This window comes from Malania oleifera, chromosome 6, assembly GCF_029873635.1.
Source record: "Malania oleifera isolate guangnan ecotype guangnan chromosome 6, ASM2987363v1, whole genome shotgun sequence".
Lineage (NCBI taxonomy): Eukaryota > Viridiplantae > Streptophyta > Magnoliopsida > Santalales > Ximeniaceae > Malania > Malania oleifera.
The window spans coordinates 102020528-102164706 of NC_080422.1; the positions used below are offsets into that span (position 1 = coordinate 102020528).

The following is a 144179-nucleotide window of genomic DNA, read 5'->3' on the forward strand; positions in this document are numbered from 1 at the left end:
TGCAAAAGTAAGCTACAACTAAGGTGACCTAAGATGTATCCTAAAAGAATGCCTTTACAAATTAAGGATAAAGGAAACATATACTAATTTCTATAGAGAAGACAATGGTTGGTCAAGAAAGGAACTAATTTGATGATTGTTATTTGATGATTGTTATCTAGTCCCTTTGTAACACCCCGACCCCGAGGGGCCTGGGATATTAACTTTTTACTACTGATTTACAGCGGAAGCAAAATAAACTCAATTTTATTCAAACCAGAGCGCTAATTATTCATGTTACAATCACTTATTTCAAAAGAAGAAAATTACACAAACGTAAATATCTGAAATCATACTATATTTCTAATTAATCTTTATTTTTCTAATCCCCACCCGCATGCTTGCTAAGCCTGATTTCCGACATGTCCTTCAGAGTTATCTGAAATAAAATATGATTGGGGTGAGACGACGCTCAGTAAGTAAATAAGATTATTATTAGTGTGTGGCCAAAATGAGCTTTTAAATAATTTCGTAAAATAATATTTAATACCATAACTTCAAAACTGCTTTTAGAATAAACATAAATTTAAAAATTTCTGCATAAAACTTTTGTCATCAATTTCAACAGTAAATTTTTACAATCATATACTATAACTGCTAAATTAAACTTTTAACTTTAAAACTGTAAAAATATTTAATGATAAACATACATATATTTTTCCTTATACGTTTTCCTTAGATCGTCATTTAAGTACCAAAATGATCCTTTTCACGTAAACTTACACTTTTCCTTCAAATAATCAGTAACTTTGTACACGTAATTAAATATGTATAAATATATATTATAAAAACCCACCCTTAGGCCTGTTTGTCGTAAGTCATGTTTACCCCCATGACTGGGTTGTGCGGTCCGAAGACTGGACTTAGCTGGCTGACCGACCAAACTAAATCAACGTACGTAAACTTTAAGTGAGATTTTCCTTATTAAGTCCTGGTCCGGAACCAGGTGTGCACTCAGGAGAAATCCACTAACATAAATAACCACTCTGTAAACAGTGTGGGTGCACTCTGATCCGTATAAACTTTAAGCTGCGGTACCGAGCATCTGTAACTTTGAACTTTCGTTGCCATAAGGGGTTTGAAAATCATCTTATTATAATTTATGCAATTTAAAATAATATCGTGAAAATCTCATCTTTACTCATATTTACATAAAAAATGTAACGTAGAAATAAACTCATGCCACACAATTTTTGTGTTATAAATATATATAATTTTATTTTTGAATAGAAAGAAATGCTGAAAATTTACCCGAGGGGATTGGAACATTTCTTAACCCAAAAATAGATGCAAGTATATTAAAGATAGAACTGGTATAATTAAATATGCGTAAAAATAAACTCATGGAAATTTTGTGGAACTAAGTAACATAATTAAAATTTACGTACAAAATAAACTCGGGTATGAATTTAAAATAAAAAGAAACTAACATAATCAAAATTTACTTACCTTCTTCTTTTACCGTGTGCTACGAACACAATAACTATCTTTAAGATATGAGATCGGAAAGAATGGGTGAGTGAGAACTTACTCAAAATTCTCACTCCACCACAAATTCTTTCACTCACTAATCCTTCTCTTCCTTAGAAAATTGTTGTGAAAAATGAAGGTTGAGAGCTCCCTATTTATAGGAAAATTTTGGGGAAGAAATGGAATTTATAAAAGTGTGGGGAGATGGGTGAAATTATAATTTTTAAAAATTAAAGAATGGGCAAGGGATGGGCAAGGTATGGGTTGAGTATGGGATAGGGATGGAGGCCATGTGGGAGTGCTTGCCACCATTCCCACTAAATAATTTTTTTTAATTAATTAATCAATAACTTAATTAATTATTCTATTATTTTATTATTTTTTTTCTAATCATTATTATCATTATTATTATCATTGTTATTAATTTTAAATTACTTTTAGTATTTATTTATTTTATTATTTATTTTTGAACAAGAATTAAATTTAAATTTTGAAAACTCATGTGGGCCCCACACAACTTCGAGACCCGAATGGATCCTACGTAACTTAAATAACTCTTATACGATTTTATGCATCCTACATAACTTTGAGACTTGTGTAAACCTCCATACGGCTTCGGGACTCATGTGGGCCCCACACAGTCTTGTGGGCCCCGCATAGGATACCTATATTATTATTATTTTATCATATATTTCTTCAAATTATATCAGTTAAAACATTATTTTATGTACTTATTTATGTATATAAACAGTGTCTTGTGGCTCCGGGACTCATGTGGACCCCACATAGTCTTGTGGGCCCCACATATGATACCTATATTATTATCATCTTATTATGTATTTCTACAAATTATGTCTGTCAAAACACTATTTTATGTATATATACTTATTTACGTGTACAAACAGTGTCTATCCTGTTTATCCTATGAAATTCCATTTTGACCAGGCCGACCTCCAGGGAGCGACTGAGCCGCAATGGTCTCTGAGCACTCGCTAAGACAAGGTCTTTCTTAGGAATCAAACATGGAATCAAGGATCCTACAGAAAAACACTTCCGTATTGATATTAACTTAATGACTATTTTTATTATTTTATTATTATTGTACTTTAATCATATATATATATATATATATATATATTTTTGGGTCATCACACCCTTAGTCCAAACTGCAAAAGGAGGAGAAGGCTCTTGGTACTTAGTAGCATTATCTCCTTAATTGTGTGTCACTCCTCAAGGCTTATCCTTATTCCTCAGTACAATATGAAATTGGTTAATTAGTTACTCCAAGGATATAGAAAACAAGGCCACATTAAAAGGGATTCTCCTATCAAAGGGCTTAGAGGAGATAAACTTGACATATGTGGCCCAACTTAACCAAACCACCTTTATCTAGTCCAAGAAAGTCTGCTAAAGAAATTTTCACTCTATATTTTAATTATCTTTATAGGTAGTATTTTATTTATTTATTTATTTATACTCAAAGTATGTTCCGAAAGGGTTCACATGATGATGATGGAGCAAATCAAAAGGCAAAGTAAAGTTGATAATGTATACAGTTAGAGAGGCTTCCTTAGTGATTGTGTTGAATGAGAAGCTGACTTTTGCCCAAATTAAGACTAAGGAAAATGTGGAGAAGTTGCTCAAGGCAGTGGTTAAAGTAAAGAGAGCTAAAAGGAGCTTAGCCAAGTAAAGTTGGGAAGAAGTTGAGAAGGTATTTGTGGAGGAAGGGTAGTTGCCTAATAGAAGCAAACCAAAGCCTATAAAGATGACCTTGCCCAAAAAGTCTTCGTCCTCTACACCAACAGATTTTGTTGTTGTGTGTTTCAACTCTTTTGAGCTAATCCTAACCTTAACAAGGCCATCTTAGACTTAAGTGATCTTACTTTAAATTATTAGAGGGAAAACAAATAGAGGGTGGTTAATGACCTTCATGGTAGGTCCCTCAAATGTGGTGATTAACGGCTTTGATTCTCATGATTTGTGAAGTGAGCCACCCTATTACCACTAGAAGGAACTTCCTTTAAAATCCTTTTTCTTTTTTTTAAGGGGCATAGGAAGGATATTCATATTGACTGATTAGACGCATATAACCATTTGGTTATTGGAGTAGTTATTGTTTGACTAGTGTGGACACATACTAGCTAGCTACATGGCTTGTACTTCAGTCTTTTTTTTTTAAGTTACAAAAGCATACCAACTAATTGCAGTTGATCAATGTGTCCTTGTTAAAAAGATTGACTTGGTTTTAGATGATCTAATCAACCTAACATTTATCATACTCAACTATCATTTTTTCTTAGCTTAGTTGGTCAGACATGGTATGTCTTCATCTAGCTTGATTGTCTTCACTTGCATATATCAGCTAGCATTTGACCAGATCTATTGAACATCATCAAATATACCATACGACCTCAAACTTCGCCCCACCACCTTAGTTTGCTTTTTTATGCCCTTCATAATTTCTAAATCCCTCACTCCTTTCCTATCCTTAAAGAGAATCGAATCTTATCTTAAATATAGTTTCTAATTTTATTTTTTTTCAAATCAAGTTCAAGTATCCTGTAACTTCTCTCTATGCATAATGTGTGGCCACCGTGCACATAATACTAGTACTTTGCATATGTAGGTGTAAATATTTATCATATAATACCATGGCATTAATTAATGCGATCAAGTAATGGGTGAGACCATTTTAAATGAGATCATTCTACTCATTATGTAATCAATCTTAATATGTAAAATATCAATGCATGCACCATTGTGTAGATCATAGCAGAAGAACTGATGTTGAGAGAGAGAGAGAGAGAGAGAGAGAGAGAGAGAGAGAGAGAGAGAGAGAGAGAAAGATTGTTATAGTCAAAGAAGAACTGATGTTGAGAGAGAGAGAGAGAGAGAGAGAGAGAGAAAGATTGTTATAGTCAAAGAAGAACTGATGTTGAGAGAGAGAGAGAGAGAGAGACAGAGAGAAAGATTGTTATAGTCAAAGATTCTCACATAGGATACATGTGAGAGGATGTTGGTCCACAATTGCCTTTTCATATTACATTTTAATAGCTTGATAACATGCATATGAAAAAAGAATAGCAACATATATTTTTGACTTGCAAAAATGTGAAAATTACTTCTAAAAATTGTTTTTGCATGTTGAGAGAGAGAGAGAGAGATTAGTCAAAGATTCTCACATAGGTTACATGTGAGAGGAGTTGGTCCACAATTGTCTTTTCATTTTACATTTTAATAGCTTGACAACATGCATATGAAAAAAGAATAGCAACATACATTTTTGTCTTGCAAAAATGTGAAAATTACTTCTAAAAATTGTTTTTGCATGGAGAGAGAGAGAGAGAGAGATTGTTATAGTCAAAGATTCTCACATAGGATACATGTGAGAGGATGTTGGTCCACAAATGTCTTTTCATACTACATTTTAATAGCTTGACAACATGCAAATGAAAAAAGAATAGCAACATATATTTTTGACTTGCAAAAATGAGAAAATTACTTCTAAAAATTGTTTTAACATCGTAAATCCAATATTGTGCTTGCTAATTCTTTCAGACAATTAAATTTAAAAAAAAAACCAAAGAAACTTAGGAAATGAAAACTAAAACACAACAAAGCAACACATTGATTTCCAAAATGCACCCATGTGTGAGAAATTCCCTTGATGGAAGAAAAAGTTGCAAGACATCAAATTGGTTCATATTCTTTTCCATAATTTAAACCGCTTTGTTTTACAAATATTTGATTTTGACATTATGTTGGGTATGGAAAATAGATTTTAGGTCTCGAATTTAGATTTATGTAAATATAAACAAAATATTTTATTGAAATTCACACAAATCCAAATCTAAGACATCTCCTAAACATGAGTGTCCTATCTAATTCAAAACTTCACTTCTTAGACACTATACAATTTTAGTAATTTAGTAAGGCAATGTTTGAAACTTGAAAAAAAAAAATTAAAAGGGGAAAAAAAGGCATCCTAGTACACAAAGTTCCTGTATATGCGGGGCCTAGGCGCAATAGTAAAGTCGCCGCCACGTGACCTAGACGTCATGAGTTTGAAAAAATTACTTTTTATAGTTTGATTATTAAAAAAAGTGAAAAATAAAATAGAAATATACCAAATCAATAATAAAATTTGACTTCACAAGTGACAACCCGAATAATAATAGGATTTAAATAATAAAGAGGAAGGGAAATGGAAACAGTAACAGAAAGAGGAAGTCGATTTCGTCGGTGAACGTGACATTGCACTTTAGAATGAATAACCGAGAGAAATTATCAGGGCCTCGTCGACGAACACATGGGATTCGTCGATGAGGGTATAAGGTTGGTTTCGTCGACGAGGAAATACCGAGAGAGATTTTGGGCAGTCTGAATTTCGTCGACGAGGAATGGGTTTCATCGACAAAATTATTAAAGGACTCATCGACGAGATGACGTGGTTCGTTGACGAATTCAGCCCTATAAATAGTAAAAAACTCGGATTTTGTTGAAATTCAGCGCAAAAACTCCCTCTCTCTCCTCCCTTCGGCTCCCTCTCCTTCTCTCTTCGATTTTGAGCCGGATTTCTGCCGGTTCGACGATCTAAAGTCACTACGACGCTCTTGGAGAAGTTCTCTCCATATCTACAGGATCGGATCGTCAGTGGAGCTGAGTTGAAATTCGTCCCTAAGTTGAGGTAAGGCTTTTTATACCAAATTTGATCTTTCCGTAGTTATAAGAAAGGTTATTTACAAAGAAATACCGATGTTTGGTTCTAGGGGTTGTCATTTTTAGGGCTTTGATTAGGAAACCCTTTAGGTGTTAGACTAGGATATTTTAGGGGCTTTCTCAGTAGTCAGGTAAGGGAATAAACTAAAGCAGTTATATTTCACGCAAATTACTATTATTTATGAGCAAATTGATTTTCTGAAAAATATGTACGATATTTGAATATTATGGAATAAATGCATATTTGGGAAAATACTGTTGTTGTACGGGAATTATGATTTTAGAATGAAATGTATGATTTACCCAACTTTGTGTGGCATGAATGTTATATTTCATGAAAAGTATTATGATATGCAAGATTTTACGAGTAAAGCATGTTTTCAGGAATTATGAAATAATGCAGTACATTATAGTTTTGAAAATACATGATAATTGATCTACTTTCAAAATGATATGTATAAGATATTCGGTGCAAGGTCATGTTTTACGTATGATTTCGGTGCGAGGCCGTATTTATGAAATGTTCGGCGCGAGACCATATTTATGAAATGTTCGGTGTTAGGCCATATTTATGAAATGTTAGGCGCAAGGTCGTATTTATGAAATGTTCGGCGCGAGGCCATATTTATAAAATGTTCAGCGCGAGGCCGTATTTATGAAATGATTTCGGTGCGAGGCCGTATTTATGAAATTCTGTAAGATGCTATATTATCATGTATTATATGTTATCAGAACCCGAATGTTAGTTTAGTTCAATTCAGGAGCACGATACTGTAACTTATAGATCAGATATCTATGATCATATTGGTGCTAACCACCCCACGAGGGGGTGGGAGATGGATAGTCGATGTGCCTTTCAGTAGAGTGTGAACGTCCACCTGGCAGTCTAGACTAGGGTGTGGCGGGCCCATCGTACTTATAGATATTTTTGACTCGGCAGTGATTGGCCAGCCATTGTCGGGTCTCGCCTTCAAGCTGCACAACCCGTCATGAGGGGTAATACATGACATCAGTTAGCTATTTATCCTGAGTATGTTTTTAGTATTATTAGTTATAATAGAAGTTTTATGTACGATATGATTTATTAGCAAATATGAAAGTATATGATTATTCAATACGATATGATGAACGTTTACAGAAATATGAAATGTATTGTATATGTATAATTGTCTTAAATGTTCATGTTACCACACAACTGTATTTAGTTTATTTTCCCTTACTGAGAAGTGTCTCACCCCTGAACCTAATTAATTTTTTAGGAGACCCTGAGAGATCGGGGGTCGTGGCCGCCGTTGACCTTGTTGAACTTCCTTACTAGAAGGGTAAGCGTTGATCTAGGATCAGAGGATTTTGTTGTATGATCCTAGGGTTATTTTGATGTTTTGGAGATTGTATTGAAATACTGTATTTTGGGAATGTAGTAGACTCTGGTATTATATAATTAATGGTTTGATGGATGTAAATTATTTTTACTGCTGCTTAGGTTTCCGCTATTTTATGTCAGACTATCCCCGCTACCCACGGGTTCGGGTTGATGTTATTATTATTTATGTTTATTATGTGATAAGTTAAGCAGGACGTTACAGTTTGGTATCAGAGCCTAAGATACTAGATTCTGTAGACTCTAGAGTGTAGCAGTAATAATACCAGAGTATAAGATAAGGGAATTTGAGGTCTGGTTTTGTAGTCTAGATGCAGGATTTCCGTGGTGGTTTGTGTGATTTTCCTGGGATGACGATTTCAGGAAATTCATGGTAAACTATCATCGAGTTAGGTATCTAGGTTGTAGGGTTGAACCTTAAATTAAGATCAGGAGAGATGAATTAATTAAGAGAATATATTATATGAGTTGGATGATATGTATAGAGAAGGGGGTTCTGAGTTAAGTTATTTGCTTTTCAGGATGGACCCTGGTGGTAGTAGTACCCATGCTAATGAGAGTGAGGGTGCTGGACCTTAGGCGCTATGAGTAGTGATTCAGATGTCGTCTTACGCAGCGTGGCACAGCAGGTTATGGCAAAAATTGCCAAGAGTTCGAAGGAACAGGGTGGTCCATTGGTAGGTTATGGTAGCTCGATAAAGAAATTCATAAAGATGAATCCTCCGGCTTTCTCAGGAGGGACAGATCCTATAGTCGCTGAAAACTGGGCGTAGGAGATAGAGAAAGTGTTTGTAGTACTGCAGTATTCAGAGGAGTAGAGGGTACTATTTGCCACATATAAACTAACTAGAGAGGCCAAGAGATGGTGGTCAACGGTAAGATTATTAAAGCAGCAAAGGACTGTACCTGTGGAGATGACGTGGGAGCGGTTTAAAGAAATATTCTTCTACAGGTATTTTCCAGCCTCGTCTTGGGAAGCTAAGATTGAGGAGTTCCTGAATCTGAAGCAGGGACAGCTGTCAGTGCAACAGTACGCGGCAAGTTCATCGAGCTATCTCGCTTCACCCCGTACGTCATTCCAGATGAGGTGAAGAAGGTAAGACAGTTTGAAAGAGGCTTGAGGAGAGAAATATACAAGCAGGTATAGATACTGAAGTTGAAGGACTTTGCCGAGCTAGTTGACCAAGCCACTATAGCATAAATTGGTGATCGGTTGGAGGCCGAGGAGCAAAAACAGGAGAAGAGATCTGCACCTTCCGATTCCCGACAGGGAGTCGGCCGTGCTTCGTGGAAGAGAGGTGGCTATTATAGAGACCGGAGACAGGAGACCGAGAATCATAGTTTTCTGGGTGTGCAGCCATCTCCAGCTTGCCCATCTTGCGGGACGAGACACCTAGGGGAGTGTTGTGCCGGGCGGGATGTCTGCTATAGATGCGGGGATCCAGGACAGATGATGAGGGAGTGTCCGACACAAATTGGTGCTGCTCTTGCTCCTCGGCCTGCTCGAGGAGGCTACCAGGCTCCACGTGGAGGCCATTTAAAGTTATTCCACTTTTTGATTTTGGTGCCACACACTCGTTTGTGTCCTTGGGATGTGTTAAATTGTGTGGGGTTGAAATACAATCACTAGATGTCGGGTTATTAGTGGCTACACCGACCGAGTCAGTAGTGAGATGTAGTAGGATGCTTCATAGTTGTCCAATTGATGTTCAGGGGAGAATTTTATCTGCTGATTTGGTGGTGCTGGATATGCATGGGTTTGATATCATCTTCGGCATGGATTGGCTAGCAACTAATTCTGCTATTATAGACTGTTGTGCTAGAGAAGTGATATTCAGATCCCTAGTGTAAATAGAATTCAGATTTACAGGGTCGCGAGGCAATCTTTACCTCATATGGTTTTAGCTGTTCAGGCAAGGAGGTTGCTCCATAATGGCTGTCAGGGATTTGTGGCTTTTGTGAAGGAATGGTCAGGCAATGAATTGAAGCTTATCAATACGCCTGTGATAAAAGAATTTACAAATGTATTCCCAGATGAATTACCAGGTTTTCCGCGTCATCGTGAGGTAGATTTCCCTATTGATCTACTTCCAGGTACAACGTCGATCTCTAAAACACCGTACCGAATGGCGCCAACAGAGTTGGTAGAACTGAAAGATCAGTTACAGGATTTGCTTGATAAGGGTTTCATACGACCTAGTATATCTCCGTGGGGAGCTCCAGTGCTGTTTGTGAAGAAGAAAGACGGGTATATGAGGATGCGTATAGATTACAGAGAGATTAATAAAGTGACAATCAAAAACAAGTATCCTCTACCCCGTATCGATGATTTATTCAATCAGCTCCAGGGTACACGGGTGTATTCCAAGATCGATCTTAGGTCAGGCTACCATCAGGTAAAGGTGAGAGCAGAAGATGTATTGAAGACGGCCTTCAGGACCAGATATGGGCATTATGAGTTTCTTGTTATGCCATTTGGTCTGACAAATGCTCATGCGATATTTATGGATTTGATGAATAGGATTTTCCATCCATATGTAGATCAGTTTGTAGTTGTTTTTATTGATGATGTACTGGTCTATTCGAGGAGCTATAAGGAGCACGAGATGCATTTGAGGCAGATTTTGCAGATGCTCATAGAGAAGAAGTTGTATGCAAAATTCAGTAAATGCTACTTCTAACTCGAAAAAGTTGTGTTTTTAGGGCATGTTATCTCAGGAAACGGAATTTCTATAGATCCTAGTAAGATTGATGCGGTAGTGAATTGGGCTAGACTGAGGAACGTACAGGAGATTAGGAGTTTCTTGGGGTTAGCTGGTTATTACCGTCGTTTCGTTGAGGGGTTCTCAACTTTATCAGGGCCTTTGACACGACTGACTAGGAAAAATGCCAGATTTGAATGGGACGACAGCTGTGAGCAGAGTTTTCAGGAACTGAAGCAGAGGTTAGTCATAGAGCCTGTATTGATCATCCCGTCTGGGGGTGAGGGTTATACTATCTACAGTGATGCGTCCTTGAAGGGACTTGGCTGTGTACTGATGCAGCATGGCAGGGTGGTGATATATGCGTCCAGACAATTGAAAGACTATGAAAAGAACTACCGTACCCATGATCTTGAGTTGGCTGCAGTGGTACATGCATTGAAATTTTGGAGGCATTACCTATATGGCAAGCAGTGCGAAATTTTCTCCAACCATAAGAGTTTAAAGTATTTCTTCACCCAGAAGGAATTGAATATGAGGCAGAGAAGGTGGTTAGAGTTAATTAAGGATTTTGACTATACTATCAAATACCACCCAGGGAAAGCAAACGTGATAGCTGATGCACTGAGTAGGAAGTCTAGGGAATCAGCGTTGGCAGCTATGGAGACCCAGCACCTGATTATGATGGATCTAGAGAGACTCGACATTGAATTGATTGAGAGTAATACTGCAGTATGTATCGCCAGTTTAGTGGTGCAGCCTACGCTGCAAAAAAGAATTAAAGCTGCTTAGAAGGAAGATTCAGAATTAGCAGAGGTGATGGACAGAGTGGAGAGTGGTCAGGGGGAGGAATTCTGTATTTTAGATGACGGAGCTTTGCGGTTTCGTTCTAGATTATGTGTTCCTACTGATACTGACATTAGGAGGATTATTTTAGAGGAGGCTCACAGATCCTTGTATTCGGTTCATCCTGGTAGTACGAAAATGTATAGGGATCTGCGAGAGATCGATTGGTGGAGTGGCATGAAGAAGGAAATTGCTGGGTATGTAGCCCAGTGTTTGATGTGCCAGCAGGTAAAAGCTGAGCACCAAACGCCAGCGGGTCAGTTGCAGCCGCTATTTATCCCAGAGTGAAAGTGGGATCATATATCTATGGATTTTGTCTTAGGGCTGCCGTCGACATCTCATGACCAGAATGCAATTTGGGTGATAGTAGATCGATCAGCTAAGTCCGCCCATTTTCTCCCTGTCAAGATCAGCTATTCCTTCGGCCGTTTAGCAGAGATTTACATCCAGGAGAAAGTTCATTCTCATGGGATGCCTGTATCTATTGTGTCAGATCGAGACCCGCGATTCACGTCACGATTTTGGAGGAGCTTGCAGGAGGTTCTGGGGTCTTAGTTATCGTTTAGCATGACATTCCATCCTCAGTCAGACAGACAAACTGAGAGGATGATACAGATACTAGAAGATATGCTCTGTGCATGTGTATTAGATTTTGGAGGTAGCTGGACTCAGTTCATGCCGTTGGTAGAGTTCGCGTATAATAACAGTTATCAGTCCAGTATTGGCATGACACCATTTGAAGCACCGTACGGTAGGAGATGTCGATCTCCTTTGTATTTGGATGAGATGGGTGAGCGGTGAGTTATGGGTCCAGAGATGGTGCAGCAAGAATATGACAAGGTTCGGCTTATTAGGGAAAGAATCAGTGCGGCTCATAACCGACAGAAAATTTATGCCGATAATCGTCGTAGGAATTTGGAATTCAACGTTGGTGATCATGTGTTTCTGAAAATAGCTCCATTGAAAGGAGTTATGAGATTCAGAAAGAATGGTAAACTTAGCCCTAAGTTTATCGGTCCGTTTGAGATTTTAGAGAAAGTGGGGCCAGTGGCCTACAAGCTAGTTTTTGCCACCTACACTATCCAAGATACATGACGTATTGCACGTATCTATGTTGAGAAAATATGTCCCAAATCCTTCTCATATTATCAGCTATGGTGAGTTAGAGCTTAGTGATTCGCTAGTCTATGAGGAGATACTAGTGCAGATTCTGGACCGAAAGGGACAAGAACTACGTAATAAGAAGATTCATCTAGTAAAAGTTCCATGGAGGAATCACGCAGTAGAAAAGGCTTCTTGGGAACTCGAGGAGCAGATCAGACAAAAATACCAACAACTGTTCGAGGAAGATCAGATGTGATTAAGAAATGTGAGTAAATATGTAATATTTCTTTTGCAGGTACATGTAATTCTTTAATTAGTAAGTGGTATTTTAGTTTTGGGGAAATTTTCTTTTGGTATATGTACTCTCCCAAGACTTGAAATGTAACCACGGTATTCCTCCGCCATAAGTGAGGGTAAGTAATAAAATAAGTTGAACATTTTGCCTAATAATGGATGATGAATTATATGAATAGTAAATTTCAAGGATGAAATTTTATAAGGAGGGAGAATGTGACAACCGGAATAATAATGGGATTTAAATAATAAAGAGGAAGGAAAATGGAAATAATAACAGAAGGAGGAAGTGGACTTCATCGACGAACACAGGGGATTCGTCGACGAGGGTATAAGAGGGCCTCGTCGATGAAGCCAAGTTTCGTCGACGAGGAAATACTAAAAGAGGTTTTGGGCAGTCTGAATTTCGTCAACGAGGAATGGGTTTTGTCAACGAAATTATTAAAGGACTCATCGACGAGATGACATGGCTCGTCGACGAATCCAGCCCTATAAATAGTAAAAAACTTGGATTTTTGATGAAATTCAGCGCAGAAACTCCCTTTCTCTCCTCCTTTCGGCTCCCTCTCCTTCTCTCTTCGATTTTTGAAAATCCCTATATCATTTTAATATTTTCCTGAAGCAGTAAAAACATACTTATTTTGTAAACATAATATTCCATCATCGCAGTTTTCCAGAGTGAATTTTGCTCATGCCACACAAAATAGGTTTTAACCATATTTCTAACTAACAACATTATTTCCAACATAATTCTACAATATACATAATTATCTGGAATTAAATGTTATAAAATAATAGACCCGTTTTCATAAATCCTGACTTAGTCTATCCCCTTACTTGATTTCTGAAAAGCCCCTACAACGTCTAGTCTTACACCCGTAGGGTTCCTCGTTCAACACCCTGAAAACAACATCTCCCTAAACAAAACTTCAGTATTTCTTCGACTACTACATTCCTTACAACTGTAGGAGAGCCAAATATTGAATAAAAAGTCTTACCTTGAATTTGGGATGAAATTCAAGTGACCCCACCAACGATCCACTCCAGCAGACTTAAAGAGAACTTTCCCAGGAGTATCATGGTGGCCTCGGATCGTTGAATCGGAAAGAATCCGGCTCAAAATCTTAGAGAAAGGGAAAAAAATTGAAGAAGAGAGAGAGAAACATTATTTGGTATGAAAAATCTGCGCTAAAATCCGAATTAGGGCTATTTATACACTGGCCTTTGTCGACGAGGCCACGAAGGAAGTTCGTCGACAAACACCTATTCCTCATCGACGAAATTCAAAACTGAAAATAGTTTCTTGGTATCTTTTTGTCGACGAGACACGTGTCCCCGTCGATGATCCCAATAGTCTCCCTCTTTTATTATTTAAATACCATAATTCTTTGGGTCACTACAAAGAAGAAGAACTAGCTCGAAGGGGCAACGATATAGGGTTACGAGGATTAAGGCCTAAAAGGTCAAACTATAAGGCTACAAAGTACAAAATTACAACAACCAAATTGTCTGACTTGGCATAATAGCTAAGAACGAAAGGCCAAATAATCCTTTTTAGCAACATGGCCAAATGCAACAAGACCAAACATGCTTACTTGGTAGAATGGCCTAGTTCAATATGCTAAATAGACTTATTTCGAAAAATGGTCCAAGTACTAAATGCCAAAATTAACCTTGACAAATAATATTGGAGAGCAAGCTATCTCCTTACATAGTAGCTTTAAGAAATACCTACAAAAAAGAAGGTTGCGCAAGATAGAGTTCCTAGGGTGATAATCTTGGCTAAAGGATTTGATGAGTAGGTTACTACTATCGTTAAGTCATGCGGTGGCAATCCTAGGAAATAACCTTGAAAGAGTAGGCCATCTCCACCATTAATTTTTTTTTTAAGTAACCTTGGTAAATGCTCTTGATGTGTAGGTCTTCACCTTCATTAAGACAAGGAGATCATATTGGAAAATACCCTTGAAAAGGACTTTGAGCTCCACCTCGGTTAAAACACCAAAGGACACAAAAATAAGTAAAAGATAGAGAAATCAAGGTTCATAAAAATCTCATGCCAAAGTAGAGAAAGGGGAGTTCCTCACTCAAAAAGGAAGAACTAGATCACCACTTGAATAGTCGATGATTACCTTGGCCTATAAAACCAAGGTCTCAACTTGATAAGGGAAAAATAGAAGGAGGGGGGGGGGGGGTGGAGGTTTTAAGAATCATCTTAACTAATAAAACCAAGGTCTCACCTTGGTAATGCAAGAATGAAAAAGGGGTTGGGTATCACCTCAAATTACAAGTCGAGGTCTTACCTTAGAAAAATAGAGGCCTAGGTCCACCTTTTTGAGAAGAATTCTCACCTCGGTAATAAAATAACAAAAAAGGGGCTAAGGATCACCTTAACCCAAAAATTGAGGTCATAAATTAGAAAAATAGAGGCCTAGGTCCACCTTGTTAAGAAGAATAAGATCTCACCTCGGTAAAGAAGACCGGGTGTCACCTCAGTGGAGAATGTCTATGTCTGCCTTAATATAGAAAATCGAGGTTTAACCTCCAAAGAAAATAAAATAGAGAAGGGGGACAAGGTGATCACCTTAGCTCATAAAACCAAGGTATCACCTTAGTGAGTGACAAATGGGAAAAAAAGGGGGCTGGGGGTCCAAGGATTAGCTTGACCCATAAAGCTTATGCTTTACCTCAAAAGGGCAAAGAAGGGGAGGGGGGCTAAGGTCTCACCTTAGTATACAAAGTTGAGGTCTGCCTTAGTAGAGAAGGTCAAGTTCTCAATTCAACAGAAAAGGGTTGACCTCAGCTCAAGGAAACTAGGTTCCATCTCAAGCTAAAGATGTAACAACCCAGGAAATATTCATATTCAAATATTAAAGAGAGAGGAAAATAGATACAGAAACAAAAGGAGGCGATAGACTCGTCGATGACATTGCATTTTGGAGATAATATTAAATAATCATAATTTTAGAAAATTACCAAGCTTCGTCGACAAACACAAGGTCTCGTCAACGAAGGTCTTCAGAATTTCGTCGACAAACATAGGGTTTCGTCGATGAGAAAATACCGAGAGGGGTTCTGAGACAACCTGAATTTCGTTGACGACTACAGGGTCTCGTCGACGAAATTTGTGAAGGACTCGTCGACGAAGAACGGGCTCGTCAACGAAATCTCCTGTTTTATATATACGAGAATCCGGGAATTATTTCATTTTTAATAAATCTCTCTCTCTCTACGACTCTCTCTCCCTTCTCTCTTCGTTTCCGGCCCCACCAGTCGCCGGATCGATGATCCGAAGCTACCACGATGCTCCTGGTGGAATTCTCTACAAGTTTGCTGGAGCGGATCGTCGAGAAAACGAAGTTGGATTTCATCCCAAATTCAGGGTAAGGTCTTTTATTGAGTTTTTGACTTTCTGACAGTTATAGGAAATGATGTAGACTAAGAAATACTGATATTTTGTTCTGAGACATTGTGTTTTCAGGACGTTGAGTTAGGAATCCTGCGAGTATAGAGTTAGATTTTTATAGGGGCTTTTCAAAGTTGAGGTAAGGGAAATATGCTATGTTAGGAGTTTTTGTAATGATATTAGAGATTTTATAGATGCATAACTCTACCATTTTACCATACAGAATTCTCAGAATATGAATTTGAAATAGCATTTGTTTTAGAATATGAGTTTAAATGATTGTGTGGCCTAAGTGATTTTCATGAGATGAGGCAATTTATATAGCTTTAATAATATACATATCATACTATACGGAATGCATGGAAGTAGACAGTATGTACAGTTTATATGGTTTTTCTCAATATACGAAATTATACAGAATATACAGATGTATATATATATATATATATATATATATATATATTCACAGAGATTATATAGAGAATGTACATGCTTTTACAGTTTTATACATATACAATTATATATAAATATGTTTACAATTTTACAGTATATGATGATTATAGTATGATATTACCAGTATGAAAAGTAGAAAAACAGACGATACAATATGTTTTAAATTGTGAAAGAAAGATATGTTTTACAAATGATTATTACATTGCAGTTCAATTATTATTTTTTTAAAAGTATCCTTAACTTAGTTGTCACACACTAGTGATAACATATTTTTACTTACTGAGCGTCGACTCACCCCATTATTCTAACATTTTTCAGGTGAGCCAGTGAGGCGAGCAGATCAGGCTCGCGAATAGAGTGTAGCTCAAATCACCCTGGTTATAAGGTGAGTTTTTGTCAGAGTGGTGTATGTTTTTGGATAGATGACACTGGAGGGACATTTTTGTATGGTCTGTATATTCTGCATTCTAGTATTGTACAGTTTATGTATAAATGGTTTTATGATTTGTGTTTCTGCTGCGTAGGAATGTTTATTGTGTATATTTTTTTAAAAAAATGATAAGAATTTTGAGGTCGTTACAAAAGAATTGAGGTTTTACCTCGGCCAATTATGCTTTGGCTTATTGGGTTGTACTTTAAGAATTGACCTTATGAAAACTTTGCTCATATGTACTCTCAAGCTCTATAGTGTTATAAATGATACCTTAATTTAAAAAACCAAAAGTTGGAATATTGCCCTACAAATTTTTCTACAATTTATCACGAGGAAATTAAAGGAGAAAGCAAATGGATTGAAACCTTTGTAACTGATATAACTTCCTTTAAGTTAATGTGAAGCCTTAATGGTAAATGTACTTATTCCTTAAGAGGCCTTGCCTATAGTATGAGGAGTGGAAGGTAAACCTAGGGACATAGACATCACACTCTACTTTTGATGTTGTCACTTGTAGTCTCTTCTCTCCTTTGGCTTAGACATGAGAGTGTTTCCCTATAGCACACGCCCTAAGCACTCTAAGATCTGTCTTTTCTTTCTTTGCAAACATTCAACAAAGTGGTCCTTTAATTTTTTATGACAACAATCATTATCATAATCATCATTAGTATTGTAACATATTATCATCTTATAACTTTATAAGATATAGTGATATTAGTTTAGTATGATAAAAATAGCTCACAATTAGTGATGATCATATCACTCAATCTCAAACTCATGTACAAGGGACTTATATCTTGAAGCAGTTCTATTAGAAGTTGGTCCAATGCCCATTTATCATCCAAATATTAATGTTATATAATTAGACTCTCGTCATTTGTACCAAATTTAAGATGATTAAAATGTTCCATAATCTCTCTCTCTCCCTATGCCTTTAGTACTTGATTGTATACTTTTTAGATTTTTTTTTTTTTTTACAAATTTCATGTTTTATTGCCCTAGGCATGATACATGTGACTTATAAGCAAAAAAGATGGAATGAGGCCTCCGGGCATAAGTTCAGGTGGTAAGGACGTTCACCAAACAACCTTGGACAAAGGTGAAGTCTGGGGTTCTAAAAAATTATTTTTATTGTGACGATCCTCCCTCTCCTATAGTTTGAGGGGCCCTTTTATAAAGATGTTGTAAAGTGTCTAAAAATATTTAAAATGACTTAAATGAAAATAATTTTTTAGAAAAATAATTAGTGCTTTTATAATTCTATAATATTTGAAAACACTAAGGTAATAATGAAATAAGATAATTTGTTAGAAAAAATCTCTTTTTTAATTTTTAATTTTTAATTTTTTAATAAAATTAAAATTATTTTTTTTTGAAATTTTTTTTAAAAAATATCCATTAGATATGTTGTACCAAATATTAATCTCACTTTTATATGACAAATATTAATTATGCTATTTATCTCTTAGCAAAATTATTTTATACGAAGGTGAATTGACCTATTTTATCTTACCATATCTATTGTTGCTGCATATGTGGTGAAATAAGTTTTTTTCTTTAGTCTGGTCACGTGCCAAAGCTTGATGGTAGGGTTTATGAATGCCAAAGCTTGATGGTAGGGTTTATGAAGGGTTAGGGTTTTGGAGAATTTGGCACTAAATTTGCGTTTTCAAGTTTCAACTTTCTAATGCCCCTATTGGACGGTTTACGGGTCATAGATTAGGCGGCTAGGGTTTTGAAACCAACTCGACTCTTCTGCGCCTCAATGCTTCTCCGTCTTTAGGGTTTACAATTTGTATATAATACTAAAAACCCTGATAAACCCGTGTTACTTTCCTAAGTCCCAAACTCAATCTGGGTTTGTTCAATTTTCCTCTGCGAAATCCTGTTTAAGCCCAACACTTACATTTGGTATTCTTGATTATTCTCCCACTGCGCTTCGAGAGACCCATCATTGAGGTTTGTTGATCGACCATTGCTCTTTTTCTAGTTCAATCTTCGTTGGAGTTTTCTTGAAACATTTCCTGTTTTTTTTTTTTTTTGGTTTTCTTCCGACCTATTCATCTGTAGTCATAGTCTTAACCAAAATTATACAATTGGTTTCAGTCTCAAGGCCTCTAATCCACTAGACATGAGTTTTCCAGATCCTCCGCCGCCGTTTTTCCCACTGCCGTTTGCAGGCGGTGAAGGGGTTGGTTTTTGGCCTCAATTTCCAATGAATAACGAACAAAATCACTCGCACTCGCAATTCGATTACCCTTCTCCTCATAAGAGGCCCAAAAATTCAGATGATAACGCAGCGAATTCGATGACTTACCCTCCCGTGAATCCAAGAACACACCTTTCAAACCCACCTGTCAATAAAGGAACGACCAACATCTTTTTCAAGACACGAATGTGCTCCAAATTCATAATTGGCACCTGTCGAAATGGGGAGAATTGCAAATTTGCTCATGGTGATGAAGATATGCGAAAACCCCCGGACAATTGGCAAGAACTTGTATCTGGGCGATCAGAGGATCGAGGCACTGGGAATTGGGATGACGATCAGAGAATAATCCATCGGATGAAGCTGTGCAAGAAGTTCTATAATGGGGAAGAGTGCCCATATGGGGACAGGTGCAATTTTCTTCATGAAGATCCATCGAAGTTCAGGAATGATGCGGGAAGATTCAGAGAGAGCTCAGCGATTAGCATTGGAACTACTGGACCTCCAGTTGTCACTGAGTGTGGGTCTGATCAACCGGAAGTTAACAAGCCTGTGACTGGGGGTTTAGATGCTTTCCGAGTGAATACGAAGCCCGTGTATTGGAAAACAAAGCTATGTACTAAGTTTGAGACTACAGGTCAATGCCCCTTTGGTGAGAAATGTCACTTTGCTCATGGGCAAGCAGGTATGTTATTTGTGCTTAATCTCAGTTGTTCTTATTATATGTTTACTCACTAGGTATTGTTGCTTTTGATGAGCATAATTTCATGTTCTAATGTGGCCGTGGGATCAGCCATGGTTAATATTTTTGGAGATTACATGAATAATTGGGATCATATTACGTTGAAAATGGTGAAAACATAATTTTTGGTTTATCTCGTAGGGTAGTGAATTGAGGAGTCAGTCTTCCTGTGTTCTTTAGAAACTTGAGAAATCTTCAGTGAGATGATTATTTATCACAAAATTTTGGATCAACAAATTTCCAATCTTATGACAGACTCTTTGTTAGAACTAATCCCTTTTCCCTTAAGCCTTTGATCCCAGAACACTTATCTGTAATTTGATTTTGTTACTCCAGAAGATAGGAGCAACACTTTCCTTCCCTCTCTTGGATGTAATACCTCATAAAATACACTTAGGTGCTTGATGATCCTTTCCTTTCTCATAGTCATGATCTAGACTTCTTTATTAATATACTTAGTTTGGGAACTTTCAAGGAAATGCGAATGTTTTGTATTGAACGTCACAGGATATTAACTTTTACCACCCTGCAAGAGCATTATTGGCAAATCAATACTGTAGATGTGGTTTTCTTGTGTGGTGAATGACTGTCCATTCTATTCTATTGCTAATTTGCTATTCTATTGCAGAAATTGGATTTGACAGCATAAATCATAAGATCTCCATATATCAATGAAGTAATATTTGGTTGAGTTTCTAATATTTATATCATGAATAGATTTGGTTTGTTTGTGCATTTGTTATAATCTATGTGCAATTTCCATGCTTTGTGATTTCAAAAACTGTGAAAATTGCATTGGTGCAATTTGTCACTAGTATTAACTTGTTATAAGGATGATAAACATGCTAATCATTTGCACTGTGATTTTGTTTTTCTGCCATATTCTACCTCTAAATTCATTATTTTCTGGCTATTTCTTCTGTCAGAGTTACAAATGTCTGGTGGGCGTGCTCAAGGTGAAACAGGGAGTGCAAGCTCCATTTCTGCAAAGCCGATACCTCTTCCCATCATTGATATATCTCCTGCAAATACCGGGACTGAGGTGTTCATAAAGGAAGAAGAGCAGGGTAAAAAGTGCTTCGCGAAGTTCAAAGGACCTAAAAAGATTAACCGCATATATGCTGATTGGCTTGATGATCTGCCTCTAGTGCACAGTTTTCCGAGTAAATTGGAGACCTGAGTTAGCAGTTCCTAGCCTGAAGTTTTGACACCACCATTTTCAATTGGATTACATAATGATTACGAGTTTGATAGGCATAGCTCAGGAATTTTCTCTTTGAAGTTGTTTTGATTTGTTCAAGGGCTTGGAAAACAGAAGAACACATCTTTTTTTCCATTTTCTTCTACCTTTGTCAGTGATGGCTGTTGATAATTGATACAACCAACAGGTCTTCAATTCTTTCCCCTTCCTTTTCATTCCCCTCCTCTTTGCAACCTTTCTTCATAGTTCTTTAGTTAGGGTTTAGTTTTATTAAAATTGTAAGGTTTTCCATTTGACATTTACTGCTGTAAGTAGCTATGGATATTGTTGGATCTTGTAATATTGGAGTGCCATGATTCTCCAATAGCTGGCGTGACAGCTAAATCAATATCAGTATCTTGCTGAAAAACCAAGCATTGCGAAGAGGGTGTGTTTGGTATTGTGAAATGGGCTCATGTTGGGCTTCAAAGTGTAAACGCCATCCATGTGTTTAAAAATTGTTATTATTTGTGTTGACCCTCTTTCCATTATTTTTTTTTTTACATGTGCTACACCCTTTTTTATCATGAATAAGAAGATATATGACAAGATGATACTTGCCACTTTGCACAACCATCCTTTTTTAACGAAACTTACTACATGTTTCGTGTAAAGAAATGGAATGAAATCAAATTAAATTGAGTGTTATTTTTTTTTTTTTTGATTTACATAGGAATTTCAGCCACCAACGAGCCCTTTGGATCCCTTGGTGCGGCACCAAACCTACGGATCAACATCCTCTGCCTCCAGGTCTCACTGATTAAGGTAAAATCTGGATGTGGACACGATTTTTGTGCATTAGTTGGACGTTTGACCAACTTGACTTCCGAGACACATCTCCATTACCATTTATGGTCCCCATTGACTTACAGAAAACTCTTACCATCTACGGTTCCCACTAACTCATAGGGCGAACTCTCACCATTCACGGTTTCCGCTGGCTCATAGGTAAACTCTCACCATCCATAGGTACCATTGGCTTCGTGAGTATATCTACCGGGAATTGAACTCCCGATACTCCTTCTTACTTGCTAATGTCTTTCCACCGCGTCATGCCGTGGGGATTGGAGTGTCATTTTATTGCACCAAGGCAAAAGAGGATAAAATAAACTGTATTTTGAAACTTTATTTGATTACTTGATGATAGGGTGATAGAGAGGGTATAAGTGTCCTAATAATCAAATATGCAAAAAATTCATTATATTTTTGAAACTTTAATTTAAATTTTTTCTTTTTGCTAAACCACATAAAAGACCTGTGTCATTTAATATTGAAAAGAATACAAGAAATTACAAAATAGATAATATCAGCTCAAATGAAATTGTTATTGTGTATGTGTTTTTTGGAGGGGGGTGATTAATCTCTAGTCGCAACATTCTTATAAAACAAATAACAAAATAAGAAAAAGATGGTAAAAATATTTATGAAAAAAAAAGGTCACAAGGAATGGTGATGATGTTGGTTTCTAAGGCATGTGTCAAGCATCTAGAGTGAAATTAAGAAAATATTAAGGGCATTTTTGTTCTAGAAAATAATTTGTATTTACTATTTTATTTTTTAAATAAATAATTATAAAAATTAAATTTATTTTGTTGTTTTCAACATTTTTCTTCAAAATTATAAAATAATAAAATTTTTTAGCACTATTCACTTTTTAAATAATTACAAAAAGATGACCTTATTTTCTTTTTTTTTTTTAAAAAAAATTGTATAGGAAAATTGCATAGTATTCATTTATTATTTTTTAAAATTCTGATAATTTTTCAAAAATTAGAAAATAAGATTCAATTTGCAATTATTTGATGATCTAGAAATTAAAAAAAATTTATTTTCTGCGAATCAAATAAATTCTTTATTTTCTACTTTTTAAAAAATGATCATTTTAAATTGAAAAATAAATTAATATTTTTATAATTATTTAAAAGCAATGAATATAAAATATTCCACAACTAAATGCCCTAAGTATTCTTACCTTATGTTTGGATAGATCTTGGATTTTGAATTATCTTGAATTTGGATTAAATGTAACATATAATTATATTAAAATTTGTCCAAATTCACCCAAATTCAAATTTAAGGTTCGAAATTCATACTTTCAAACACAACATTAATGTGTTAATTAACATATTTATTGATCTTAAACTAAAAATAGTTAAGTATTTGATGTGTCAAACACTAAATAATACTTATACTATGCTTGAGGATATAAATTTAAATTTAAAATTTGCATACAACAATAACAACAAAACCAAACTTTAGTCCCACTAGGTGAGGTCGGTTATATGAATCATTTTCCGCTAATTTATGTGATCATAGACTATTTCTTTTGATAGATTTAAGGATATTAAATATTTATTCATTATCTCCTCCCAAGTTATTTTAAATCTATCTCTATTTTTTCTTTTGTCCCTCACAGTAATTAAGTCACTCTTACTTACAGATGCATTATGTGACCTATGTTGCAAGTGTCCATACCATTAGAGTAGTCCCTTCTATCTTGTCTTCTATAATAGCTACACCTAACTTACCATGAATATGTTTATTTCTTCATTTATCTTTCAAAGTTATATCACTAATCCATTTAAAACATTCATATCTTGACAATTTTAAATAAAAAATATTATAAAATTACTTTAAATTTCTTTAATAGATTTAAATTCAAACTCTGAAATGTACAAGAATTTGAATTTTGTATTTTAATTTTAAATTTAAATTTAAATTTAAATAAATTTAACTAAAATATAAATATAAAATTATTTTAAATTTTATATAAATTTAAACAAGTCTAAATTTTAGACCAAAATAATTTCATGCATTAAAATGTTCACTAGTACATTATATTAGCATATTAAAATTTTTTTAAATAACATAGAAATTTTAGCTATCAACTAGCCTTCGGATCTACTGATACGACATCAAATCTTCGGTCAACATCCTCAGGTTACACTAATTAGAGTTTTTCCCGTTTTATTATTAAAAATAAATAAAATATCAAAAAATACTTTAACTGGGAAAAATTTTCCCAAAGTAATGCTCACGTAATCTCGCAGCTTGATGCTGCGAGATTTAAAGTGATAGGCCACTAGAAAGACGACGTGTGGCAAGGAGAGAACCAAATCTCGCAGCTCCAAGCTGCGAGATTTAAAGGGAATAGCCAATGGGAAGTTGACACGTGACGCAGGGGAGAAAATCTCGCAACTCCAAGCTGCAAGATTTAAACAGAGAAGCCTCCCGATGATTGAGTTGCAGGGAACTTAACTGGATGCTGCCGGAGGTGGGAGAAGGCTGGAATGCGACGGCAACGGAAAAGGATACGAGCAGCGTGGGCAGCGACGCCGGCAAGGATGGTGAGCGACGACGGCGGCAAGGGGTGTTGGCGACGGTGGCAGCAAGGACTGGTTCTGCTTCAAGAGGTGTTGTAGGGTAAGGACGGGGAGGTTGCCTGAGGTGGTGATGCGTGGTGGTTGTGTCGGTTTTCTGGTGCGATCTAGAGTTGATAACGACGACGATGACGGTGACAATGGTTGCCGAAGTTGTTTGCAGTTGTGTGGTGTCGTGGCCGGATCTGCTAGTTCGTCGGGTGAGGTGGTGAAGTTGCCGCAAGGAAGGCTGGGCGAGTGGAGCAGGGGGTTGTGGTAGTGCTGGTGATCGCGGCTGCGAAGCAGAGAGCGGCAGTAGCGGCTATTGTTGCTGCAAGTTGCCGAGAGGAGTGGGTTGTCGTCGGAGTTGCAGAGGTTTGAACTGATGGCGTTGGTGACGGTGAGGCTCGGCTTCTTTAAATCTCGCAGCTTGGTGCTGCGAGATTTGCTCCCCTCCTCCGCCACGCGTCCCCTTTCCACTGGCTATTCGGTTTAAATCTCGCAGCACCAAGCTGCGAGATTTTCTTCCCTCCATGCCACGTGTCACTTTCCCACCGATCCATTAGTTTAAATCTCGCAGCATCAAGCTGTGAGATTACGTAAGCATTAGTTTGGAAAATTTTTTCCCAATCGAAGTATTATTTAATATTTTATATTTTTTTAATAATAAAATGGGAAAAAACTCCACTAATTAAGTAAAATCTGAATGCATACACGGCTTTTTGGTTAGAGAGGACAGCAGGAGTTTTTTCCCGTTTTAACTTTTTTTAAAAAAAATATATTAAATAATACCTCATTCTGGGAAGTATTTCCCAGAATGACTCTGACGTCGCTAGTCCAAGTAGCGATTTTTAACCAAATCTCGCTACTCCAAGTAGCGAGATTTACCACGTGTCACTGGAGATTATTTTTTGTAAAGCACAAATCTCGCTACTTGGAGTAGCGATTTTTAACCAAATCTCGTTACTTGGAGTAGCGAGATTTACCACGTGTCACTGGAGATTATTTTTTGTAAAACACAAATCTAATTATGTGTTGTAAAAAAATATTATTTAATATCTATATTTTAAAAAATGATAAAAAAGGAAAAAACTCGGTTCCTTGTGCTGTGGTGTTTTTTGGTTCGTTGAATGGATTGTCTCGGGTGGACAGCCCCAAAAATGATAAATAAAGATGCAGTCATCGATTCTCCCGAGAGGCCGCGAGTAAATATTAATGACAAAGGACGCATTTTTTATACTAATACTTGTACTTGCTCCGCTATTCAGCCCAAGCCTGGCTGAGGAAGAGTTACGAGGCGTAAAACAAAAAAAATATGCAGATTGGCCCGTGCATACTATATTGAATATAATGATTCCATCATTCATGATAAGATCAATAATAAGATAAATAAGTGTTGGAATATTGCTTCAAGAATTGAACAGTTGGAACTGAAATCCAAAGCTATGCAAGTTAAATTAGAAGAAGAAAAGATTAGTTAATTAGTTAGCCTGATTAGTTAGTTTTCTTTATTCTTGATTCTTGTATTATATAAATACAAACATATACTCTGTATTTGAAGCAGATAATAGAGAAGAATTTTTCAGCTTATGTAAAAACTTCACATGGTATCAGAGCACTTGCTTCCCTTCCGCAATTTTTTTTAAGTTTCAAGAAACCATGAAAGCTCTGTTTTTAGCCACACTGCGCCTCCAAATTCTGAGCAGTACGAATATTCAGAAAAATTCTGACGCTGATCAAGAGAAGCTGATAGATTAGTATTCTGTATCGGCATTATTCTGGTATCAAATTGCAAAGCCTCAAGTGAATTGCTTTTATCTCTGGTCTTTACAAAGAAAAATTCGTTGATCTGCAAATTTTTTATATTTCTTGGAGAAATTCCATATATGACTTCTGCTGATAATTCTACCAGTTCTCAAAATTGTCATCGTATGATGAATCTTTCTGATGATTCATCCAGTCCATATTACTTACATCCAAGTGATAATCCTGGTGCATTACTGGTTTCTGAAATTTTTAGTGGTGATAATTACATTGCATGGAGTCGGTCAATCACCATTGCTCTAACAGTTAAAAATAAGGTAGCATTCATTAATGGCTCGATTCTTGCTCCTTCTATAAATCAGTGTTCTCTCCATACTACATGGCTGCGTGCAAACAATCTAGTTCTTTCATGGTTAATGAATTCCATTTCCAAGGAAATAAGAAATAGTCTTCTCTATGTTACATCTGCTGTTGATCTTTGGAATGAGCTGAAAACAAGATACTTACGAAGTGATGGTCCCAGAGTTTTTCATCTTGAAAAATCTCTTAGTTCTATTACTCAGGGTTGTTTATCAATTACTGAATATTTTAATTCATTCAAATCATTATGGGATGAATATATTAACTACCGACCATTCCCTACATGTAGCTGTGGTAAAATGGCAACTTGTACCTGCAACCTGTTTGATTTTTTGTTGGTTAGACAGCAATCTGATTATGTGTTGAAATTTTTGATTGGTCTGAATGATTTCTATGCTCCAATTCGAAGTCAATTGCTTATGATTTCGCCATTACCAAGTATGGCGAAAGTATTTTCTTTACTACTTCAAGAGGAAAGTTAAAGACAACTAAATAATGTTGTCAGCAGTGAAACTCATGCTTTGATTGCCAAACAAAACATTCAGCCATCTGGTTTTTTGAAATTCTCAAAGGATAAACAGAAGAGATTTTCTCTATACTGTACACATTGTGGATACAATGGGCATACAATAGAAAAATGTTTTCATCTTCATGGTTTTCCTCCTAACTGGACTGGACCGAAAGGAAAAAGGAAGCCACCTACTGCACATGCTGCCATGACAACTCCTGAGCTTTCTCTTCAACAGAGTAATGAGGATCCAAAGTTTTCTTTTACTTCTGAGGAATTCAATAAATTGCTAGCATTTGCAAATTCTACTTCATCTCCAATATCTCATCAAACATCTTCTCCGGCTGTTAACATTGTTACTTCTCAATTTTCTGGTAACCCTTCAAATTTTTGTTATTTAGTTTCTTCATCTCTGCAGAATGTACATTCATGAATTCTAGATACAGGTGCAATAGATCACATGATATGTTCACCTTCATTATATTCTTCTCCACCTACACCAATCAACACTTCCATAAATTTGCCAAATGGAAACTCTTTTCCAGCTTCACACATTGGTAGTATTTGCATTTCAAATATACTGTCTTCACATAATGTGTTGTGTGTTCCCAGTTTTTCATTCAATCTGTTGTCTGTTTCTAAACTAACAAAACAATCTAACATTTGTGTTTCTTTCTTTAACTCATATTGTCTTCTACAGGACCAATTAACAAAGAAGATGATTGGGACCAATTAACTCATACTGCCTTCTTTAACTCATATTGAGAAACATGGACTGTACCATTTATCTCAAGTTCCTTCAAAGGCTGCTACTCACAATCAAGCCAAGTTTCATTCTTCATCTTTGGCTTCAATCATTACCCAAAATCAATTAGATACCTGGCACTACAGACTTGGTCATGTTTCCAACTCAAGGTTACCTTATCTTAAACAGTTGGAGTCATCCATATCTTTTAATACCACACATGTTTGTGATGTATGTCATTTAGCAAAACAAAGAAAACTCTCATTTCCTGTATCTTAGTCTAGTTCAAAGAACAAATTTGATTTGATCCATTGTGATATATGGGGACCATTCAATGTTGTTTCCTATTCTGGTTTCAAGTATTTTCTTACTATAGTTGATGATCATACTCGTTGTACTTGGGTATACATGCTCAAGATGAAATCTGAAGTTTCTTCTATCGTTAAAAATTTTTGCACAATGGTAGTAACCCAATTCAATGTTCCTGTTAAAATAGTGAGATCAGATAATGGTCCTGAATTTCTTTTAACTCAATTCTATAATGACCATGGCATTATACATCAAAGATGTTGTGTAAAAACTCCACAACAAAATGGTGTTGTGGAAAGAAAACACCAACATTTGTTAAACACTGCCAGGGCCTTATTGTTTCAAGCAAATATGCCTTTACCTTTCTGGAGTTACTGTGTATTAACTGCAGCTCACATTATAAACAAAATTCCAACTCCAAGTCTTAACAACCAAACACCATCTGAAATGCTTTTTGATAAACCTCCTAATCTTTCTCATCTTAAAGTATTTGGTTGCCTTTGTTTTGCATCAACACTTACAACCCATAGACATAAATTTGATCAAAGATCTACCAAATGTTTATTCTTGGGTTATCCTTCTAACATAAAAGGTTACAAATTAATGGACCTTAATACTAATAAAGTTTTCATCTCAAGAAATGTAGTTTTTTCTGAAAATATTTTTCCTTTTAAGGGATTTTCACCTAATCCTGAATCACATTCTTTCTTATTCCCTCCATCAGCTTCTACATCTGATTTTTTTTATTCTTCTAATCAAACTCCTCCATCCTCTTCACATTCAACCAACAATCATCTAACATCTTTGAACAATGTTCCCATCCCAGATATTATTTCACCATAACTCAGAAAATCTTCAAGAATTACACGACGGTCAAGCTATTTGCAGGATTTTTACTGTGGTACAGCTTCCAAGGTTTCACTTGCAACTTCTTCATCTGATATTGCTAATTGTTTTTCTAATAAAGGTATTCTATATCCCATCTCTGATTATCTTTATGAAAAACAATTATCTCCTTCTCATAAAGCTTTTCTAGTCTCCATTTCAGCTTCTAAAGAACCCAAAACTTACAAATTAGCTGCTCAAATACCTGAATGGCAAGCTGCAATGCAAAATGAATTAAATGCCTCGGAATTAAATAAAACTTGGGAACTTGTAACTCTTCCTCAACATAAACAGACTATTGGTTGTAAGTGGGTATTTCCAATTAAGTATAAGGCATATGGAACTATTGAAAGGTACAAAGCTCAATTAGTAGCTAAAGGTTACACTCAACAAGTAGCCTATTTTTTTTAATATATCTTTACTCATATTAATATTTAAATTAGAAGGATCCGACAGTTTCATTTATTAAGTCAAATGACAAAAATACTTATCATAGATAGTGCTGGATCTTGGGGATAATAATAATAATAATAATAATAATAATAATAATAATAATAATAATAATAATAATAATAATAATAATAATGCAATTATTATTTTACAAAAAATTCATTAATATTGTATTGCTGCCCCCTTATGTTTTTGGATCCATTTAAATGTTTATTAAGATCAGGCAAGAGAACAAAATTAAGAAGTGTATCTCATTTAAAATTGTTTCATATACTATTCAAAATTTTGAATTTAATATTTTTCATATCAAATTTGTATTATATCCCCCCCATAGTACAAGCATGAAGTTATCTCTTACTTTAGAAGCATGAAGTTAGACTTGAGTTCATGGACATATTAAACTATATAGAATGTTGAATTGAAGACCATTCAGTGTCAACCTAAAATCTTTAAGAGTTCAAACTTTAGACTAGACCAATGACATAATCAAAAGGATAAATGGCATGGAGTCTTGCATGCATGCCTTTCAAAGATAGCCCCATCACATATCATGATAAAATCAAGAATAAGCCTGCAACCTATAATCCCCAAGACTTGCAGCTTCTAAGCACCATTCCCACGCATGATGATTAATGGTGCTAAATTATTGAGATTGATCTGCTCTTACCTTCCATATTTAAATTTACATGTTCTAGCATATAGAGTTGGGACAACACTGTCCTACATTTAATGTTTTGTAACTTTTACTTCTTCATCATATATGTATCCATTATCGATAGGAGTTAATACAAGTTCATCCTTTACAGATCATAGGTTATTATTTTCGTCTGGCTTATGTTTAACTTTCTACATTTTGGATTGTCATTACATTTCTGATTTAATGATTGGTTCTATTGTGCCTTTGCTTAGCATTTGGTTTGTGCATTCAATGATTCCAAAGTATTGCAATGTTTTCCCTCATTTAGTTCGAATTCCATTTCTTCGAAGCTGTTCATTCATATCTAAATTCGCAACTTGGTATTAATTAACAACAACTCTTACTTTATATGTAAAATAAGAACCACGAACCAACTGTTGTAGAAATACAAATGGCTCGGTATACACTTTTTAGGATTATATTTTATTTGGTAGTTCTAAAGATAACTCATCATATCATACAGCTCTTTTACTGAGTATACATGTCAACCCTATTCAAGTTGAATTGCACCTAATTGACTTCTTTCCTTTTTCCTCGGGGGCTCGTTTGGTGTTACTTTCAATATTGTGAAATTAAAAGTAGAAATAAAACCTAAGAAACATACATAGAGAGACTAAATTATATTTCACAACGTTACATTCACGAGACTCGTATACATTGAACTTGTCAAAATAGTAAACAAATTTCGGCAGAGTCCTGTTTAAAAATTGAGCATATCCATCCACGCACCTGTGCAAATAAAACATTCTTCCAATACAGTTGATACCAGTATGTTCACAACATTACATTCACGAGAATCGTATACATTAAACCTATTAAAATAGTATACTAATTTCGGCAGAGTCCTGTTTACAAATTGAGCATATCCATCCACGCACCTATGCAAATAAAACATTCTTCCAATACAGTTGATACCAGTATGTTCACAACATTACATTCACGAGAATCGTATACATTAAACCTATCAAAATAGTATACTAATTTCGGCAGAGTCCTGTTTACAAATTGAGCATATCCATCCACGCACCTGTGCAAATAAAACATTCTTGAAATACAGTTGATACCAGTATGTTCAGAACGTTACATTCATCAGATTCGTATGCATTGAACATATCAAATTAGTACACTAAATTATACCTGCTTGTCACTTTACCTATTGCTGCTCTATAGATTCAGAATTAAGTAAATTACATTATGTACAAATGATACTCCAAACAATTACATTATGTACAAATGATACTCCAAACAAGTTGAAATAAAGGAGAAATGATATATTCTATACAAATAGATGCTGTACAAATGAAGTCATTACTAAATACATTATGCCCAAATGAATAATGAATAAATACATTATGTACAAATGAAGCTGTAAACATATATCTGATGTACAAATCAAATTATGAACTAATTCACAACTGCATATATCGGCTACTCGGTACCGCATGGAGGTTGTCTCCGGGGTCGGGGTGGCTGCCGTCTGTGTCTGCCCTCACCTGGATGCTCCTCCGCGTCTGGCATCTGGTCACGTCGAGGGGCTACATGTCTGTCGTCTCTGCCCATACGTACTGGATAATCCCTCTCTAGGTGAAGCCGACGGGGAGCTATGTCGTATGTAGTCTCTGACGAGTCCGAGCTGGCAAGCCGGGTGCGTCCACCTCCTCCGCATCGAGAGGGTCGTCTAGTAAGTACGACATCGACGGCATCGCGGCAGAGTCAGATCGATAATCCGCCGGTCTATTGGAGGGTCCCGCAAAATCAGCAGTGGACGGCCCAAACACATACTCCTCATGTACAATGGGTGGTGAGAAGGTCGGACTCGATGGACGGCTGGAGGTAGCTGCTTGACCCCCTCGTACTGGAGCTGCTCGACCACCTCGTGGAGCCGGCGTCCGGCGTGGGGTAGGGATCCGTCGCCCGTCCTCGTAGACAATGTCCAAACCAACTCTCGCTAAATCGCTCACAATGGGGTCTGATGATAGCGACTCGACCTGGTGTAATACGTCAGCCTGCATCATACGAAAATAGTGTTTAAAACATTGAACTACTAATCATCACGGTAACAAATTAGGTATACGTTTGAGTAAGCGTACGAGGCTCATGTAGACCGCCGCAGTCCTATCTACGAAGCGACGTGTGATCGACCTGTACCACGCGTAATATCCTCCGGACGCATCGGGCCATCTGCCCAGACTCCCTCGACAATGTAGTCGCGCCTATGTACCCACATACTCACGTACATGGCGTGTTCCGCTGCCCAATTTGTGTTCCCCCGACCGCAACCATCAATCTCGTGCAAGTCCTCCCCACGTACATCGACCCCCGAGGTACAGAAGCGACCGGGAATGCCCTGTCGAAAGCCAAACTGGCGCATCACTCGGTCTGGGAGATGCCACTCGACAATATGAAAACATATGAGTGGCACTCGGGCAACCCAGAGGTCCGACCCAACTGCATAACCAGGTGGTAGGTCGGCAACAATGTCATCCGTGTAGGGCGCCCATACGAACTGCGCATAGACATATAGTAAATGTCAGAGGTGGGACGGGAATATATGCAAATCTTGAAATAGCCCTAAATACACATAACGGAGACTACCTCGTGCTCCCGGTGCATGTCCAGCTCGAATCTGTACCAGGGCAGCGTGTGTTGCGCAACATTAGGCGCCAACAACTGATCCCTCCACCTGTACACAATAGAACGTAAGTTAGCAAGGTCTAACCACTACTACGTACTACAACTGAAGCAAATTATTTTCAGTTGAGTTACTAACCTCCACGCGAGTGGAGCTGGGTCAATCAATCGTCCGTCCTCATCCCTCTGAATAAGACGTCGGACACCGCGGCGCGTAGGAGCTAACGACGTGAATCTCTCCCACGCCCAAACCTGCAATAAGTGGAGTGCTCCTCCGATCTGTGAGTGCGACACGTTAGCGGTGCGGCACATCTCCCGGTACAGCCAAGCTAACGTCGCAACACCCCAACTATAATGGCGTATCTCTGCTCGCTCCGCGAGCAGTGGAAGGAACATCAAGTGTGTGTAATTCCCCGATAGGTCGCAGAACAGCGTCCCACATATCAATCGCAGCATATGGGCACGTGCGTGACACGCTATAGTCTGATCATCAGCATCATCCGGAAGCTGGCGAAACATCTCCCCCTCTAGAAACCGCATGCGAATGCGGGCACCAACAAGCTCACTGTCTGGGGGCACCACTCCTAACAATCTCTCGCACATGCGGCGAAGTCCTCCCCCCTGACCACACCTCCATCCTGTACTGGTCCAACTGTACGACCAATGACGGGCAACCCATCAATCGGTAGCCCGAACAACACCGCGACATCCTGTAATGTGATAGTCGCCTCCCCGTGCGGCAAGTGGAAAGTGTGTGTCTTTGGCCTCCATCGCTCGACCAACGCGATCACAAGATGCCAATCCAACTGGATATGGCCAATCTGATATATCCCATAAAAACCCGCGTCACTTATCCAATCAATAATGCGAGGGTCTGCGCCTATTCTATCCTGTACGCTCTGACTGCCCCCTCGGCAATATAAGACGTCAGCATGCGAATCGGTCCACGCCCGACTGGACCGGTGCCGATCGCCCATACACAGTACAGTAGTATCGTACGGCCCTGGATCGATCCTGCAAACAAGCCAGAATATTAAAGCATTAACATAGAAAACATAAGAATTGAGTATTTGTCCCCGGTGCTTTGTATGGTGGAAACGAACAAAAATCTCAAGGGTTATCCTATATGTGTACAAATGAAAATGTCTCACCAAGTTTTCATCTGAACATACACTATTCTCAATTGATGGACACAGTGACTCAATTGCTCAGAGACAAATTGAGCATGGAGCATTCGCGTGTTCACCGAGAAATTAAAGCGGTCTGAGGATTTAACATTTGGAAACAAATTTTTCATAAGGAATTAGCAGGTGAAAACTTGTCGTCACGCGAGGAGTAAGAGTACGCAAATCCCGGATCACCTATAAGTTATAGGTCAGTGCGAAGGTCCAGCTGCATCCCCAGGTTGGGTCCTTCTCGGACATCTTGTGCGGTTATGTCCTTCTTGACGGCATATGCTACACGTGATTTGTTTCCGACCTTCCCGAGCATCCATCTCGTTATGTATACGTGAGCTCCTAGGCCGACCTTTATGTCTAGCGTGTGCAGGATTTGCCTGCAAGTTTGGCAACGAGCAAGTTGGCCAATATGCCTCATGCATGATTGGATAAAATTCTGCAGCATATGTTGCGTAGTGCTCGGCAGTGCTCCAATATGGCTCAACAAACTGGCTCACATTTAGTCGTGTCTCGGAACAAGCTGCAAGAAGGTGCGAGCAGGGATAGTGTAAAGATTGCCACTTCCCGTAGGAGCATTCGCGCCTCTGGATGCTCAAAGTTTGGACATTGTTTCCTTTATGGGGTCCCCACTGCGTGGTCGTGATGCTAAAAGTACCCCTAGATCGGTTGAATGTCGTGACTCGTTGTCCGGTCGCCTTCAGCTTCCTTCTTTCCATCGCTAGCAATATATGCGGAGTTAACGTATTTCCTCCAGATATTGCGTTACGAGCAGACTCCCGTCGGCTATTAAAGTAATGGGCAATGCGATAAAATGTTAGTTGCACGAGAGCCGTAATGGGAAGGCTACGTGCGCCTTTTAGGACGGCGTTGAAACATTCGACCAGGTTGGTGGTCATGTTTCCATACCTCTTTCCACCGTCGTGGCACTGAGTCCACATATGAGGAGGGATCTGATCGAAGAACGACTTGGCTGGCTCCCCACCCTCGTCGAATATCCCACCCTCGTCGAATATCCTCTCCATCCAGGTGTCAAATTTTCTCACCTGATGCTCCCTTCCGGCTCGCTCAGCCATTCACTTCATATTGACACTTCGCACTTTCGTATTAAAGTTGCTTACGACATGTCGAAGGCAAAATCGGTGGTGCGCACGTGGTGGTTGCCAATCAGGATTGTGCTGCACCACAGCGATAATCCCTGGATGTCGATCTGATATGAGGCAAATGTCGTCCCTGTCGGTAATCAAACGCAAAGAACACGGAAACCAATTCCATGTGTCGAGGCTTTCCTCTTGCACAATAGCGAATGCAAGGGGAAATATTTGCCTATTTGCATCGAGGCACGTCGCAATAAGGAGTTTGCCCTTGTACTTACCGTACAAGTGTGTCCCATCCACACATATAACGGGAGGGCAGTGACGAAAACCCTGAATAGATGCTGCAAATGACCAAAATACAGATATAAAGGTTGCGCTGTTAGTGCTACCTGGAACCGGAGTTGACCTCCACCTAACTGTAGTCCCAGTATTGTATGCGCGCATCACTTCCATCCACTTCGGTAACGTTTCATACGATTTCTCCCAATCACCGAAGACTTGGGCTATTGCCTTCTGTTTGCCCAACCAAACCTTCTTATAAGATATTGAATACCCGAATCGACGATCAATGAACTCCTTCAATGTAGCGATCGACATCGACGCATCTCCCCTGATCATATTCACTATCTCCCCAGCAATAAGGGACGACGTGATTTGGTTATGGTCCTGCGATATAAGTTCATTCAGACACGTATGCGAACCACTATATTAGGTGATTTCGAAAAAACAGTGTATCATCCAATACATGGCACGCAATCTCCATGTGCAATCGTGGTCTTTACACCTAGCAACCAACAACTCAGGAGTAGATCGCACCACGTGGAAGTCATGGTGGGTGCGAGTGTGATATATTCGCACTGCGGCGATCAATTGATCCTTCGAACCGAAGAGCATCCCCTTACTCAACTCAGAGGATTCTTCCCAACGAGTGACGCGTATGGGAAGCTCATCGACTGTAGTTAAATCTGTAGCAGCTAGGTCAATATGACCGTACATCGGAAGCTCGCCAATGAATTGCGTGTCAAACGTTGCGTCGTCCGTGTCATGGTGAGGTAAGTTCACATCATCGGGGACATCATTTAACCCTTCACCCATTTCCTGCTCGTGCATGTGTTCGTCTTCAATATGAACATCATTCATAATGTTCATGCCCTCGTCCAATGCATCGTTCGCAATGGCAAACAACGATGCTGGTACCGCACTCGGGACATCTTCGCAACCTCCCTGCGGAAACATCTGAGGAACAGGTGCTTCATACTCCGACGGTTGGAATGACGATCCCGGATATTCATTAAAATCGACCGTGGACGTAGCACGAACCTCCCCACCAACATCGACCTGATGTGTTTGTTCGGTGTCTTCACCGACTTCACCCAATTGCTTCGCGGGCTCATCTGGTTGCCTAACTGCAATTACACCCACTTGAGGAATAGTCTCGACATACAATTGCATCGTCAAATATGTCTCACCGACACAGTGTGCGTCCAATGCGCAACCCATAATCATCTGATATCGGAACAGCCTCGTAGAACGCTGTATTATTTAACTCTCGCGCAAGGTATCTTACGGTCACCCGCAATGCATATTGATCTGGATCAATATGCAAATATTTATATATCTTCGTATATAATTTACTTAATTTACACTTACGGCCAATTCGAATAAGTCGAACTGGCCGACTACTATACCTAACACCATCTGTTACGGTTATAATGTTCCCCCCTATATATAAAAATACCGTGACTAGATCACTACTTGAGCTTCCTGCCATTTGGATCGGAGATCGGGAAATAAAACAAACCTACGCAAGACAAAATTGTATGTATAAGTGATGTGTAAATGAGACGAAATAACTAATAACTATAAACCAAATAAATGTATACAAATTCTAATGAATGAATGAACTTAGAGTTTGGACCTAACTTTCCCACAAAGAAAATAAATAGATGAATTCAGCGTCTATGAATAAACAACATGAATATGTATTGATTTTCCCCATATGACATATTCTTCAGATTTTCCCAAAATTGTAATTCAACTTAGAATCCAAAGAACTATGAAATGGTGCTCTTAAGAGTATTTTTTCCAAAATGGTACTTCGTACTCTGCCTCATTATGGGTTGGGTTGCCACTTAATTTGAAGTTCAATTTTGTTAAGTAGCCTTTTGAGGATTCATTGCTAATCCAAACACCCATACTCAAAGGAGTTGAAGGGATCTTTTGGAAAAATGTTACTTAGAACGCATAACATCCTGATTCATGAAATGGGAATGAGATTGTCTTATGGCAAGTGCTTTAAATTGTGAACACTGCATTTATATCGATATATTGGTGAAAAATACATAAATTCGGGGAGGAAAAAACTCATTACTACTCTCCTTTAATAATGTGACCTTTTAGCTATCATCTCTACAGTGTTCCCAGTCAACGTCATTGACGGTGACTAGTTGAGGCCAGTTTCGCCCTCGTACCGTTGGATCTTTAATGGTGCTCTGTCGACTGTGGCCTCCTCAGGCACCCCGCACCCTAGGATGTTATACATATGGGTTTTTTTCATGGAATTTTTTATTTTAATTTGATCCCTAAGGAACCGCATTTTTTAGAACTACTGCACCTACCAAATAACTCGGGTAATCCAACTAATTGTCTTCTGCTACTTCAGGATTCTAATGATGGTCAGCTGTTCAAGCACCTTTCTTTTTTGGCAGTTTATGTGCAGTGTAGGAGTTGCCTCTATTTTAATATTCGTTAAAGTCATTGTTCTATTACATAGGATGGACTAATGACAGAGGATGGGTGAGATAACCTTTCATAGCTAAAGCTGTGATTCTGTGAACATTGCCTCTGTGTATGTGATTTTGGGTGAATTAGAATTGAGTAGATTGTTGGAAACTAAGTAGTAGGCTTGTTAGTATTGGTGAACAAAATATAACAGAAATTTAGGCTATGAGCTTGGAGAACTAAGAAAACTCTTCACTCGAAGAGAACTTGTCAAACCTTGCCCACATGATCATCTTAGTCTAGGAGAGGGAGAACTCATTGATGTCCAGACAGCAATTCACATTATAGCTGGATTCTTGAGTAGGCAGACAAAGAGGTAACAAAATTTTATTTTATTTTCATAGCCTACACACACACATTCCCAAAGCAACATTTTTTTCATAGCCTACACACACACATACATATATATAAGTATGGAAAAAATCCCACCCGAAATACTAGTGTCAAAAACAAGTTTTAACATTCTTCTTGAGATGGGTTAAAATTGGAGTCTCATGTATGAGAGAGAGATTATTGGAATTATTGTGAAAGGTACTAATAATCAATTATTAAGTATTTGGAAAGATTTATCTTATGAGTTAGTTTTTGAAATTGAGAAGGCGTAGCATCCAACAATATATATATATATATATATATATATATATATATATATATATATATATATGAATCATTGTGCTGTGCTGGCCCTAATTTTTTTTTTTTATTAGTTTTTTGAAGAACCAATTCATAAATCTAAAAATAAAATAAAACTATTTAGTTAAAGATTAGAAGAGTGAACAAGAAAACGTATTATATAAATATGTTTCTTTATGTGGTCATTTTTTGTTTTTATTTTCAATTTTTAACTGTTTATGAAAAAAATTGAAATAGAATTCAAATTAAGATATATATATATATATATATATATATATATAGCAATAATATAATATTTTTAACAAATTTTCAATTGTCATATAAAAAAAATATTTTATTATAAAATAAATTTGGATAGTACAACAATTAATTAAAATAATTATAATAAATTGTATTTTTTTATAATATTTTTATTATATATTATTTGTAATTTTATTTTTTAATTATATATTTAAAATATCAATTGATTTAAAAATAATACATAAATATTATTTAATTAAAAAAATTAACTTATATTAATTTTCATAAATATTAACCAAACATATTGTCAAATTTTAATTTTTCAACTAATCCTAAATTAACTGGTGAAAAGAAAAGAATAAAGGGAAGAGAAAAGCCTAAAGATGTGTTCAATGTTTAGAAAATAATTCTCAATTTTCAGATTCTTCTTTTGTAGATTATAAAAATATCACATATTTTTTTTTTTACTTCTTTAACATTAATATAAGAGTCAGAATTTTTTTTTATAAAATTTTCAACATAATTATTAATAACCCGAAAAATAAGGTATAAGATCCTAGGATCTTATACATATGACAATACAATTTATAATTAGAATGTGCACTCACATTAACTCAAAGCATCAATTAAAACCATACAATTTGCATGTTATGTTCACAACTTTAGTGGATGTGCCCAATTATATTAAAAACAGTACAAGAAAATTTAAGAATTGAATAACAAAATTTCACACTTTTAAAGTAAACCATATGATCTAATTATAATTGCACAATTATATTCAAAAGAGTAGAAGGAAATTCAACATATTTAGTGAGTGGGGGAAACTTCAACAATTTATAGGGCAGGAAACATAATGCATTTTACAATGAAATAACAATCGTAAAAAAATAAATAAATATTAAACAACAGTTTGAATGGAAAAAATAAAATATTATCAGCAAAAAATTAAATTCAAATACCCAACCAATGAAATACAAATAAAATATTATCAGCAAAAAAATTAAATTTAAATACCAAAACAATGAAATACAAACCTTAAGTAATGTTTGTCCACGAATCTTTTAACACAAATCACAAACTCTTTCTCGGATTATCAAAACTTTCGATGAAATCAAAATAATGTAAAAATGTAAGCACTGAACATGGAAAACATAGCTTACCCCATCTCCTTATATAATTTTCGATTTGATAAAGCCTGCAACGGTCACCTGCTCCGGCTCCCTTCAACGGTCACCTGCTCAGCTTCTGCAACAGGTACTCTGTTCGCGCAAGAAAGGAGGAAGAACGGGTTAGGTTAATCTTAAACAAATCTCGCTACTTGGAGTAGCGAGATTTGCCACTCGTCAAGAGCTGGGTGGAGGTAATTCAAAAGGCAGGTGGCAGAGTATTAATTATCCCAATAAAATCTCGCTACTTGGAGTAGAGAGATTTTGCACGCGTCAAATGGTGGTTGGCAGAGATTTATCACGCGTCGAAAGCGGCTGGCAGAGCATTAATTCTCCCAATTAAATCTCGCTACTTGGAATAGCGAGATTTGTGCTTTACAAAAATAATCTCCAGTGACACGTGGTAAATCTCGCTACTTGGAGTAGCGAGATTTGGTTAAAAATCGCTACTTGGACTAGCGAGATTACATCAGAGTCATTTTGGGAAATACTTCCTAGAATGAGGTATTATTTAATATATTTAAAAAAAAAAAGTTAAAATGGAAAAAACTCGGACAGCAGCCCATAATGCTGACCGATACCCGCAACCATCACGAAGATCCATCTTCGTTACATGTGTCGTCAAAGCGCGAAGCCAAGTCACTGAGTCACCACCAACCCTCTCCTCCTTCATTTTTCAACCTTCCAACAACCCAATGGAAAATCAGGGAAATGCTTTATCTCTTCGCTTCGTCTTCTTCTTCCGCTTCTGCTCTTCTCTCTAAGGCACTATCAGCCCACCGACTTACAAGGACCCTCTGCTATCTCCATCCCACCACCATGTCCGTTAACTTGCAAACCCATGCTTTTGCCGGCAACCCCCTGAGATCCAAAACGCCAAAATCAGAAGACCCTTTTTCACCCAATTCGGCCGTCAAGACCCTTAAGACTCTGCTTTTGGAGGATACCCATGTCCTATCTTCCCCTAATTTTAAGGTACTGCCCTTCAGAAAGGGTAGGCCTTTGGCAACTTCGAGCGGCGGCGGCGATTCCTCGCCGGTTTGGCAACTGGGTTGGTTCAGCTTGGCTGATTGTAGGGGTTTGTTGGCCGATTCTGAGATTCAATTGAGCGAAGACTCTCTGGTGTATTTGGGATCGCGGCCCGAGGATGATGTCGTGTACTGGGCAGTCGATGTTTCGGCGGCTTCTGGTGGTTTGGTTGGTGAATTGGGCAGCAGGCTGTTTTCTTTTGTTGAGCTTCGGACGCTAATGGTTGCTACTGATTGGGCTGATAGTGGGGCCATGGGGCAATTGGCTGTTGCTGGACATGTAAGTTCTTTTGATTCTTGCGTGAGACTGCATCTTCATTTGGATTTAAGTTGTTTCTTCGTAGATAGGTGGTCTACTTCTAGTTTAACACTGAAGGGTGTTTTACTGTTCAGTGATAAAAGCTAAATATGTGAAGCAATTGTTTCATCCAATGCATTTGATGACGCCCATTGAGCACTGAAAATGATTAGTGTGTCAGACATGACCAAGAAATTTTCAGTGTTCAGGGGGACTTTTTATTTTCAGTAGTTAGCATAAACTGGGTAAACCTTGTATTGTTGGTTTTGCCTTGGTGGAAAATGTTTGAGGCGTGTTTATTGATGTTCTTAAATTGGAAAATATAGACGTGCTGTAACCTGTTTGTATTGGTTTGTTAAAAGATATGATTCGTTCCACTTAAAACTGGATGCTTAATTTTAGTTTTCTATTCATGCAACAAGCAGTTGGTTTGACTATGCACCTGGTTGCTCAAGTACGGATAGTTTGTTGCTTTATATTGGATGGATTTGGGAACTGGAATTGGGTTTTATTACTAAACCTCAAATTTACCAATGTTACAGGCGACACAATATTTTCACTACTGCATGATTGAAGGTTCAGAGAGACCCAATTGTGTGAAATTAAAAGCAGCTTTAGGGAAGCCTCCTTCTTGAACTAGCACATGCAACCAAAGAATTTCCTCAAACTAACACAAAAATGAGTCTTCTAAATTCATCCTCTTTTTTATTTTTCTTTCTTTCTTTCTCTTTTATTTCATTGTCAAGAAGATGAGTATTAGGTATAAAGCCTTCAGGTGAATGGTTAGTTGAATTATTGAAAGAAATGTCGGACGATGTTTTGTCTTCTATGAGGCATGTGGTGATATCCTAATATGACTTAATAAAATACCAAGAACAGGAATCAGATTTTCATATCTTTAATATTGATAAAAGGTTATGCAGCATGCAGGATGGAATCAAGTTGTTTGATGGATCAACTTGACCTAATCTGGAGACCAATTTTGAAGAATAGGACCCAAAGATGTTTGGTTAATTAATAGTTGGTATTTGTTTTTTAGTTTAGTTTGTAGTTAGGCTCATGGAGATGTGGGGTTTATTTGTAGTTTCTTGTATCTTTAGGGATATATTTGTAATTTTCTTGTAATATGGGCTTTCTTATGAATTGGGTTTGAAAGCCATATAAGGATTAATTTTGTGAATTTGGATTGGAGAAGTGTTTCCCTTGTATCTCCTTCTTCACTCACTCTCTTCTCCCTTGACTTATTTTGTTCATCCTTTTTTCTTCCCACCTCCTCTCCCTATTTCTCTCTTGGCAGTAACTCTTACTGCTATTCTACATCATTTGGTATCAGAGTAAGCTTCAATCACTCAAGTCTAGCAATCCGCATTGAAGAATTTCCCTAAAACTTGAACCACAACCATAATACATAGACTGCAATTCACTTCCTGAAGCTTCAATTGCTGCCATTCATCCTATAATTCCTTTGGCCAGAGCCCAATATTCAAATCCTCAGTGTCTTACCATTGGTAACTGCCATTGAAGCCATGAAATTATCCCACACCTGCAACTTTGAAACTACAGCCGCTGCCCGTGTTTCAAACACCATTCTTAAGGAACCATTTTGAGACAACTCCACTAACATTGGAAATAGACATAATTGATCAGCCGTCTGCCAAATATCATTTGCATTTGACAAGTTGTGTAGCCACACAGCGAAAATCCCCTAGTCATCGGCCCTTTTAATCCCTAATTCCCTGCCCTTCCCTCCTTGCACCACCGCCACTATAGAAATCACCATCCCTGATCTACCTTTTTTTTTAGTTCCATCCCTGGGAAGTCGCTATTGGTGACTCCTGTGCTGGCAATGCGTGTGTGAAAACTCCAGCCCTCTTCTGCTACTTCCAGAATGGGAAGGAAAAAAATTTCTTTGTTCCAACCACAAATTTTGATTTTCTTCACATTAATTTGAAGCTGGATATTATAGTGTTGTGATATGTGGCTCATATAGTGAGTGGAAGACATGCACAAAGAGAAAACATAGTGAAAAAGGAATGCTGGTGTTTGTTGAGGAAATTGTTGACGGTTTGGTCAAGAATTCAGAGAGGTTTTGCTCTCGGTATTAAGCTGTCGATGGTATGTTTGCAAACCGTCAACGGTTTGGCTCGGGAACCCAGCGCAGATTTTCAAATTTGAATTGGGATGTTAGGTTGGTTGGGGTTTGGAGGGAAAGCCTCTGGGAAACCTTTATATTACGTTGTATATGTTGTATTTGTAAGGAAGTTCATGTCTTTGACACAAGATAGTAAGAAATCATTGTCGATTGCTCCTGTGGATGTAGGCACTTCCGAACCATGTAATTCTTTGTGTTTTTGTAATTGCTTTCATATAATCTGCGTGATTGTGTTCTTTTTGTATTATTCACCGCTGAGTGCTGCGTTGTAAGATCGTGTTATTCCGCCGTGCATACGATTTACAAAAAAAATTGGTATTAGAGCATTGTTGTAATAGCCTTTAGAACTTCTTTTGCAAAGTTCGATGTTGTCAAGTTTGATGGAATTGAAAACTTCGGTTTATGGTAAAGAAGGGTGAAGGATCTGTTAGTGCAGCAAGGTATGGTGAAGGCCTTATACGGAGTTCAACCAGAAGACATAGATGACACAAATTGGAATGAATTGGAAGCAAAGGCAGTGTCGACTATCCAATTTTGTTTGACTGATAACGTATTGTATCATGTCATGGATGAGGATTCTCCGGTAGCAGTTTGGTAGAAACTGGAAAGCCGGTATATGTCTAAGTCTTCTTTATCGAACAAATTGTTTCTTAAGAAAAAATTGTATTGGCTTAAGATGGTGGAGGGTTTGGATTTGAACTAACACATTAATGCATTCAATCAGATTGTAAGTGATTTAATGCGTATTGATGTAAAGTTCGAGGAGGAAGACAAGACGCTGATGCTATTGAATTCCTTACTGTGTCTCACACGTATGAGAATTTGGTTACTACTCTAACATGGGGCAAAGAAAGCCCAAATTTGGAAGAGGTAACAAGCGCATTGCTGGGTTTTCATCAAAGAAAGATGGCTAGCGATGAAATTTCACATGGTGAAGGGCTTGTGGCGGAGAGTAACCAGGAACGTGGGAGAAGTAAGTCCCGGAGTGGATCTCGATTGCAATTTGGGAAGAAGAAAGACATAAGGTGTTTTAAGTGCGGGAAAATTGGGCACATTAAATCGGAATGTAAGGAGTGGAAGAAGGGGAATGCTAAAAATGAGGGTTCGTCAAATTCTGCAAATGTAGTGGAAGGAGACTCAAGGAGCAGTGATGGTGATATGCTATATGTTTCATCGAGTTCAGAATGCCTCACGGATTCTTGAATCCTAGATTCCGGATGTTCTTATCACATGATACCAAATAGAAATTGGTTCAACACTGACAAGTCAGTTAATTCTGGTTATGTTCAAATGAGAAATGATGTTGTATGCAAAATAATTGGAATAAGAAATATCAAAATTAAGATGTATGATGGTGTTATGAGAACTTTATGTGATGTAAGACATGTACCGGATCTGCGGAAGAATGTGATTTTATTGGGCACTTTAGATTGTAATGGGTATAGTTACAAGTCTGAAAGCGGGATAATGAAAGTTTGTGAAAGCGACTTGATTGTGATGAAAGGACAAAATTTAGCGGGAAATATCTATGCACTGCAGGGTATCACAATTGTAGGTGAAACTCCAGCTGTAGAATCTGAGTCAGATGTTCTGTGGCATATGCAGTTAGGGCATATGGATGACTACATTTATTCAGATGTTTGGGGACTAGTGAGGATAGCATCACAGGGTAGACATATGTATTTTGTGGGTTTATCACGAAAGCTCTTGGTGTATCTCATGCGGCACAAGTCAGAGATACTTGCCAGGTTTAACTTGTGGCTGAGGTGGGAAACTAGTCCGGGAGAGAGATCCTTAGGTCAGACATTGAAACTAAGTATGGTGGTTTTATTCAAGGATTTTTGTGAGTAGCATGGCGGGTTGTATGCAGGTCTTGCAATGAACTTCTTGGTGAAGTCAGTGAGTATGATGCATTTCTCGTTTAACCGATTGCCAAAGGTATCACTAGATGGGAGAGTTGTGGACAGTTTTTGCAGTAGATTACTCTAGTTTGAGGGAATGTCTATAGGTGCACGTTTCTAGTGAGATGAGATCTAGGCTTGGTGTAATGTTTGGATGGTACATCTTTCTGGGGTATAAGAAAGGTGGTTCAAACTAGGTGATCCAATGACAAATAAGTTGGTAATCTGTGGAGGCATGGTTTTTGGTGAGAAAGCCACGGTGCAGCGTACTCAGGTAAAGGAAGATAAACAAATGCCATAAAACTGTAGCAGCAATGAACATGTGATGCAGGTGGAATTACAGACTTAGGGCAGAGGTGATATTGTTTATAATGTAGGGAATTATCATTCGATATCCCAGCTAGGGGTGAGCAAAATTCGGTGAAAACCGAATTAACCGGCCGAAATTGGTCGGTTCGGTTCGGGTAAAAAGCCCGATTCGGTCGGTTCGGTTATAATTCTACAAAATTTCGGTTAATCGGTTTCGGTTCGGTTAAGGGTAAAAAAATTTCGGTTAACTGAATTAACCGAATTACTAATTAATTAGATTTTAAATATAATTTATGAATATAAATTTTGCTTATGTAAGTTCATTAAGGAGTTTAATTAACCTATTTGGATTCTTTGTTCTATGGTAAAATATTATTTTCATTAATAAAATTAATAAATAAGGTATTTAATTAAGTTGGATTTGGTTTTAAAAAAATTTTATAATTGTATTATATTTCTAACAATTAATTTTAAATAATTTCGGTTAAAATCGGTTAACCGAATTACCCGAATGGGCAATTCGGTCGGGTCGGTTCGGTGTATTTCGTCAATTCGGTCGGTTCGGTTAATGGTTTATATTAACCGAATTTTTCGGTTAATTCGGTTAATTACCCGAATTTAACCGAACTGACCGTTTGCTCACCCCTAATCCCAGCAGGATAACAGTGGACTCAGATGCACTATCATGCCACCACTCAGGTATAAATTTGATGTTCTGGTGTTTTATGCATTCATTACTACCAACAAGGTTCCTATTATTTTTCAAGATGTAGTGCACAATAAAGGGAAAAATATATGGATGAGTGCTTTGGTGGAGGAGATGAGGTCATTGCATAAGAATCAGATGTGGGAGTTGGTGGAGCTTCCAGAAGGGAAGGGGGCGATAGGATGCAAGGGGGTGATGTTTCTGTTTTTTGTGGATAACATGTTATTTGGTGGGAAGGCTTTGACTGAGGCTAATCAATTGGGAACTCTGTTGAGAAAATGTTTTGACATGAAGATTTTGGGTATGACCAAGAAGAGTCTTGGTTTGAAGATTCGCGAGGACAGAGCTGCAGGGAGATTGAGATTATCTTAGGTTGGCTTTGTGGACAGAATTGCAGGGAGATTTTGTTTGTCGTCTTAGGGTGGTTCTGTGGAGAATCAATGTAAATTGTCTACCGCTTTGTACCCAAGGACGGACGGTGATGTTCGGGATATGTCAAAGGTCCCCTACGCTGGTGCAATGGGGTGTTTCGGTAGGCAACAGAGTGATTCGTCAGTTGTGAGATTTGTTGATGCAGACTATGTAGGGGGCTTTGATGACAGGAGGTCTACAACGGGATATGTGTTTACTAATGTGGGAAGACCTTGTTGGAAGTCTAGGGTGCAGTCTTTTGTTGTAACATCTACAATTGAATCGGGGTTCATGGAAGAAGCCAAAGCTGCCACGGACAAGTTCAAGCATTGCTTGGACTTGGTTTTTGTCTCCAGTTGCTAGAAGGGAGACGATCCCAACCTATTGTCCCAAGGTGGGGCTGTGGGTTTTATGTTTTTAGTTTTCCTAAGGGGCATATATTCGCCATATGTGGCTCACATAGTCAGTGGAAGACATGCACAAAGTGAAAACATAGTGAAAAAGGAATGCTGGTGTTTGTTGAGGAAACCATCAACGGTTGCCCTGTACCCGTCGACGGTTTGGCCAAGAATTCAGAGAGGTTTTGCTCTCGGTATTAAATCGTCGATGGTTTGGCTTGGAGGGCCTCCGGGAAACCTCTATATATACGTTGTATATGTTGTATTTGTAAGGAAGTTTGTTTCTTTGACACAAGGTAGTAAGAAATCATTGTTGATTGCTCCCGTGGATGTACGCATTGCCGAACCACGTAATTCTTTGTGTCTTTGTTATTGCTTTCATATAATCTGCGTGATTGTGTTGTTTTTGTATTATTCACCTTTGAGTGCTGTGTTGTAAGATCAATTTTTTCCGCTGTGCAATTCGTTTTTCACAACATATAGTTTAATTGTTAGTGCTCAACCCATGCTTTGGAGAATCAATTGTCACTGCTAGCATGAGAACATCAAACTTTATTGATGGATTTGGCGAATTGTTTACATTTGTTTAATTTCTTTGAGATTCTTTGGAATAAGGGTGAAATTGAAGATAGTTATTCTGAAATTGGGAGTTAAGTTTGAGAAAATTGCACAAACATATTAAGAATATTGGCAAGTTGTATTAAAAATCTTTGTTGATGTATAGTTACAGCAAAAAATATATATAGGAGCAGCAACATCATAACTAATGTTCTGTGAACAAAGTGGACTTGTTGTTTGTTGGGTACAAAGCGTGGAAAATGCTTTGGAGACTATTATGAGTTCTTTGGATAGGCAAACAACTAAAGTTACAGCCTTGGGCACGAGGTCATTTGATTTTCCTACCAAGCTGGAAGGTGGTATGGCTCTTGTTTTCACCCCCACTTTTGAGTTGTGTGAAGACTAAAATTTCTATTGGAAAACAGGAGTCAAATTAGCAAGTTTGGGTGTGGTGGTCCTCTTGACAAATTTGATGATTAGGTGTGTTCCTTGGAGAACTATTTTTGGTGGTGTGACATGATTGAGGCTTGAAAGTTTTACTTGGTTGAATCGAAATTGAAGGCTATTTATTGCTCACATTGGTGGATTAAAACGATAGGACTGCAGATCTTTGCAACGAGGAGATATGGTGAGATCTGGACATGGGATGGGATAAAGTGAGCCTTGCAGGAGCTTTTTTGTACCTTCCAACTACCAGCAGCATGTTTATCTGCAACTTTTTGACTTGAAATGGGCAGAAAAGACAGTGTCAGGTTTAACTAGTAGTCTAGTAGGAAGCATTGATAGGGATAGGGTACACAAATATGACACGATACCGACACAATAATACAACATATTTGAATAATGAGCATAGGACATGACTGTCACGAGCCTAGCTTGTTCAGGGCATTTTACTTGCTTGTGACCACTTGTCGCGTGCGCTTGGGATGGATTTCCATCATGTAAATACTAGTGTAGGGTTATTTTTAGAGATAGTTTTTCCTTATGTTAAAAAGGAAAGTATTGACTCCTCGGTCATATTGATGTTTCCTAGTGCCATAGTGAGAATAGCATAGAAAGATCTTTAGGGGATGGTAAGTGTTTATCAACTTGTAAAACTCACTAGCTATTATAAACGTCTTTAGCCTACTTGCCTCTATCGCTAGACACACGTTATTAACGGAGGTGTTGATAATGAATTATGTTGCTTCAATGTTTACTGCTTATGTGTCATTACTTTCATAAGTTGCTTATTGCTTCTGCTTATATTTGCTTGAATGACAATGAAAGTGTTCTATTGGTGAATTGTGGTAAACACTAGGTTGACTAGTTAAACAAGAGTGCTTTAGCTAGTGCTGCATGGTCCTTTCACAAAGGTGTGAAATATTCAGCCCGTGACGCTTGGTATGAGAGCTTGGTTATTTGCTACGTGAGTTCAATTGCCTTTGTTATGGGATTAGTAAAACTTTTATAAATGACCATGCCAACTAATGCCCAGAGAATTGGCGTGCTAGAAGCATGGGTTGAGACGGTAGTCAACAATGTGGCCGCAAAGTTGGCTCGACTAATGGAACGTGTTGATGAATTGGAGGGGTCCCAAAGGCATCAACTAAGTCTGATGGTGGAAATGTTAGAGGACTTTCACCATATTGTGGAGACCTTGCAAGCTCAGATAGCTGATCTAATTGGTAAAGATGAATTTGATGGTTCTTGCTATCGGAAGCTCTTTAATACTCCGGGGTTTAGCAAGACAAAGGCACCAGAACCCAGGACTTATGAGGGTGTCGTGATGCCAAGGAGTTGGAGAACTTCTTGTTTGATATGGAGCAGTACTTTCGCGCTTTGAGGATGGACTCCGAACATGTGAAAGTGGATACTGCGATTATATACTTGGTTGGTGACGCCAAACTGTGGTAGCCTACCAAGAACAATGAAATTGAGAATGGACGTTGTGTAGTTTATTATTGGGTAGAATTGAAGAGAGAGGCCAAGGTCCAATTCTCTCATGAGAGTGTTAAGAGTATAATGCTAGAAAAAAGCTGAGAGATGTCAAGCATACTGGGTCAACAAGGGAATACGTGAAATAATTTTCTGTTTTGATGTTTGGTATCAGGGATACGTTGGAAAAGGACAAGCTGTTCTATTTCCTTGAGGGGTTAAAACTATGGGCAAAGACAAAACTTCATAGGCAAAGAGTTCAAAACTTTTCTACCGTACAAGCTGCCACAGAATGCTTGATTGACTATGCTAGTGATAATACCGCTTCGTCCAAAGAGAGTGCGTAGGTGGAAACAACAGAAAATCTTTCAAGAAGGGCAAACCCAAAGTGGGGGAGTCGAGAGTAAGGCATTAGCTTAAAAAAAAGCTTCATCGTCTCGAGGGTTCAACACACCCAATGGAAAGGGTAAAATTTCATGCTACTTATGTTGAGGCCCTTAAAGAGTTGCTGAGTGCACTCATAATTCATCACTCAATGCCTTACAAGTTTCCATTGCGGAGAGGGGCATTGGAGAGTGATGGGAAAGAGAAGGATATCCCGAGGATGGGTGCAATGCGGCTAGTGAACACATTGGAAAAGTAGGCAAAAGCACCAAAAGTTACACTGGTGAAAGGATTGATGTTTTTGGACTTGAGGATCAATAAGAAGAGTACCTGTGCTATGGTGGATACTGGGGCTACCCATAATTTTGTTTCATAGGCAAAAGCAGGGAGACTCAACTTATCCTTGGAGAAGGATTTAGGATGCATGAAAGCGGTGAATTCTGTAGCTCAGCCTACTTTGAGAGTAGCCAAGCAATTGACTATGAAACTTGGGCAGTGGATAGGACATGCGAATTTCACAGCGGTGCCTTTGGATGACTTTCAAGTCATTTTGGGAATGAAATTTCTAAGGGAGACTCTAGGAGTAGCCAAGCAACTGAATGTGAAGCTTGGGCGGTGGACAGGACATGCAAATTTCACAGCAGTTCCGTTAGATGACTTTCAAGTCATTTTGGGAGTGGAATTCCTGAGGGAGACTAAGGCAACAATGATGATGCCTTTTTGTTGGTTCCCTATGTTTGATGGGAGATCACCCTTGCATGGTGCAATCCGTTGCAAAGAAAGGAGACGATAAGAAGTTCCTTTCATCCATGCAACTGAAGAAGGGGTTAAGAAGGGGTGAACAGACCTATCTCGCCACAATGGTGGTAGAGGAATAAGTAGGCCAAAAGTTGGTGCCTACAACCATCAAAGCTATATTGGATGAGTACAAAGAGGTGATGCCGGATAAGCTACCTTACAACTTGCCTCCACGACGGGGTATGGAGCATGAGATCGAGTTGTTCCAGGAGTGAAACCACCTACTAAGGGGCCATATTGGATGTCGCCTTCAGAGCTAGTAGAGTTAAGAAAACAACTTGATCATTTGTTGGAAACGGGATATATTCATCCTTCTAAAACACCATTTGGAGCACTGGTGTTGTTTTAGTGGAAACATGATGGGAGCATGTGGATGTGTGTAGGCTATTGTGCTCTCAACAAGGTGACAGTGTCCAACAAGTATTCGATTCCATTGATTGTCGATCTGTTTGACTAGCTGAGTCATGCCAAGTACTTCACTGAACTCGATTTGAGGTCAGGCTACTATCAGGTGAGAATTGCTGATAGGGATGAGCCGAAGACAACTTGTGTGATGCGGTATAGGGCATATGGGTTCTTTGTGATGCCATTCAGGTTGATGAATGCGCTTATGACATTCTGTACCTTAATGAACCAGGTATTTTGTGAGTACCTCGACAAGTTTGTCATGGTGTACCTAGATGATATTGTTGTTTACACTCCCATTCTGGAGGAACATAAGGAGCATCTTCGGAAGGTGTTCGACAGGCTGAAGGAAAACAATTTGTATGTGAAGAAAGAGAAGTGCTCTTTCGCTCAACGGGGCATCAAATTCCTTGGTCATGTGATTGAGCAAGGTCATATCAAGATGGATATGGAGAAGGCGAGAGCTATTCAAGAATGGAAGATCCCAATGACAATGAAGGAGTTGCATTCCTTTCTTGGTCTTGCCAACTATTACAGGAAGTTTGTAGTGGATACTCGAGGAGAACTCCTCCTTTGACAGAACTACTGAAGAAGGGTCAGGGATGGAATTGGATAGCGAAGTGCCAAGGAGCCTTTGATGATTTGAAGGATGCCATGATGAGAGATCCGTTGTTACTCTTTTGGACATCATGAAACCCTTTAAGGTACACAAAGATGCATCGGACTACGCCTTTGGGGGAGTCTTGTTATAGGAGGGACATCCTGTTGCGTACGAGAGTTGTAAGCTTAGTGAAACGGAGCGGAAGTATACAACTCAGGAGAAAGAGATGCTAGCAGTGATCCATTGTCTTCACGTGTGGAGGCATTATCTACTTGGATGGAAGTTTGTGGTGAAAACGAATAATTCGGGTGTTAGCCACTTCTTCACACAGTTGAAGTTGACACCCAAGCAAGGCTGGTGGCAAGAATTCTTGGCAGAATTTGATTTCTTATTTAAGCACAAGGCGAGGCGCCTGAACCAAGTTGCTAATGCATTGAGCAGGAAGGCCAAGTTGGCAGCCCTACAGATGGTAACATACTTGATGCTAAGTACTGTTCCCACGACGATGCGGGAGCGCATCAAGGAGAATTTAGCGAAAGATTCAATTGCGTAGAATCGTATAAAGCTGACAGAAGAGGGGAAAACATGTCAATTCTGGATGGAATACGGATTGTTGATGACCCAAGGTAGTCGACTCTTTGTGCCACGAGATGGAGATTTGAGGAAGACACTGCTGAAACAGTGTCACGATACCATATGGGTTGGACATCTAGGATGGCAGCACACTTTTGCATTACTGCAGCAAAGGTAATATTGGTTGCACTTCTGTGATGATGTGGTTGATTATACCTGAACTTGTCTCACCTTCCAACAAGACAAGGTGGAGCAGAAGAATATTATAGGGCTGTTGGAGACCGTACCAGTATCATCCATACCGTGGGAAAGTGTCTCATTGGACTTCATCACCAATTTGCCCAGAGTGGAAGATGCAGGGTCTATGCTTGTGGTCATAGACAGGTTTTTGAAGTACGGTGCATTTATACTCGCACCAAAGTACTGTTTGTCAAAGGATACGACACAACTATTCTTTAAGAATATTATGAAGTATTGGGGTGTTCCCTAAGATATTGTCAGTGATCGAGACTCAAGATTCATCAGCAACTTCTTGACAAAACTTTTCAGAATTCTCGATTCACAGCTTGACATCTCTTCGAGCTACCATCCATAGACAGATGGACAAACAGAGAGATTCAACGGGCTACTAGAAGAGTACTTGCGCCATTTCATCAATGCGAACTAGGAAGAATTGGGTGCAACTACTTGATGTGGCTCAATTCTGTTTCAATGCCCAAAAGAGCTCAATGACCAACAAGAGTCCTTTTGAGCTTGTTTCAAGCCAGCAACCACTATTACCTCACACAGTGGACAAGCTGTATAGAGGAAAGAGTCCCGGAGCGCAGCACTTCAATGTAGGTGACTTGGTGCTTGTTAAGCTCAATCCTAAACTGATCAGGTCACTACAAGGACGAGATAGGAGACTACTTCGTAAATATGAAGGACTAGTCCTCATCTTGGCCAAAGTCGAGAAGGTGTCTTACAGAATTGATCCTCCAACCTAGATGAAAGTGCATCTCGTGTTTCAAGTGGCTGCATCAAGCCGTTCGACGCCAACACAGAAGATTCAAGCAGAAGTCAGTCAACCAGAGCAGAATTGAAGGCAGTGCAACTCGACAAATGAGAAGTTGAAGACATCCTTGTAGACAGAGAGTTCACATCCTCGAGGAAGACGCGGTAGGAGTTCTTAGTGAAGTTGAAAGGCCTTGGTGATAAAGAAATCAGCAGGGTTTCTACAGAAGATATGCAACTGTTCGTGGACAAAGTTGAAGTTTACTTAGTGTCAAAGTCTATGAGGATGTCGACCGTATAAGTGGGGGAGCGTCACGAGTCAAGCTTGTTTAGGGCATTTTAATTGCCTTGACCGCTTGTCTCATGCGTTTAGGATGAGTTTCCATCATGTAAATACTAGTGTAGGGTTATTTTTCAGTGAGAGTTTTTCCCTAGGCTAAAAAGGGGAGTATAACTCCTCCCTCGGTCATATTGATTTTTCCTAGTGCCAAAGTGAGAAAAGCATAGAAAACTCTCTAGGGGAGGGTGAGTGTTCATCAACTTGTAAAACTCACTAGCATTATAAACGTGTTTAGCCTACTCGCCTCCCTCGCTAGACACACGTTGTTAACGGAGCTGTTGATAATGAATTACGTTGCTTCAATGTTTATTACTTACGTGTCATTACTTTCATAAGTTGCTTTTTGCTTCCGCTTATATTTGCTTGAATGACAATAAAAGTATTCTATTGGTAAATTGTGGTAAACGCTAGGCTGGCTAGTTAAACAAGAGTGCTTTAGCTAGTGCCACACGGTCCTTTCACAAAGGTGTGAAATATTCGGCCCGTGACACCGTCATACGTTCATGACTTGATATAAAAAATGTATACTTAGGTATGTTTTTCCTTGTAGATGACAGAGATTGACGTCATTTGAATTTGACATGAAATATAGGCATCATTCATGCACAATTATCTATTGCAAATTTTACTGGCTATGATGCACCTACAATTAATTAATAATCTAATACTAATATCCTCAATTTATCACAAAAAATCCAAGCAAGAGAGCTCTCAGCTAGTTAGAGTTGGCAGTGAGATGGTGACCAGTAGTGTCACTCATCAAGATTACTCATCAATCTTTTTTTTTGAAAATAAAAAAGGAAAAAAAAAGGCGAGTTAAAAGACATCATTTATCATTCATCTACTATTATTGAAATAAAAGGAAGCAGGGGAGGAGCGATTGTATGATGATGATGCATCATACAAGCTAAATTTATTTTACTTTCCTTATTTTTATTATATTTTCATTTGTTTTATTTGGATTAATTTTATTAGGGCCATATCTTCAAAGATTCTACAATATTATAATTTAGGAAGCAAGATTCTAGGGTATTTTTATTTCAGAAACTAGTCTTTTAGTTTATTTAGGTTTTTAAAATTAGTTTTCTTATTCCCCAAGCATTGTAAGTCTATAAACAAGTCCATATATATTAGGTTGTAAGGAGATTGGAATTGGGAATTAAGTTGTTGGACATTTGGTTGAATTAAGTTGTTGGACATTTGGTCCTTCATCCATGTGGTATTGGAGCTTACTCTAGTCTGACACGATTGTCCGTGTTATTTACTACGGTTTGTGATTTTATCTCAAATTGTGACGTTTGTTAGCGATTTTGGATTATCACCTTATTTGCTACCATCTCCCCTACCAACACCATTCAACATCAACCACCATCATTCCCTTCACCTTCTCTCCATTTTTTTTTACCGTAGTCACAACATATTATTATTTTTTTTACAGCCTTGGTATAATCCCTTCAAAACCATAAAGGACCTCATCTTCTTCTTCGCTGATTAGCTATGGCTGTCGTGATTCCCATATTTGTGAGTGCTCTACGCCTTGTCATTGCCTTTAGTTTATCATTGTCGTCATCAAGTTCCTCATTGTCATTAGCATCAAATCTTCAAATCTTCTCACATCTTGAACCAAGGTCGAGCCACACTATCATAGTTGACGCAAAAATGAAGGTTCTTACATTTGTCCAATGCCAACGTCTCCTCTTTCGATCTCTCTCACCATTGCCATACTCCTGATCAACCATCGAAGAGGAAGTCCTAATTTCATTTAGCTAAATATTAGCATCTAACTTAGGTTTAGTGATACCACATGGGACTAGATCAAACCAGTTTGAACCATTAAAAGAAAAATAGAGGCGACCTTTACCTCTACATTGGATAAGATTGATTCAAGAGTTCATGTCCTTGGCACATTCTTTGATCCTAACCATTGCATATTAAAATAGACAACTTCCTTTCAGCCCATTGAGAAAGAGATAGTCCAAAAAGAAGAGGTTGTTGAGGATGCTCCTATTGAGATTGTAGAGACACTGCACTGGAGAAAGCTGGTCAGTTAGGAAAGGACTTATCTGCCTAAAAGTGGGAGACTTACCCTTATAAAAAGCACATTATCAAAAATATCTCAGTTAACTTTATATCCCTATTCCCAATCCCTTGCTCAGTTTCCAAAAAATTAGAAGGAATTAAAAGGAGATTCCATTGGAGGAGTTTGGGGGGAGATTTTAGGTATCATCTTGTTATGTCGGGGGTTGTAAAACAACCTTCAAGATATGCAGGTTTGAGGCCCAAATCCCTCTCTAAATTCAACAAAAGCCTCCTTGGAAAATGACTTTGGAGATTCACGAAGGAGAAGGATAATCTTTGGAGGGGAGTCATTGCTTCAAAAATGGCCTTTTGCATACTGGTTGGAAATTCACTAGCAATGATTAGGATGATTTTTCCTCTTCATTAACTTCCAAGTAGGGAAGTAATATTTTATTCTGCCCTGATATTTCATGTAGTCAACACACAAAATTCTCTTCTATCTTCAATTTGGCTTGTGTCAAGGATGCCCTCATCAGTAATCATCTCCAAATTTTTGTCCAAGGGATTTTTTTTCGGAACATTCCCTTGATTAGAAATGGCTTGGATCAGGAAATCTAGCATCTTATTGATTTGTATGATTGCTTGTACAAAATATATCACTGGAACACCACTAACAATCCCAAGTGGATCCTGGATAAAGATGGCAAGTTTATGGCTAGATCCTTTAATAGGAAATTCACTCCTTTGGCATCAACAACTTTCCTTGGAAGCTTATCTGGAAAACAGCAGCCTCCTCGAAAGTTGCCTTCTTTTCACGGGTGGCAACCCCCAAGAAAATTCTTACCGTGGATAACCTGCAGAAAAGGGGGCTGCCCTCTTGTCAAAAGGTGCTTCTTGTGTTTGGAAAGTGCTGAAATTATTAATCACGTCTACCTTCACTCCTCTTGGAGTGTAGAACCTTTGGGACTTTGCCATTTCCTTGATTAGACAACATTGGGTTATAACCAAAACAGTGGAAGGAGAATTGTGGTCTTGGAAAGGTATCTACTCTAGCAAGGAGAGGAAACGAATTTATGCAGGAGAGAATTGATGTAAGATGGGAAGCAAATTTTTGGATGGATCACTTTGATCCAAGGTACAAGGTTATTAGAAGTATGGCATGCATTGAAATGGTTAGGATACTGAGGAACATGTGATGCATCTCATGCGAGCTGTTGGAAGTTCATTTAATCATAACATACTCAATTCTTTTATCTTCTAATCCGGTTTAGAGTTGGTCATGGGAATTTTATTTGGTTTTTGGAAGACATTTGGGTGGTTAAGATTACATTGAAGTTGTTGGTTCCTTGCCTTTTTAGACTGGCTGCAGTTGATAATGTATGATTTATTACCTTTTATTCTTTTGATAGGGGCTCATTTTCTTGGAATTTTCATTTCTTCAGGAATCTCAATGGAAGATATCTTGTTGAGATCACTATACTGTGCTGGGAACTTTGGGTTCTTCCACTCCTCAAATGAGAAGTGACTCAAAAATTTGTATTAGGGATGCTTCTCATTGTTTCACTGCGAAATCTTCTTCTACGAAATCCATTTTTTGTCTTATTAGTTTATTTTTTCTGAATTTTTCCCAAATTTTGATGGGAGAAGTCTTTTTCTCCTTTTTGTAAAAAGTTCTTATTCTTTTCTTCTAAATAATGTTATTGGAAAGTTAAGGCTATCTTCAAGATCAAGGCTCTTATGTGCATTTGGCCCTTGATATGATTTTTAGTAATGATATGTTGTGGCCTTTTAGATTTGGAGGCCTTATAGGGAAATCAGTTTAGATCATTGCAATGTGTTCAGAATCTAGTGCAACAAGTGAGCACATTTTCTTCATTGTCAAGTGGCTAAGAAGCTTTGGGATTGCCTATTTTTGGTTTTGAAGAGGCAATGGGTTTGACACATTCTGTTGAAGCTTTCATGATGTTGAGATTTTGGGAGGACTGTGGAAGGAATGGTTTATGGAAGTGTGCTATAAGAAAAAGTAAGGTTTTATGGAAGTGTGTCGTGTGGCTCAAGAGGAATGATTGAATCTTTCATGGAAAATCTTCTCCTTCCTATTTTTTGTGTGTTAAAGGTTGGTATATATTGTTGTCCCACCTTTTAACAACTTAAGCTTTTAGGTAAATTGGTAATCTAACATGGTATCAGAGTTAGTTACCAGGAGGTCCTGGGTTCTGTCCTATTGCCTGCATTTATTGTGTTATCTAAAAATTTATTGTACTCCCTGTAATGGGTGTCATTATTGTGTGCTTATCTCTCCAACTGCTATTAGGTTGCACATGCATGGGAGTGTTAAAGGTTCATATACCTTGTTGGCCCACAAACTAACAGCTTGAGCTTTAAGGTGAAATGCTAATCTAACAGTGGGATGTGGTTGTTTCTAGGCACACTCTTTCGGTTTTTTACAGGGAGTTTGGTTTTTGATCTTTAGAGGGATTGGAGGGGGGAGGAGGGGCTTTATTGTAATTGTTTGTTTAGTTGCTTTTAGGAGGATGTCTTATTCTCCAATCTTTGCAAGTCGTTCTCTTTTCTTGTAATGATATTCTTTTCTAAACCCCCCCGAAAAAAAAAAAAAAAAAAAATTGGCCCAATTCGGAGACAGATTTCAAAGAGTAGGGACAAGGGATTATTAGGTCCTAAACCATAATGCTTTTAGTTGATCAGTTGTTATTGTTTATCTATAGTTTAGTTTAGTTTGTAGTTAGGATTATGCATATTTCAGATGAATTTAAAATTTTTTCTATCGTTAGGGTTTTATTTGTAAATTTCTTGTTGTTTAGGCTTTCTTATAAATTGGTTGTGGAAGCAATTTTAGAGTCAGTTTTGTGAATTTGAGTTGGAGAAGTTCAACATGTGTTTTCGTTATATCTCCTTCTTCCCTTTTGCTTCATTCTTCCTCTTTCCCCTCGTTTCTCCTCTATTTCTCTCCCTATTTCTGCTTAACTGTGGTTCTGTGTCATAAGGAAGGAAAGCCTATTCTCAAGCTGCCTCTTCTTCTCATATTATTCCAAGGAAAGTCCTTTGATTTTAACACATTTATAATAAACATAAAATTTTCAAATGATGCGTACAATTAACAAATTTAAAGATAACTGCATGTTCCTATTTTTTCGCACTCTCTCTTGCCCAACTACTCATGAGTGCTGAAAGAGACAATGCACATGCCCACAGCTAGGTTAGTTTAAATATAGTCAATTTATAGGTAATATGAAGTGTTCTTTGTTAACAAATAAAAAATTGAAGCTTTGATTCAAAATTAACACAAGCAGATGCTAGGAGACAGAACTGGCGTGCTTTGGCAAGGAGCATCCCTTTGGCCCATTGAAGGATGAGATGGTGGGGGCTGCCACTAGTAATTTCTCCATTAGATCTCTACTATTAATAAGGAGCCAAGGCAGTTTTTAATCTGCCTTTTTTCCCCATATTCCCCCCCCCCCCCCCCAAAAAAGTCCTTTCACAGGTTCATGATTAAAATTAAAATTTCAAATGATGGGTAGAATAGTGAATTGAAAAATAGATAACTGCACCAATACATGTTTTACTTACTTTTTGTATAACTGCCGAAAACTTCGCCAGTAACTGCCTAAAACTGGAAAGCACGTGCACTGCACATGCTGCTGCTACTCTGCCAAATGTTAATAAATTCCAAGATAGCAGCGTAGACATTGATGAAGTCATTGTTTCATAATGATCAAATTCATTCTAAGAAGTCACGGTCATGTGTTTTGATCCAAATATTTCCTACTTAGGCATGCAGATATGTTTACTGGCAAACAAATTTCTAGACAGTGTTCTTTGCATGGTTATGTGCAGTTAGTGTTTTTGCTCAAATATAGTTACATGGTCTAGCACCAGCCATTATTTTTCTTTAAAAAGAAAAAAGGAAAGGAAAAAGAAGAGGACAAGAAAAAAGAAATGTACATGTCAATAATAAAATGAATTACCTCATTGGTCCATCTTCCTGCTCATATATGGAGACCAGAAGCCTAAATGTATTGACTATATTAATGTTCAGGTTCCACTCCAGTTATATTTGAGTTTTCCATTTATGTTACTGGTCTATCTGAGATTCTATAATTATTCCACATAATATTGCCTTTATATGTGCGCATATATTTTGGTTTAATTTAGCCAATTGATGCTTAAGTTTATCAATGATAAGTTTTCTAAAAGATATTCAAGGCTCTAGCCCATAGTTAACAAAAAAGCTAATGCCCTAGTGAACTATTGAATAGTTGGGTAAAATGGAAAACCTAACATCAATGATAGGTCTCTCCCTCTATTTATAATATGTGTCAAATACCGCACCAATGACCATAATACCTTTACTAACTCAGACTTACTAATATAACTCTTAACACATACTTATAATGCTAAATGAGCAAATAACCATTAACACTCCCTTCAAGCGGGAGCATATGTATCATATACTCCTAGCTTGATACAAATGAATTTCACACAAGCACCTCTCAAGGCTTTAGTGAACAAATTAGCAAGCTGAAGATCAAACTTCCCATAAGTGGTTGTAATGAGTTTCTATACCAGTTTCTCCCAAACAAAGTGGCTATAAACTTTGATATGCTTTGTCCGCTCATGGAAAACTGGGTTCGAGCCAATATAAATAGCAGCTTGATTATCACACATCAACTCTACAGGCTAAGAATGTGGAAAACCTAGTTCTTCCAAAATGTTCTTCAACCAAACAAGTTCACATGTAGTGTGCGCCATAACCCTATATTCCGACTCAACACTTGACCTAGCCACCATAGTTTGTTTCTTGCTCTTCCAAGACACCAAATTACCACCAGCAAAGATACAATAGCTGGTTGTGGATCTTTAGTCGGAAGGTGACTTGGCCCAATCTACATTTATATATCTCTGAATATGAGTGTGACCCTGGTCCTGATATCAGAGACCTCTCCCTGGTGCACCTTTGAGATATATCAAAATGTGAAATTTATTGCATCCCAATGATTTTTTGGGGGAATCGGGAAATTAACTCATAACACTTGTTGTGAAGGATATATTTGGTCAAGTTACTGTGAGATAATTCAACTTTCAAACATGTTTTAGGTACTATCCTTGGTTAGGCAACAAATCCCCCATATTTGACACTTAACTATTAGGATCCATGGGTGTATCAACAGGTTTGGATCCCAGTAGCCTAGTCTCATTTAAAAGATCAAGAACATACTTCCTCTATAACAAGACGGTTCCTGTACGAGATCTCGATACTTCTGTACCCAAGATGTACTTGAATGGTCACAAGTCCTTGGTCCAAAACTTACTTTGTAGAAACAACTTTAGGTCTTGGATGCCTTGATCATCGTCACTAGTGATCACAATATCATCCATATACCCAATAAGCAAAATCCTATCGGATGGAGTATGACTATAAAATACAAAGCGATCTACTACACACCATCGGAGGCTAAACTCAAGTACTATAGCACTAAATTGGCCAAACCATGCTTTGGGAGATTGTTTTAATCATACAACTTCTATTATTGCTCCTCTAGTTCCCTCGTTAGATGATCTTATTTCTCATGAGGATCCTCTTATAGCTATTCGGAATGGTAAACACACTTTTACCCAACATCCAATCTCTAATTTTGTTTGTTCTAATTTCTTGTGAACCTCTTATTATTGTTTTGTTAGTACTCTGTCTTCTGTTGCTCTTCCAAAATCTATTTTTGAAGTCCTATCCCATTTTGTGTGGAGGACTGCAATGGTTGAAGAGATGCATATGCTACATGATAATGATAATTGGGATTTGGTACCTCTTTCTCTTGATAAGTCTATGATTAGTTGTCGCTGGGTGTACAAAGTGAAAGTCAATCATGATCATTCTATGGCTCGTTTGAAGGCTTGCCTTTTTGCTAAAGGATATACTATGAGCGAACTTTTTGAATTGTTCATACACATTCTCTTCGGTTGCTAAACTTGCTTCAGTATGTTTATTCATCTCCTTAGCTACTACTTGTCATTGGCCTCTACATCAGTTAGATGTGAAGAATGCTTTCCTACGTGGTGATCCTGATAAGTTTGTGGTTGGTTGTTGTTGGGTGTACAATGTGAAAGTCAATTTTGATGATTCTGTGGCTTGTTTGAAGGCTCACCATGTTGCTAAGGGATATATTAAGTGTACTTTTTGCATTTAGACAAACTCTCTCTGGTTGCTAAACTTGCCTCGCTACATTTGTTCATCTCCTTAGCTACTACTTGTCATTGGCCTCTATATCTAAAGAATGCTTTCCTACATGGTGATCTTCAGGAGGTCTATATGGAGTAATCGTCGGGATTTGTTGCTTAGGGTGAGTCAGGCTCAGAGTGTCGGTTTAAGAAATCATTATATGGATTAAAACAATATCCTAGATGGGGCAATTTGGTGCGGTTTGGTTTTGATCAATACCGAACCAAACCACAAAACTTGGTTTCTTAAAATATTGAACTGAAACCAAATCAGAATTGACGATTTTCTCACTTGTTGGTTTAGCCGTTGTATGGTTCGGTTCAGATAATAAACGGATTATGGAAGCCTTTTAAATTTCTAGCCTCCAAATTTAAATAGTCTAACCTAAAATTACTCTGGCATAGTTATGGATTTTACTATGGGCCAAGCGCAGTGGATGCAAACCCAGCTAGATTGGCAAACAAATTGAGGGGGCAACCTATATTTATAAAGGAGGGAGAGGCTGAAAATCTTTGTCATATTTGATGTGGGACAAGAATGGATGGGGAGCAATGGTTTGAGTGTTAGTGATCGCTTACTCTTTTTTTTCCCACATCAAAAATTCGTGAGGGAGGGGAGCCTCTCCTCCCTTGAGTTGCTGTGTGCATACCTGTAATTTGGGATGATCCAAGCGACGAGAAGGACTCAAATTGGATTAAGATGTTGGGGGGATTGGGCACAGATAATTGTTTGGGATCTGGAAGGCAAGGTAGAGGAAGGGACTCATCAAGGTCAATAGAACTAAAGGAATCAGAGTAGTATGGTGTATACTAAAAAAAGTGACATCAACAGAGACAACGTATCGATGTAATGTAGGGCTATAACATCATTGCATCAATATCCCTTTTGAGTATAGGAATAACCCAGAAAAATACATTTGATAGCATGGGGATTCAACTTATTCGTTCTTGGAGTAAATTAATGGACAAAGGACACACAACCAAATATATGAGGAGGAAGAGAGAACAAGGAGCCTTATGGAAGATAACTGAATATGAGATTTTACCACCTAAGGATAAAGGATTGCGTTTTATTGATGTGGGAGCAAGCTATGAGCACAACATCACTCCAAAAAACTTTGAGGACATTCATTTGATACAAGAGGGTACGAGTGACTTCAAGAATGTCTGTTTTTCTGCTTTGCAACTCTGTTTTGTTGTGGAGTGTGAGCACACTCATACTAGAATTAATCATATAGATAGTGAATTAGGTACTGAAGTACTCCTTAGCGTTATGACTACAAATATCCTGATTGGAATATCAAACTGAGTCTTTATTTGAGAACAGAAAACACAAAAGATATTAAAAAACTCAGAACGATCTTTTATTAAATACAACCAAGCCATCTTGGAGTGTAGTCATCAACTAATGTAACAAAGTAATGAGACCCTAATTTTGACGTGACACAACAAGGACCCCAAAACATTGGAATGGACTAGCATAAGTACCTGCTTGTCGACCCGAGAAGCAAACGGTACATGATGATGTTTTCTCAATTGACAAGATTCATGCTCAAGATTAGACATAGAAATAAATGTAGGAACTAGTTGTTTCAACTTGTCCAAGGATGGATGACCAAGGCGACAATGGATTTGAAGTGGTGTTGCAGTGACTGTGTAGGCAATGGGAGGAGAGAGTGACTCAAAGTAGTAAAGCCCACGGGCCTCACGTCTTGTGTCAATCATCTTTCTTGTCTTTAGATCCTGAATAACCATATAATTAGGAAAGAAGGTGACAGAATAATTTTGTGACTTTGTAAGCTTACTAGCTAATATGAGATTGAAAGGAGGTTTAGGAATGTATAAAACAGAATAAATGAGAGATGGAGGGAGTAGGATGTTCCTATCCCCTTAACTCCACTATTGGACCCATTGATAAGGGTAACTTGAGGTAGATTTTTAGGATTCCGAAGGGCAAAAAAGAAGGTCAGTGGTAGAAAAATCGATAACCCAAGGACTAGTGAGAAAGATTCCAGATGACATACAAACTGTAGGATTATGTTCTGGGCTAAAGGTACAATGTGATAAGATTCTTGTTGATACGGTATTGTAGAAACCTTGAATACTCCTCCGCTGATATAGTCACGTTGCACGGTTCACTCAAACAAGTGACTAATGAGGGAACCATACTTTTGGGATTTGCAAACTCCTCCCAACACCCACCAACTTAGACCAATGATAACAAGATTAATTGCTGGAACAATCGGAACAACCACGAACAAGGTGACCCACCATGAATGAGTCACAAATAAATCAGCACAAGGCTGCCATAAAACCAAGAAACGTAGACAAAGCCCTAAGAAACCAACACACAGCACTAGAACAATTGGAGCAACCATGAACGAGCCACAAATAAATCAACACAAGGCTGCCATAGCACCAAGAAATTTAGGCACAGCTCCGTAACAATTGGAGTAACCACGAACAAGGTGACCCATGTACGAGTCACAACTAAACCAGCATAAGGCTTCCACAGCAACACCCCCCTCCCCCGGTAAAAAAAAAGAGAAAAGGATAGACTGAGACAACCATGAAAAAGGTGAACCACTGAAACTGCCATGGACAAGTCACCAACAAACTGATATAACACTGCCACAGCCTCACAAAAACAGATTATGAACACTACCACTACTCCAAGAGACTCACAATGGTATTTAGTAACACTGAACGGCAACTAACAGATTACCACAAGCATGGTTGAAAAAATTGGATCTTTGAGCAAAACACATGCTCAACAGCTTGATATTATAGTCTATGGAAGGAATCAGAACATTCTGGAGGGGAAAAATAATCAAGAAAAGGTAGCTAGAAACCGATGCACATCACAAGCACAACATACAAATAAAAAACACAGCAAAGACCACTGTTTTAGGCCCAATAAACTCAATAACCATTGACAAACAGCTTTGGGAAGCATTAAACAACCATTCCTCAAGTGCTGCAAATGACCAATTAAAAAAGGTGAGATCTTTGGACATAAAACATTACGAAAAACTTCACTAATATGTTTATAGAGGGATTCGAGCAATGCTGGATGAATTTAGGCCAAAAACATGCATGAAATTGGCTTCACATCTTGGCGTGTGGGGTCAGCCCTGGCAGCCTTTGACCGGTGTGTGAGGGTGTGTGTCTGGAGATGGGATTTCAGTGGGGAAGCAGATCAGCAGTGTCTGTGGGTGACTATGGTGTTGATTTATCAAAATCTATAGTAGATTTTGTGTTCCTGAATTGGTAGTGTTGCCCAGGAAATTTCCAACGGCTGGTCTGAATTCTGGCAGCTGCTGGCTGTTTTGTAAGACTATAGTGTTGCTGGAAATTCTTCTATGATGGTAGACATGCAGCAGGCTAGGGTTTTAGGCTTTTGGTTTTGATAGTGTTTGTGACAACTAGAGTTTAGATCTCAGAATTATGCCTTGATACCATGTTTAATAATTGGGTAAAATGGAAGACCTAAGATCAATGATAGGTCTCTCCCTCTATTTATAACATATGTCAAGTTCAATACTAACAACCATAATACCCTTACTAACTCACACTTATTAACATAACTCTTACACATACTAATAATGCTAAATGACCAAATAATCATTAATGCAAACCAATTGGTATGAACGTTCTCAAGTGCAGTACTTTTTTGTTCTAAATAGTAAATCAAACGATCTAATTTTTGAAAGTTCTATATTTTTCGCATAACATTTTTTTATTGCTTAAAATAGGGAATTATAACATTATAGTTCTATTTTCATTAAATGTTAATCTATGTCACAAAAGTAAATCTCTCTTAGATTTAGGAACATCTCAACATCCTTTCCAAAATATAGGAGTGTCGTTACACATTCTCGGATATATCTTTGTAAGTATACCCCTAACATTCCACATTTTTAGAGCATGTGTGTCATGATGCAATGAGCTGAGTGTTTCACACCTTTGTGAAGAGTCGTGTGGCACTAGCTAAGGCACTCTTGCTTAACTATCCAGTCGAAATTTTTCCATAGTTTACCAATAGAACACATTCATCATCATTGAATGAAATGTAAGTGGATGTAGTAAGCAATTCATGAAAGTAATGGCAAGCAAGAAGTAAACATTGAAGCAATGTAATTCATTAAAGCAACACCTCCGTTAACCATATATTTCTAGCATAGGAGGCAAGTAGGCGAAACACGTTTACAATGACTAGTGAGGTTTACAGATTGATGAACACTCACCCTCCCCTAAAGTGCTTTATATGCAAATCTAGCTTTGGCACTAGGAAACATCAAAATGTCCGTGGAGTCATACTCCTATATTTTCCTTAGGATAGAAATACCCTTGAAAAATAAACCTATACTAATATATGCATGATGGTTACCCATCCTATGCACACGAGACAACTGGTCATAGGCAAGCATAATGCCCTGAACCAGCTTGGCTCATGATGCTCCCCCACTTATGTGGTCGATGTCCTCGTAGACTTTGATGGTAGGTATTCTTCAACTTTTTCCACGTACAATTGCATATCTTATGTAGAAATCCAGCTGATTTCTTCATCCCCAAGACTTTTCCACTTCATTAATAATTCCTGCTGCATCTTCCTTGAGGATGTGAACTCTCTGTCTACAAGGTTGACTTCAACTTTTTTTTTTTGTCAAGTTACGCCGTCTTCACTGATGCTCCAATTGATTAACCTCTACTTGGATCTTCGATGTCAGCATTGAATGGCTTAAGGCATTTGTGTGAAACACGGGATGCACTTTCATCCAAGCTGGAGGGTCAATCTTGTAAGAGGCCATCCTGACTTTGGCAAAGATGGGGATTGTTTTTTCATATGTGCGAAGTAGTCTCCTATCTCGACCTTGTAGTGACTTGATTTGTTCAAGATTGAGCTTAACAAGCACCAAGTCACCCACGTTGAACTGCAACAGTCTTCTCCCCTGATTTGTCCATTTATTCATTTGCTTTGAAGCTTTCTCCAGGTAGACTCGAGCAATTGCTACATTTTGTGGTGAAGATGTATGCTCTAGGACTTTTTCCTCTGTATGACTCAACCAATATGTGATGTAACAACAGCTGCTAGCTTGTAACAAGTTCAAAAGTACTCTTGTTGGTTGTCGAGCTTTTTTAGGTGTTGAAACAGAATTGAGTAACATCAAGTAGTTGCACCCAATTCTTCTAGTTGGTGTTGACGAAATGGCGCAAGTACTCTTCTAGTAGCATGTTGAATCTTTTCGTCTGGTCACTTGTATGTGTATGATAACTCGAAGAGATGTCAAATTGTGAACTGAGGATTCTAAAAAGTTTTGTTTAGAAGTTGCTAGTGAATCTTGAGTCTCGGTCACTTCACAATATGCTTGAAGAATAGTTGTGCCATCTCCTTTGTCGAGCAGTATTTCGGTGTGGGTATGAAAGTACTATATTTTGAAAACCTATCTATGAAAACAAGTATAGACCCTGCATCTCCTACTCTGGGCAAGTTGGTGATGAAATCTAGTGTGACACCCCTATCAGTTTTCATCACGAATCTTGACCCAAGTTGGTAATGTCACCACGCGTGGAGATAATGGGTCACCATTAGCATCTCCTTCTCTTGTGTACCTCCATTTAGCTTTATTAAGCTAATGACTCTCATATGCAGTAGGATATTCCTCCTATAACAAGACTCCTCCAAGGGCATTTGTACCTCGAAGGGTTTCATGATGTTTGGAAGAGTAACTAGATCTCTTGTCATACCATCCTTCAAGTTGTCAAAGGCTCCCTAACCCTTCTCTGTCTAGTTCTACCCCTGACCCTACTTAAGAAGTTCGATTGAAAGAGCAGTTCTCCTCTAATACCCCTACACGAACTTTTTTTAGTAATTGACAAGACCAAGAAAGGATTGCAGGTCCGTCATTGTCATTAGGATCTTCCATTCTTGAATGGCTCTTACCTTCTCCATATCCATTTTGATATGACCTTGTTCAATCATATGAACAAGGAATTTTATTTTTTGTTGAGCAAAAAAACACTTCTCTTTCTTCACATACAGATTGTTCTCTTTCAGCTCGTCGAACATGTTTTGTACTCTTTATGTTCCTCCAGAGTGGAATTGTAGATAATTGTGTCATTCGGGTATACCACGACAAACTTGTTGTGGTACTCATGAAATACCTGGTTCATCAAGCTATAGAATGTCATAGGTGCATTCGTCAATCCAAATGGCATCACCAAAAACTTATGTGCACCATACCGTGTCACACAAGTTGTCTTCGGTACATCCTAATTAGCTATCCTCACTTAATAATAGTCTGACCTCTAGTCAAGTTTGGTGAAGCACTTTGCATGACTCAATTGATCAAACAGATTGGCAATTAATGAAATAGGGTATTTGTTGTGTACTGTCACCTTGTTGAGCGATTAAAGGTGTATTCTCAAGAGGGGGGTGAATTGGGTAATTAAAAATTTTATTAGTGGAAATTTAGATTACCTTAAACCCTTTTTAATTTAAATTTACACAATCACACAATTTCAATGTCTAAGTAGCGACCGTACTATACCAATCGGGAATCCTAGATATGAATATGAATATGAATTCTGAAATTATAATCCAAACTCAATACTTCAATTAACTTAGTTGAACAATTATCAAAATCAGATTTTCAGCAATACTTCAATAATATTTTCAAGATGCAAATTCAGTATTATTTTTTTTTTTTTTTTGAAAAAAGAGGGCGGCACCTCCTATCTTTATTAGAAAACCCCTCACTTATGGCAGAGGAATACCGTGGTTCCAACTTTGAGACTTGGGGAAAACAAAATCAAGCCCCAAGAATCTAAAAATGACTTAACCAACTAATTCAAAACCAAAAAACCAATGACCAACAACTAAACAAATAAATAAGAACTAAACAAATTATAAGTGGAAAACAAACAAAACTTTGGAAGATCTCGAGGAATAAACCAACCACTCCAACCTTCACAAACACCAGCATAAAGCATCACGAGCGCAAGGAAGGAAATCCCAACAAATCCAATCGAATCATTCCCCTGACTTGCTGTGGAAGCTCATCCTGGCAACTATATGATCAAGATATACCAAATTTACCCTACTTGGCAAAGAAATCCGCACTTTGATTCGCCTCCCTGTAAACATGTTCCACTTTGTAATGTATGCCTCTCAATGCTAACACAAGCTCTTCTCACAATTCGCATAAGTTCAAAGCCGAACACTTCCCATAATTAATCCACTGAACCAACAAAGCAGAGGCACAGGCAATCTCCACTTGATCAAATCGAGATCTTTGCACAGATTAATCCCTATAATAATTGCTTTCAATTCAGCCATATTATTGGTTCCATAACCTAGTAATGAGGAAAAAACTACTTTAAATAATCCTCTTTCATCTCTCATCACGCCTCCACCACCACAATTACTTGGGTTACCTTTACAGCTTCCATCCACATTCAACTTAACCCAACCTATCCTAGGTTTACACCATCTGACTAAACGAGGAAGACGAACCCTCTCATTTTTTACTTGAATATCCAAAGTAAGAAGGACTGCAATATTCGTGCAAGAAGTAGGTGCACATTTAGTTAACTTGTCCGAAATGGATCTCAGCCAATATTTAATATCAAGTCACACAGTTCTCACAGAATCATGAATTGATTCCATCCTGGCTCTACATCGATGAGTCCAAAGTCTCCAAATGATGAGACTAGGTATGAGACCTACCAAAATGCCTAATTGTGAGGCCCGTCTTGCACAACTAAACTAGAAATTAACTCTGGATTTCCATGTATTCGTTTCCATACAACTAACACGGTAACACCCAACGCCATTGCTGCTTGTTTCCATACCTCCTGAGCAAAAGATCCCGTGCAAAACACATGGTCTAGAGATTCAATCTTGGCATTGAACAACAAGCACACCGAGAGGCCATCTGAACACCCACTTCTTGAATACGAGTATCAACTGGAAGACAAGCAAACCAAGACTTCCACATACAAATTGAAACCCATTTTGGCAACATAGGATGCCAGATCCATTTTGAAACTAAGAATTCCTCTTTACGCTCCTTTATAATTTCCCAAACACTTGCCGTGGTAAATTTCCCATCTATTGAAGGTTTCAAAATTACTGTATCTAGAACCTCCTTGCAAGAAATAGCAGAGTTCATTACTTACTTAGCCTGTTTTTCACCCAACAGATCCACTAATAAATCAACATTCCACCCATCCCTATCCCAACAATCTCGTGTTCGTAGCTTATGGTTTCTGATTTCCTGAACTTTAGCACAAAGGGGACCAGAGGCTAACCATTGATCAAACCAAAAAGAGGTCGACCTTTTTTATTTTGAGCACGAACATGCTCTAATACTTCAGGTATCACACGAGCAATCGATCTCCAAAATTTGGTTCCTTTATCTGGCTTTATATCTCTCAAGTGGTGTCTATTATTCAAATACTTGGCTTTAAAGAACCGAGTCCACAAATTATCCATAGTTAACAATCTCCACACAAACTTCATATGCAATGATTTTTTTACTTCCTCAAAATCCCTAATACCCAAACTACCCTCACAAACAGGCTTACATATATTAGGCCAGGAACACCATTTCCTTTTTCTTTTTATCATTTACTCCACTCCAAAAAAAAATTCGATAACATAGAATTTAACTTTGTGAAGACAATATTAGGAATGTCAACTGCCGCCAATTGATGAGCTGCCATTGATGATAATACATGCTTAATTAAAACTAAGCGGCCCCCTTGAGATAAAAGCTTAAATTTCCAACCCGCTATCTTTTTTCTCAATTTAGCAACTAGAGGCTCTAAACTACGGGCCGTAAGACGACCCGACACCAAAGGAACATTCTAGTATGTAGCAGGGAACCCTCTTTCCGCAAAGCCAGTCATCCTTAACAAGGATCACTTCCGAGCATAAACAATTCTCTTTGACAAAAAAAATACTTGACTTCTCTTTATTTATCATTTGGCCATACCAATCCTCATATTTCTTAAGAGTCTTGATAAGCATTCGAATGGAACTTCTCTTACCATTGGCAAAAATAAGAATGTCATCCGCATAGAGTAGGTGAGATACCAAAGGTGCCCCATGAGGATGATAGTAAGCCCCTATCTTATTCTCCTTAAAATTTTTCTTTAAAAGTCGAGAAAGAACTTCCGGTAAAATAATAAACAGATAAGGAAATAGAGGGTCTCCTTGGCGAAGCCCTCGAGAAGGTTTAAAAAAACCTTTATAAGTGTCATTCATCATGATGGAGAACCAAGGAGAGGAAACACATTCCGCCACTAAACCACAAAATTTCTAGGAGAATTCAAAGCTTTTCAGAACCAAGTTTAAAAATCCCAATTGACCCTATCATAAGCCTTAGCCATGTCTACTTTGATCATTACATTTCCACCATTAGACTTCTTATGTAGAGAATGAATCATTTCTTATGCCAATGTAATTCAAATATACTTCTACCTGGAATGAAAGCTCCCTGCTCCGGAGAAATCAATGCAGACAATAAATCTGTCATCCTTGCAACAATAATTTTTGAAAATTTTTTGTAGATAACACTACAAAGACTAATAGGCCTGAACTTGTCAAAACTCTGGGGATTTTGAACATTTGGGATTAGAACAATGTAAGATGTAGAATAAAATCTAGGAAGAGGAGACCCAGCAAAAAAATCTTTGGCTGCATCGATCACCTCTTCTTTTACAATATCCCAACAATCATGGAAAAAAGCCGAACCAAAACCATCCGGACCTGGGCTACTATTTCTCAGAATAGAAAGAATAGCATCGCTTACCTCCACCTTAGATGGAGCATGACAAAGAGCAATATTCTCCTCGTCAGAAACCATAGGAGATATAATATCATCAAGGTAAGCTGTTCGACTAGGTCGTGCACCTGTTAAGAAAGTTTGAAAATACCTTACTACACCCTCATGAACAGCCTCCATAGAATCCAACACTTCTCCATTCAGAAGCTTCAATGAATGAATCATAGCTTCTTCCTCTTTTGGTTCACAAATGCATGAAAGAACTTTGTATTATTATCCCCCTTCTCTAACCACTTCTTTTTGGCTAGCTGAGAAATACGAATCTCCTCCCACTTATTTTGGTCCAATTTTTTTATGTTCTGCTGCACATGTCCAAATACCTGCTTGTCCCAATTTCGGACTGCAACTTTCGTATGCTTCAATTTAGCAGCAAGTCTAAATAAACCTGTGCCATGGGATTCCTTCCTCCAGGTTTCCTCCATGCAAGATTTAAAATATTGATGAGTACTCCACATATTTTGATACTTGAAGGGAGAGGGACCATACCGATGCAAATTTCTATGAAACCGAATAATCAATGGGTTATGATCTGAAGTCCTCCTATTTCCATACTCAAAATAAATATTTGGCAAAGATTGAAGAAGAGTCGAATTATAGAGGACCCTATCCAGTTTTGCCCAACTCCGAGAACTTCCACTGTGACCATTACACCAAGACATGTTGCTGCTAGCAACAACCAAATCCATAAGACCATAGTTGTCCAAACAAGTATTAAATTCCTCCATAGCCAATAACAGCCTCGTATGACCACAAATACGTTCCGAATCTGAATGGATGATATTAAAATCTTCTACCACTAACCAAGGGAAATCATCCTTCTTTACAAGCTCCAAATCATTCCAAAGTTTTCGGCGATTTGTTTGACGACATTTAGCATAAACAAATGAAGCCAAGAAATTTTGGTCCACAGAACTAAAAATACCCGAAATAACTTGATCAGACATATGTTGTAACTCAAAGTGCACTTCCTCTTCCTAAAACATCCAAAGTTTACCCCCCACCGATGCATTCGCACGAAAATTCAGAAAATTTAGAACATGGTATTAAATAACGGCCGTTACGTAACGGGAAAACAGGTCTCTGATACCGTTTTAGGTTGCATTAGCGGCGAGCCAAAAATTCACATGGGTAACGGCTGTTACGGAAATGTAACGGCCCGTAACGGCCATTACACTAACGTTATGGAACGTAACGTCCGTTACGCAGCTTCAAGCCTTCGAACCCTTACATCTGTCGTCCGCAAGCTAAGTTCAGTTCCCTCTTCACTTGAATCACTCTTCGATTCTTTGTCTTCTTCATACGTACAACTTTGATCTACTGATCTGAAGCTTCGAAATCCCTAAAACCCCCAAAATCTGCTTCGTACAGCTTCGTCTCCCTCAGTTCGTCATTCGTCTCCTTCGTCCAAGAACCCAAAAATCAGCAAGCCTTCGATTCCTCCATTCGAAGCCTTTGAATCCTCCAAAATTTGGAGGCTTGCAGGTTGCAGCTGCAGCAGGCCAGCAGCTCTCTTGCAGTCGTAGGGTTGCAGCTTCCGTGGGAGTGAGAGTCAGGAGTGGGTAAGCGGTAACTGGGAAGTGGGTGGTGGCCAGTGGGTATGTAGTATGTTTGTTGTTTTATTATTTCAATTTATGCTTTATTGCTTAATAATTTATTCTGTTTTATTATTTCAATTTATGCTTTATTGCTTTATATAAATTGTAAATTTCAGTTTGTTTTAAATTTCAATTTATTTAATTAGTATATAAATTGTAAATTTCAGTTCATTTAATTAGTATATAAATGGTAAATTTTAGTTTTAAATTTAGTGTGTTTTATAATTTCAATTTATAGTTTATATAAATTATAAATTTCAGTTTATTTAATTACTAATTAGTATATAAGTTGTAAATTTTGTTTTATAATTTCTATTTATAAATATAATTAGTATATAAATTTAGTTTATTTATTATTTAATTAGAATACAAACTAACAATTGCAAATTATTAATGATTGTATAAGTAGAATTTTTTAATTAAAATAAAAAAAATATTATAAAGTTTTTTAAAATATAAAATTTATAGAGTTACTTAAACTCTTAGAGAGTTAGTACCTAGAACTTAAAACTTAGAAACTTAGAGTACAGATTTAGTAAAAAATTGTTAACTAATATTCTACGTATATATTTTTTTTAATACCTTGAGGTCCTTGACAATTTATAATTTAATATTAGATGTACAATTTATAATAAGTTCTAATTTGTAAACAATTAGTCAAGTCTCAACTCTTAAGTGACTCAAGTTCAAGTCTATTACCATTTAAATAATTAAATTGTAAGATTTACAATTTTATATTTATTTTGTTAAATTGTAAATTTTAAAGTAATGTAAATTATTAAAAAATATGTTTTTTTTTTTTTTTGTAAACAGCACACTAAAATTAATATAAAAATCATAATGCCTATTAAAAAACATTTGTAGGTTGAATGAAGACCTTTAAAATTCATTAAAAATCATGTATTAATGGATTTCATGCTTATTTTTCGATTTTGGCATGGTTGTGCATGCGTGAAAAAAATTCACGACCGTTACGCCCTCTTCCCGTCACGTAACACCTGCGTCTCCCGCGTCCCGCGACACCTGTGACCGTTACACGACATTACTTGCGACCGTGATTTCGAACCATGATTTAGAAAGCCAGCCCATTGCGACATCAAACTTTCATCAGAAAATGACTCTGAAAGAACCAAAATAGAAGGCGAAAATTTCTTCATTAACTTTTGTAAACGGCTTTTAGACGTGCCTAAACCCTGCACATTCCACATTAGAATTGTATTAATCATAAATCAAGTTTCTTTGGACGGGTAATAACCCGTTGAGACTTCTTTTCACTTTGCCCATTAATAACCTTCAATCTCATGCTGTTTTGTGTTCATCTGCAAAATCTCCACTTCAGGCCTCAGTTCTTCAGGAACAAACTCCCCCTCTTCCATCTCACTTTGCGTAACTATCTCAACCACTGGCAAAATTTGTGATGTCATTGCACCCTTTTGAACATGATCCACCTCTAAAGGTTTTTCAACAATGCATGCATCTATCAATTGTCTTTGAACTTCTTTCCCTTTATCCAAATGCTTCACACGCCAAACTTCTTGTTGATTTTCTTGTCTAGTATTTTTTCGTATCCTTACGTCTATCCCCAATTTTTTGTTTCCTTTCGCCCACTCGGCATACCACCTTTGAATGCCTTTGTCTATGACATTTCTCACAATAAAATCCTTGCTTTTCGTACCTCACTTCCTGCCAAATTTTCTGATTTACATAAATAACAATCGGGAAAGCATCCACCTGATCTACCAATAAATCCACCTCCGCGCACTTTCTCGCACCCGTAGCCCTAGTTCAGTTAAGCGTAGCATTGTTAGTTCCCAGATATTGACCAAACCTCGTGGCTAGAATCTGTAAACAATCAGGCCTGTACATGTGCATCGGAAGACCAGGGAGAAATAATCATTGAGGGGCCAAGGATGGTTTCCGCTTCAGTATTACAACTATGATTATCTTAGCATATATGCTTCAATTAAATGATCAATCACAAACCCTTTACCTTAGCTGTTACACTCAACAATTCAGTAATTTATGCTTGTCTGAATTTTCAATCCAACAACATAAACATACAACCAATCTCCAAGATACAACTTAGTTCAATCACAACCAAAATCAAATATTCAGTAAGTTCCCAATAATCAGCAAGTTCTCAATGATTATAGAAACATACACGTAGGTTATAATCTTGCAAGAATGTAAAGTGTTAAGGGAAGAAGAGCTGACACCAGATTTTTTACAAGGTTCGGTCAGCAGCCTATGTCCTTGCCTAAAGTAACCCGCTTTGAGGATTTTCCTTTCCACTTCGTTACCAGGTGAAGTAAGCCTCTCTCCGTTCAAGGTGGAGCCGCCTCTCTAACAGGGACAATCCTCTCGCTAGGCAACGATTCAAAATCCCTGAATTGTCAATAACAAAAACAAGAAACAATTTTGTTCGTACAATAGAATACTCTCAGCTAGAGCAGATTTGTACAACTTAGTTTCACAATATACTTCAATGAAATCAATAAAGAAGTTGAAGCTCAAGATAATATCACCAGTATTCTGATTATAGAGTGAGGATTTCGAGAAATTGAATCAGAATTTTGTGAGAAAATTCAGCAAGAACACAGCAGCACTTTCAGGAAAATTTTCAGCAGTATAACTCAAAAATATGATTCGTATGTGTGTTTTGAGTTAACCTAATTTTTGAAAATATAATGTATATATAGTGCAAAAAGGTTTCTTACTGTTTTCCCCAAGTTTTCTTTGAGTTTGGAAACCAAGAAATCAAATTTGGAAACAATATTAGCGCTGTTAAAAGTTTAAAACATAGATATCAGGCGACTAAGGCTGAGGGTCAGTCGCCTGAGCTCTTTTAAAAACAAAGCTTTCAGAAAGTCAGTACTGGGTCAGTCGACTAGTCATGATAGGTCAGTCGCGTGCTCCAATTTTGTTCGTTCATTAACAAAGTCAGTAGCACATTAGTCGCCTGATGAGATATCATCAGTCGCCTGACCACTTGGCCACTCTTTGTTTTTCAAAGTTTGGTTCCAAAACTTGTAGTTTGAAAAACTTATTTGAGACTTTATGAAAATATTTTCCTTGTTTAAAAAATAGGTCGCTAAGTTCATAATATTTCCTAAGAGCTTCAATTGTCAATATTGAAATTTGAAGTACTTACATGAGACTTTAACAAGATAAAAACTATCTAACAGCCTAAGTCTTCATGTCTTATAGCTTCCACACTTTGTCCAAGCTTCAATATGCTTTCTATCCATCATGGTTCATAGCTTTAAGCGTAAACTTCATTCAAACTCTTCAAGCAAACTCACTTGATTTCATAAGAACACTTTAGCCCTGAAACTTAACTCAAACAAACATGTTAACCTTGATTTGTTATCATCAAAACGAGATTAAGTCTTGTTAGACCAACAATCTCCCCCTTTTTGATGATGACAAATGGAGAGCAAAAAAAAAATAAAAAATGAGAAAGCCTTAATAAGGCTCCCCCTTACAATAAGCATGTCCTTAACAAGTCATAACATGAATTCAAGAATTTTCAAAACTCATATAAGAATATATCAAGCTTTTCAGCTATGTCAACATATATCATGCTGTAATAAGTATAACTCCCCCTGAATGAACTATTTCTCTAAGTACATTCCATATTCAATAAAGCTAGAAATTCATTCATAAGGTATACTTCTCAAAATTCAGAATATTCATATCATGTATAAGTCCATGTCAAGCTTATATTGCAGTGCTAAGCTAATATCATGCTATCATGTTTAACATGCTCAATTCTCAATTTTAATTTTGCCTTCTCCCCCTTTTTGAAATCAACAAAAAGGATAAATCAAGAAAAATATCATGTAAATCTACTGAGGACCATACCGATGCAAATTTAAGAAAAATATCATGCAAAAGATCAGCATTCAATTCACAAGGATATGGTCCATAATTCAGCATGCAATTCTCAAGGCAATCATCTTTCACAGTGTTCAAACCAGATATCCATAATTCAACATGCAAAAAAATATTCAATATAATCTGAAATAGCATGCAAAATAACATATCCAAAATAAACATTAAAGAAAGAAGAGCAAAAACATAAGAAAGCAGTGTCAAGAGCTGTAGCAGCTCAAATATTAAGACCCAAATTTGTTCAGTGAGATAAATGAAAGCTAAGCATCATCGCCACCGTCTGATTCTGTACCCTCCTCATCATCTTCATCACCTCCTCAGCTCGTCTCCATGGGAGCTTTCCCTTATGAAGAAGATGAACCTTCCATGTAGCGCTTAAGACGTCCAAACCGCTAATCAAAACCAGTAAAGTTTGACTGAAGTGAGCTGAACCCAGTACGCATTTCACCACGAAAATCACTCAATCGCGTATTCATATTCTGTTGATAAGTTATAAACTAGAAGGGGGTATCATCTGCTGGTGGTGCAGCTTGCTGGGGTTCTTGGCATGATTTTAGGGAAAATAAACGGTAGAATCCTCTAAAAAGAGATAGGAATGAAAGATAGAGAGGTATTTTGAACATTAATCGAAAGAATCTTTGTGGGGGAACTCTTGGAAACGAAGGAGAGTGCTTTGGGAGAGTGGAGAGAATAGGTTCAGTTGATTGAGGTTCATGAAAGTTAGGGTTTTACGAATAGTAAATATATATACTGCCACGGGTCAGTCGACTGCACTCGAAGAGTCAATCGCCTGACCTGTGTATTTCTTCGAAATTTCACAAGTCAGTAGCGAGTCAGTTAATTGCACTTAAAGAGTTAGTCGCCTGATGAGCCTAAACCTGAAATATTTGTAAGTTAGTGTATGTTCAGTCGACTGAGGGTTAGTTGTCACTCGCGTGTCCTTCAGTACTTTTGACTTGCTTATTTAACCCAACCACTCATTCTTATTAACTTCTCCTTCTCAAATCACCTCTCTACTAATTCTTGTCGTATAGAGATGAACCTATCCTCTAAAAGAGGTTCTATGAAAATATCTACCCATTGTTCACCTGTATTCATGAATTCAAGAATGATATCTTCCTTTTGGACATGATCTCTAAGAAAGTGATGTCTAATGTCAATGTGCTTGGTCCTAGAGTGAGAAATAGAATTATTTTTGGAAATATTTATAGTGCTTGTGTTATCACATTTAATCGGTACAGCTGAATATTCCAAATTGAAATCCTTGAGTTGTTGTTTCATATATAGAGTTTGTGCACAACAATTACGTGCTGCTACGTATTCAACCTCAGCAGTAGACAATGCCACATAATCCTGTTTCTTGGAAAACCAAGATACCAGAGATCTTCCTAAGAAGTGGCAAGTACCACTTGTACTTTTCCGATCTATTTTGCATCCGACATAATCCGCATCCGAATAGCTAATCATTTCAAAAGCTGTATCTTTAGGATACCATAAACCTAAGTTTATAGTACCTATCAAATACCTCAAGATCCTCTTGACAGCTATTTGGTGAGATTCTTTAGGAGCTGCTTGAAAACGAGTCCACATTTAGACGCTGAACATGATGTCAGGTCTAGTAGCCGTCAAATAAAGCAGACTACCTATCATGCCTTGATAGTATTTCACATCTACCGGCTTTCCTTGCTCATCTTTATCAAGACTAATTGAGGTGCTCATTGGAGTACCCAATGGCTTGCCACCCTCTATGTCAAATTTTTTGAGTAGGTCTCTTATATACTTTGATTGATTAATGAATGTGTCATTCTTAGCTTGCTTGATTTGAAGACCAAGGAAATATGTTAACTCGCCCATCATGCTCATTTCAAACTTGTCTTGCATGCATTTAGCGAAATCTTTGCATAAATCCTCATTTGTAGCACCAAAGATAATGTCATCAACATAGATTTGTATGATGAGCATATCATTATTTTTAGATTGTATAAATAGGGTGCTATCCATTTTCCCTCTAGAAAAGCCATTTTTTAACAAGAAGCCACTTAACCATTCATACCAAGCTCTAGGAGCTTGTTTTAATCCATATAGGATCTTTGTTAGTCTAAACACATGATCAGGAAAATAAAAGTCCTCAAATCTCGAGGGTTGTGCTACATATACTTCTTCATTTATAAATCCATTCAAAAATGCACTCTTCACATCCATTTGATAAAGTTTAAAGTCTTTATGAGATGCTTAGGCTAGTAGCATCCCAATTGCTTACATTCTAGCTATGGGAGCAAAGGTCTCATCATAGTCTATTCCTTTTTCCTGAGTATAACCTTGAGCTACCAGTCTAGCCTTGTTACGGACTACAATGCCGTTCTTATCTTTCTTATTTCTAAACACCCATTTAGTGCCGATTACCGAGTGATCAACGGGTCTAAGAACTAACTTCCAAACTTTATTTCTCTCAAATTAATTTAACTCCTCTTGCATGGCTACTATCCATGAGTCATCATTTAATGCTTCGTTTATGTTCTTGGGTTCCTCTTGAGATAGGAATGCACAGTGATTGCATAGATTCTTCAATGAAGATCTAGTGGACACCCCTCGTGACGGTTCACCTATGATTTGGTCCTTAGGGCGATTCCTTACAAACTTCCATTCCTTAGGCAATTCAGTTTGATCAAGAGAGTTGTCATTTGAAGGTGAGCTGGTTTCATTACTTTCATTTTTTACTTCTTGAATTACTAGGTCTTCTAAATTTTTCTTAATTTCTATTTCATCAACTTCAGTAGGTTTAGAAAAAAATGGATTAGCCTCATCAAATGCCACATGAACTGATTCTACCACTAAAAGGGTCCTTTTGTTGTAGACTCTAAATGCTTTGCTATTCAAGGCATATCCTAGGAAGATTCTTTCATCTGATTTAGCATCATATTTTCCTAGGTCCTCTTTATCATTTAAGACAAAACACTTACATCCAAATACATGGAAGTAATATATATTTGGTTTTCTACCCTTCCAAAGCTCATATGGGGTCTTCTCTAGACTGGTTCTAAGGGAGACTTTGTTCATTACATAACAAGGGGTATTCACAGCTTCAGCCAAAAAATATTTAGGCAGGTTATGTTCATTTAGCATGGTCCTAGCCATTTCCTGTAGTGACCTATTCTTTCTTTCAACAACTCCATTTTGTTGAGGTGTACGAGATGCTGAGAAGTTGTAAGCTATTCCATGTTCATCACAAAAGTTCTCAACATCTTTATTTTTGAATTCTCTACCTTAATCACTCCTGATATTTAGAACGCTATACCCCTTTTCATTTTGAAGCTTCTTACATAAGTTGATCAACATCTTACATGCTTTGTCTTTGGAGGATAGGAAAAGTACCCAGGTAAACTTGAAGTGGTCATCAACAATGATGAATGCGTATTGTTTTCCTCCTAGAATTTGTGTTCTGGTGGGGCCAAACAAGTCTAGATGAATAAGTTCTAGTGGCCTACCAGTAGAGATGTGCTTCTTCTTCTTAAAGCTTGTCTTGATTTGCTTCCCAAGTTGACAAGCATCACATACCTTGTCCTTTACAAACTTGGTGCTAGGTAGACCGTTGACTAAGTTTTTCTTAGCTAATTTGGACAACAGGTCCATCCTAGCATGTCCTAGCATGTCCTAGTCTCCTATGCCTTAGCCAACTAGTTTCATTTAAGGCTGTGAAGCATTTGACTTCTTGAGATATCAGGTTTTCAAAATTTATGCAATATATGTATCAACCCGATTAGCAATAAACAAGGTGTCATGCTTTTCTCTATGTTCAACTATGCATTTGTCTTGTTTGAATGTTACATCAAAGCCTTTATCACTTAATTGACTTAATGCTAAGCATATTATGTTTTAACCCTTCTACTAATAAAACATCATCAATTACCAAGGAGAGTTTCTTACCGATTTTACCGATGCCGATAATTCTGCCTTTAGCATTGTCTTTGAAGGTGACATGTCCACCATCCATTAGCGTCAATGAGGTAAACTTGGACTTGTCTCCGGTCATATACCTTGAGCATCCGCTATCCAAGTACCATTTGTCTTTTGATGGAGTGGACCTAAAACACACCTACAAGAATGGATTCAAGATGTTACTTTTGGTACCCAAATCTTCTTAGGTCTTTTTGAGTTTATTTTGATTTCATTTTTAACTCTCCATAGCTTCGTGGTTTTGACATTCTTTCTCTTAAATGGACATTCAAATTTTATGTGTCCCTTTTCCTTACATAAGAAACATGTAGTGTGTTCATATGCATTTGTTGAGGATGTGCTTGTATAATTTTAGAAGTTTTTACAAAGTATCCCATGTAGAGGTTCTTTTTCTTCTTATTTTCAATTCCGTTGAATCCTGTGCCTTCCTTATCCAAAGACATTCTTTGCAATCCAACCAGTTTATCAAAATTCTCCTTTCCTCTAGTAAAATTGTAAATGATTTTAGTTTGATCCTCAATTTTACTTTCAAGACCAAGTATTTTTGAGTCTTTTATGCCTTTACTATTCACTTGCAACTTTACTAGTTCTTGAGACATTTGATTGATTTTACTCATGAGTTCATCAATAATTGAGTCTTTTTCCTTTTCAGCCGATCTCCATGACTCTAGTTGGTTCATTAACATCTCATTTTGTTCTTTTAGTGTGATGTTTCTCTTGGATACTTTTATGAACCTTTTATGTAATGACAATAGTTCAGCTTGAATTTCTCTTCTCTATATGAAGACATACTCCAACATGAGTCACTACACGATTCATTCTAGAGTCTTCAGTTGAGCTATAATAAGAATTTACCTCGTCGTCTCTCGCCTTGAAGCAAAGGTTTGCTATGTCTTGATCACTCGATTCACTTTTTGAGTCACTTGAGCTAGAGTCGTCCCAAGTAGTTGCTTTCATTTGTTTCTTTTTCTTCTTGGCGTCTTTCTTGAGTTGTGGACAATCAGGCTTTATATGTCCTACTTTCTTACAGTTATAGCAAGTCGGGGGTTCATTCTTTGTTTCTTTCTTGCTTGTTTTGCCCTTGTCAGTTTTTGACCCTCTGAATTTTCAAGCAAATCTCTTATTCCTTTTGAAGAATTTTTCTAGTCGTCTAGTGAATAAGGCTATATCATTTTCGTCTAATTCATTGTCCTCTTCCTCACTAGAGCTTTCTTTTGTAGCTTTAAAGCTATTGACTTCTTTTGTTTACTACCTTCAATAGTTCTTTCATTTATTGTTATCTCATACGTGAGAAGTGGTCCTATCAATTCATTTAGGGAAGTGTTCTTTAGGTTTCTGCCTTCAGTTATGGCAGTGGCCTTAGGTTCCCAAATAGGAACAAGTTTTCTAAGGATTTTCCTAATCATCTCATAGGTAGAGTAGTTCTTACCTAGTGCATTAAGAGAATTTATTATGTGGGTGAACCTAGTATACATACTAGTAATAGACTCCTCAGGGTTCATCGTAAAAGCCTCATACTCACTAGTGAGCATGTCAATCCTACTATCCCTCACATCATCCGTTCCTTCATAGGTTACTTCAAGCTTATCCCAGATTTCTTTAGCTCATTTACATCCCATGATTCTATTAAATTCATTGGCATCTAAGGCACAATATAGTGCATTCATTGCGTTTGAATTTAACTGCAACATCTTCATATCAGTGTTATTCAATTCCTTTTCTTCTTTAGGGATTTCCACTCTTAGTGGGAATAAGGTCACCATGTGTGACTACTTTCTAGACCTTCCAATCCATGGTTTGTAAGAATATCCTCATTCGTTGTTTCCAGAAGGTGTAGTTTACACTGCTGAAGATAGGAGGTCTAGATGAAGATTGGCCTTTGCCAAAAGGGGATACACCTAAGTGTGTCATAGGGATCTTTATGTGGCTACTAGTTAAGATTTACTACAACCTAGGGCTCTGATACCAATTGAGATTAAAGGTGTATTGCCAAGAGGGGGGTGAATTGGGTAATTAAAAATTTTATTAGCGGAAATTTAGATTACCATAAACCCTTTTTAATTTAAATTTACACAATCACACAATTTCAATGTCTAACCAGCGACCGTATTATACCAATCGGGAATCCTAGATATGAATATGAATATGAATTCTGAAATTATAATCCAAACTCAATACTTCAATTAACTTAGTTGAACAATTATCAAAATCAGATTTTCAGAAATACTTCAATAATATTTTCAAGATGCAAATTCAGTATTACAACTATGATTATCTTAGCATATTGCTTCAATTAAATGATCAATCACAGACCCTTTACCTCAGCTGTTTCACTCAACAATTCAGTAATTTATGCTTGTCTGAATTTTCAATCCAACAACATAAACATACAACCAATTTCCAAGATACAACTTAGTTCAATCACAACCAAAATCAAATATTCAGCAAGTTCCCAATAATCAGCAAGTTCTCAATGATTATAGAAACATATACGCAGGTTATAATCTTGCAAGAATGTAAAGAGTTAAGGGAAGAAGAGTTGAACACCGGATTTTTTTACAAGGTTCGGCCAGCAGCCTACGTCCTTGTCTCAAGCAACCCACTATGAGGATTTTCCTTTCCACTTTGTTACCAGGTGAAGTAAGTCTCCATTCAACGTGGAGCCGCCTCTCTAATGAGAACAATCCTCTCGCTAGGCAATGATTCAAAATCCCTGAATCGTCTATGACAAAAACAGGAAACAATTTTTTTCGTACAATAGAATACTCTCAGCTAGAGCAGATTTGTACAAGTTAGTTTCACAATATATTTCAATGAAATCAATAAAGAAGTTGAAGCTCAAGATAATATCACCAGTATTCTGATTATAGAGTGAGGATTTCGAGAGATTGAATCAGAAATTCGTTAGAAAATTCAGCAAGAACACAGCAGCACTTTCAGGAAAATTTTCAGCAGTATAACTCAAAAATATGATTCGTATGTGTGTTGTGAGTTAACCTAATTTTCGAAAATATAATGTATATGTAGTGCAAAAAGGTTTCTTACCATTTTCCCCAAGTTTTTTTTGAGTTTGGAAACCAAGAAATCAAATTTGGAAACAATATCAGCCGTAGTAGTTAAAAGCGCGCCTCCTAGGCGCAAGGCGCAGTGAGGCGAAGGTGCTTGCGCCTCATACCAGGTGGGGCGAGGTGACTTGCAAGAGGCGACCCTAGGCGAGACGAGGCGCAGTGAGGCGCGCCTTGTGAATTTTTAAGTCATTTAAAGGAGAGAAATAGCCCAAGCCAGACCTGTATCCCTCATTTGACTCAAACGAACAGAGCCCTAGCCCCTTTCGACCCTTTGAAGCCCTTCGTGAGTTCGTTTGCGAGCCTTTGAACCAGCCGGAAGCCTTCGCAACTTCGTCTTCGAGCTTCGAACCAGGATCGTGAGTTCATCTTCGACATTTTGAAGAAGCACGACCCTGCGCGACTTCGTTTCGAACTATCCGGAGCCCTCGTGAGTTAGTCTGCCTGCCTTCGAAGCAGTCGTGAGTTCGTCTGACTGCCTTCGAACACGACGTGAGTTCGTCACGTCGTCTTCAACATTTCGAACCAGCTGCGAGATCGTCTTTAAGCCTTCGAACCTTTGTAAGTCTTCTTCTTCTTCTTCTGCTGCTTGCATCCTGCTGCCTGCTGCTTCTCTTCTTCTTCTTCTTCTTCTGCTGCTGCTGCTGCTTGCGTCCTGCTGCCTGCTGCTTCTCTTCTTCTTCTTCTTCTTTTTCTTCTTCTTCCTGCTGCCTGCTCTTTTTCTTCTTCTTCTTCTTCTTCTTCTTCTTCTTCTTCTTTATATGTAAGCTTATAAATTAAATATTTGGTTAATTAATTTAAGCTTATAAATTATAACCAATACATAATATTTATTCTTTTTATAGAAATTTAGCTACTATTTTTTAATTTATAATATTTAGTTTAATTAATGTAAGTTTATAAATTATAACTAATACATAATATTTATTCTTTTTATTGAAATTTAGCTACTGTTTTTTAATTTGTTTGGAAATGCATTATATAAGTCTTAAATTTTAAATGGGTTATTGTCTGGATTAGGCTATTAGCTACTAATACAAAATGAGTTATTGCCTAATTTGCCTGAAATATATGATGCATTGTTTTTTTAGTTAGGATACGGGATACCAAGTCTAAAATCTTAAATGGATTCTAGTTCTGGATGTGAGGCTTCGGCAAAGAAAGATCCCGCCTGGAAGTATGCACATTTGGAGGATCAGAAAAATAGAAATAATTTGACTTGCAATTTTTGTGGTAAAGTCACAAAGGGAGGAATATTTCGGGCAAAACAACACATTGTCGGAGGATTTCGAAATGTGAAAGAATGCTCTAAGTGCCCTGCTCATGTACGTGAGGAGATTAAAGAGTATATGTTGAAGAAAGATATGGAAAAGGAGGAAAATGAGTTATTGCCCGACTTTGATGATATAGATCATTACGGTGAAGATGAAGAAGATGAAGTTCAAGAAATTGACATTCGTGGCAAGAGAGTGCTTACTAGTGATGGAAGTAAAAGATCATACCAATCCAACTTGAAGAAACCAAAATTGAAGGGGCCTATAGACTTGTTTTTTACTCCCGATCCAAAGAAAGCGGTTCAAGCTAGGAAAGAAGGGAAGATGAAGCAAACATTAATAAATGAGGCGTGCAAGAAAGAACTAAGAAAAAAGGCAATGGGAGATTTTGCTAGGTGGATGTATGATGCTGGAATACCATTTAATGTTGTACGTCTGAGCAGCTTTGCAGTGGCACTTGAATCGATTGGACAATATGGTCCTGAAATAAAGCCACTTAGCTATCATGAAGTGAGAGTTCCTCACCTAAAGGAGGAAATTAGTCGAATGAAAGAGTTGTTGAAGGTCCATAAGGAGGAATGGACAAAATATGGCTGCTCAATTATGTCTGATGGTTGGAGAGATTCGGTTGCTAATAAGGACATAATAAACTTCTTAGTGAACTCTCCAAGGGGATCAGTATTCATCAAGTCTATTGATGCTTCTAATCTTGTCAAGAATGCAGATAGAATGTACAGATTACTTGATGAGATGGTAGAGGAAATTGGAGAATCAAATGTGATTCAAGTGGTAACTGACAATGCATCAAACTATGTTGCAGCAGGTAAGAACTTATTTTTAGAACTACTTTCGATAGTGTATATATTGTTTATTTTAATATTTTAATGACTTCATTCCTTGATTTTTGAACAGGGAGATTGTTGGAAGCAAAGAGGCCACATTTATATTGGACACCGTGTGCTGCTCATTGCATTGATTTAATTTTGGAAGATATTGGGAAGATGCCTTCAATTCATGCGACTTTGAAAAGGGCAATTTTTTTGAATGGCTATATCTATAACCGTGTTGGCGTTGTGAACTTGATGAGACAGTTCACTGGAGGAAAGGAGTTACTAAGACCTACAGTTACAAGATTTGCAACTGCCTTCATCACCCTTCGTTTAATCTACCTTCAAAAGAACAACTTGAGGAAGATGTTTACTTCTGAAGATTGGAATACTACTAAATGGGCAAAGGAGGCGGTTGGCAAAAGAGCAGCTACTATTGTTTTGATGCCTACTTTTTGGAGTACCATCGTCTATGCTCTTAAGTTAACAGGTCCACTTGTTTGTGTACTCCGTTTGGTTGATGGGGAAAAGAAACTTGCAATGGGATACATTTATGAAGCAATGGATAGGGCTAAGGAAGCCATAGCTAAGGCTTTTGGTGAGAGAGAGGATAAATTCAAGGAGGCATTTGAAATTATTGAACCGAGGTGGGGATGCCAACTCCATCAACCGTTGCATGCAGCTGCACACTACTTGAATCTAGAATTTTTCTATTCAAACCCCAACATTTTGCAAGATGAAGAAATTATGACGGGTTTGTACAAATGTATTGCAAGGTTACTGCCAACCATTGAAATGCAAGATAAAGTTTTAAATGAGTTGGAAAAATACAATGCTGCTAGTGGCGTCTTTGGAATTAGTTTGGCAGTGAGACAAAGGAAGACAAAAGCACCAGGTAAAGTGGCATTTGTACTACCTCTTTCTTTTTGAAAATTATTTTTGCTATTTATCTAGTAGGTATTCATTTAAAATTTATTTTATAACAGCGCAATGGTGGATGGCATATGGATCAACAACTCCAAACTTGCAAAAGTTTGCTGTGAAAATTCTTAGCCTCACGTGTAGTGCTACCGGCTGCGAAAGAAATTGGAGCATATTCCAACATGTAAGTCATTAGTATATCATAGATTAATTATTAAAGAACAAGAACTACCAATCTACTGCTTTTTAGAATCATTATTAACCATATTACTTTAAACTTTTTGCAGCTTCATGGCTAAAGGAGAAATAGGCTATCCCAGCAATGCTTGAATGATTTGGTATTTGTGAAATATAATCGAACTCTGAGGCGTCGATACGACAAACGTGACACCATTGATCCCATCCTCCTAAAGAACATTGATGATAGTAATGAGTGGTTGATTGGTAGTATGGATGACAATTCTGATGAGGATGATGAACTTGTGATTGAAGATGATAATTTGACTTGGGATTCTATTGCTAGAGCTGCTGGACTAAATAACCCCCCGCATCACACTAGATCAAGAATAAGTACAAATATGCCATCATCGTCTAGAGGAAGAGGAAGGGCTTCATCTAGTAGTGCAACCAGTGCTAGGGGTTGGACCACAATGTTGGATGAGGATGAAATCCAAGTGGATAGTGCAGAGGAGACGGAAGAGGAAAAAGATGTTGGAGAAAACAGTTTTGATGATGAAGAGGAAGATGATGATATCTTCGCCGACATAGTTGATGATGAGTGATGAGTGATGATTGAGGAGGATTTTTAGATTTTATACTTTGAAATCCTTTATTGTACTCTTTTCTTTTGATGTTGAACTATGTTATATTGTTGATGCTTTTGGGCTTCGTCTTGGCAATTTTATTAATTTTCCAATTTTGTTATTGAATGTTTTGGCATTTTAAATTCTAATTTTACTAGATGATCATATGTTCATATATAAATTACCCCAAATAGATATTTTACACCATTTTAATAATTGTGCGCCTCACCTTCGTGAGGCACGCACTTTCGCCTCGCGCCTCGGCTTCAAAGACCTTTTGCGCCTCGACTCGCCTTGCGCCTCTGACTACTATGATATCAGCGCTGTTAAAAGTTTAAAACATAGATATCAGTCGACGTTGTTGGGAATAAGGAACAAGTTCCCGAAACCTGTGAGAAACAAAATAGAGAAAAAATAACGCCAAAGAAAAATCAATCACACGCACAAGACAATATTTACGTGGTTCGGCAATTTTGCCTACGTTCATGGAGTTGCAGAGATTTCAATATTATCAGGAAGAAAACACAGAGAGTGCGGCGATACAATGCTCTCCCTCTCGCTCTCTTGCAGGTACAACAACGCCAACCCCAATCACCCGAAAGTAATCCTTTTTATATGTTGCCCAAGCCTTCGCTCCATGGACTAAGCCTTAGGATAGAAATCTCTAATTAAATAGAGGTCGGGTCGTCATCCAAATTAAAATACAACTAGGCTCCACAAAAGCCCAACAAACTATGCCCGAGGGTCATTCGCCTGAGCTCTTTTAAAAATTGCACATTCAGAAAGTCAGTACTGGGTCAGTTGATTGGTCATGATAGGTCAGTCGCTTGCTCCTGTTCTGTTCGTTCACTAACAAAGTCCGTAGCACATCAGTCGCCTGACCACTTGGCCACTCATTGTTTTTCAAAGTTTGGTTACTTGTAGTTTGAAAAACTTATTTGAGACTTTATGAAAATATTTTCCATGTTTAAAAAATAGTCTCTAAGTTCATAATATTTCCTAAAAGCTTCAATCATCAATATTGAAATTTCAAGTACTTACATGAGACTTTAACAAGATAAAAACTATCTAAGAGCCTAAGTCTTCATGTCTTATAGCTTCCACATTTTGTCCAATCTTTAACCAATTCTTTAATATGCTTTCTATCCATCATGGCTTATAGCTTTAAGCGTAAACTTCATTTAAACTCTTCAAGCAAACTCACTTGATTTCATAAAAACACTTGAGCCCTGAAACTTAACTCAAACAAACATGTTAAGTAACCTTGATTTGTTATCTTTCAAACAAGATTAAGCCTTGTTAGGCCAACAGTAGTCAACACACATCCGCATGCTTTCATCATGTTTTCTCTGAAACTGCACTAGGGCCTTGAACGGTGTTTTGGAAGGACGTAAAAACCTCGCTTCCAACAGTTCATGAAGTTGCTTTCTTAACTATGCTAGGTTTGGAGGTGTCATCCGATATTGTCCTTTAGCAGGTGGCTTTATTTCTGGGAACAACTCGATCTCATGCTCCACATCCCGTTGTGGAGGCAAGTTTTGAGGTAGTTTCTTTGACATGACAACTTGGTGCTCATCCATCACAACTTCGATGGTCATAGGGATCGGCTCTTGGCCAACTTTTTCATCTACCACTTGCGTAGCTAGATATGTATGTTCACCCCTTCTCAATCCCTTCTTGAGTTACATGGTAGAAAGGAACGACTTGTACCATGCAAGGGTGGTTTTCCATTAGACAAAGAGAACCAGCAAAGGCATTGACACTGCCTCAGTCTCCCTCAAAAATTCCATTCCAAGAATGACTTGGAAGTCATCCAATGGCACGGCTGTGAAATTCGAATGTCATGTCCACTGCCCAAGCTTCACGATTATTTGCTTGTCTATTCCTAGAGTAGGTTGGGCTACAAGTTAATCGCTTTCACGCGTTCTGAATCCTTCTCCAAGGATAAGTTAAGTCTTTTTACTTCTTCTTGTGAAACAAAGTTATGGGTAGCCTCGATATCAACCATACGGGTGCTCTTCTCATTGATTCTCGAGTCAACAAACATCAAACCTTTTGCTTGTATAACTTTTGGTTATTTTGTCTACCTTTCCAATGCGTTCACTAACCGCATTGCACCCATCCTTGAGGTAACCTCCTTGCCCTCGTCATCCTCTAGTGCCTCCTCAGTGATGAAAGCTTGTGAGTCATTAAGTGATGACTTGTGAGGGCACTTAGCAACTCTGTGAGGGGCTTGACATAAGAAGCATGTAATCTTACCCTTACCATTAGGTCTGTTGGATGCTTGAGATGATGAAGCTTCCTTTGAAGTTGGCGCCTTATTGTCGACTCTCCCACTTTTGAATTAGCCATTCTTGAAAGACTTTCCACCATTTCCACCCATGGCACTCTTTTTGGATGAAGTGGAATTCTCTCCAATGTAGTCAGTCAAGCGTTCTGCGGTAGCTTGTGCAGGTAAACGAGTCTTGAACTCTGTCTATAAAGTTTTTTTCTTGCCCACGGTTTCGACCCCTTAAGAAAATAGAACAACTTGTTCTTCTCTGACATGTCTTGGATATCCAACATCAAAGCAAAAAATTGTTTCATGTATTCTTTGATTGACCCATTGGGCCTTTAGTTCTCTCTTCAAGTTTGCATAATAATCAATGACATAGCGTCCATTTTCAATCTCATCGTACTTGGTAAGACACCACAATTTAGTGTCACCAACCAAGTACTTGGTTCTAGTATTCACCTTCGCCTGTTTAGAGTCTATCCTCATAGTGCAAAAGTACTGCTCCATATCAAACAAGAAGTTTTCCTACTCCTTGGCATCACGGGCACCCAAATTTGTTTTGGGTTTTGGTACCTTGGTCCTACCAACCTCTAGCGTGTTAAGAGTTTCCCATTGCAAGAACCATCAAGTTTACCTTTGCAATAAGATCAACTATTAGCTTGCAAGGTCTCTATAGTATGGTGAAGGTTCTCTGACATTTCCAACATAGAAATTTATTGATGCTTTTGTTGTCCTTCCAACTTATCAACATGTTCAGCAAGACGGGCTGTCTCCATGGCCATATTGTTGGCTGCCTCAACCTGCGCTCCCAGCACCCCAATTCTTTCGGTATTGGTCTGCATGGTCTCTTACCAAAGCTTCCCAATCCCACAATGAAAGCAACTGAATTCACACAGCAATTGATCGAGCTCTGATACCAAGTGTCACAGGCTCCTTTGTGAAGGGCCGTGCGGGGCGCTAGCTAAGCAAGAGCATTTTGTGCTCTAGGTAACATTGATCTAGCCTTAAGGCTAGGCCTAAGGACATGCCTTTATGATTAAACCTAGAAAACTTGTGTTTGAAAGTTTTAAGCTAAACAAATAGTCTCATCTGACCATTTTTGTGGCTGTTTTCTTTTAATGAACTCAATCTTCTTTAAAACACAATGTTTGATATGTAGGAATGGAATGGTAGTCACTTTATTTTTACTTTCTTGTTTTAGTCTATTCGATTCCACTTTTAATCCGCCCCATTCCAGTGCAACAGACATTGCATAACATTTTTATCATAATTAATACAAAATCCGTTGTAACATTTAAAAAAAAGGGCCGGGGGGGGGGGGGGGGGCACCCCTGGGTAGCTGGGCCACAAAGCTCCCCGATTTGCGAGGGTAGGGGGAGGGTCGTCATAGTGTACGGCCTTACCCCTGCTTTTATGTAGAGAGACTGTTTCCTTGGGAACTCGAACCTGTGACCAACAGGTCACAAAGGAGCAACCTTACCATTGATCCAAGGCCCACCTTCTACAAAATCCCTAGTAACATCATCACAAATTCGCAATTGTCCACCAACTAAAACTGCAGGTAAGCCACCTTTACATCATTGAAACGGTTATACATGGAACAAGAAACAGAAACACACAGGAGGCAAACCAAGGTTTGAAGCACAAGTCACCCATGAATCCACCTTTTCAGTACGAAAATTCTATTACAAGCACCCACCCTTTAGTCTGCCATTTATTCAGCTATCATTGGTGGTTCATGGACCATCAAATGGTTTTTTGGGAGTGCCTACCAGTCATTCTTGTCTTTGTTACCCTCGCGACATTCGTGTCCTCAGTGTTCTTGTTTGTGCTAATCTGCAGTTTTTTTTTTTTTTTTTAAGCTGCTCAGATTTGTGTCATTTAGTGACTTCAGCATTGCATCCTCTGCTGTCTGACCTGTTCTTAAATTTCCTTGAAATTATTGAAATTTCTGCTTTCCACCACCCTTGAAATTGAAATAGCAGCAGCCAATTTCTGTTTTACAAAGTTTCCATTGAAATTCCTACAATCACCCAAAATTTATTGAAATCTCAAAAATCCACTGAAATTTGTCAACATTTTAACTACAGAATGAAATTTCCTTAAAATTCAAATTTGAGTTTCAAAACTCAAACTGAGATTCCTCTCTTAATTTATCTTTTTTCTTTTTTTCTTTTTTAAAAATGAAACTAAAGATCATTACAAGAAAAATATGAATAGTTCTTAGAATTTCGAAATTAAATGAAAAATTGAACTTAGATATTAGCTAATAAGCTACAAAATTTTATTGGATTATTTATGTTGAAAGCACCTGTATTAATAAAATATTATTCAAGCAATTCTTGAATTTCATGTATATCAACTAAATATGTTAGTATGACAGTATGACTATTATAATACAGTTATTGCACCTTATACACCACATACCTATCCTTGATGTATTTTACTTACTGTATTTTAGTTCTAAATCTTGCATTATAATGTCTGCTAATAGTTTCTAAAATGTCATAAAAGAATTCAAGCTTTACTCCTATTTCCCATAATTTTTAAAATTGAAATTGAAATTGACATTGACATTGAAATTCTGTACTTTTGAAGCTTTGAAATTTAAGTCGAAATTGAAATTTAAGGCTTTGGCCATGTCCAAAAAAATGAAAGAAATATGATTCAGTAGATTTTAATAGTATCCTGAACCAATGGCTTGCAATACGATATCTTTTCATTTTTGAATCATACATTTTTTTTCCCCTAGATTTTCTCCTTTGCAGGATGTGGGTATTGTTGTTGATGGAAGCTCATTTTTTATTCCAGTTATATTCCGTATTCTCACAGCTGTAGTTATAATGCTTTCACCCCTTCACTATTTAAATCACCCATAATCTGCAGTTGCTTAAAGAGTCCTTTAGTTTTATATTTTCTCTGGTTTTTACATGATATCAGGCAAGGGCCTTGTTGGAATGGCATAGCATATCACGTTTTTGTGGACATTGTGGAGGAAAAACTGTCCCCATGGAAGCTGGGAGGAGGAGACAGTGCCCAAACGAGTTATGCAAGAAAAGGATTTATCCTCGTGTTGATCCAGTACAGTAATGCTTACTTTTCTTCATTTCAAATAGCATTTGACATTTTGACAGATGCAGTAATGCTGCTTTCTCCAAACCACATGCTTTTACAACAGGTTGTCATCATGTTAGTCATTGATAGAGAAAATGACCGAGCACTCTTGAGTAGACAATCGAGATTTGTACCCCGCATGTGGAGTTGCCTGGCTGGTTTTATAGAGGTATTTGCCTTGGATGACTTGATTGTGGTTTCATGCTTGAGAAATTTTTTGTTAAAAGAGTATCTGTCATCATTATATTGATATTTAAAAAGTAGTGCCAGGGAAGAGCTTCCATTCATTTCTTAAAAATAGTGCCTTTATTATTCTGTAGAATCTGATTCATGTCTTTGATTGCAAAGTCCACCCCCCCCTCCCAATGTGTTCATATTTATTTGACTTTAGGATATCAATGTCTTGTGAGAAAGAATATGATACTAGAAGATTTCACTATTCATTGAATGGTATCAGGCCTTTTTCAATTTATTCTTTTCGAGATATGTATTTTATGTTTTGTTTTGTCATTAGAAAGTTTCATCAGCCTTAATCTCTTTCTTGCATCTAGCCAGGAGAAAGTTTGGAAGAGGCGGTGAGGAGAGAAACATGGGAAGAGACTGGTATTGAAGTGGGAGAAGTTGTTTATCATAGTTCTCAGCCATGGCCTGGTATTGATTCTGATACATGTCTAATTTGTGCTGCTTTTTCTATGATGACTTCTTTTATATTGCGATTGTGCTGGTGGACTGGTGGTAAAGGGGCGGATCACTAAAGAAGCGTTTTTGTTTCTGCTTTTGGTTAAAAAAGAACTAGTGAACTGAAGAGCTTAAACTCCAGTGCCCAACAAAACCTTATCCCTAGTTCCCTATTAAGATGGTTTTAATGCGGGGAATATGTTGTTGCAAAATCGTCAATCATCATGATCTTATTTACTCTATATTTGCCTCTATTTGACTTCCCTGTGTGGCTGTTTTTGTAATTCCTTCAATTTGAATTATATGATTCCTTGCTACTTAATTTACACTATATGCTGCTGCCACATGGGGCTGTGTCACCACGGGCAAAAAGGGGGGAAAATAGAGTATAGGATTTATTTTTTTCCCTAGATTTTTAATGTTTCCAATCTTGTCAATTTTTTATTGGCACAGCTTGTCCGTTTAGGCATCCTAGGGAAATGCTGTTTGAATCTAGCTCATGATTTCTGAATGCCCCCTTGATGTTGATTTGTTGTATGAACTGAATACTGGTTAGCGGCTACGATATGCAATCATACTATCATATTAAAGCAGTCAGTTTTTAGTTGTTACGAGTGTCCATGACCGTGTACTTTTTGTGTCCTACAGTTTTGTGTCATCTTGCTTTTTTAACCCAAGTTGTTGCAGCCAGAGGAATTGGGATGCCTAGAATTTCTTATGACATCCATGTTTCCCACTTATGTACATGTGTATATTTGCATGTGGGATTTTTCTGTAGTCTGAGTTGCTGATTTGGTTTGTTTGCAGTTGGGCCAAATAGCATGCCATGCCAGTTGATGGTGGGGTTCTTTGCATATGCAAAATCACTGGAGGTAAACGTGGACAAGGAAGAGTTGGAAGGTACTGCACACTAGCATAACCTTGTTTAAATTTTTACAATTTCCCCTACAGCTTCATGACAATTACATGGTAAAGAGGCCTCTTTCTGCATTTCTGTGTTTTTTTTTTCTAAATAAATGTGGAGCATTTAGTCTGCTTCAAGAAGATTTTTCAAATAAATTAATCGCCCATATGGATTTTCTTGAAAATTTATGAAAAAAAAAATGCATTTTGCAATCCCACGAATCAATTTTATTTCATTCAAGCTACATATTGTGAATGCTTGATTCCATTTGTGAATAAATGACATGAACAATGCCTTTATGCACCAGCTTGTTGTCTTACAAAAAAAAAAAAAAAAAAAAATGTTTTTCTAGTTCTGACAAAGTGATAACTGCATTGTGACTTTTGTATGTGTAGATGCTCAATGGCACAGCAGAGAAGATGTGAAGAAAGCATTGACATTTGCCGAGTACAGGAAGGCACAAAGAGCAACAGCAGCGAAGGTGGAGCAGATGTGCAGGGGAGTTGAAAAAGGGCAGAGCTTAGCTGCAGATTTCAATGTGGAAAGTGGGGAGCTTGCTCCAATGTTTATTCCTGGACCATTTGCAATTGCCCATCACCTCATCTCTTGCTGGGCCTATCAAGGCGCGTTGGATGGTGTGGAAGTTCATTTGAAACATCCTTGTGGCTCTGTTTCAAATTTGTAACATGAGTCTTGTTCCATCCTAAAGAGGGGTCGCGCCAAATCTGTAACATTTAAGCATTCATTTTTTTCTGTTTAAACAGGAAAACAATTTCTCATTTTAAAAATTGAAATAAAATGTATTTGTTAAATAATTACAAACCACATCAATTATTAATATTTCCTAAAAATTGTATAATTTTATTTTATAATTACCTATTCATTTGTTTCTTAAAACAAATTATTGATAAATTAAACAAGAAATAATTAAGTGTTAGAAGGCATGAACCGAATCTCCTTTTTTCCTTCAAAAACATGATAAATATGCTTCTTTACTTTCAAGAAAATGTACAGAATCAAAATGAAGTTGTAGAAATATGTAAGCTTGTTAACATTAAAAGAAAAATTGAAGGCATAATTTTGGATCGTTGTAAACTATCTTTTATGGACAAAAAATGTAGTTTATGCCAAGATTCATGTGTATGTGTGTAGACTTGTCAAATGATGAGGGGTCAAAGTATGGTTCTAACAACTCTACTAGCCTTCTATTATTAGTTACTATTATTTCTTGCAAAAGACTATGAGGATGCACAAGAACAAGAAGTTCAAAGTGCTTTTAGAGACATTGATGAAATGAAAGTTTTGTTAGACATAACAAAAGATATTCAAAAAGTTCAAGAAGAGTTGAATAAGTTATTACTCAAAGAAAAACGGACAGAAGATGAAGTATCAAAGATCCAAGGGAAGGTAAATAATAGGCTTAATGAGGTAGAAAATCCAAGGGAAGGTAAATAATAGGCTTAATGAGGTAGAAAAACTCAGAGCTAGAAAATTGGCTAATGCAGAAGCAATTCTTGCAAGAACTAGTAAAGGATCTGCAAGAGGTGGAATTGACCATCATATCCAAGGGAAACAATTCCAGCAAGTTTTCCTGAAGTATCGTCTTGGGATGCAAAGCTAGTATGACAGCCCCTAAGACTTGAACCCAAACCATGGGAGTGAAAGAAGTTATCTTTCAAGGAAATCCTCCAATCAACAAGACAACCAAAAACTGTTCTTGATTATCCAGGAAAAATTCAGACCTAAGAAAAGTAATACCAGATTTACATATTGATCTTCAAGATAGAAGTGCGGAGAAAACTCTATAGATCAGAGCTAATACAAGGAACTGGCAGAATATGTTAAAATGAAGTCCAGATAGGATATGCATTAGACTTACTGACAGATTATATTTAAAGTTTTATAACACAGGGAAGCTAGCTCTTAGAAGGGGAGTTAGTAGATTTACTCAACTCTTTGAAACAAATCAGACTGACTCAGTCAAGGGATTGCAACAAGAAGTTGTAAATCCAAGAGCAGTAAGTTGGCAATAGATATGGGTAACCTCAATAACAGAAGAAAGATTAAAAATTTATTACTAGAGTCAGTACGACAGGAAGCAAATAAGTTGATAATAACTAAACCTTTAAGTGATTACACTCCTAGTAGAGCGAGTGTATCCAGAGATGAAGAAATTAATTCGGAAGTAACGTTAGAAGGATTTGGACCATATGAATTAATACCATCAAGAAGTACGAGGATAGTTAGTCAGAGAACCATAAGAATTCCTATTTACGCAGATGATGAAGAAGACCAATCCCATGTACATATATGGGAACAACCATTTTAAGTGCCAAAATCGAAGAATGGGCAACACTTGTAAACATTTCTATCAGCATAATAGAATGTATGATCCTTATAGATACTGGATGTACTTGGTCATGTACATGTATTAGATTTCCTGAAGTAAATTGGGAATCTACAAATCTTCAAGTTACAGTAGGTAACAGTGCGTTACTCTAGATTGGAGAAATAACAAGAAATGTCCAGATAATTCTAAATAGTAGAGTATTTGAGGAACAAATGCTTTGCTTAATTTTAGAGTTACCAAATGATTTTCTCCTAGGAAATTTAATCCTTAAAAGATACCGGCTGTTTATGGTATTTTTAGGAGGGATTATATTAGACAACCATTTTATTCCTACTTTGTCTTCTATCAGGAGTGGCAGAAGCCAAGTAATGATAGAAAAGGAAGAGAAAAAGGAAATGCAAGTTTATCAAGAAAAGTTTGATGAATGGAAAAATTTGGTTGAAGGAGAAATAAGTGTTAGCAAAACGGTAGAAGGTAATAGTCATATTGAAGAAGTTAAGGCTATGCTTTCAAAAAATTAGTCAAATAATCCTCAAGCATTATGACAGAAGGCTATGCCTGAGGCTGACATTGCTCTTAAGGATCCAAACACGATTATTCGTAGTAGAGGGATCGCTTATCCTAAGTTAATGACAGAGAAATTTAAAAAGCAAATTCCTGAATTATTAAAATTAGGACTTATTCGACATAGCCAAAGTCAGCACAAGAGTGCAGCATTTATGATTATGAATCATGTTGAAAAGGTTAAAGGCAAGACCATAATGGTGATTGATTATAGGGAATTAAACAAAGCCACCAAGGATGATGGTTATAATCTCTCAAATCAAGGATCCTTAAGGAAAAGGATTCAAAGAGAGCAACCAACGATCTATTCTAAGTTTGATCTTAAGTCAGGATAATGGTAGATTAAGGTCAAAGAAGAAGCCATTGGACTTATAGCCTTTACAACCCTAGTAGGATTGTATGAATGGATAGTTATGCCATTCGGATTAAAGAATGCTCCAATAATTTTTCAAAGAAGAATGGATAGAGCATTCGAAGGGATGTCACGATTTGTGGCAATCTATATCGATGATGTCTTTGTCTTCAATAGAAACTTAGAGGAGCATTATAAACACCTTAAGCAGGTGACTGAGGTGTTCATAAGAGAAGGAATGGTTCTTTCAGAAAGAAAGACCATATGGGCAAAATCCCAGATTGATTTCTTGGGCTTAAAAATCCAAGGAAGTGGAGAGGAGCTCCCGCCGCATTTAGTAGAAAAGCTATTGCAATTTCCAGATGAACTCACAGTTAGAAAGCAGTGTCAGAGCTTTCTAGGAAGTTCTAAATTATGCAAGAAGGTTTATCCAGAATCTTGTAGGAAAGTCATATCCTAAACAAGAAACGGTTTCTAGTAAGAAACCATGGAAATGGGAGAAGGAGGACACTGAAGTAATTAGAACCCTCAAGAAGGAGATTTAGAATCTACCCAAGTTAGATTCCCAGATGGGTCTGAATCAGAAATAATTCTAGAAATGGATGCAACCAATACCGCATGTGGATGTGTTTTAAAAATCAGAAAGATTGATAAAACTGAACATCTCAGTAGATATTGGAGTGGATGTTTTAGTAGTTCAAAGCTAAATTATCCCATACACAACTTCTTGTTGCAAAAAACATTCGTAGTAATGAATTGTTTTTAGGGAAGCATTTTATCGTCAAGTTAGATAGTTCCTATGTTAAGAATTTCATGGAAATTAAACTGAGATGATTCAAGTAGGCTAGATTAGTTAGATGGAGGAATGAATTGCAATATTACTCTTTTTTAGTAGGGTATATAAAGGGTAAAGAAAATATTATTACAGACTGTCTAACAAGATATCTAAATGCTTGCAGGAATGGCCAGCAGTAGCAGCCAGATTAAATGCCCTCTTTGTTAGCAAAGACATAAATCAGCAGACTGCCCGATGGTAAAATTTGTTGAAGAAAAGAGGTATCTACCTTCAAATTCCAGAAGGGAAGAAGGAAGAGGCAGAAGTTATCAGAAAAGAAAAAGGCCAATCCAGTCCATTGAGTTGCAGAAAGCAACAAATTTGAAAAAGGCAGTTCATCAAGAAGAGATGAAAAATCCAAGGATAAAAGTCATATTCAATGCTTTATTTGTAACCAGTGTAGGCATTATAGCATTCAATGTGCCCAAAACCCTAAAACTAGAAAGGTCAGAGCAAAAGGGGAAGAAATATTGGTTTCAAAAGAACAGAAAAAATGTGACTTAGTCATTGAAGAAGTCTACTCATAATCTAGTAAGGATAAGAAAGTAGATTTTTGCATTGAAGATTTTCTAGGAATGACTCTAGAAATTTCAAAAGGAAAAAGAGAATTGTTAAGATGGATTATTAGCAGATCCAACAATGCCAATATATGAAACTTTTTCTAATAGTCTTAAAGGAGTAATTGAAACAATTCAAGAATTTGAAGCAATTATTTTAGATAATTACAAGGTAATTAACATGGAGAATAGGGCTGCTCTTATTCACCAACAAATTATCTAAAGGTTGAAATAGATGTTAAACTTAAAAAGAGAATGTTCACAACCAGGGCGATAATCGAAATCAGTGAATATCCAGAACTAGCACAGTAATGGAAAAGAAGTGGACTATGCATACCCAAACTGCATATTCTTAGTAGCATTGCACTTGAAAGATTATTAGCTATTCAGAAAGCTCTTAGAATCGGAGATGTCCAATTTTTTGGTTTCGGAAAAACAAGACATGTCTTTAATTTCTTACCAGCTTTGGTAAAGCATGTATTAAATTTCACCAAACCAAAAAGGCTATGGTAGACAGGATACATAGAACCAATTGAATAAAAGACAGGAAAAATTTTGTTTTGGAACCTTTTTCTAGAGGATTGGATAGATGGACCAATTTCATATTTCGAAGATGAAGCTTCAGATTGGGATGATTTCCAGAAGCATAGAAAGTTTTATGAATTAGTTCAAAATATATGGGGAAACTATCTTCTTGAAGTAAGATCTTCTTTAGACTGTGTGCTGTTTGCGGATTGCGAAACCCTAATTGTGATTGAGGGAAAATTTCTCCAACTTTTTGAAAAGGCTAGCTTATCAGACTTTGCAATTAAAGCAAGAAAAATAGTAATCTAGATAAGAAATTGGGAATGTCATCTTCCATCAAATCAAGCAATGAAAAATGAGCTTCAGATGGTTCAGGCATAACTTGCTAAAAAAGATAAAGATGAAGAAGTCATTGAAGCCTTGAAAGATCTTTGAAGAAAGACAAGATTTTCAGATGATAGTCTAGAATTTAACCATATCCCAGGCTAGACTAATTGGACTAATCAGTAAGGTCATATCAGACACTTATCCAGAATCGTGTCATTATCCAGGCCTCATCGAATGGGTTATTCGAAGGGTCATATTAGCTTTATTAAAGTAGATTTCATTTGTCTTGTCTTTTTTGTAAAGTGAGTCAGCAAACATGATGTGTTGTCCCTTTACTTTTTATTTTCTTTATTAAAGTAGCTTTAGCTTTTTTAAAGAAGGAATCTTTTCTTTTTACTTTTACTTTAAGACAAATCAAGGAGAAAGCGAGGTTGTGCTTATCCCTTGAGAGTAGGTATCAACCTAAATAAGGGAACTCCGACCCTATTGTTTGGAGAGGAAAAATTAATAAAAGTTTCAATTTGTTCCAAAACATCTCTCTCTCTCTCTCTCTCTCTCTCTCTCTCTCTCTCTCTCTCTCTCATATATTTTCCTTTTCTAGTAAACATTGTTGTGCGGGTTGAAGTCATATCTCGCCTGAAAGAGCCTGACAGAGAGGCGTAGAGGCACCACATAGGCACTAGCATAACAGTGGGATTGGAAGATTACCTTCTACAGCTTCGTGGAAGTCCAGAGAAGAGAAGAAAGAAGAACAGGTATTGATCTTTTATTAATTTAGTTCTTCCTCCCCCTTTCATAAAGATCCAAATAGTTGAGCATTTTTTATTAGGTTTTGTTAATTACCTTGTAATTATATGAAATAATTGCTTCAAATTCTTCAATTATTTCAATTACTCCTTTAAGACTGTTTAAAAAAAGTTTCATTTATTGGCATTGCTGGATTTTCTAATAATCCATCTACCAATTCTCTTTTTCCTTTCAAAATTTATGGAGTCCTTCCCAAAAAAATTTCAATACAAAAAACTACTTCCTTATCCTTATTGGATTTTGAGTAGACTTTGTTGACCCCATGGGTCATACCCTGTTTTGATTATGACAAATACTCCAGTATTTAACGTTTGCCAAGTTTGTGTGCAGGACCATATTAGAAAGATCATATTGATGGCACATGGCAACTTGAGGAAAATGAAGACCCATAATGTTTTTAATTGTTGTATTCTATATTTCATTTTGTTGGATCTGCAATAATAATGATCCAAGGTCTGTAATACTCTGTATATCATGCATGGAGAACTATAAGCTCAATGACCTTAGGAAGACCCTAGGTCCCAGCACTTGCACGTAAGAAAGTCCCCGTAATCACTTGCTCAATCAAGGGAATAAATTGAAATTAAATTGAACATAATAGGCAAATATGTGAGAGGTCGGGCGACCGAACCCTAGGTGTTCAAAACACCTCGGGTTCCTGAACCACTAGGAAGTCAGCGAGTTGACCAAGTTTCGGGCGACCGAACCTAAAATGAACGTATGACCCTCAAGCAACCGAACCTGTGTTAGGGTACTTTTCACCAACTCAGGCGACCGAACTTTATAGTTCAAAATGACGTCGGGCAACCAAACTTGTAAGTTCGGTTAACCGAATGTTGGACTGGGCACCCGAACCATGGACATAATGTTTCTGACTTTTGTTCAGCCAACCGAACTCAGACTCGAGCGCCCAAACTTTGAAAAAGCACTTTTTTAATTGAGTCTTTCGGGTGACCGATCCTTGGTTCGGGCACCCGAAACCTCTCGGGTTGCTAATTTTTTATCGGGGTTAAAATTAAGTAAACTTGATTAATTTTCTTAATTGGTTTTAAAACAAATCTAATAATACCCTATATATCCCCAACGGTCATAATTTACCCATTTTCTATACATAGGGACTCATTTGCTTATGTTGGCCTAATTAGGCTTTTCAATCTTGTTTTGATGATAATAAAATGAAGGATGATTTAACATGTGGTGTTGAGTGATTTGATTTAGGTAAAAGAACACTCGCAGTTGATATGTTGAAGCTTCAATGTCAATGTAATGGAAACTCCTCAGAATATTGAGGTCAATGAAGGACAAATGAAGAGGTTAAAGGCCAAACAATTCTTAAAGTCAAAAGTGTACCTCGAGAGGCTAAAAGGAGGTTGAAGAACTTAGTGTTTAAGGAAACCATGATTAGAAGGGCTGTTGTAAATACTTCAAAGCCAAATACTATCTAGATACACGTGAAGCTCTTATAAATTAAAAGAAACTAAGAAACACATGTTTTGAAAGACCTTAAAATATGTTTTTGATAAAAGGTCTCAAAGGAAGAAAGTTTTTGAAAGTAAAAAGGAAAATACTAAGAGCCAGGTGACTACCACAATTTAAAAGAAATAATTTAGGAGGCAGTAGGGTTCCAGGCGACTGCTTGAGCACTGACAGGTGCCTGGGTGGTCAAGTCAGATGATTGCCAAGTCTTGGTAGGTGATTGCCAACCTTCTTGGTTTTCGAAATTGTTCTTTGGAAAAATTTTGAATTTCAAAATTAATTTAATAATTTAATTAAATGAGGAAATTGTTCCTTAGAAAAATTTTGAATTTTAAAATTAATTTAATAATTTAATTAAATGAGGAAATTGTTCTTTGAAAAAATTTTGAATTTCAAAATTAATTCAATAATTTAATGCTACCTAATTAAATGAGGAAATTGTTCTTTGGAAAAATTTTGAATTTCAAAATTAATTCAATAATTTAATGCTACCTAATTAAATGAGGAAATTGTTCTTTGGAAAAATCTATAAATACCTTCTTTGGGTAATGAAAAACTAGAGAGGATACACAAACAAGACAAGTCTAAGAGATCAAACAGACAATAAGTTGAAATTCTTCCTGCGCTGAAATTCTCCTTAAATTCCTTTGCTCATATTATTTTGCTGGAGAAAAACTCTATGTTTTTCGGTGGATTGAAAAATCAAAAGCTTGGTTCCAAGTTGCACTTAATTTTTTTTAAAGAACCATTGGTGACTTCTAAAACTTTAGAGCTTCTTATGTTCTATTTAGCTTTGGTATTTTGAAGTACAATTTAGAACTGAATTTGTACAACCTGCTCTAAATTTTGAGAGTATTTTTTGTACGTAGATCTACTTCTATCTTCTTGTACTGTGAACGATTCAAGGGTTTGTTGGATCATTGGACCAAGCATAGGTCGGTGCTTGGAGAGGTTTCTCGGGTAAGATATAGTAAATTCCTTAGGTGGTTGACCTAAGGCGAGGACGTAGGCTGGGTATAAGCCGAACCTTGTAAAAGTGGAGGTGTCACTCTCCTTTCCTTACTCTCTTTTAATTTCAGCAACGATATACCCTGCGTGAATGTTTAATACTTTTAATTATAAAGCAAACACGTATTAGAAATTAAGTAAACCCAAAAACTAATTTGTTCTTAGGCTTGCGGAAATCAAAAGGGAGTATGTTGGTTAATTGATCTTTTGCGAAAACCGAAAGGGAGTACGTTGATTGGTTAACATCCAAAAACTTATTAGCTGAAAGTTTAATTAAGTTCCGATATTGAAAAAAAGTGTTTGAATGCCGTTGTAATATTCAAATTTAAAACACAACAACATGAGTTGTATATTCATATACAGGGACTCTAAATATTCAAATTGATTTTTGTTGGGTGGTTGTTGTGTTTTAATAGTAAGTTAATTGATTGTATTTGTTGATTGTGGATTAAATAGAAAATAGGAATTTGTGTGGATTGCCTCACTAACAAAAATACAAGTAATCCTTAAGAGATTGTGAAAAGGGACAAGAATTCTAAAAAAGAATCAAAGAAATTTTAAATAACCCAATTCACCCCCCTCTTAGGACTACACCTTAGGTTTTTGCTTAAATTAGTGGTGATTAGCAAATATGAATAGCAAAAAACTCTCTCAAATTTCCTAAATCTTATTTGTTCATTCCAACCCCATAACACTTAAATACCTTCATTCCTTTGAGAAATCTTACTGTGTGAGTGTTTATTGTTTGTTATATTGTTCTAGAAACCCTCACTTGTATATTATACATTTGATTTTCATATGGAGGGTTGAGCTAGATTTTCCCCCGGATTTCATTTGATAAATCTTTGGTTGGGAAAAATCATATAACTAAGTGAGTTTGCATTATCATTGCAATACTCATTTGGGCTTATATTTTTGTGTGCAAAAATATTTTTACAAGTTTTTTCAAACATCTCTTGTGCTAAGTATTTTGAGAAAATATTTTTGAGATTGTTTGATTACTCTTGCTAGCATCTTTGAAACAATAATATGATATTGAGATTTAATATACTTTGCTTTCAAATATTAGCTTTTTAGAACACTCTGCGCATATTTGAGATTATACATCTTATTGAGTGTTGATTGCACACGTAGAGCACCGAGCTTATAGTTCATACATACTTAAGGTGCATTGATTATACTTTGTTGTATTGTAGTACATAGTCTGCTTAGTTGAGAAGTACATTTCCGTGTACATAAATTTACATTTGTTGTATTCCAGATGTGGGCTTGAGGAGGGAGACTAACCCAGTGGAATAGTCTCGGATTGGCTTAGACCTTGTTCAGAGAGTTAGGTGCACCATCCTGTTAAGATGTGTTTAGGTTAAGGTCAACCCCGCTAATTGATCTAGTTGTAACTGATTCCGCTCCACCCTTTTAAGTGAGCCGTCGTGGAATCCTTGTGCTGGTGTAGCCAAGGCAAGGATGTAGGCATAGTTGGTCGAACCCCGATAACATTTCTTGTGCGTGCTTTTAATTTTTGCATTTTAAATTCTAGCATATGAATGTTTGTATTTTACTATTGTGAATGATTGAGTTTATAATTGCATACACTGACCCTAGGTTGAGTAATACTGTTGCTAGATTAATTAAACCTAGGAGGAAATTTTTAAATACCCAATTCACCCCCCTCTTGGGAATACACCAAAGCTAACAATTGGTATCAGAACCTTGTGGCATTAACTTAAACTTTTTTGCTAAAAGATCAAGATGACTCTCATTGGTGTATCCCCATTCGGTGTGGGACTATCCCTTTCAGATCCTCTATGGTGTTATGGTGTAGAGATTTTATGGTTTGGAAATTTAGAATGACCGTTTTTGTAAAATATAGAAATTGGAGGGCCTGATAGGTGATCGATAAAGGAATTTGTATGCCAGTAGAAAATGATATTAATTTTTTACATGCAAATTCACATGCCATGGACATGCTATATTGTGCTTTAGACTCTAATATTTTGCTTGAGATTATGGCATGTACAAATGTGAGGGAGATCTGGGTTGAACTGGAAATGAGATATGGAGAGATCCAGGAAAAGGAAACCATCACTCCAAAGATGTCATGTTCAGATGATCAGGGAGTGGTAAGTGAAAGGGATAGTGCATCAACAGAACATAAGGTATATGATTCTCACTCAAGCTCATTTGAGGATTCATGTGTTGAATGCTGTGTTGCTACATGTGCTGAATCATCTATTGAATATTGTGATAATCTTGTTATTGATGCACGTGATGATTCTTGTGAAAAATATTGCAATATATTGTATGATGAATCATTTGGTATTTCTTGTGAAAATACTGTTGTTGTTACATGCAATGATTCATGTGAAAATTATTGTGTTAATTCTTTTGATGAATCAAGTGCTGAATTGATAAATGAAAGCATGCCTTCATGTGAAAAACTGGAAAATGCTTTATTGAAAATGAATGAGTTTCTAGTTAGGGTAAACAAGAAGAAGGTATCTTTCAAAAATGAAAATGAAATGATGGCTCAACAATTAGAAAAATTGAAGGAATATCATGCCATCCTTGAGAAGAAAAAGATTAAGAAGGTCTTGAAAATCATTTGCTTAGAAATAAAAATTGACAATTATTTCGAAATGATTTTCAAATCTAAGAAGTATAGTTCAAATAAACCCTTAGGAGCTGAAAGAAATAAATCATTTGAAAAGGGTTCATCTTGCGAATCTCATTGTCATGCCTCATTGAGTAAAAACAGATTAAATAAGTATACTCTTTTATGTATATTCAATACCTGCTTATTTTGCAAAACTATGTGGCATGTGTGGTTTAACTGTCTATTTAGAAGTGCAAGAGACTTAGAAAAAAAAATGAAATGGATAATCAGCAAGGCAAACCCCGTATACAATTATCAAATTAGTTATTTTTCTCCTTAGACCCTAGGACTTCATTTAGGGGGTTGTGATGATTAAAAGGCTAGGAAGTGGTCTATGCTTAAAATTCCAAAACTTAGTATTTGCATTCTCTATATACTATTTTGTTATACTAAGATTAAAATCCACTTTCAAAATGGACAAAGCACTTTTGCTTGGTAAACAATTCAAATTGCTTAACTCTCGTTAAATATGGATATCTAAAGTTAAGCATGCTCTGTCCATTGTACAAGTTTGAGTTTTAGGAAATGAATCCTTCTATTTTATACATCTTGTCCTAAACTCATATTTGAATATGAAATGCCTAAATCAAAATCAAGTCATCACTCTAGGCTTAAGGCACTATTGATTATAAATGACTAATATATATTGAGTGCTTATCATAAGACATCCTTTCTACTCGCCAGTTGTATCCTTCCTCTAAATCGTGATCATGTCGTAAGGATACATTCCAATCACCAAAGAGCATCAGTTATTAGTTATTCATATACTCCACATTGCTCTTTTCCAAAATAAGTTAGGACATGTTCTTTAGAATTCTTACCTTGTATAATGTCCTGCTTTTACCAAAATACTCTTTTGAACATACTAATAATTTAATCTTTAAGAGTATTTCCCTGCTAGCTTCATAAGCTCTCAAACATTAACATCAGATCATTTAGAGCTTCACCTCTTTAGAATAAGTTAAATGGCTAAAATGATTGCTTTCGGTTTCTATTTATATATATATAAAATAAAGATACATAGTTCAAAGAAACCTATGCACAAACTGTTAAATATGAAAGTCATTCTAATTTGTGCCTCTCACACGTATTGAAATTCACATCAATAGAGGCAATATTGGCTTAGTTCACTTAAAGAAATATCTATTGTGACCTTTTGGTCTTCTAAGCTGAAAGCATTCATCGCCAAGTTTAAATTCATTGAAAATCTTAATAACCTTGGCTAAAGAAAGTAGATAATTAAGAAAAGGCATAAATTGAATAAGTGCATAACTCAGGGGGAGCATTTCTCTTCATGAATATATATATACATTAAATGCTCTCATGATCTTTATCTTTTATGCCCATATGCCTCCATATGAAAAGCATTGAATTCCTACTATACATTATGTGTTTAATGAGTTTATCTTCTAATGGGTAGTTTATCTTTTGTATCATTTGTTGATTGCTACCTGATTGCATGCTTAGTTTAGAATGTCTCCTGTATGGCGGATGCAGTTGATGTGAATTGCATGCTGGTAGTGGATTATAGGTTCTCGTGTGCCTTGAATTGAATCATATGTTGCTTATTTGAACCTATCAGGTACAAGTTTTATGGGAAAATGTCCAATTTACAAACGGCATGCTGCCGAAATTTTGATAGGATTTTTCCCAAAGTAAAACCTTATATAAAGATGATTATGATAGAATAAATGTTAAAATATTTTTTAAAGGATGAGTGAAAACTCAAATAGACAATTAAACTTCATCCTAACATAATCATCAAACGTTTAGAAAGGCTCAGATCCATCCCTATAGGAAGAACATAAAAGACTTATATGCATCACTTTCATTTATTGAATATCAATGCTCTTCTGAAATCCATGAACATTATATCCTGTACTTGAAGCTTTATGATTTGATATGGAATGTTCTTGGGTCATGAACTACATGACATACCTTAATATATTCTTTGATGCATCTATGGTCTATAGGGACAACTATACTAATCAAGTGACAAATGTAATTGACAAATACTCAGTATAGTTGATTTTAAAAATTTGGATTGATGGCTTATACTACTAGGCATAATGAAATAATTCTCTATTTGGTATAAGCAATTTGTTGCATCTAAACTAGAATTCAAATCGATAGGGGGAGCATCCAAAGTTAAATCCCATTCTGTTATGTTCTCCAATATGTTTTACTTAGATATGTTTTTGAAATCATATGTGGCATGTGATTGAATGAAATGTTTTATCGAAAATCATAATCCGAAACATGTTGATTTGCCACAGTCATTTGATTTGCCATACGATCTTGCATGTGATTGTTAAATTTTTAGGATCATTATGGTTGTGGTTTTCTGACTATATTTTAGTATGTGTTTCATTGGCAAACCAGAAAAACTTGTGCTTGCTTGTTTTAAATTATAATTTCTTTTTTAGCAAGCACCCCCAGTACTTTTTACAAATATCAAAGGGGGATATATATTTATACACACACACACACACACACACACACACACATGTTTTTAAAATTGAATAACTGGTTCAGTAACTTCACATAAAAATGCATGCGAACTAGTTAAACTGTTTATGCTCAAACCTTCTATTTGATGTCATATGACGTGTGCTTTTAACTCAAATCTTTTACGAGTCTTATGATATGGTTCAATTGTAATGGTTTGCGTATATTTCTAGTCTAATCATATCTGCTATGTCATTTGAACATTTTAATGACTAATTATATAGTTTGTGTGCTTCATTGCTATATTTCATGTTTTGTGAATTTGTTTGTGGTTTGCAATGCATGACTATCATATCTTTTGCATATTGATAGTTATACTCCTGTTTATAGTTTTTTTGAATATACTGGACTATTTCAGTTGATTTATGTGGATAATTGTTATCTAGAACTCAAATAGGTCATTTTTTATGCTGCCGAAATTTTTAAAGCTTTCCCAAAACCATATTTGTATTTAAATGATAATTACCTTTTATTTTCCTATATACTTAAATGTCTTATCTAGGCCCTTTTTGTTATTATCAAATGGGGGAGAAGTAGGCAAGTATTTGTCATCATAAAAAAGGGGGAGATTGTTGACCCCATGGGTCATACCCTGTTTTGATTATGACAAATACTTCGGTATTTAACGTTTTCCAAGTTTGTGTGCAGGACCATATTAGGAAGATCATATTGATGGCACATGGCAACTTGAGGAAAATGAAGACCTAGAATGTTTTTAATTATTGTAATCTATATTTCATTTTGTTGGGTCTGCAATAATAAGTCCCAGCACTTGCAGGTAAGAAAGTCCCCATAATCACTTGCTCAATCAAGGGATCAAATTGAAATTAAATTGAACATAATAGGCAAATATGTGAAAGGTCGGGTGACCGAACCCCAGGTGTTCAAAACACCTCGAGCGCCTGAACCACTGGGAAGTCAGCGGGTTGACCAGGTTTTGGGCGACCGAACCTAAAATGAACGTATCGCCCTCAGGCGACTGAACCTGTGTCAGGGTACTTTTCACCAACCTGGGCAACCGAACTTAATAGTTCAAAATGACCTCAGGTGACTGAACTTGTGAGTTCGGTTAACCAAATGTTGGACTAGGCACTCGAATTGCGGACATAATGTTTTTAACTTTTGTTCAGCTAACCGAACCTAGACTAGAGCACTTGAACTTCGAAAAAACACTTTTTTGGTTGAGTTTGTTCGGGCGACCGAACCTTGGGTCGAGCACCCGAAACCTCTCGGGTTGCTTATTTTTTTATCGGGGTTAAAATTAAGTAAATTGGGTTATTACTAATAATACCCTATATATCCCCAATGGTCATAATTTACCCATTCTCTATATATAGGGGCTCATTTGCTTAGATTAGTAGTGATTAGCAAATAGGATTAACAAAAAACTCTCTCAAATTTCTTAAATCCTATTTGTTCATTTCAACCCTATAACACTCAAATACCTTCATTCTTTTGAGAAATCTTGCCTTGTGAGTGTTTATTGTTTGTTATATTGTGCTAGAAACCCTCACTTGTATATTACACATTTGATTTTCATATGGAGGGTTGAGCTAGATTTTTCCCCCGATTTGATTTGATAAATCTTTGGTTGGGAAAAATCATATAGTTAAGTGAGTTTGCATTATCATTGCAATGCTCACTTGGTCTTATATTTTTGTGTGCAAAAATATTTTTACAAGCTTTTTGAAACATCTCTTGTGCTAAGTATTTTGAGTAAATATTTTTGAGATTGTTTGATTACTCTTGCTAACATCTTTGAAACACTAATATGATATTGAGATTTGATATACTTTGCTTTCAAATATTAGCTTGTTAGAACACTCTGCGCATATTTGAGATTATACATCTTATTGAGTGTTGATTGCACATGTAAAGCACCGAGCTTATAGTTCGTACATACTTGAGGTGCATCGATTATACTGTGCTGTATTGTAGTATATAGTATGCTTAGTTGAGAAACACATTTTCGTATACATAAATTTACATTTGTTGTATTCCAGGCGTGGGCCTGAAGAGGGAGACTAGCCCTATGGAATAGTCCTAGATTGACTTAGACCCGGTTAGGAAAGTTAGGTGCACCATCCTATTAAGGTGTGTTTAGGTTGAGGTCAGCCCCGCTAATTGACCTAGTTGTAACCGGTGCCGCTCCACCCGTTTAAGTGAGTCGTAGTGGAATCCTTGTGTTGGTGTAGCCAAGGCAGGGACGTAGGCACAGTTGGCTGAACCCTGATAAAATTTCTTTTGCGTGCTTTTAATTTCCGCATTTTAAATTCTAGAACATGAAAGTTTGTATTTTACTATTGTGAATGATTGAGTTTATAATTGCATAGAATGACCCTAGGTTGAGTAATACAATTGCTAGATTAGTTGAACCTAGGAGGAAATTTTGAAATACCCAATTCATCCCCCTCTTGGTAATACACCAATGCTAACAGATTTCTTCAATGACTAAGTCACATTTTTTCTGTTCTTTTGAAACCAATATTTCTTCCCTTTTTTCTTTGACCTTTTGGTTTTAGGGTTTTGGGCACATTGAGTGCTATAATGCCCATACCGGTTACAAATAAAGCATTGAATATGACTTTTATCCTCGGGTTTATCATCTCTTCTTGATGAACTCCCTTTTTCAAATTTGTTTCTTTCTGCAACTCAATGGACTAGGATTGGCTTTTCTCTTTTCTAAGAACTTTTGCCTCTTTCCCTGCTTCTTCCTTCTTCCCTTCTGGAATTTGAAGGTAGATACCTCTTTTCTTCAACAAATTTTACCACCGGACAGTCTGCCGATTTATGTCTTTGCTGACAAAGAGAGCATTTAATCTGGCTGCTACTGCTGACCATTCCTGCAAGCATTTAGATATCTTGTTAGTGTAGTAACCTGAACCAAGAGATAAAGGAATTAATTAATAAAAGAGATGGATGGAAAATTTATGAAAAAAGGGCAGCATTGCCTCGTTGACATATCCTAGTTTTCGTCAACCTGCACCCTTCTAGGGATCGTTAATGAAGTTTAGGTCCTCATCGATGAAGAGATCCTAAGATTTTGGAATAAATTCAAGCTTTAGGTTCATCGACGAAGCCAAGTGGTTGTCGACGAACGCCCTTCTACGGTTCATCGACGAAGACTCCATTTCGTAAATGAATGTGGTCGGGTCAAAGACTTAAAGGTGAAGCAAGGTTTGATATTTTAGAAAAATAAATATCTTTCTCTCTCTCTCTCTCTCTAGAACCACGAACCAGGCTCTCTCTCCTCAATTTTCTCGCTGATCATCGCCAGACTCAACGATCGGAACTCTACATATTTAGCGGATTGGATTATTGATCAGGACATTTCAGGCTCCATTCCCAAAAAGCTAGGGTTTCGACCTTTTGGGGCATTTTTTAGGAAAACATGTAAGGGGATTATATTATGTCAAGTATGTTTATGACTTCTAATCGAAATGTTAAAGTGGTTTTTATATATACAGTTACAACTTTTCAAGGGTTTCCAAGCCTAGGGTTCGGTTAATCGACTTTATTTCTGAAACTAACTGTGTAAATTTAAATATGATATTTTTAAAGTATAGTATTGGACTTTGTGAATGTTTTCACCAGTTGGGAAATTTTTATTTCAAATCATATGCTTGTTTTAAAACCAACCAAAGACGGTAGGGTTGATTATCTCCAATTTTTCCCGTATTTAACTATATATCTATATTTAGTAAAATAACAACCTGGAAATATTCATACCCCAGTTTTAGCAGCAGTATTTACTTTCTCAAGTAGATGATTTATTTATGAGTTACTAGATTAAAAATTGTGTGGCATGAGTATAGTTTTTAATTGGCATTAAATGAGCGGGTTTTGTGTAATATTGAAATGTAACGGCTATATGCCAAAATATGAGATATGATGGTTAAATGCCAAGTTTATGTAATGCCAGTTTTAATTGAGCCAATTATGACAGATATGAAATGCCAGTTTTTACCAAGCTAGTTTATGACAGATATGATATGCCGATTTTTACAAGCCAGTTTATGACAGATATGATACGCCAGTTTTTACCGACACATTATCTAGCAGATATTTTCATAGAATTATGTATAGCTTATGTCCTATATAGTTTTATGAAATGAATAATGATTACAATTTTATACGATGTAAATTACCATATATGATATTAGAGCCCTGTTGTTATGATCTCATGGTAAAAGCACGATACTGTGGCTATATGTATGTAGGGGTGCAACCACACATCTCAGATAAAGTGTGGATATGGGAAAGGAGATTGGTGGCCTGGGTAAAGAACTCCCTGATGCAGAAATTTCGGGGCTCCATCTGATGCACTTTTTCTAGATGACTCTGCCTTCAGGCAAAAGGTAGGCACCATCGTACAACTATTATGTTTGACTTAGCTATAGTCGGCTGGATATATACTAGGTCCAGCCTTTGGGCCACACACCCCATCATGGGGGGAAGCATGTCGCCCGTGTATATGATGGCGTGACGATGCTAGTCCTACAGACCAGGTTGTATCTTCTAAGCATATGTGAGCATATTTACTATAGAAAGGGCTATATTGAGCCAGAAGTATGTATTTTTCAGATTTATAGAACAATACAAATTTTAAAATTCCAATTAAATATATTTAAATGTTAGCAGTATATGCACACACGAAATCTCATGCTAGCCACACATTGATGATAATATAATCTGTCTTACTAAGAGGTGTCTCACCCTAACATACAAATGTTATTTTAGGTCCTCCGAGGGATCAAGCCTAGCATTCTGCCGGGCTGAGTTTAGATAGTAGACAGTCCTTGCCAGAGCTGGTGAGATGTTAGACAGTGTCTGTCTCTTTTGGGAATTCTAATAGCAGATTATGTTTTTAGTTATGCATGGATGTATATGGGAAACAGTTAGAAACTTTGGTAAGTATTAGATGACGTATGTATTTCCACTGTGTATGTTTATACGGATCAGTATGGAACACTCATTTTTCCTTTGTGTGGGCGGGTTGTATATGTATGGTATCAGAGAGATGTATGTTTAGTAGCACTCCGGGCCCACCTAGAGGGTCGGGGCGCTACAGTTAGACAATTTGCAATAATATTTTTTTTGCTCTTTATATATTCTACTGAAAAAAGAGTAATATTGCAATTCGTTCTTCCATCTAACTAATCTAGCCTGTGTGAATCGTCTCAGTTTAATTCTCATGAAATTCTTAACATAGGAACTATCTGTCCTGATGATAAAATGCTTCCCTAAAAACAATTCATTACTACGAATGTGTTTTACTACAGCGAGAAGTTCTTTCTTGTGTATGGGATAATTTAGTTCTGAACTACTAAAACATCCACTCCAATATCTACTTAGATGTTATTTTTTATTAATCTTTCTAATAATATTCAAGCATTATGGCAGAAAGCTATGCCTGAGGCTAAGATTGCTCTTAAGGATCCATACTCGATTATTCGTAGTAGAGGGATCACTTATCCTAAGTTAATGATAGAGAACTTTGAAAAGAAAATTTCATAATTATTAAAATTGGGACTTATTCGACATAGCCAAAGTCAATACAAGAGTGCAGCCTTTATGGTTATGAATTATGCTGAAAAGGTTAGAGGCAAGGTCAGAATGGTGATTGATTATAGGGAATTAAACAAAGCCACCAAGGATGATGGTTATAATCTCCCAAATCAAGAATCCTTAAGGAACAGGATTCGAAGAGAGCAACCAACAGTCTATTCTAAGTTTGATCTTAAGTCAGGATACAAGCAGATTAAGGTCAAAGAAGAAGCCATTGGACTCAGAACCATTACAACCCCAATAGGATTGTATGAATGGATAGTTATGCCATTCGTATTAAAGAAAGCTCGAGGACTTTTTCAAATAAGAATGGATAAAGCATTTGAAGGGATGTCGCGATTTGTGGCAATATATATCAATGATGTCCTTGTCTTTAGCAGAAACTTAGAGGAGCATTATAAACACCTTAAGCAGGTGGTTGAGGTGTTCATAAGAGAAGGAATGGTTCTTCCAAAAAGAAAGACCATATGGGCAAAATCCCAAATTGATTTCTTGGGCTTAATAATCTAAGGAAGTGGAGAGGAGCTCCAACCACATATAGCAGAAAAGCTATTACAATTTTTAGATGAACTTGTAGATAGAAAGCAGTGCCAAAGCTTTCTAGGAGTTCTAAATTATGCAAGAAGGTTTATCCAGAATCTTGCAGGAAAATCGTATCCCATACAAGAAAAGGTTTCTGGTAAGAAACCCTGGAAATAGGAGAAGGAGGACACTGAAGTAATCAAAACCCTTAAGAAGGAGATTCAGAATCTACCCAAGTTAGATTACTCAGATGGGTTTGAATCAGAAATAATTCTAGAAACGGATGCATCGAATACCACAAGGGGATGTGTTTTAAAAATCAGAAAGATTGATAAAATAGAAAATCTTAGTAGATATTGGAGTGGATGTTGTAGTAGTTCATTACTAAATTATCCCATACATGAGAAAGAATTTCTCGTTGTAGTAAAAAGCATTCATAGTAATGAATTGTTTTTAGGGAAACATTTTATTGTCAGGACATGTAGTTCCTAGGTTAAGAAAAACTTTATATGCTTCTGGAAATCATCCCAATCTGGAGCTTCATCTTCGAAATTTGAAACTGGTCCATCTTTCCAGTCCTCTAGAAAAAGGTTCCAAAACAGAATTTTTCCTGTCTTTAATTCATTTGGTTCTATGTATCTTGTCCACCATAGCCTTGCTGGTTTGGCGAAATTTAATACATGCTTTACCAAAGCTGGTAAGAAATTAAAGATCTGTCCTATTTTTTGAAACCAAAAAATTGGACATCTTCGATTCTAACAGCTTTCTAAACTGCTAATAATCACTCTTCGAACAATAGGGTCGGAGTTCCCTTATATAGGCTGATACCTGCTCTCAAGGGATAAGCACAACCTCGCTTTCTCCTTGATTTGTCTTAAAGTTAAAGTAAAAAGAAAATATTTCTTCTTCAAAAAAAGCTAAAGCTACTTTAATAAAGAAAAGAAAAAGTAAAGGGACAACACATCATGTCTGCTAACTCAATTTATAAAAAGACAAAACAAATGGAATCTACTTTAATAAAGCTGATATGACCCTTCGAATCACTCATTCGACGAGGCCTGGATATGACACGATTATGGATGAGTGTCTGATATGACCCTATCGATTAGTCCAATCAGTGGATCATTATGAAAGGGGGAGGAATAACTAAATTAATAAAATATTAATACTTGTTCTTCTTTCTTCTCTTCTCTAGACCTCCACGAAGTTGTAGAAGGTAATCGTCCAATCCCACTGTTATGATGGCGCCTATGTGGTGCCTCTATGCCTCTCTGTCAGGCTCTTTTAGGCAAGGTAGGACTTCAACCCACATGATAGCCCTCACTTATGGCGGAATAATGTCGTGGTTACAAACAAGCCACAAGAGATTTATAAATAAACAATTAAAACTAGACCAATCAACAAAACCAAAACAAGCCTATCAAAACCCAAACCATTAACCAACTAAACCAAACTAAACATGCCCATATTTAATCAAAATAAACAAACACAAACAAAAAAAAATAACTTGCGAACTGATGTCAATTACCTGAAAAACAAAACCCTAGAAAAACATACGAGAACCAAATGATGACAATTAAAGACAAAGGCTTGGAATACTCATCCTATCCATACGAATTAGACCTCTTATTTTACTCAACGTCACATCACTTACAAAATATCTCCTCATGTTGCCTCCCCCACCTTGACGAGGCAAGTAATTCGCCACCTAATTACCTTCTCTAAATTTGTGCTTTATAGAGAATCAAAGGCCTTGAAGCTCCTCCTCTAACAATTCCCAAAAGTCTCATAAGTACTAGTAAGAGCAAATTCCAGATGTGATCCATCCCACCACTAATTTCGAATGGCTTCAATCAATTATACTCCTACGGGCTCTTGGTTTTAGAAGACAATCTTAAAGGTCTTTACAGAGGTCTATAAGAATGTTTATGTGAAGGTCAGAGAAGGAAAAGCTTCTTTTTGGTTTGTTAAGTGCTTGAGCAGTGGTCCCCTTACGGAGTGTTCTTACACAGTCCAACATCCTGAGCTTGAGATTCAAGACTGCTAGGAGTCTGAGAATTGGGTATTGTTATGCTGAAAGATTTGGTACGGGTCCCCAAAACGGATGAGATTTTGTTGTCGTCTATAAAGCACAAATCAGGGTCTGATGTGTTTATTTGGAAGCTTCCATAAATGGAAAATTTTCAACTGCCTTGGCTCGGGAGGTGATAAGAATTAAAGGGGAGCAATACCTGTGGATGGAGTGGGTCTGGCATAAACTATTACCTAAGAAAGTATCAATGTGTATGTGGAAAGTTATGTTCCAATGTCTTCCAATAGATGAGAGAGTGCGGAAAGTGAGTGTTGATATGGTCTCATGTGGCAACTGCTACGTGGATAAAAAAGAAGAATCTCTCATTCATGTTTTGAGTACGAGATCCATCACAAGTATGGTTTGGAAGAGAGTAGCGTTTGTCTTAGGAAAGATGAAAATTAGTAAATGTTTCAAATGTGCCAAAAAAATCAACCCTCCTCTCTGTATTGATTCCATTAATTTTTAAAAAAATTCATTTCAAAAATACTCTCTGTTATAGACAATATTTAAAATTTTCAACATTAATGAATTTCACGAAATAATTTTTTTGAAAAATAAGCCAAAGTAACAACTTTCCATCACTTTCTTTGTCAATACTTTTATATTATAAAATTAATTTAAATTATTAGTTTCTACTTTCTTATTATTTATTTATATTTATATTTATATCTACTAAAAGTATATAATTAATTTTAATTATTCTATGTATTTCATCATAATGTTTATGAGAAGGTAACGCCTCAAGCATAACTGTTGTGAGGATATTCATATTTATAGAAACATTTATAGTTGTATATGTTAACATTACAAGAGAATAACAAATTTACAATTCGAAATTTAAAATACTGCTATACAAGTGGAGATTCCTCTTGATTGTCTCTGGATTCTCCTCCAATACCCCACTTTCTCAAAGTTAGCATGGTGGAATGTGGAAATACGCAAATCTTGGCTCGATCCAATAGATACTGTAGTTTAGCAACCCCTTTAATGAAAACATCTGCTAGCTATAGTTGAGAGGGGAAAAACACCAAACTGAGAACCCGTCGAGCAACAAGCTCCCTAACAAAATGGTAGGCGACGTCAATGTGCTTAGAGGAATATTTGGTGATGGGATTTGATGCTATAAATATGGCACTATTATTGTCACATAGCAGTTTTGGAGGAGAGGAGAGTTTAATATGTAGTTTGCGTAATAGTTGAAGTGTCCAAGAGAGTTCGGCAACTACAAATGCAAGAGCCTGGTATTCTACCTTAGTGCTAGAACGTCCGATGGTGATTTGCTTCTTAGAGCACCACGAAATTAAATTTCAACAAAAATAAACAGCAAAACCTATAGTAGACCATCAAGTATTAGGGCAACCCGCCCAATTGGCATCAGAGTAACCAACCAGAGTTGAACAAGGATCCCGTGATAGTTGAAGACCATAGTGATATGTGCCTTTAACATATCGTAAAATACGCTTTAAGGCATGAAAGTGATCAATAGTAGGAGCATGCATATATTGACGTATGGAATTAACACTATAAGATAAATCTAGATGTGTGAGAGTCAAATATTGCAAAGCTCCAGCCATTGAGCGAAAATGTGTTGCATTGGAATATGTTGTACTAGTTTCGGAAAGATGAGAACCGACCACAAAGGGTGTGGAAATTGGTTTGCAATCCACCATTTCATTTTAGCGCGAGTCAAAAGATCTAGATCATATTTTGATTGACTCAGAAAAGAGCCTTTGTTAGTGCGAATAACATCAACACCAAGAAAAAAGTGGAGATCACCTAGATATTTGATAGAAAATTTTGTGGCAAGACGGCCAATTAGAGTACAAAGCATGGTTGTATTGTTGCCAGTATTAATCATATCATCAACGTACAAAAGGAGATAAATAACACCATGTTGACCATGATAGACAAAGAGAGACGAATCTGCACAGCTCGCAAGAAAACCAAGACGAAGCAAAAAAGTGTTGAAACGCTGAAACCAAGCCCTTGGAGCACGATTAAGGCCATAAATGGCAAGCTACAAACGAAAAAACATGATTTGATAATTGTGGATCAATATAACTTGGAGGTTGTTCCATATAGACTTCCTCTGAAAGAAAGCCATGGAGAAACGCATTTTTTACGCCAAGTTGATGAAGATGCCAACCATGCTTGGCGGCAAGAGATAAGATAATCCGAATAGTAGTAGGGTGATCAACTGGACTAAAAGTCTCTTCAAAATTGATGTCATGCTTATGAGAAAATCCTTGTGCAACAAGGCAAGCTTTGTGACGCTTGATAGTTCCATTTGCTCAAAGTTTTGTTTTGAATATCCATCGACAACCTACAACATTATGATCAAAAGGACGAGGTACCAAGTGCCAAGTGTTATTTTTCTTAAGTGCGGTAATTTCATCATCCATTGCAGAGAGCCATTATGGATGCTTTACAACCGACTTAAATCCGCGAGGCTCTTTAATGGCAAGATGTACCTGAAATGTAATGACCTGCCTATTTTACCATATTTTTTTTCCACATAAAGACATAACATCATTCTTAATTACCCAGTTTTCCTGTTATACTGATATAAACATGGTCCACCTATATGCGTGGGTACCGGGGACATACTTGCCAAACAACTTTGACACCTAAGCAGCAGGAAATGTAATTTACATACAACCATCCAATAAATCACAATACTAGAGTTGTATTAAATCCGCTAATTATATATATATATATATATATATATATATATATATATATATAATCACCACCAAAATATTGAAAGTATCCTAGGTCCAATTCCCAAAATAAATATGACTCTAGCACAACAACTCACCTTTCTGACAAGGTAGCACAGTCTAACTCTACTATCGCGGAGCTCTATCTACTCCTCTACCGAATTTCCTAAAATGTTTTAATGATGGGGTGAGATACCTCTCAGTAAGGGAAATAAACTAGAATCAGTGTGTGGTAACATGAGTATTTTCGTAATGTACATATAAATAATACATAAAACATAACTGGAAAAGTTTGACTATACTAAACTGAGTAAAACATGATTTTTCAATTCATAATATAACATATTGCATACTGTACATGGAAAACATCTTATATAACTGTACTATACTGAAATAACACCCAGTATGGTTAGCTAACTAATGTCATGTCTTACCCTCACATGATTGGGTTGTGTGACCTGAAAGCGGGACCTAGCAATGGTTGGCAGACCATGCTAGATCCAACATAAGTCTGTAAGTACGATGGGCCTACCCTACCTGGTCCCGGACTGCTAGGGGAACATCACCACTCTACACTGAAGCGACATCAACTGCCATCTCCCACACTATTGGTCGTGTGGTAGCACTATCATAATTTTGCACATATAGCTATGGTACTGTGCTCCTAAAAACTAAACTAAACCATACCATCCGAATTCTAATAACATATAATATGTTTCATATACTAAACATAATTGTTTCATATTTCATAATAACATCTAACATGATAATATTTCATGAATTCTGTCTTATCATACTTGATTATGGCATCTGCGCCAACATGAATCACAACATCTGCGCCGACAAATCGTAATATACTGAACATGAATTTCTTACATTATTTACATAATATTCATGAAATCATAGTTTCTGCACTGTTTTATAATTTTCCTGAAAATTGGAAATACATGTTTATTCTGAAATAACATAATATTTCATAAGCATAATTTCCATGGTAAATAATACTCATGCCACACAAGATAGATAACATTCTGGTGTAAAATTTATTCTAAAATCATATTTTCTAATAAAACATATTTAAATCATATCCTTGTTCACAGTAGTATTTCCCAAACATAATTATGCAATATACATATTACCCTGAAATTAAATGTTTTAAAACAATAAATATATTTTCATAAAAAGACTGACTTAGTTTATCCCCTTACTTGGTTTCCTGAACTACGCCTACAAGGACTCCAAAACAATGCCTGCGGCGCTCACTCGAACCTTCATTCAATAACCCTAATTTAATCAAATCAACCCAAAATAAAATATTATTTTAACATTTTCTAAGTCCATAAATTTCAAATAACAATTAAACTCCCAAAAATAACCAATTTCCTCAATTCCCTAAATCTCACTCCCGCTTTAGAGGGGTACCTAGGATCCCCAAATTGAAAATTCACTCCAGCCAAAATGACGTCGACCGAGACTAGGGCCTAGCGATGGTGCCCGATCTTCCATTCAGCTGAAGATCTAAGAAGAAATTAAGAAAAGAGAGGGAGTATACCTTTCCCTATGAGTGGTGCCTACACCGCTCTTACGACAAATCCGCTCGGGTAGGAATGTCGGTGGCGGAGATAGGAACCCAACGGTACTTTCTGTTTTCCGATTGGCCGAATATTGGAGACGAAATTGAGGAGAGTGAGGAGGGGGAATTAGAGAGTGAGACAGAGAGAGAGAAACCTCTCTTTGTTGTTGCATGCCTTCAGGATCTCAGGATCCTTCAGGATTAAGCTATATATATTATATATATTATTATAATATTAATATAATAACATCTGACATGATAATATTTCATGAATTCTGTCTTATCATACTTGATTATGACATCTGCGCCAACATGAATCACAACATCTGCGCCGGCAAATCGTAAAATACTGAACATGAATTTCTTACACTATTTACATAATATTCATGAAATCATAGTTTCTGCATTGTTTTATAATTTTCCTGAAAATTGGAAATACATGTTTATTCTGAAATAACATAATATTCCATAAGCATAAATTATATGGTAAATAATACTCATGCCACACAAGATGGATAACATTCTGATGTTAAATTTATTCTAAAATCATAATTTCTGATGAAACATATTTAAATCATATCCTTGTTCACAGTAGTATTTCCCAAACATAATTATGCAATATACATATTTACCTGAAATTAAATGTTTTAAAATAATAAATATATTTTCATAAAAAGGCTTACTTAGTTATCCCCTTACCTGGTTTCTTGAACTACGCCTGCAAGGACCCCAAAACGATGTCTGCGACGCTCACTCGAACCCTGATTCAATAACCCTAATTTAATCAAATCAACCCAAAATAAAATATTATTTTAACATTTTCTAAGTCCATAAATTTCAAATAACAATTAAACTCCCAAAAATAACCAATTTCCTTAATTCCCTAAATCCCACTTTCGCTTTGGAGTGGTGCCTAGGACCCCCAAATAGAAAATTCACTTCAACCAAAATGACGTCGATTGAGACTAGGACCTCGCAGTGGTGCCCGATCTTCGATTCAACTGAAGATATAAGGAGAAATTAAGAAAATAGAGGGAGTATACCTTTCCCTAGGAGTGGTGCCTACACCGCTCTTACGACAAATCCGCTCGGGTAGAAATATCGGTGGCGGAGATAGGAATCCAACGACACTTTCGGTTTTCCGATTGGCTGAATACTAGAGAAGAAATTGAGAAGAGTGAGGAGGGGGAATCAAAAAGTGAGACGGAGAGAGAGAAACCTCTCTTTGTTGTTGCGTGACTGAAGGATCTCAGGATCGTTCAGGATTAAGCTATATATATTATATATATTATTATAATATTAATATAATAACATCTGACATGATAATATTTCATGAATTCTATCTTATCATACTTGATTATGGCATCTGCGCCAACATGAATCACAACATCTATGCCGGCAAATCGTAATATACTGAACATGAATTTCTTACACTATTTACATAATATTCATGAAATCATAGTTTCTGGACTGTTTTATAATTTTCCTGAAAATTGGAAATAGATGTTTATTCTGAAATAACATAATATTCCATAAGCATAATTTTCATGGTAAATAATACTCATGTCACACAAGATGGATAACATTCTGGTGTAAAATTTATTCTAAAATCATATTTTCTGAAACATATTTAAATCATATCCTTGTTCACAATAGTATTTCCCAAACATAATTCTGCAATATACATATTTACTTGAAATTAAATGTTTTAAAATAATAAATATATTTTCATAAAAAGACTGACTTAGTTTATCCCCTTACCTGATTTCCTGAACTACGCCTGCAAGGACCCCAAAACGATGTCTGCGGCGCTCACTCGAACCCTGATTCAATAACCCTAGTTTAATCAAATCAACCCTAAATAAAATATTATTTTAACATTTTCTATGTCCATAAATTTCAAATAACAATTAAACTCCCAAAAATAACCAATTTCCTTAATTCCCTAAATCCCACTTTCGTTTTGGAGTGGTGTCTAGGACCCCCAAATTGAAAATTCACTCCGACCAAAATGATGTCGACCGAGACTAGGACCTTGCGGTGGTGCCCGATCTTCGATTCAACTGAAGATCTAAGGAGAAATTATGAAAAGAGAGGGAGTATACCTTTCCCTAGGAGTGGTGCCTACACCGCTCTTACGACAAATCCGCTTGAGTAGGAATATCAGTGGCAAAGATAGGAACCCAACGGTACTTTCTGTTTTCCGATTGGCTGAATATTGGAGATGAAATTGAGGAGAGTGAGGAGGGGGAATTAGAGAGAGAGAGAGAGAGAGAGAGAGAGAGAGAGAGAGAGAGAGAGAGAGAGAGAGAGAGAGAGAGAGAGAGAGAGAGAGAAACCTCTCTTTGTTGTTGCGTGCTTGAAGGATCTCAAGATCCTTAAGGATTAAGCTATATATATTATATATATTATTATAATATTAATATAATAACTTCTGACATGATAATATTTCATGAATTCTGTCTTATCATACTTGATTATGACATCTGTGCCAACATGAATGACAACATCTGCGCCAGCAAATCGTAATATACTAAACATGAATTTCTTACAATATTTACATAATATTCATGAAATCATAGTTTTTACATTGCTTTATAATTTTCCTGAAAATTGGAAATACATGTTTATTCTGAAATAACATAATATTCCATAAGCATAAATTATATGGTAAATAATACTCATGCCACACAAGATGGATAACATTCTGATGTAAAATTTATTCTAAAATCATAATTTCTGATGAAACATATTTAAATCATATCCTTATTCACAGTAGTATTTCCCAAACATAATTATGCAATATACATATTTACCTGAAATTAAATGTTTTAAAATAATAAATATATTTTCATAAAAAGGCTTACTTAGTTTATCCCCTTACCTGGTTTCCTGAACTACGCCTGCAAGGACCCCAAAACGATGTCTGCGACACTCACTCGAACCTTGATTCAATAACCCTAATTTAATCAAATCAACCCAAAATAAAATATTATTTTAACATTTTCTAAGTCCATAAATTTCAAATAACAATTAAACTCCCAAAAATAACCAATTTCCTTAATTCCCTAAATCCCACTTTCGCTTTGGAGTGGTGCCTAGGACCCCCAAATAGAAAATTCACTTCGACCAAAATGATGTCGATCGAGACTAGGACCTCGCGGTGGTGCCCGATCTTCGATTCAACTGAAGATCTAAGGAGAAATTAAGAAAATAGAGGGAGTATACCTTTCCTTAGGAGTGGTGCCTACGCCGCTCTTACGACAAATCCGCTCGGGTAGAAATATCGGTGGCGGAGATAGGAATCCAACGACACTTTCGATTTTCCGATTAGCTGAATACTAGAGAAGAAATTGAGAAGAGTGAGGAGGGGGAATCAGAGAGTGAGACGGATAGAGAGAAACCTCTCTTTGTTGTTGCGTGCTTGAAGGATCTCAGGATCCTTCAGGATTAAGCTATATATATTATATATATTATTATAATATTATTATATTATATTATATTAATATATTATTATATTATATTATTAAGTAAATAATAATAAATATTTAATTTAATTAATTTAAACTTTTTAAATTTTTTTAAATTTAATTTAATTTATTTTTTTATTTTTTACATTTCCATGCATACAAATTTTGGGGTCATTACATGAAACCATTAAGGAGTTGACAAAACAATTAACGAAAAGGCTTAAGAATACCGTCCTTTGTACGAGTATTCATTGGGTGTGTAGAGGAAGTTGGTTGGGAGGTTGAAAAGAGGTGTTGGAGGTATGACTTCTAATGCCATCGCGGACGAGGGTGGTTGAGAAGAGGCAGCATATGTGGAAGATGTTGCTACTGTTGAAGGCAGCACAAGTGGCAGCAAATTGTTGTTGTTGTCTGCACAAAGAGCACAAAAAATAGGAGCCTCACGATGGGTGGAAATCACATCTGTAGAAGATTTATTTTCACAAGGCAAAGAGTTTTCAAGAGGATCAATAAAAGTGACGTAATCTTTAAAAACCAAAGTTGGTAAACTTGATGTGACATAAGGGAAATGATCCTAAAAAAATTGCACATGATGAGAGACATATACTCTGTTAGTGTTTTTAACTAAACATAGAAAACCTTTATGGAGAGGACTATAGCCCAAGAAAACACAAGGAATTGAATGATGAGACGATTTATGAGGCATATAGTCACGCAAAAAAGGAAAGAAAAGGCTACCAAAAGTGTGAAGTGACGAGTAAGAAGGAGCTTTACCATATAAAATCGCATAAGGGGTTTTCCTTGCAAGAACCGGTGATGGGAGGTGATTGATGAGATAACAAGCCGTTGAGAAGGACTCCACCCAAAGATGTAATGGAACACTAGAATGAAACATGAGGGTAAGACTAGTTTCAGTGACATGGTAATGTTTTCTCTTAAAAATACCGTTTTGACCAGGAGTGTAAGGACAAGCAATACGTTGAACTATACCACACCCATGAAGAAAAAAGGTAAAGCGGTTATTGGTAAACTCCATGCCACTATCGCATTGGAAGGATTTAATGTTTCTGTCAAATTGAATAGTGACAGACTTATAAAAACGAACAAAAATATCGAAGAAATCTGACTTAAGCTTTAAAGGAAAAATCCAACTAAATCAAGAAAAGTCATCAATAAATACACAATAATATCTATGTCCAGATGGAGAAGTGATGGGTGAAGGGCCCCATAAATCGCAATGTATTCTTTCAAATAATGAGGAGCAATGTTGATCTGTATTGGAGAAAGGTAAACGATGATTTTTTCCCCAATTAACAACCAAAATAAGGTGCATAATCAAACTTGCTTTTATTAGAAATGGTAATATCCCCATGCCAATTCAAAAAAGAAACAATGCGAGAAGAAAGATGCCCCAATCGGGCTTGCCAAATATCAGATGTAGCATGAGAAATACATAAAGAAAAAGTAGGCAAAAAATTTTCATGGGCACGGTCAAGAATGTAAAGCCCTTTCTCACATCAGCCGACTCCTACCACCGCTCTTGTTGCTAGATCCTGTATAGTAAAGCCAAAAGAAGAAAAGGTTATTGAGCAGTTGTTCTCATGAGTAAGCTTACTTATAGACAAAATATTTTTAGTAATGCCAAGAACAAAGAGAACATCAGATAATGATAATGATTTGGGAGCAACAATGGATGAGATGGAGCCAATTTGAGAGATAAGCAATGAATTACTGTTACCAACAAACACCCATTGATTACCATTGTAAGGAATAGAATTATCAAGAGACACAACATCATTTGTCATATACGAAGTTGCTCTTGTATCTGTGTACCAATTGGAATTAGTGGGATTATCAAAAGAGGTGGCAGAGAAAGCTTCAATTAAGCCATCAGCCTTGGCTTTTTATAATAATTTGCCAAGTTAATGTGATTTTCTTTACCACACCATTGGTAAGCAACTATAAACCCTTTAGTGGAATTAGTTGAACTTGGTGTAGAATTTTTTTGCTTTCTGTGACCAGTAGAGTTAGCAAAAGAATGACGTTGTGTAATGAAAACCGACTGCTGAGAGGAATCACCAAGAATGGACTAAGAGAAAAGCTTATGACTAAGTGCTTTGGGAACCAAATTGGAAAAGGAAGGCAATGACATCTGAGATAACATAGATGTCGAAAAAATTTTGAAATATGATCCAAGGCCATGAATAAACCAATGTACCTTATCAGTGTCATCAACTGGTTTGCCAATAGCACTAAGTTGATCACAAAGAGAGTGAAAAGAACAAGCATATGCCACACTGCTAGAGCCACACTGCATTAACATAAGTTCGTCTTTCAATTGAATTTCTCTTGTCTTGGATCTGTGAGAAAATGATGCTTTGAGAGTTAACCAAGCATCACGAGCAGTTGAGGAATTAACAACCTTGGCCATACATTCCTCTTTAAGAGAAGTGTAAATGAGGCTGAACAATATCCCATCATGCGTATGCCATTTCTTGTAAGCTGGATTAGGAACTTGATTGAAACCCTCTGGAACTAGGGTTGTGGGTGCAGGTGAAGAATCGTCCAAGAAGCCCATGAAATCTTGACTTTCAAGCAATGAAACGAATTGGCTACGCCACAAGAGGTGATTGGTAGAAGTGAGTTTGATGGGCACCATGTGAACCATCGTATTGAGCGGAAGCTGATTAGAGCTTGAATCGGCCATGGGAAAAAAAAGTTATTAACAGAAAGTAGCTTTGATACCATGATAAGGTGACGCCTCAAGTGTAACTGTTGTGAGGATATATATATTTATAGAAATATTTATAGCTATATATGTTATTGTTACAACAAAATAACAAATTTATAATTCGAAATTTAAAAACCTACTATACAAGTGGAGAATCCTCTTGATTGTCTTCGGATTCTCCTCTAATAGTTTAGTTCCATGCTAAAATGATATATTGTTGCAATTCTCCGCTAACCGAGAAAGTTAGGTTGATCCATCTTTGTCGTGATTTAATTGACAACTAATCTCACAAAAAGCATACAAAAGATTATACTTAAATACGCGTGCTTAAAGGTACTATTCAATGAAATTATCTATTCGAGATTAATTTTTTTTCCTATACAACTTTATTAATAGTAAGATTGTATTTACATTCAAGCTTCATGCTATAATTATATAATGTTGCAATTTTGTATTGTTAACATTGACCTTAATATTTAGATTAATTTTTTAAACTTATTTCATATGTATTTTTTCTTTTATATTATCCCACCGCGAAGAATTTTGTATTGTTGACATTCGTCTTAATGTTTAGATTTATTTTTTAACTTATTTCTTATGTATCTTTTTTTTTTTTTATATATCCTCCCTCTGTGAAGCGCAGGTAGTCTTTCTAGTTAAATTTATAATTGCTCCGCATATTTTATGTATATATACAAAAGGTCTGATATATATGGTACACATTGTCTAAATTTTGAATATATAAATTATTTTACCTGCAGTTCATGTAAAAATTGTAAAAATTTGTAGTCGAGATAGAAAATGAACAGCAACAGTTAGAGTAGATAGTTGTATGATTTAAGTTCTTAGTTCATTTGCACTAGTGACAAGCACTAAAGTCATCTTAAAATGGTTTAAGTCTGGTAGCTCGAACCTATTTTTCTTTGCAAGTGTGCCCTCTATATGTATTTTGAAAGTAAGTGAATTATTTAACTTGCATCCATATGGAAATCGTAGAAGTTTGCAGTGCAGGCCCAATAGTTGGACCAAGCAGAGTATATATAGCCAGTGCTCCTGTGGCCCTATATAATTAGTTATATAAGAAGTTTATTATACTTCAAAGTTCTAAGTTAGAGAATCTCAACCAATCCTCATGCTTAACCCTAATGCTGTTAGTAACAAAAACCTACCAAACCCATCAAACCCAAGTTTACTTAGTTCAATTCAATTCAGTTTGGTTTGGTTTTTATGAAGCTTGGGTTTAGTTCACAAAGCTATTTCTAAAACCGAAAAAGTTGGTTTAAGTGTGCATAATCCTTGACATCCCTTGAGCACAACCGGTTATTTCCTATGCTAAGGCTCGATATAAATTGTTCATCTACAACTTAACAACAATATTTAGATGAGTCCATTATTTAATATGAAATGTGAGTTTTGGAAGGTTTCCATAGCATTATGGCTATTTAAGACTGCTAATTTTTTTATGAAAAAAAAAAAGCATAAATTGAATTGAGTGCGCCAGAGTAGGTAAAATAAAGTAATCATAACCAAAAAGGACAAATGTTGAATCTTACTGCTGCGAGTGCTCATATGACTCCTAACAATGCGTAATATGTCAGTTTGAAGTTGGCAGTTCATTTGAGCCTCAGGCAAAAATCAGCCAAGGTAGAGTAACTTTGATGAAGATGGGTCTCATGCACCCTTATGCACTAAACCCAGTTTACCTTCAGTTCCAGAAAAACAATTACAGTTAACATTAAAATGCAAGCATCAAATATATATAATCCCTTGACACATTCAAGTTTGTATAAAATAGCTATAGGATTCGTGATGTACAAGTGGCTTTAGGTTTGCTGCTGTATTACATAAGGGCCTTCAAGCTGCTCCACAAGGATAATTTCTTCCCTTCTATGTCATTTGGCTTGGTATGTTGTGGACCTCCATCAGTCTTTAGTGTGCAAGGGCAGGATATGTTGTCAAAGCTCAGCTTCCATATGCATTTCTTTTTTTTTTCTTTGACACTACTTAATTAACTGCTGATCTTTGTTTTGATTTCTTAACAAGATTTAAGCCCTTGCCTCCATTTACACCCCAATGGTCCAACATATAACCAGAGGAGCTCACTTCTGTAAATAAATCTGATGGCATCTGCTGCAGCTGGGATTAGGATTTCTTGTGCGTGTTTTCAATGGAGTGTGCCCATTTTATAGTTGACCGGGCCAAAGAATCCATCGGGTTGATGCATTTCTTGAGAAGAGGTTCGCCACGAGGCAGAATACCCTGCATTTCATCAGAAGCAAGAATGATTCTGTTCACAGCCCTCACCAAGAGTACCCGAAGTGCAATTCTTAGAAGGTTCCTTGCCCCTTCCATGTCCTTTCTGTTCAAGGCTTCCATTGCAGGTATCACAATATGCTCCATGGTTGCTTTGTCGGGCAGAACAACCTCAAATCCCTGCTCATTGCAGTGTAGCATTCAGAAAATACATGAGGAAAAATAAACGGGTAGCAGGGTTCTGCTTCGATACAAGATAGGGAAACAAAATGCTTTTCCTTCTCTGTGTGATAGATAGTGAGAAGTATATTCTTGGAACCAAAAGTTCCAGGTGGAGCCTTGCGAAAGAAAGTGTAGAAATATAAAACAAATTCTTAGATGTACATCAACATACGCCCAGCATTTTCATAGCTATCTTGTCTATCATATTGGTTAGGATGCATCTCACTCATGATAAAGCTGTTGATCGGTTCAACTTCTTTTGGACAATGCAAGATCACCTGATCTTACCAAGGAAAAGGCACAGTGTTCAACCGTCGGACCGATTCTAATTTGCAAGTTGGACCTTTATTTTTTAATTTATTAAGGAAAATTGTTAGCGGTGAACATTATTACCACTGAAAAGGTGAATGAACTTAAATATCCTTGCTTCAGTGAAAATTACTCCATTGGTGGTTCAGAGCTATCTATCCTAGTTGCAATGCAATAAGGTGAGAGGACCAGCATGAGTTGACTCAAAGATGGGTTCATACTGCCAGACACTGCTTCAAATCCAGTTGCTATTTGGTTTAGGAAGCATGAATATAGAGGAAAGATGACAACTACTAAACTACTAAATTTTATTTACAATGGGAATTGGATTTATATAGGTAAGTATATGCGCAAATCTTTCCCCTCTCATTTTCATCAAATTTTACATCTCCTAGGAGCCAAACAACACTCTGCTAGTATCTAATGCAAACAAGGTGCCATGTCCCTTAGTACTTAAAAAAGGAAAAAGGACTCGTGAAATATGATTCAAATATGTTAGGTTCAGATCTTCATGATTTATATCTGATCATCATCATAGGCTGTATGAGTAACTATTAGCCTACCTTGCAACATCTATTTCTGGTATTCAATACAAATTTCCAATCAGATTTTCAAGCAGGCACACACAAACACAGGAATGCCCTGAGGGACGCACACCAACACACGGTAAAGGAAAAATAATCAACATATATGAATAGTTTGAGCTAGAAAAGAACGTAGTTTCTTTGGATTCACGCACCTGATTTTGCAGCTTCTCCTGATAGAAACCAGCGATTAAAGTTGCATCTGAGCAAAGGACACCAATCCGCACGCTGCTCCCGGCTTCAAGTGGCTTCAACTTTGCCTCCTTGAGCTCCCTTGCAACACACTCACCCACATGAAGAAAAGGCAAAGAACACCCCTCCGATATCTCACCGTACCATGCATGAGAAAGGTGGCATGGCATGACTATGCAACTAGCTCCCGACTGCTCGAGAAACGCCCTTTTGCGCTGCAAATTGTCTACCATTAGACTGTGATTCAATTGGATTGGGGCATTTTTACTGCCAAATGAAGAACGTGAGTTCTGATATGGAAGATATCTGCTTAACACCGGATCGCTGCAAACCAGAAAAGGAAGGCATTCCTCTCCTCCTTTTGAACTCCACCAGGCAAGCTTTTCCAAGAAGATCAGAGTTGAAAAAACAGATGACCCTCCAATGATACCGATGGTATTTGCTCGACTATGCAGCGATATAGGGGTCTGACACCCTGTTGGAGCTGAAGCTGAACCCGAAATCTTCTTTGATTCAGGTAAATTTCTATTCTCATAAGTTTGTACAAGAACTGAAGATAGTTTCATAGCCACGTGTGGATTTGATCTTGCTCTATACTGGGTTCTGTTCTTATTACTGTCACTCACCAGTACTGGTGTGAAATTTAATGTATGGGGGAAAGACATTGTCATGCTCCGATCCAACATCCCCCAATGCCCAACTAAAGCTAGTGATTTGTATTGTATATCTCCTATAGAACTTCACTGTTTTAACTGCAAATTTCAAATTTCTATCACTCCCCCACGACCAAGCCTGCCTCTAGAGAAATTTCTCAGCACTAAAACCCTGAGCCAAACACTTCATAGCCCCAGGGCACCCATTTCCTTGTCAGAAACAAAACCCAGCCAAACAAGTAATTTTTTCCTTTCGTTTTTTCTTGATGAATCCTAAAACCCCAGATCGATAACACCTATAACCAGCGCCGGATATCTCAAATGCCCTCAAACAAAATGCACACACCCGCAGAGCATGAAGTAATTGAAAAGGCCTTCTGAACAACAGATTCCAAACTCCGACAGCCCCAGAAGAAATTCCTAGGGAATTTTAGTATTTATTTCTTTAGAATTGAAGCAATGGACAAGAACCCCAAACCAGAATTCTAGTCAGGCATGTGGGATTGCAGAAGGCATTATTTTGAAGAGTTAAGGACATTTATATACCAGAGTGAAGGAGCAATCACAGTAAAGCGGTAGGGCAGGAACCTGCGCTGCATGATTGTCATCCTATCACCCTTTGCCAGTGCATCATGTCTTCCTTTCAAAACATTAATTTTAAACAACTAGGAAAGAAAACAAAAAGGTCGTATAAAGATAGCCATCTATCAACTTGGCATGAATTATTTTTATCATCACCTGACAAATATGACAAGGATGGCACATGGCACAACAGAAAAAAACAATCCTCCACTTGCTGTTAAAGTAATAGACAATTAATTTAGTAAGCTATCTTATTAATGAGAATAGTCATTAGCTACTCTGCATTTCTACAAGGTGGGGTAGCATTGGGGTCGTCCATTTTTTAGGTATAGCTTTGAAGACCCTACAGGCTAGAAAGCCATACCTTCTGGGCTCCTTCAGTCTCTGATCCAAGTAGCCCTCTTTGCACTAAATGATTTTTTATCTTTTCTTTTTCTAATTTTATTTGAAAAAAGAAAAGGAAATGAAAAAAGGGGAAAAAAAAAAAAAAACTCATTTTCTCTTATATTTTCCTTCTCTATTAAATACTATCAAAATAAAAATTTATTTTAATATGACTAAAAATTAAGAAAAACTAAATATTAATGATGCATAAAATAAAAATTTTGTTCATAGATTTGGTATATTTTTTATTTTCTTTTTCATTTTCCTTAATAACTAGACATGAAAATGTGGATTCTTTGATATTTTTCTTTTCTTTCTCGAATATTTTCCGAGTTCCAAATAGAACCTTAATGACTAGAAGGAAATATTTTCTCAATTTTCCCTGTGATTCTTCGAGCAATATTTTTTTGGGGGTGGGTGTATTTTTCTTATTTGTTCATATTTATTGTATATTTAATATTTTAAATATTTTTAGGCTCTTCAACACCCAAATGGACTCGTATATATTTAAAGGATTAAACTAGTAAAGTGTGTGTGTGTGTGTGTGTGTGTGTGTGTGTGAATATATATGTAGAAATCCCGAGTATCTCCGTGTATCTTGAATAAATTAGGAAAGTATGTAAAGATAAGAGATTGTATATTATTAGGAGTGATTCTGTTAGGAGATTGTTTCCATAGTTAGAACTTTTGATTGTATTATATATATATATATATATATAGTAAATTGGGTTGTACAAAATTATTTAAGAAATACAAAATTCAATTTTGTTTTCATGGTATCAGAGCTAGAGTTTCTAAACCTTAGCTAAGCAATGGCCGACGGCACCGTCAATAGCAGAGGGTCAAGTTCCTCTGAAAATCTCAACGGCGACTCTGAAGCCATACCCATCGTGGGTTCGAATGGGCTAGACAACTCGGCCTTTCCACTCTCAGTGGAGAAATTGAACGAAAAAAATTTCCATGAGTGGGCTCAGTCCATCAAACTTGTGATTGAAGGCAAAGGGAGATTAGGATATCTTACTGGAGAGAGAAAAAATCCCACCTTAACCGATGTTGCGGCACTACAAAAATGGAAGTCTGAGAATTCCATGGTGATTGCGTGGCTTGTAAACTTAATGAAGCCTTCAATCGGTAAGATTTATCTATTCTTACCAACAGCGAAGGACATCTAGGACATTGTTCGCGAGACGTACTCCGATGTCGAGAGCTACTCTCAGATCTTCGAGATAAAAACTCGATTGTGGCAGATGAGGCAAGGTGAGAGAGATGTCACCGAGTACTTCATGGAGATGACACATCTCTGGCAAAAACTCGACCTAAGCGTCGAGAAGGAGTGGGAATGCTCCGGTGACAGCACCCTCTCCAAGAGATGACTCGAGATTGAACAAGTCTTCAAGTTCTTGGCTGGCCTCAACCGCAACCTAGACGATATGTGGGGGAGGATCCTTGGCCGACAACCCCTACTATCGACTGATAAGTCTTCGCAGAGGTGAGGGGGGAGAAGAGCCATAGAAACGTGATACTGAAGACACCTATTGTAGAGAGTCGAATAATTATAGTAATTAAATAATAAAAGAAATGAGAGGAAAAGATTATTCAAAAGGGATTTCTACAGGGTCTCGTCGACGAGTGAAGAAGTGCTCGTCGATGAGCAGGGCTCTTCGGCTTGTCGATGGGAACTCGTGCCTTGTCGATGAAAAATTACCGAGAGAGCTTCTTCTAGAGCCTAAAACTCGTTAACGAGAAGAAGGTGTTCTTCGACGAGGCCACATGGACAACAATTCTATAAAAGGCCAAGAATTCATTTTTCCTGCGAGAAAATTTTCAAAAACCCTCTCTCTCTCTCTCTCTCTCTCTCCCCTACAACTCTCTCACCTTCTCTCTCTGATTCTGACTCCGTCCTTTGCCGGTTCAACGATCTGAAGCCGCCACATTACTCCTAGGAAGATTTCGTTATAAATCTGTTAGAGTGATTTGTTAGTTAGGCTAACTTGGGCACCATCCCAAAATTTGGGTAAGTTGATTATTTTAATATTTATTAAGTTATTTGGTATATCTGGGCTGGGGAAAGGTATTAGATGAGTTTATACTGAAGTTTTGTTAGGGGAAATGTAAATTTTAGGGTGTTGAATTGGGAATACAACGGGTGTAATTTTGGAGTAATTTGTAGGCTTTTCAATAAGTCGGGTGAGGGGATAAATTAAGTCAGTATTTTTCATGAAATTATGTACAATATTACAACATTTATTTTCAGAAATTATGTATGTATTAGCACAGTATTTGGGAATACTACAGTTGAACAAGAAAATGGATTTAATGTTATTTATCAGGAAATGTGATTTCAGATCATGCTTTATGCTTGAAACATTATTCATAATTGTGTGGCATGAGTATAATTTTCATGAAATTATGTTATATATATTATGATTTCCCCAAAATAAGCATGTTTTTCTCAGTTTTGAGGAAAATTATTAAACAGTACCGAAACCATGTTTTACTGATATTATGTAAATTAGTACAATAATTTAATGTTCTGTATGTTATGGATTCGCCGACGCAGATGCCGTGATTTTCATGTTATGATACGCCGGCATAGATGTCGAGATTCATATTGGCTCATATGTCATTATTATGTATGATATGCAAGATTTAATGAAATATTAACATGTCAAAAATTATTATGATTATGAAACAGTTATATACTAGTATATGAAACGTACTATATGTTATCAGAACCCAAACGGTTTAGTTTAGATTTTGTGAGCACGGTACCGTAACTACAAGTTCAAGATAGTACTACCACACATTTTATGTAAACTGTGGGAGATGGCAGTCGATGTGACTTCATGGTAGTGCAGGTGCTTCCCTGGAAGTCTGAACCAGGTGGAGCAGGCTCATCGTACTTATAGACTTATGTTTGATCTAGCGTGGTCGGCCAGCCATTGCTAGGTCCCGCCTTCGGGCCGCACAACCTAGTTATATGGGGGTAAAACATGACATCAACTAGCTATCCATCCTGGGTATTATTCATGTATTGTACAATTATATAAGATGATTTTCATGTACAGTAATTTAGTACGTTATATCATGTTATGAGGTATCATGTTTTATTCAGATACGATATCAGTAATTTTTACCAGATATGATTTATCTACTGATATTATGTATAACACGAAAATACTTATGTTGCCACACACTGGTCTTAGTTTATTTTCATTATTGAGAGGTGCCTCACCCCAACTTACAAAACATTTCAGGGAATCTAGCTAGACAGGCGGACCGAACTTCGTGTTAGTAGAGGCAGTTTATACTACCCCGGTGGGAGGGTGAGTTACTAAGCTAGGGTTAGATGGTTTTTGGATTATGATCATAGATTTATCTTTTTGGTCTTTTGGGATGTATATATATATTTGACAGATTAGTAGTACTCTGGTATTGTAACTGTTGGAAGATATGTATGTAATTTATGTTTTCCGTTGCTTAGGTATCAGAGATGTATGACAGGTATATCCCTAGTACCCATGGGTCCAAGTTGATCATAATTATGTCAGTTTAGCAGACTATGGGGATCATTACATATGTTAAAAAAAAATTATGATAAAATAGGCAGGTCATTACACCATTAGCCAAATTCGGCCTGAAATATCAGCCCTACATTCGAAATCTAATGGGCCTGACGTTTCGGCCCTAATTTCAAAAGCCCTTACCAGATCAGGACAAAAGCGACATAAACGGAGATTATGGTGTGAGCACTACCGCAAGCCATGCCATTCAAAAGATACTTGCTGGGAAATTCATGGAAAGCATGTAGATTGGAAGCCAATGCATAATAAAAAAAAATCGTGGCTATCAGGCTACTACTGATAATTTAGCTGAGAAGTCACAAGGTGAGAAAAATAACAATACCACTCCAAGTGGGGCATTCAGTCCAAAGTAGTTGAAACAACTATATAAAATGTTCTCCTCCATTCAAATATCGGGTCAGTCTTCCACTGGTTCTTTAGCCAACCGAGGTAATTTTCTGTTAGCCTTAAATACTATATCCCATTGCAAATCTCCATGGATAATTGACTCGGGTGCCTCTAATCATATGACTGATTCTTATCATTTATTCTCATCCTACTCACCATGTGTTGGAAATTTGAAAGTTAAAATTGCAGATGGATCTCTCTCATCTGTTGCAAGCAAAGGAAATATTCGAATATCTGATTCTATAACTTTAAAATTTGTTCTACATGTCCCTAAGTTGTCTTGCAATTTGTTATCCATTAGCCAGTTGACAAAGGATTCCAATTGCTCTGCTAAATTTGTTTCATCTCACTGTGTTTTCCAAGACCTATCATCAGGGAAGATGATTGGCAGTGCTAAGGTGTGTGAGGAACTCTACTACTTTGCGAAGGCAAATATGAGTGAACAATGTAATACTACAATTTGTGATTCTGCATCTATTTCTAGAGCTAGTGAAATTTTGTTATGGCATCTTAGGATGGGTCATCCCAATTTTCTATATTTAAGACGTTTATTTCCTTCCATTTGTTCAAATAAAACGTCTTCTGATTTTCAATGTAAAATTTGTGAGCTTGCAAAACACCAACATAATTCCTTCCCAAAGTCTATATACAAACCATACCGCCCATTTACTATGGTTCACAGTGATTTATGGGGCCCCTCTTGCTCCCTTAATTGCACTTATACGAAATAGTTTGTTACTTTTATTGATGATCATACTCATATTTGTTGGGTTTACTTGTTGAAATATAAAACTAATGTCCATTCAACTTTCATCCGTTTCCACTCCATGTTTCAAATACAATTCCAAACTCAAATCCAAATTTTACGTACTGATAATGGTACGAAATATTTCAATAATATCTTGGGACATTATCTTCAAGAAAGCGGAATTGTTCATCAAAGTTCGTGTGCGGATACCCCTCAACAAAATGGGGTTGCTGAATGTAAAAACAAACATATACTTGAAGTTGCTCGGGCATTGATGTTCACTACAAATAGGAAAAACTATTTTTGGGGTGATGTTATTTTAATAGCTACACATCTCATTAATCGGATGCCGAGTCGAGTTCTTTCTTTTGCCACTCCTCTCCAAAAATTCCAGGAGTATTTTCCCAACTCTCGACTCCACTCCAATCTCTCTTTGAAAATCTTTGGATGTACTGCATTTGTTCATGTTCATGCTCACAACCGGGATAAATTGGAACCTCGTGCCATTAAATGCATCTTTATTGGTTACTCTCCTACTTATAAAGGCTACAAATGTCATGAACATGTCTCAAAAAGAATGTTTGTTAGCCTTGATGTCATGTTCTTTGAAACCACTCCTTATTTACAAAAGCCCTCTCTTCAGGGGGAGAAGAGGAGTGAAGACCGGTTCTTTGATTTCTTTAATACTGAGTCTCCCATTGCATTATTCCCTGACCCATCTACTGAGTCTCAGTCTCCCATTGTATCATTTCCTGACCTAACATATGCAAATTATCACTTAAACTCAGGTGGAGATGCAGAAAAAAAATTAATAAGGAGATACTTGTTTACTCAAGAAAGCCAAAAACAAAGAACAGGGTGAATCTCACACCTGAGGCACCAAAAGAGTTGGAACCGGTGATAATTCCGAGCAACCATGAGTCCACGCCCAGTCTCGATCAGGTGATAAATGACCATGAGCTTCCTTCCGATAAGTTTGAACTTGATGACATCAATTTACCCATTGTAGTCAGAAAACAAACTAGGTCATGTACTTTATATCCCTGGTCAAAATATATTTCTTATAAAACTTTGTCTACAGGGTATCATGTTTTTACGTCTAACATTGATAGGATAAAAATTCCACAGAATATTCAAAAAGCCCTGGAAATTCTTGATTGGAGGGAAGTTGTCATAGAAGAAATGTGGGCCCTAGAAAAAAAAAATGGAACTTGGGAGGTTGTGAATTTGCCGAGAGGAAAGAAGCTAGTAGGCTGCAAATGGGTATTCATAGTGAAATACGAAGCTGATGGGACAGTCAAAAGATATAAAGTCAGACTCATTGCAAAATGGTTTACACATACTTATGGCATTGACTACATGGAGACATTTGCACCAGTGGCAAAATTGAACACAGTTCGGGTCCTCTTATCATTGGCAGCTAACTTAGATTGGCCACTGTAGCAACTCGACATTAAGAATGCATTCCTAAATGGCGAGTTAGAAGAAGAAGTCTACATGACTATACCACCAGGTTTAGTAAGAAAAGTGAAGAAAACAAAGTATGTAAACTCAAAAAATCCTTGTATGGATTCGAGCAATCTCTCAGAGCATGGTTCGACAGATTTGCAAAAGTAATAAAGAATTAGGGATATCGATAAGGACAATCAGATTACACTATGTTCTTTCAACAGTCTGAAAGTGGTAAGAAGACAATTCTGATAGTGTATGTCGGTGATATAATCCTAACCGGAGATGATACGGTGGAGATGAAACGATTAAAGAAAGTCCTAACTACTGAGTTTGAAGTTAAGGACCTGGGACAAATGCGGAACTTCTTGGGAATGGAAGTTGTTAGATCAAAAAAGGGTATTAGTGTCTCTCAGCGAAAATATATCCTTAATCTCCTAACCAAAACTGGCATGCTTGGATGCAAACCTAGTGAAACTCCGATTGAAGTCATAAAAAGGGTTGAAGACTGCGGTATACTAGTTGAAAAGGAAAGGTATCAGAGATTGATTGGTAAACTAATTTACCTATCGCATACCAAACCCGACATTGCATTTGCAGTAAGTGTGGTAAGTCAACCCATGCATTCACCTAAAAAGACTCACCTAGATGTTGTGTATAAAATCCTCAGGTATCTCAAGGGTTCTTCGGGCAAAGGACTCTTCTTCAAGAAATGTAAAAATAAGGAAGTAGAAATTTTCACAGATGTAGATTGAGCAGGATCAGTGGAAGATAGAAGGTCTACCACCAGATATTGTACCTTTGTATGGGGAAATTTGGTAACTTGGAGGAGCAAAAAATAGAATGTAGTGGCTCGAATCAGTGTTGAAGCTGAATTCAGGGCAGTTGCACAAGGGATATATGAAGGACTATGGTTATAGAAACTCTTAGAAGAATTAAAAATCTTGTTGAAATTCCCTATCAAATTTTATTGTGACAACAAAGCAGCTATTAGTATATCTCTCAATCCAATTCAACATGATAGGACTAAACATGTAGAAGTAGACTGACATTTTATCAAAGATAAGGTTGAAGAAGGAACTATTTGTATGACTTATGTACCTACCAAGGAACAAATTGTAGACATCTTTACTAAAGGATTAGCCCGATAGAGCTTAGATGATTTCATTGGCAAGTTGGATATGATCAATATCTATGAACCAACTTGAGGGGGGGTATAGAAATCCCAAGTATCTCCGTGTATCTTGAATAAATTAGGAAAGTATGTAAAGATAGGAGATTGTATATTATTAGGAGTGATTTTGTTAGGAGATTGTTTCCATAGTTAGAACTTTTGATTGTATTATATATATTGTAAATTGGGCTAGACAAAATTATTCAAGAAATACAAAAATTCAAATATGTTTTCAATATATATATATATATATATATATATATATATATATATATATATTCAAATGTCTAAACCCTAACTGCCAAATTACTTGAACCAATATTGTGTTGAAATATTTTCTAAAATAATCAATTTTATGGGTTTTTTTTTTTTCAAAGTCTTCCATTTATAAATTCTTTAAAGCATTCATAATGAGTATTTTATGCTATGTGGGTTTGTCCTACATTAGAAAGAGTGAAAAAAGAAAAGTCATTAATAAATGATAACGCGGAATAATCTCTTAAAGTTGGTTAAGAGATAGTGCTAGTGTATACTCTAGTGCATCCTAGAACGGTGCTTCGCACCATCCACACATGTACACGCACACATGCACGGCGTGGGCTATAGGGTTTTAGTGGTGCATTTAATTGGTGCACAAGCACTTAGCACTTGCATCGTTACGAGATCGTGACCGTTGATCATGATTAGATGACTTAAAATTAATCTTATATTTTTTAAAAGATCAAGTGGTGCGATCTGAACCGTATAAATAATCTAACCGTCAAAATATTTAATTTTTCATAATGTCTCAACTAGGGCGTGACTAAGAGACCTTAGAAGTGCGACGAGATCCACTGAACACGAAGAAAGAACTGAATATATTCCAAACTGTGTCGACCAAGACTCGACCAGGGCGCGACCAAGTTGACACCTGGTGCGACCAGGTTGACGCTGGTCAATTTCGAGAATCTACTTCACAAATGGCACAGATTTGAACAGTTGTAACCTTTCAGAAAAGGCATATTTTTGTCTATTTAAAGATAGAATTTACTCCAAAAATATAGAAATATTCAATCATTCTCTCTTTCTTTTTCTCTCATAAGGCTTTCACAAATTATATTTTCTTCAACTCTGGATTTTGTTTTCTACAAAAACAGAATTTCATAAATTTGTTCAGATTCTTTTAAGGGTATTTGTGATTATTTTTCATTTGTGTATAATGCAAATTAATATCATATTATATTCTATATTTCATTATATCATGAAAACGTATTTACTGACTCAATACACACCAATCTAGAGGGAGCAAATAACGTTTTAAGGAAAATGACACTGTAACGTGTCTTGAAGCGTTTTCAGTTCTACAACATTTTATACATTTGTTATTCTACGTATTGAGTTCAATCAAGTTATAAATTTGGTTCACCAACTTAAATGTTAATTTACTCACAAAGGTTTTGTAGGTAAGCCCAAAGAGTCTCAAAGTACTTGTTGCTTTCTTATCTTTTTTCTGTTTGACTATTCTCTTTTGTTCTACATATTTGCATGTTCCTCATACAACAAATTCATCATTTCATTGGAAAAAAGAAAAAGAAGAAATCAAATTTCCATATCAAAGAAAGTGTAAACGCAACGTTGATGAACTTCTTGAAATAAGAATGACACACAGCAGTGTTAATACTTTTCTTTAAGAGTAGCAAAATGATCCCAAGTAAAATTTGTGCATGCAGTAAAAGTATCTAGAGTTTTCAGGGCATTTGCTTGGCAATTCAGCCAAAAACCAAAAACAAAAAAAAAAAAATCAAATTCAACCAATGAGGAACATGAAAGTAGAGCATTATTATAAGGTCTCTTATCCAATCCAAGCCTGGCCAATTGCCATTGGGGCTGTCTAAATCATTTAGAAAATGCCCCCTTGTACATGATTTAGCAGCTGAGGCTGAGTAATGGGTATTGATGTAAGCAGATTGCACAAGTCCAAGTGTCATCCTCAACCCATCTACATTAAGGAAATTAATTCTTTCCTAATTATACAATAAAAGAAAATTAGAGAATACAACTTCATAGGGCGATCCTAGTCAAAAGCCATCATTTCTGTGGACCACCATGTCTCCTTGAAGACTAGAAGAACTCAGCCCAATGAGGTATGAGTGTATATTTGATTAAGAAACATGGTGGAAATAAAAATATCTTATTTGGGAGATTAGGGTGTCAATTATTAACTTTGATTTGTGATGATTTGAATAAAATATAATATTTAATTATTTATATTTTTAAATTTGTAAAAAATAAAAGTATAGTCGTTGATTATAAAATTACATTAAACCTGTACATTTCAAATACTTAAAGGTGGAGTATTAGTAGTAGTTTTAAAAATCATCACGGCTCATAGTGACTTTAATTTTTTAGAATTAATGAAATACAAATAGTAATGGAGGAAAAATTGTCACTAAAAGTATCATATTGCAACAATAACAAGAAATCAAGTTTAGGGTTAGTTATATGAATCAAATCTTTTTTTGCCAATTTACACAATTTTGGGCAATTTTTCTTTAACAACTTACAAGTTGTTAAATTTTTACTATCTCATTTCAAGTTATTTTAGGTCTACTATCGTCTCTTCAATTGTCACTCATAACAACTAGCTCACTTATTCTCATGGATGCGCTATTTGGCCTATATTGCACATGCCCAATAATTTATTATTTTTTAGTTACCTAATATTTTGATCCATATAAAATAGATGATCTTATAAATGTCTTATAAAACTTTTCTTTTAATTTTAAGGGTATTTTACAATTACATGATATAGGTAAAACACTTCTCCATTTTATTCACCGTACTTTAACTATTTATAATTGTCACGTCAAATTTTATTGCCACATTAAATTTATTGATCCAATACAAGTCTGTTTATATATAATTATTTTTTTCATTTATTTCCTTACCAACACATTTAAATGGTGAGCAATTAATTAGATTTCAAGGATGTGAGTTTAAAACTAATGAAAATGTAGTTTAAAAGTTTTAAAAATTCAAAAATCCAAGAATTTAAAATCCAGGATTTGAAAACTCCTAAGAAAAAGTAATATGCTATTGTAGTTAGATATGACTACATTACTAGAGATCTTGCATGCATGGTAAATAGGTTATGTTCACTACTGATTCTGTTTAGGTGTCGATGAAAAGGAATGAAAGTGCCTCAACGAGAGGAAGTTTTGAAAAAATGGGTAAAATAGTTAAAATATATAACATAGAGTTGTCACTTTATTTTTTTTAAAACACAAAAAAAATAATAATAATAATTTGAAAAAAAGGTTACGAAAATCAAATATTGAGTTTGGGAATACACTTGTGCATAAAGAAAGTGATTAGCCAACCATCTCAGTAACGATCAACCATCCTAACAGGCACTCGTTCGTAGAATAATTACTCCAATTATGCATGTTGTTGTAGTATGTGACTCATATCGACTGGAACACATGTACAAAGAAAGCAGGTTGAAGAAAACAAGGAAGTTGGTCTAAAAAAAAAGTGTCGACGGTTTTTATAGGTACATCAATGGTTTCTTCCAAAAGCCAATTAGGAAGAAAATTGACGGTTTGACATATGAACATCAACGGTCTCTTCCATTAAAAAAAAAAACCGTCAACAATTTTGTTTGACATCAGTTTTGAAATTTAAACTAGGATAGTTAATAGGTTAGGGGTACAGGGGCAAATCCTCTGTCAAAAAGTACAAGGATATTTGAGGAATTCTTATCCCTCTGTATGTCTAAGGTTAGTATAAATACAATGATGTAACCCAATTTTTTATGATAGTGAATTTCAGTCGCCGCTTGCTCCCATGGACATAGGCATTCTGTCGAACCACGTTAAATTTGTGTGTGTTTCTTGTTTTCGTATTATTTATCGTAATTGTTGCACCGCACGTGTTTTTTACACAACAATTGGTATCAAAGCCATAGGTTACGATGGCTTGGATTTCTTCTGCAAAGTTTGACATGGTCAAGTTCGACGGATCTGAAATTTTTGAATTATG

At 36.8% G+C, this 144179-nt stretch overlaps 4 protein-coding genes across 5 annotated transcripts; 3 read left to right on the top strand and 1 right to left on the bottom strand.

Annotated features, from left to right (window-relative positions):
* The first annotated feature begins 18397 nt into the window (after positions 1 to 18397).
* LOC131157221 (zinc finger CCCH domain-containing protein 39) lies at positions 18398 to 21513 on the top strand. Of its 2 annotated transcripts, XM_058111206.1 has the most exons (3): positions 18398 to 18806; positions 18954 to 19741; positions 20725 to 21513. In XM_058111206.1, the coding sequence occupies exons 2-3, from the start codon at positions 18979 to 18981 to the stop codon at positions 20976 to 20978; spliced, it is 1017 nt and encodes a 338-aa protein (XP_057967189.1). In that variant the 5' UTR covers positions 18398 to 18806; positions 18954 to 18978; the 3' UTR covers positions 20979 to 21513. The 2 variants fall into 2 exon arrangements, with proteins under 2 accessions (XP_057967189.1, XP_057967187.1); XM_058111204.1 differs by having other exon boundaries at positions 18398 to 19741.
* An 18897-nt stretch (positions 21514 to 40410) lies between these two features.
* Positions 40411 to 95869, top strand: LOC131157222 (nudix hydrolase 19, chloroplastic). Its single transcript, XM_058111207.1, has 6 exons — positions 40411 to 41146; positions 93263 to 93403; positions 93501 to 93605; positions 93988 to 94087; positions 94922 to 95014; positions 95414 to 95869. Exons 1-6 carry the CDS (start codon positions 40550 to 40552, stop codon positions 95701 to 95703), a joined length of 1326 nt encoding a protein of 441 aa, XP_057967190.1. The 5' UTR covers positions 40411 to 40549; the 3' UTR covers positions 95704 to 95869.
* LOC131157223 (uncharacterized) lies at positions 86415 to 88168 on the top strand. Its single transcript, XM_058111208.1, has 3 exons — positions 86415 to 87218; positions 87310 to 87428; positions 87532 to 88168. The coding sequence occupies exons 1-3, from the start codon at positions 86498 to 86500 to the stop codon at positions 87541 to 87543; spliced, it is 852 nt and encodes a 283-aa protein (XP_057967191.1). The 5' UTR covers positions 86415 to 86497; the 3' UTR covers positions 87544 to 88168.
* A 33498-nt stretch (positions 95870 to 129367) lies between the features above and the next one.
* Positions 129368 to 132549, bottom strand: LOC131157224 (uncharacterized). The gene is made up of 2 exons (XM_058111209.1): positions 131162 to 132549; positions 129368 to 130071 (listed from the first exon to the last, which is right to left on the bottom strand). Exons 1-2 carry the CDS (start codon positions 131882 to 131884, stop codon positions 129781 to 129783), a joined length of 1014 nt encoding a protein of 337 aa, XP_057967192.1. The 5' UTR covers positions 131885 to 132549; the 3' UTR covers positions 129368 to 129780.
* Positions 132550 to 144179: the final 11630 nt, after the last annotated feature.

Excerpts from the sequence above, each read along its gene's own strand:
- LOC131157221 (XM_058111204.1), top strand. The coding sequence starts at position 18,979 with ATGAGTTTTCCAGATCCTCCGCCGCCGTTTTTCCCACTGCCGTTTGCA. Across the intron at positions 19,742-20,724 it reads CTTTGCTCATGGGCAAGCAG|AGTTACAAATGTCTGGTGGG; the intron begins GTATGTTATTTG and ends TTCTTCTGTCAG.
- LOC131157224 (XM_058111209.1), bottom strand. The coding sequence starts at position 131,884 with ATGTTGGATCGGAGCATGACAATGTCTTTCCCCCATACATTAAATTTC. Across the intron at positions 130,072-131,161 it reads AGGAGAAGCTGCAAAATCAG|GGATTTGAGGTTGTTCTGCC; the intron begins GTGCGTGAATCC and ends TGCAATGAGCAG.
- LOC131157223 (XM_058111208.1), top strand. The coding sequence starts at position 86,498 with ATGCCTTCAATTCATGCGACTTTGAAAAGGGCAATTTTTTTGAATGGC. Across the intron at positions 87,219-87,309 it reads AAGGAAGACAAAAGCACCAG|CGCAATGGTGGATGGCATAT; the intron begins GTAAAGTGGCAT and ends ATTTTATAACAG.
- LOC131157222 (XM_058111207.1), top strand. The coding sequence starts at position 40,550 with ATGCTTTATCTCTTCGCTTCGTCTTCTTCTTCCGCTTCTGCTCTTCTC. Across the intron at positions 41,147-93,262 it reads AATTGGCTGTTGCTGGACAT|GCAAGGGCCTTGTTGGAATG; the intron begins GTAAGTTCTTTT and ends ACATGATATCAG. Across the intron at positions 95,015-95,413 it reads GGACAAGGAAGAGTTGGAAG|ATGCTCAATGGCACAGCAGA; the intron begins GTACTGCACACT and ends TTGTATGTGTAG.